General features: G+C 36.1%; 1 protein-coding gene across 2 annotated transcripts; it reads right to left on the bottom strand.

Annotated features, from left to right (window-relative positions):
- Positions 1-26873: 26873 nt before the first annotated feature.
- FLRT2 (fibronectin leucine rich transmembrane protein 2) lies at positions 26874-84562 on the bottom strand. Of its 2 annotated transcripts, none has more exons than XM_042814055.1 (2): positions 84327-84562; positions 26874-30883 (listed from the first exon to the last, which is right to left on the bottom strand). In XM_042814055.1, exon 2 carries the CDS (start codon positions 30452-30454, stop codon positions 28466-28468), a length of 1989 nt encoding a protein of 662 aa, XP_042669989.1. In that variant the 5' UTR covers positions 30455-30883; positions 84327-84562; the 3' UTR covers positions 26874-28465. The 2 variants fall into 2 exon arrangements, with proteins under 2 accessions (XP_042669989.1, XP_042669988.1); XM_042814054.1 differs by lacking the exon at positions 84327-84562 and adding an exon at positions 81430-81544.
- Between the last annotated feature and the right edge of the window lie 59617 nt (positions 84563-144179).

Raw genomic sequence — 144179 nt, 5'->3', positions numbered from 1 at the left:
AGTTTAATGTATTCTATTCTCAGCAGCTCAACTCGTCACAGAGAGTCACACACAGAGAGATTGACCAAGAACCCATGTCCAGGGGCATTTTCTGTTCTGGATACTGATACATTACTTACCTAACAGTCCATGACTATAAGATAGCAATTAGATTTAATATAGTTGAATTTATGAGAGCAAGCAATCCAGTCTGTGCCTGAGCTCCAGTCAGAAACTCAATTTCCTTTTATTCCCTCTTCACTTGCCCAAACGATCAGCTCAGTGGTGCATAACCTTATACACTTTGGAAAAATCCTGTGCTGGGTTGTACAAGGACTCAATATCTTATTCATACTTTTTTTGTGTATCCTGGCAGTTGTTGCAATACTACTGCTAAAGTTGTTTGTTTTTGTTTTTTTTTTTTGTACTGGCTCATGATGTGATTGCTAAAGCTTATTCTTCATCAAAAATGTAATGGATATGAACAGTAATTGCAGAGAGTTAAAAGGGGTTAATTGGCCACACAATTTTCTCTGCAGGTTGTCTGCTTTGCTGTAAAATCCAGTGACACTGTAAAAAAGCATTGTCCCAATGGAAATATGAAACCTCCATAGAATGCAGAAAGCATGCTGACATAATTTTGACAGGAAGAGAACTATGCTAAGCTGCTTCTATTGCTACATAAAATTTTTTTATAGGTATCCACAGAGCACTTAATTCATTTTTTCACTTATTACACTAGTGAAAGACAGGAAGAAAAATGTTTGCTTTTAGAACAGATGACATATTCTATAACTCAGTGAATACAATGCAAAAAGGGATTGGGCGTGGCTGAGTTACTGTAAGAAAAAGGTGAGGAAAGGAAGTGAAATATTTTCTATGAATTTTTATGATTATGTGTGGATTATTTTCTTTATCACATATAATTAATTCAGTTTTCACTTTATTGCTTGTAAGAGATCAGTGATCATTGTCATAAAATCAAAAGGCTCTAAACAAACAACAAAAGTAAATCCATATACAAATTATGTCACCTGGTAGGGATTAATTTACTACCTAATTCTGGCCACCTGTCCTGGCTCTGTCCCACCCCATGTTGCTGTAACATAAAGTCAATTGCTCTTTCCCTCTTAGGGTCTGGCTTGACTTTGGATGTCTTTGTGTTAGCAGTCAGTGAAAGCATGGGTGTGCTATCAGTATGTCCTTAATATATACTAGAATCCCCCTGCAAGCCTGATGAAGAAGGTACAGATAGTATGTGTATTATCTGTACCTAGATTCCAACTAATGTTGATGAGTATTGGGGTGGTCTTGGGTATGTGTATGGACTGGAAGAAGAAATCTCTGAGAGTAGTTTTGAGAGAAAGACTTGGTTCCAGTGAATGGGAAGCTGGATGTGAGCTGGAGATATGTGCTTGCAACCCAGAAAGCTGACAGTATCCTGGGCTGTGTCAACAGAGGATTTACAGCAGGGAGGAGGGGATTGTCCCCTTCTCTTCTGCTCTTGTAAGGCTCTGTCTGGATTACTGTGCCCAGGCCTGGTGCCTGCAGCAAAGGAAGGATTTGGAGCTGTTGGAGTGTTCTAGGAAGACCACACAAGTGGTCAGAGAGGTGGAGTGCCACTCTTAGAAATAAAGGCAGAGAGAGTGGGGCTTGTTAAGTCTGGAGAAGAGAATGCTCTGTGGAGACCTCATTGTGGCTTTACAGTACTTTGAGGGAGCTTATAATCAGGAGGTAGATCAACTTTTTATATGGACTGATAGTGATTGGTTACAGAGGAATGATTTTAAACTAAAAGAGGGTATACTTATGTTGGGTGGAAATCTTTTATTTAGAATGTGGTGAGACACTGGCACAAGCTGTGTAGAGAGGCGGTGAGTGCCCCATCCCTGGAGGTGTTCAAGACCAGGTTGGATGGGGCCATGGGCAGCCTGATGTAGTGGTTGGCAACCTTGCCCATGGCAGGGGGGTTGTAACTAGATGATTTTTAATGTCTTTTCCAACTCGTCATTTTATGATACATGAAGGAAACAGGATTGCACCCTTTACACATGTTAATAAGTCTTGTAATATTGTCTTTGCTAATCAATTCCAAATCAGTGTAACAACCCTCTGCAAACTTGAGAGGGACAAAAAAGAGTATGAGGCATGTCTGAATGCGGCTACTCTTAGTTAAGACCTTTCCACTAAGATATTTTTGTGGTGGAACAGTGAGCAAACTAAGAGAATCTAGGCATCTTCCATACAATGATAAAGAAAAAAATTGCCTCACACAGTTCATTATTGCTCAGGTTTTAAAGATACAGAGAAAGGAAAATTCTTACTGAGATTTGCAGTAAGATGGATCTCCTCAGGCAACTTCAGGGCAAATTTTTTGAATGTTTGTTTGTATGTAACAATGGGAAAATTGTAACAAAATCATTATTCAGTACAACAGTCCTAGTAAAGATGGGCTAGCCATTGAGACATTCAGCCTGGACATCAGGGAAAATTTCTTTACTGTGGGCACAATCGAACACTGGAACAGGACGCCTAAAGAGCTGGTTGATGCCTGTCAGCATTCGAGAAACTTTTGGAAATAGCTTGCTTTAACTTTAGGTAAACCCTGAACTCAGACTGATGAACTAGATGATCTCTGAAGGACCATTCCTACTGAACAGTCTATAATCTACTAATCTGTAATTTGGGAGACTAAGTATTAGAGATTGTTTTTAATTTTGAGATACCAGGTACACATTTAGAGGAAATTTTGAGTTTGAAGTAAGTAGAGGCATGCTGCAACAAATCTCACTCTTTTTGTGGATAGCGCTAAGATAAGTAGCTATTATTTCCTCAATGTCTCTGCTTCATCTGTAGCTCAACATGTATTTTTAAACACTGAATTCCTGCTAGATTTACATAGTCCTTTCTGAGATATATATTAGCAGTGCTGACTTATTTACACAGTTAGGTACGTAGTGAAACTTGTCTTTTGTCCTACCCTGAAGCAGTGAAATATGTGGTGCTTTGCAGGCAGGGTTTTTCTGTAAAGGTCAGCTAAAACTGTAAAAGAAACCTTGGGGATTTTTTTAAAGCTGTACATGGTATTACTTATCAAACTTTCTCTGCTTTTCATGAAAGTCAGAGATTTGGTGAGGTGAATGTTCAGCCACAGCAAAACATACTCTCTTGAGAGGTTGGTTATTCTGTCTCCAGAATGGCATGAGCCAGTAAGTCCTTAATGATATAGGGTGGGGAAAAGACCTATTAGGTTCAAGCACAAGCTTATTGTCAGGTTTTAAAAATTAGGGAGAATCTGACTAAAATTAAAAGTCTTACTATTAGCATAGGAAGAGTGTAAGAGAAAAAAAATGACATTTCATTGAGTTGTTCTGTGTGTAATCTGCAGAATAATTGAGTAACAACAGCAAAAGGTTGCTACCTCCTGCTGCTCTGGGACTTTTGAAAACAGAATGTATCAGGTAGGAATGCATTTGTGCACATCCTTCTGTAATATGGGAATCCTAATAATACTAAGGGAGCATCTCAAAAGTATTTCACGCCTGGACTTTAATGTGAAATTCTTACTTTATATTTGTGCAAATCTTACCTCCAGGCTGCAGTGGAGCTTCAAAGCTCTTCAGAGACCAGGATAACAACTCAATGTGACATTTAAGAAAACTCCATATTACGCTTGCTTATACAGTGAGTGGCAAGACACTAGCCTTTATGCCTTTTGTACGTTCTGAGTCACTTCTGTCTGCCTTTGAAATTGATGTCCATAAAATGAAAGATTAATGAGATCATTGCTAGCCATCTCTCATACAAATAATATTCAGCCTCTTGTATAGATATTTATTATTTCTTAAGTTCTTCATTCCTTCCTCTTTTGTTGTGAAAGAGGATCCGAAGTATAATTTCTATGTTTTGTGTAAGAGGACATTTTGCAGAAGAAAAGGAGAAGGGGAGAAAAGAGCATGAATAGGAGAGAATGAGACAAGGAAGGGAGAGAGTGAGGGGGAAGAAGCAAAGAAGGAAAAAAGGTGATAGAAAAAATGAAAAAAGGAGAGAGAAGGAAGGGAGCATTATCTAACACATTTGACTCTGCAGACCAAGTATGGGAAACTGGAGGGTCCAAAGTACCCTGCAAAACGATCAGCATTGCAAGCTCATTGTTCATGTTAAAGTTGAATCCAGCTGTTTGTTATGGTTATGAAAGAAATTAGAATTCTGAAGCTCATAACTCATCTAGCTCCTTTTTCCTTAATTAACTACTTAACTAAAAAGTACCTGCTAAGATGCCATGTGCAATTATTTTATTACTCAGATTTTCATTTGAAGTTTCTTGACATTATGGTATCCGAAAGACCATTGTTATCATGAGAAAGGAAATTAATCCATATCCCATTTTTCCTTACTGCATAAAACTCTAAATCCTGTGCTTCTTTTCTCTCTCCTCTAGGAATTTCTGTGGTACAAGACAGAGCATGCGTTAAAGCAGAAATATTTTAATGGACCATTGGATTCCTTACCAGAGGTTTCAGTGAGGGAAATATTTTTGCTTTGGTCACTGGTAAGAACAAAATGTACTAAGGGGCACAGATGTTTTTATATCTAAGTTACTATGTGCCTCTACAAAACCCAAGGCGGAGAAGTTTAAACTGGGAAGCCAGAAAGTATCTAGTTTAGAAGATTCAGTATTTAGAGCTTTTTGCTTTGGTTAAAGGATAGCAAAAAGTTCAGTGCCAACTTCAATTCAAATCACAAAAGTGACCCACAATCCCAACAAGCAACTGTTCTATGGTGACTTCCACTTCTATTTTGAGGGAGAGTTCTTTCTTTCTCTTCCTTTGAAAACAGAGTAAATAAAAAAGGGCAGGTAGTAATCAAGGAACAGTTATCTTCATAAAACAGTGATGCCATGTGTCAACACCTGTATGACTGTCATCATTGTTATAATCACACTGAGCCATCTCACCATTAAACTGAATCAAGGAATAGTATATTTAATGTAATAGATATGGGGATAATAGACAAAACTTACCTAGAATATTTAGAGAGGAATAGTAATTAGAAGCATCTTGAATCTACAACAGATTAAGGAAATGTAAGGAAGGAACTGTAGAGGGAAAATAAGTAGCAAATTTGAAAGTTAGGAGACTTTCAATATTAGAATATTAGAGTAGCGGGAAACTAATGATAAAGCTCTGAATGGGTCAGTCTCAACATTAGAGACTCATCATTCTATTTATTCTCAGCTCCTGTTATGAAATCCACTCAAATGGTTCTTGGAAACTGCAATGCTGATTGCTGGTTTGGTTTGGGGAAAATCTTGCTTACTGAGTTCATACTTGGAACATAGGAAAATCATTTCATTAACTAGCATGAAATAATATTTTTTACTAGCATTTGATATTTCTGTGGTCTATGGTCACAATGGAATTTTCTCCTCACAGTGGAATCAGGAACACATGACAAAACCGGAGTTAAGAATTAGGCTCAGGAAGAAAACAAGGTAAATATCCCTGACTGTACCCCTGTACCATAGGAAAGGAGATGACCTGAGGCAACCAAGTAAGATGAGCAGGTGGAAAGGAAAACAAGTTGTAACTAGAGTACAAATGAGTTTGACTTAGTCTCTTTTAAATAGTTTGTGTGACCTCTAGTGGCCTTTGTTTTGTGTCTCTGCATGTTCAATTTGCAGAAATCACCTGGACCTGAGTGATAGGGGGGTGAAGGTTGGCTTTGACTACTCTTCTTCCTTTAAAAAAAGGCTAAAAATATTTTTAATTAAAATAAATATAGTGAATTCCCTTTTTTCTGGGTAACTGATCCCAGAACAGAGTCACAGAATGGTTTATGTTGGAAGGGGCATCAGGAGATGATCTTGTCCAACTTCAGACCACAGTCAGCAAGAGCAGGTTGCACAGGTCTATATGCAAGTAGGTATTGAGTACCTCAGAGAATGCAGAATCCATAGCCTCTCTGGACAATCTGTTCCATTACTGAATCACTGGAAAAATAAGCCTTTTGTTTTGTTAATATCTAAAAGTAATTTCTTGCATTTCAATTTATAATAAGTGTATGAATTCTTGTTCTCCTGCTGAATAAATCAAACAAGACCTAAGGTGAAAGATATTTTAGAATATGAAGGACTAATAAAATACATGATAGAGGCAAATTAAATGATTATAAAACTTACGTATTCCACATATTTTTGTAAGGCGTATTTTCCTCCTTCTTTCTCTTGTTCCAGCAATTTCCATGGCCTCTAAGCCTTCTCACAGTCCTCACTCTGTGTTTGTTTCTTTGGCTATGGATTTGCTTCCTGTTGCTCTCAGGAGATCCCTTTCCTTTGCTTCTGCTGGCTGCTCCCAGGTTGCCCCTTCTCTCAAACTCTGTTGACCCCTCACGCTTTGTGGCATCTCTCCTTGCCATGGGCACTATTACTCTTAGAAAAGTACAATCACCTCACCCTCTCTCCCAAAGGAAAACAGAACTTAGCATCAAGGAAAAGCAGTCTTCTTCCCTGTCATTTATGCATGTTCTTTTAATAGAAATATATATATATTTAAATACATATATATAAAATAATGCAGGAGAAAAACAAATAAACATGATATCTTCCACCAGTACTATATATGCTAATTGTTGGGTATTGTTTCTAAACAATACTGCTAGCTTTCCAGTATGTTGGCAAGCTTAAGAAGGGATTTTTTCCAAGATCTCCAGTAAAAAAAAGGATATCTTATTCCAAATCAGAATGATTTCTTTTGTAGAGTGGTTCATTATGCTGCAAGTAGCAGATGGTAGGACTACTTGCCAAATAAAGTATACATAGCTGATGCAGGAAGGTATATTCTTCATTGCTCTTCGTATAATAATTACACGTTTAATCATTCTATCAGAAAAATATAGATGTTAATAGAATTAGCTTTTTAGCTCTTTTCCTCTTATTATCTTGTCCTGATCTCACAGGTTATTCAGTCAAAGACAATAATAAAGATCATTACATACTATCATATCAATACATTATTATTTTGGAATTTATGTTACATTAAAAGTTTGAGTGATCTGGTTAAAGCAATAGGAAATCTGTAAGAAAAGCATAAAATATTACTATTATTTGTACTTTTTAAGTGCTTCTAACCGAAGTCTGCCCTGCTAACAAAAAAATGAAAGATTTAATTCCCCAATGTGCATCACTGTGTCGCTAATTGTGACTGACTAAATAGCAAATATGAAGGGGAGAGTAGGATCAGACTGAAAAGCTGAAAAGCTTGTATGAATTTAGGCTTGCTTATATGTGTGAGCAGGATAACTTCCTTTACCCAACAAGTTTTTAGCAGTCACATAATACATGAAATGTAAAAACAACATTCATTATTACAATCATTAATATATATTTCAAATCACCAGCTCTTGAGCTGGCCTGAGCATTTTTCAGTCATTAAGGGTGTTAGCTTTGACCCTTTTGGCCTTTGATTAATAATTTTGCAGTGTGATTGAACTCTGATATTCAGATGTTTGAGAAGACATAGCTGATGCTGAGCAGACGGCATACATTGTGTATGGGAAGCTGGTATTGTTAGTTATGTTTGCACTGTGCTGAAATTAAATAGACACAGTATATATATAAAAAAATTCTGATTTTATTTCCTAAAGAAAGAGCTGATTCCTCACTTGTCTGTGAGAAATAAGCTGTCATGCATTTTTAACATACAGTTTTTAATCTCTGCTCAGCAATAAAGACTGTTTATAAATGATATCTCCCATAAGGTAAGCAAAGATAATAGAACTGATTTGCACAAAGCGTATGGACCCTTGGATTCATTTCCTTTTTTTATGTATTTCTTGTGTTTGCCTAAGACTTCTATTTATTGAGAGCTTAATAAAAAAAATTATTCTTAAAGACATCTCTTTAAATTGTGCACTGTCTCAGTTATTAATAGTATGGTGCAGACATCTACTAAACTGTCCCCCAATATAATTTTAACAAAGAAAAAGCTAGCACAGATCTAGCCAATTATTGACTTAATTCTACCTTGTGAAACTTTAGCATCTTCATTTAATAGAAATGTACTATTAAGGAAGATATGCAGTGCAAAAGCAGCTTTTGATATCTCATATAATGGAGGAACATTTTTAATTTATAAGCCTTAAGATTGCATCTTTTTATTATGCCGTTTTTCTTAAGTAGCATTATTGTTGAAGGGAGAATAATAAACCTGAATTATTATAGTACAAAATAAATCTATGAAATATCTTACTAAGTCTAGTCTCTTTGTAACTTCTACAGGAATTGATAACATCCAAACCTGTGATTCCAATATCTTCACAAAGTTGTTTTCAGCCCTGAATAACCTAAAATCTCTATCAGGAAGGAGTCTGACTTCTGAGTTTTTATCTGATATTAAGTGGCACTGTTCTCATTGAGCTCCCAATATTCAGATGAGGCATAAAACTTATGACTGGGATACATACAATTGTTTAAAATGTCATGACGCTTAGGTTTGAAAAATTTTAATGCGAATTTCTCTTGATATTAGATGCGTGTTTAAAATATTGTTAAACTGATTCCATTAGAAGTATAACTTAATGTTATACAATGGGAAAGGAGGAAATCAGAACAATCACTATAATTTCAATTAACTTGAATAGTGTCAACAATCAAAACAGTGATTTGTAAGCACTTGGGAAGAACATGATAGATATTGGCCAACTTTGACCATCAGGCACAAATTTTGACAAGGCAATCTAATTTCTGTCTATGCTGTTGTAACAGTCGATACAGATGGAGAAGCAGTAGAAGTCATAAAATCTGTTTGCTCTGAAGCTTTTATCTCAGATGATATTTTCCTCAGTAAATTAGGGAAATAATGTAGAACAACTACTGTAAGGACAATACAAAAGTGATTCCAGAGTGGCATTATCAATGACTCATATTGTGCAAAGGGGTGTGAAGATGGGAGCTGTCATGAATTTAGTGATGTCTCATATTTATACAAATGGCACACAGACAACTTGAGGATAGTTCAGAAGGTTCTGAACATCTGAGTTCAGAAGCTTTTTACAGTAAAAAGAACTTTTTCAAACTGAATATGAAATTGAAGTTTTAGAATAAACAGGTAAAATGGATGTTAATGAGTAGTCAACCAATACAATATTAAACTGGAAGAACTGCATGGACTCAGAAAAGACATCTATGAAATACAGTAATAAAACTAATCACTTAAATATATGTTATATGTTATATACATATATATGTATATATGTTTAAAAAGCTGCTATTAAGGAGTGAAACAGGACCAACATGTTTGATACTCACACCAGAAGACAACATATACATATAAAAATAAAAACAATAGTGGATATAATTTATGTAGAATGTATAGTTACTGAAAATGGAATTTTGGGTCCCACAGACCAGACTTTCAAACAATACTTGCCACATGAATCAAGTAGATCTGTTGTATGAGCTGAGCAGTAGTAAAAAGTGTAATGCTATAAAAGGAAGATGCTGAACTATAACAGCAGTAAATTCAATATAATTCTGATTTTAGTAGTACTGGTGGTTTCTCAAGAATTTACAGAGCTTTGTTGTGATTTCACATTGAAAAGTGGAGTGCTTCGACAGAGTCATCAGAAAGAAAAATAAAATGAAAAATGTTAGAAGCATAAACTACAAGAAATGATTACAAGATCTAGCCTTGCTTAGTCAAGAAATAAATGACAGAGGTTAGAAAAAGTAATAGTTTTTATAATCTAGAAGTCTCTGCATAGACAAATAATGAATGCTGATTTGTTCTCCACGTTCAGGCTTAGTAGGATAAGGAAGAATGGATTTAAGTTTCAGTAAAGTCATAGACAAGGGGTTGGGAAATTTGAATAAAATATAGATGTGATTTCCTGAGAAGTGGTATTCATCAATAAATATAATTTATTGAACAGACATCTATCTGGAATGTATATGAAGAATGAGAGATAAGGATTAAAGGACTTATAAAATTCTCCCTACACGTATTTTCTATGATTCAGTAATTATGTTTGAAGTTCTGTTTCAGGAATTTTAGTCTAAGCACTAAATCTCAATAGCTGTACAGTAGTTCAGTTTTGACACTAATTATAACATTTCTGACAAAGCATCTTTGTTTGTTTTCTCATTGGAAGACGTTCCTTCAATGCTTGTTAAAATTTGCTACAGTATTCCTCAAAGGTTAGTTTGGGCAACATTCATCCCAACCATTATCATTCCAAAGTGCTGATTAATGTCATGCCTGGTCTCAGTTAAAAGCTGGTAATGAATGGGAGGGTATTTTTTTTTTCTATCTGTAACCTAGAATTAAGTATGCTTTCTAGTTTACTAGCTGATATCAAATGAAAGATTTTGTTTGTCAGTACACTATACATTGGAATGTACACATTTAATCATTACATGAAGAAAAAACACATTACTTGTAAAATAGCTCAAGAGTTTACAGACAATTCAGGAATAGATCAATTTGCATTTCCAAAGAATTAAGTCTATAATTTAATACTAAGCATGTCAAAACAATTTCCTAGATGATTATACATGAACAAACATTTGATAAGAGAACATGCAACAGTTTCTCCTGGAAGCCATGCTATGGCATGTGGAAGCTAAGGAAGAGATACAAGACACCCATCTTAGCATCACAAGGGGCAAGTCATGCCTAACCAACCTATTGGCCTTCTATGGTAGTGTAACTGCGTCAACATCAACAGACAAGGGAAGAGCCACTGATGTCATGTATCTGAATTTCAGTAAGGTCTTTGAGAAGGTCCTCCACAACATCCTTCTCTCAAAATAGGAAAGATATGGATTTGATGGGTGGACTTCTTGATGGACAAAGAACTGGTTATGATACCCATAGTATGTCAATATCAAAGATTGCTCATGAAACTTTTGTTGTGGAGGGAGAATTCTGATCAGGAACTCACCCAATCCAGTAAAATGCAATATATTTTGAGGAAGAATTCCTCAATGTGATCGCTCAAAAATTCTACAGAACTAGAGTTAATAAAAAGTGACAACAGGGAAAAGAAGTATGAAGACAAACAGACAGGGACTTCTAATACTTCTTATTACTTGGCATTCCATGTCTTCCACATACAAACTATGTGAAAACTAAGCAGAAGGGAGATTACAGAGGTACCAAAAGAAGTTGCTAGAAAGAATTTTTCTTTGAGAAGAGCAAAACAGTTAACACAGCTAACAGCTGCAGTAGCATGGGTTAAATTACTGAAGGTGTATTTGTATGCCAGATTTAAAATTCTGTTTATTGAAGTTTAAAAAAATTTAAAGAACAAAATGGCAGAATAATTTCATAAACCGGGGCACTGCTTTCATTTCTCCAATGATCAAATGAAGGAACTTGAAGTTGTTTTCAAAAAACAGATTTTTAATACAGCAAAAAACAAACTCCCAGACTCACTAGTTGTCCTCCATATATCCTTTCTCTTTTATTCTTGAACGTGACTTTTTTTTCAGGACATATCTTTTTAAGCTTGGAGAATTTGTGTTTTTAACTAGTGGAAGAATGCATTCTAGTCACATTTTTATGATGTTACACTGCATCTACATAAAACTATTAGCCATTTTAGGTCATTTGTCAATTTATCTGACAAGAGTTTTTAATAGTTTATTTTCTAAAGCTTTGCTCAATCTCAGCTTCACAGAATCACAGAATTGCAGTGATTGGAAGAGATTTCAAAAGATCATGTTGTCCAGTCCTCCTGCTAAAGCAGCTTCCCTACAATAGATCACACAGGTTAGTGGCCAGGTGGGTCTTGAGTATATCTCCACAGAAAGAGACTCCACAACATCTCTGGGCAACCTGTTCCAGTGCTCTGTCATCCTTACTGTGAAACAGTTCCTTGGGATATTGGTGCAGAACTTCCTATGCTCAAGTTTATGGCTGTTTCCCCTTGTTCTGTCCCCAAAGACTGCTGAAAAGGGGTTGGCGATGTCTCTTTGACTCCCACAATTAAGATAATTATAAACATTAATCAATATGCTTGTACGGAACTTCCTATGTTCATGTTTTAGGCCATTACTCCTTGTCATATTGCTACACACCACTGAGAAAAGCTTGGCCTTGTTCATTTGCCTCTCACATCCCTTTAGATATTTGTAAATATTAATCAGATCCCCCCTCAGTCTCCTTTTTCCCAGGCTGAATAGACCCTTGTTATTCAATCTTCTCTCACACGGGACATGCTCCAGGCCCTTTATCATCTTTGTGGCCCTCCACTGAACTCCTTCTAGGAGATCCCTGACTTTTTGGAACTGGGGAGCCTAGAACTAGACACAGTAGTCTAAATTTTGCCTTTCTGGGGCAAAGTAGAGGGAGAGGATCACCTCCCTCAACCTGCTCTCCATGCTCTTTTTAACACACCCCAGGGTACCTTTGGCCTTCTTGGTTATAAGGGCACGCTGCTGGCTCATGGCCAACCCGTTGTCTACCAGAACACACAGGTCCTTCTCCACAGAGATCTTCTCCAGCAGATGATCCCCTAACCTGTACTGATGCAGTTTTTCCTCGTTTTTCCTCCTCAGGTGCAAGACTCTGCACTTGCTCTAGTTAATTGTCACTGGTTTCCTCTGTGCCTAACTCTTCAGTCTAGGTGTTGTCGAATGGCAGCACAGCCTTCAAGTGTTTCAGCCACTCATCCCAGCTTTACATCATCAGCGAAGTTGCTGAGGATGGACTGCCTTCATTCTGATCATTGATTAAGATGCTGAACAAGACCAGACTCAGAACCAACCCCTGGGGAACCCCATTAGTGTGTAGGAAAGTTTGTTTTTAAAAAGACAAGAAGAAAAAATGTCAATTAATACATTCTAGATTTAAGTAATGGGATCTAAGCTAGACCATTTTAAGAATCCAAGGAAACCTATTTTAGCAATTAAAATATGAAATGTGTCTACACAACAGTTATGTACTAAAACATTCAATTTAAAGATGATACAATTATTTTAATATAAACTGATTCACTGAGTTTTTCACTTAGAGAGCAATATGTCAATACACTCCTTAATTACACAATTATTTTTAATGTTAGTATAGTTGTAATTTCAGAATCTGTACAGAAAAAAAAAAAAAAAAAAAAAAAAAAAAAAAAAAAAAGCAACCAGAATATGTGAATAAGAAATTAGGGAAGTCTTACGAGATGTAATTTCATTAGGGTAGCTAACCATCATACCAAGAAGTGTCTTCTAAAATGGAATTGGCAGGTTATAAAGATTTCTGAGAAACAAATTTTCCCTATCTAATTTAAGACTGCTGAATCACTATAGGCTCACTTACTTACTTTGGCATGGGTTCCCACAGAATATTTTCTTTAAAACTTTATTTAGATGAATTTTAATTGTAGAGCAATAATAGTAGAAAACTAACTGAAAATAAAATTATAAAATCCAAATACATTATCAAAATTTTAATTATGTTTTTAAATATTTTAGATCATTTTATAGGCATGCCTACAGCTTAGATAACACTTGTGATACTTGAATAGATTTTTTTTGTTCATATTCAAAATACAAGTCACTAAAGTAGATTAGAGAGAATGTACAAGGACTCTATTACAAAATCTTTAATATACATGCTATCTGTTTTATTCCATTGGCCAGTAATATGGTATTTTCATTGCTAACAACAAAGCATAGAATGTGTGAGACCTCAGGACTACAGCTTGTCAAGCTTATTTTGTCTGATCTTGCCTTGATCTGCCTGGCATTTTACTTTGACTTCTTTAATTGTAACAATATTTTTCTCTCACGGTTGGGTGACCATGCCTAATCAGACTTAATACTGCTTTTCTTCTTACAATGTAACCATAATTTTACATATGTAATTGCAGTAAGTAGTTATTCTGTATGGAATGAGATATTAGTGATTCTAAATGACGAAGAAATGAAAGGAGAAGATAATACGTTAATTGAAAGGGACATTCTATGATCAAATCTATTTCCCTGACCTCTTTGGGGCTACCCAAAATATCAAAGTGTATTAATGAGAGCATTGTCCAAAAGTCTGTTGAACACTTATAGTCATAAGGCATCAACCACCTCTCTAGGGAGCTTTTTTGCAGTGTTTGACCACCCTCATAGTGCAGAAAATTTTCCTAATGTCCAATCTGACCCTCCCATGGTGCAACATTGGGACATTCCTGCAGGTCTTGACATCATCTCCAGGAGCAGAGCCCAGCACTTCCCTCTGTGCTTCTCTACCTCAGGAAGTTGAAGAAAGCAATGAGGTTGCCTCTCAGCCTTCAGGTCTGTCAGACCAGGAGTACTCAGCCTCTCCTCATAGGACATGCTTTCTATCCCACTTACTGTTCATACATACATGTATGGTGAAATATTACAGAAGAACAGGATGCAGTATAGAGGAATAAAGGGTGAATAAGCAACTGGAACAGGTTGCCTGGAGAGGCAGTGGCATCTCTTTTCTTGAAGATATTCAAAAGCCATCTGGACACAATTCTGGACCATTCTGTGATTTTATGAATCTGTGAAAGGCATACTTGGTAAGAGATGGGTCACAGGTTAGCACTGAAGAGACCATGACTATAAATAATTAATGAATGATCAGTTAAAGAAATGCAAATATGAACAACATTGTTTTCAGAAATATCAAAAGGTACTTGTAAGTAGTAAATTCGGACATAACGTAGACTTACAGAATCATAAAGAAAAAGCATGTTACAAAATATTATTAGTAAGCATACTGAAGTGACACCAGCAGATCCTAATGTGAGGAAGAAAAATATGTAGTGTTAATACCATAGTCCTCTCTGTGAAGGATTTAGGATCCAAGTGATTTGCCATATAATATCACATATAATATACACAAAAGGCTCTTGAAAGGCAATAGAAAGATGTGCCTAACACCAGAAGAATGGATAGTAGCTTAGGAAGTGTCTGCAACAATTCTAGCTCTACTATTATTGAGGGTGTTCTGGTTTGGCTCTGGTTTGGTTGGTTTGGGGTTTTGGGGTTTTATATTTGGAAGGGTGAGATTGTATAATGGTATCCTTTTATTGTTGTTCCTTATTTTCTCTCTCTCTCTCTCTCTCTCTCTCTCTCTCTTTTAATTAACTTGTTACAGTTAGATATTTACTAACTCTTTACTTAGACAGGATTTCAGTTATACTAACAATGATCTCCTGGTTTCACAGGTAATTGTTGCTTCCATTCTGCGCACAATCATTTTAAGCAGAAGTTACAATATTGTAAATATATAATTCCACTGCAGCGTGGAACCTTTACTGAGATCCTATGGAGTACATATATCAGGTTAAAGAAGTCTCTTTGCTAAAATGGTAAACTAGAATCTTATCTCCTAAAATGTCTCTAGATTAATCTCATGGTTTTCAGTACAGATCACACGTATAAGGTGAAATAATGAAAATGCCTAGCTTTTATATAGTGCTTATGTCAAGCAGGTCAGTAAAGAATACATCATTTGCCCCTTATAAGCAAGAATCAACAGGCATGCAGACTTGGAATCATTAGCATTTTGGTGCCAGAATTTCTATTTTCTATGCACTACCTGACACTAAAGGTTAGAACTTTATAGATATTTTGCAGAAGAAACCATAACTGAATTTGATGGCTTTTCACGTAAGTTTTACTAATCTGACAGTGAAGTTATCATATTTTTGGCTATAGATATGCTACTATGCTCAGGATTCAGTCCAGAGCTTGCTGAATTTGTTGAAATCTCTCTCAAGAAGTAAGTAATGTGATCCACAGACCATACCATCCCTTTAAAACTCCCATGCAATCCTCGTCTTTGTTAAAAATAGATACATTCAAGTATTCTTAAAGGATGTGGATTTCCTATTAAAAATTTTAATAGAAATTATTGAATAATATGTAAAGGAAGACTTTGGCATGAAATCTGATTCCTTTACAAATTCTAAAAGCCTTGGCTTTTGTGCTTTATTTATGATCCTAATTTTGTTGTTGCTGTTGCTGGTTTTTCTTAAAGAATGAAATGCATGTATTTCATGAACAGAAACTGAAGAATACAGAGCTAAACTCGTAAACCAGGTTTAAGTTTCATCTATGCTGTTCACATTGCCCAAAGGGCTTGTAAACATATTACAGGTTGCTCAGTAGTGATCCTTATGCTGATACACATGTGTCAAATTGAAGGCTAGAGACACACAAGGCAAGCAGTATGACACTGAGCAGAGGTGTCAGACACTCTTACAGTCCATCATGTTGTTGTAACCCTCCCCTTTCTTGGCACCTGCCTTAGTGCTCCACATTCGCTGTGCACATTGGACTGCCTGCAAACTGCTCTGGGGTCACCATCAGAAGATTGAAATGATCAGACATTTTTCCTCTCCCCTCTTGCACAGCTGCACTGTAAATGGAAAAATATGAGACACACTCCCCATGATCCGCTCCAGCCGGGGCAGTCAAGCAAGAAAAATGAAAGGAAAAAACCTGCAAGCAAATCCAAGAGAGCATTACCAAAAACCTGTCAGGGCTGGGAGCAGCCATTAAACAAAAGGACTGGAATTTATCATGACTAATAGACCATTCTAAAGTGGAATGTTGCTGAAACTCAAGTTTTGAACAATTACTGGAAACACCTTGAGAATAAAGTTGTGATGGTCATAACGTTCATTAGAAAACAAAATATTTTATAGCAAGCAATAAATTTGAACACAAGGATATCCATTTACCCAGGTTTATACTACTCTGTACTCAATAGGGTAATGCTGCTAGTGTCTTACTCATAACTTTTTTATTTTCTGCAGCTATTTCAATCTCAGTCTTCAGTAAAACCCAAATGAGTGTCTGTCACTTTTTACAATCAATGTAGTAGAAGTGCTCATCTGACAGTCCATTTCTCTACAATTTGAAATTAAGATCAGCCTTTGAAACTGAAAAATCGTGTCTCTTGATAAAATTATGTTGAACTACTGGGGCTTGCAGAAATTTTCTTCAAACAATTTATCTTGCATAACAAGGCAGAGAAATATTTGTTTTGATCTTTTTCTTTGTTGTTTTGAAAAATATGCTGACATTGATATTAGCGGGAGGAAAAAAAAAAAAGGAGTAATTCTAATTTAGGAAATACAGGGTTGGAAAACATAAATATCCAATATTTTATCTCCTCAATCTAGACATAAAATAAATCAGTAGTCTATTACTTCATACCTTTAAATAATCAGCTAATGTAATTAAATCCCTTTGGTTGAAAATGTTTCTCAGATACAGATCTTTTGTATATTTACCAAACAGAATCTAAATACCCCAGATTTGTACCAATTTTTTTTGTTTGGATCTATATTTATTCAAAATGCATTTTGTAAAAACACAGTTTGTGTATTCCAAATTCTATTTTCTCTTTTTTTTTTTTTTTTTCCCTCACAAATGTTGCATTAGCTCTGATGCACAGAGTAGACCATTACAGAAAATATAAGAATTAGAAGGAAATTTTTTACTCACATATAATTTCATTTACAGGTAGGAATGAACTGTAGCTGGAAAATAATTAAGTTCTAGGAAGACCAGCATTTTGCATACTTTTCTATTTCTGAATATGAGAAATTTAGAAATACATATGCAATCCTGTGTGTAAAAAAATAAAGTCTCATAATGAAAAAATTTGATATTGCAAAGACACGTGTTTTAAAGTGGAGAGCACCAGATTCACAGCTCTTCATGAAATACCCTTGTTTAGAAGATCAGAGAGAGGTATTGGACTTAGAGAGTTTGCTTTGTAGGCTACCATGTGATTAAATGTACAGTCATTGACTCTGGCCCAGTAGCTCCTGCTCCCAGACATAGAATTGGATGTGTCATAGTTTAATATAATAACTGTCAGGATACCTAATGTGTATAGGAATAACTGAAGCAATTGGAAGCCTTCTGAATTTCATTTCAGCACTCTAGTGCTGAAGGGAAATATCAGGGAACAAAGAAAGAGGTGCAAAGGCTGTACTGGAATGTGATAATCCTTGCATATTTGCTCAAATAGAGAACCTCCCAAATTGTACACTGGAAGAAGATTTCGTAGAATATACTTGCAAGTATCTAAGTCTTCCTGGAATAGTATGCTAGCTGTGTGGTTCATCTCATCAAGATATTTTTTCAACAGAAGGATAATAGGTGACTACAAGAGGTGGGTAATGGGGAACACTGACCATATGTATTGCTAGATCCAAATACATCCCCACAGGCATGAGAACATCCCTTATTTTGGACTTCCCACAATAATTCAGTTTAATAAAAGTTCTACATGATGCAGAAAGTGAAGAATGAGTTGAAAGACAGTTCATGTGAGAAGGAAAAATTGTTAAGATCAGGGAAAAATATGTCACAGAAAAGGAAAATACACAGAAATATTCAACACCAACACTAACAATGTGGAGACATCCGAATCATTCTCTGCTTGTTCATATGTATTTTTAGTTATACACTGTCTTTTCCTACATTCTCCTCTGTCTGCAGTTCAACAGCCACACACTCCTGCTGTAAACTGATTTGTCAGCTGTGCTTTGTGTACTGGAAAGTATATTTCAGCAAGTGCAAAGTATCCCTTCCAGAAGCTGTGTTCATCTTCTTTGTATTATTTAAGTTTTAATGCACATACTACCAAGGCACATAAATTATTGAAAAGGTGTTCTCACCAACACTGACAACACAGTTCTTTAAACAACAACAACAACAAAAAAAAAAACCCAAAAAACCAACAAAAATAAACCAACCCAAACAAACAAACAAAAATAATTCATGATATTCTACATCTTGCTTTCTCTAAGAAGCTTAAGTGAAACAGAATTAATGCACAAATCCAGAACAAAAGATCAGTACAGGGTTTAACATAAACCAATTTGTACTTGTATACAGACATACATAGCATATGCATGTATATGTTTTTATATTTACGTCTGTGTATCTAAATAATACATAAAATAGTGTGCTTGTATGTATGTTTGTGTGCATATTTTAACATATGTGCAAAAATTTTGAGTGTTGCAGTAGTAAGATAAAGGGCAAATCCCAAAATTGCAGTCAATTGAAACACAGCTTTTTTTTTTTTTTTTTTCCTTTTTCTTCTTTTTTAAGTCTTAAATACAAACAGTTTTAAATGTTGTTATCTTGCGAGTCAGCAAGCAGTGATCTATCCTCTAAGCCAATTGTGCCAGAAAAAAAATTGACATGGTATAGTAAAAACGACATTAAGACAAGGGAAGTTGAGGGTTGGTACCTCTGTGTATCTTATAGTCTGAATCCAGAACTTATAGGGAATGATAATTAAAAGACTACAAAAAAAAGTTAAACTCAAACTCTTCCCTGCATTGATAGGCCCACTGTTGCAGGCCTCTGAGAGGATGAAGTGAAGGTACCTTCATGGGGTACTGTACAAAACAAAGATCCTGCATAACGTTGAAGAAGATCTGTAATTTCCTGCATCCTCTCATGAAATATTCCAGCTCCACTCTGCCATCTTCTTGAGTCAGCAAGTAAAAATGACAAGACTCCAGTTACTTCCCTTCTTTTCAGGACACTTCGTTTTCTGAGAGACATCTAAGTGAACCAGCTGACTTAACTCAGAAGCCAATTTGTTGTATCTGATTGAGGAAGAAGAAATATTGGTCCCATTCTCTTTGTGCAGTTACTGGTAATAGTCTGCAATAACCAAAACCCACAAACATAAAATTCCTATAGCCACAAATCCTAGATTACTCAGATTTCAGAGAAAAACTTTCTAGCTGTAACAAAATGCCGAAAAAATAATGAATTTAACCTAAAATTTATAGAAAAACTCCTTGAAATTTTTTCCTTAACTTGATCTTCTTATATTTTAATTCTTCTGCTAGGAAGACGGTTGCTATAATGTTAACAGAAATACATTTTATTTACCCTAATGACTCTATTCCATTTTCCACTTGTTCTTAATTTTGACTTGTACAGAAGAATGCCAAAACCAAAGCAGAAATATATAGAATTATAGTTAACTGTAAATTTGCCATGAAAGCAGGTATCACATAAAGACAGTAGACTATTCCTCAAAATTTTCACAGATGACAAAGTATTTCAGAGCAGTGGGAGCTCTCCAAACAAACATCATAACCAATTAGATCTGAGAAAACCATGAACCTGATATTACTGTCTGTAATCAGGCAAAAAAGAAATGATTGTCTTCAAGATACACAATGAAAATGTAAGTGAAAAGCTGCATAGTCTTATTGTTTGTGAATAACAAATAAAATGCATGCTTAGTAGGGATATTTAATAAGAAACACTTTAATACCTTTAAGATTTTTTTTTTAAGTACTCAATCACATAATATCAGAATTACTGTGATAATTTAGAATATCTCCCCTTTCTCCATGTATTTACCTTTTGAAGTCAAACATGCTTGTCATCAGCTAGGAGTAGTGGCTAGTATTGGTGAGAAATTATTTTTTGAAAAACAATAGAGTTAATATGCTGGGTTTTTTTTTTTTTTTTTCTTTTTTCTTTTTTTTTTCAGTCCTTACCTATAAAGAAACACTAACTCTCTGCTTGAAGAAATTACATTTGCATTAAAATGTACTACGGTATTTGACTTCACACCAACTCTCAAGTTTTCTTAACATGTTTCTTTAATCAGGAAAATTCTTAACATTTGCATTGTAAGTCAGAGAACAATGAATTACACATTGGTTTCTGAACTGTGAATGCACAAACCAGTTTGTGAAGGCATACAAGATTAGCTTTACAAGAGTGTCATCTAAATCATATGACTTTAAGGCCAAGGCAAAGCTTTAAATTCAGGTGAGTGGGTTAGAAATTTGGAAGGCCTTATAACTAGAAATATAAAGCTATTCCAGTTTGTTAGTCATCTTTTCAAATACTACTGAAGTTTTGAGAAAGCATTGTGAATTTCCTGTAAATAGGAATTTTATTGCATCTCTTTTGAATCTGTTCATTTAAGGGGCTATAGGCATTTTTGAGAATTTACTTGTTTTGGAATATTGTATATTTATTAGAAGAGGATCTGATCTGAAAAGTTTGAAAAATTGCAGAGGAAATATAAAATTATGTGAAAGGGCATGTGAGTCTTTCTTCATATCCAAAAAAATGTCAATAAAAAGGATTATTAGTGTTTCCTGTACATCATTACTACTATATATCATTTTCAGAGAAAATAATGTTTTTCCTTTATCAGCAATTTGTTTTAAAGTATAAAAACTAGGTCATTTCATTCTTTAAATATATTCTTTAAATACCTATCACAAAAAAATTTTTTATCTGTGTGATTATCTGCTCAAAATTTATGAGTTAAAATAATTATTTCAGTTGAGGAATTCAACATTTTCATTGTATATTTCTGGCAATTGTGCTTTTCAAGAATAGTGACGTTCATTTTAGGACATGGACTGTTATTCATCACAGAAACATCTTGCTTTTGTGCAGAGAATGTTAAAGCTGTAAAAACACCAGTTCGAGTCAGATTTTCCATGACAATTTATACATCTTCAAGTTATTCCACAATTAGTATAGTGTAATCAGCACGATTTTCATTCTTCTGTCTGCTTTCTACATTTGAATAGACCCAATGCACAGGGTCAAGACTGTTCTTACTCTATACGAGATGCCCCTCAGTGTATCTATAATATAAACTTTAAATGAATAAAACTTTTAATGCAAATTCATGCATGCATTTTTGCAGTTACATATGTTATCGTATGTATGGAGTTCTAAGCAGAAAATATGCATACTTGTATGTAAAAAATCTTCTTGCCATGCTCAGTGACCTTTTTGAGAATTTTAAAAGCTTATATATCTGTGTCTTTGTAATGAACACTGTTGCTCTGTTTTATATTATTATTTTACCTCAGTTTCTGTGAAGTATTTGCATTTCATTTCACCACTACCTGTTCGTAACAAATACCAAGTTTATAAAGCTTAGGCCTACTGTTTTACTTGGTTATTTCTTGGACACCACTCAGTGTAACATTATATAGTGTATCATACTGGATGTTTTTAATAATCTTTCTGATATATGTTTTGTTCCTATAAATATTTGGATTATAATTGAAATCATTGGAGCAGGATTCCACTATAAGTGTTCTAGCTTGTTTTAAGATTGCAAATTTTTTTTAAATTGTCACCACATTTCATTTGAGTCTTCACTGACAGTGGAGTTTCAAGTAGAACAAAAATATTTATTTCATACTTTTATGACTAAACACACCCTTTCCTCATGGCGCCATTCCTTGTCTATATAGAAGTATTCACTTTAAAGTGAAATATTGAATAATATTGAGTGAAAATTATTGAAAAATACTCTTCCTTGTACTTACTTTGAGAGCTTCTTGAGGCTAAATCCTTGGGAAAACCCTTGGAATTAAAGCACAGATAACTGAACTAACAAATAAATAGATATAATTATAGTTCCCTATTAAGAGAAATCAGTAGTGTGGACTACTAAAATATTAACTGATGAGGCAATCAGTGGTCTTTTTTTGCCTTACTTTTCTTTTTTTTTCTTTTTGAAGAAGGGAATATAAAATCATTGCTTTTTTTTTTTCTTTTCTTTCTTTCTTTTCTTTTTTTTTTTTTTTTCACAGAATACCTAAATGGCCACCAGTGCTTATATATTTCTGTTACTTCTATTCTCCACCTTCCCATGGTAAGAAAAGATAACTTAGGTACCAGTCTAGCTCAGAGGAAATACCAAGTTCAGGAAGTGTAGTGAGTGATGGAGGAAGTGGTGTACATGTAGATGTATCGTACAGCATCTATTGGTAGTCTTCCATGTCTTTCCGGGTTAAGACAGAGAATGAGATAATTCACATAAGAATTTTGACATTCGTCAATGTTGCACTCCTAAACTCTAAAGCAAAACAGCTTGTAACATTCAATATTTCAGGTTCTGTCTAAGTCAAAATTTAGTTACTGTATATGTAACTATTCTTTCCCATGTACCTAAAGCATAACTTTATACATGCTGCATATAATGCCAAATATTAGGTAGAAGATATACAACAATTTATTAAGGCTTATGTCTGAAAAATTCTGAAAATTCAAGAAAAATTTTGAAGGGAGAATTGTAAAGAAAATCACATCTCATTTCAAGGAAAGAATAAATAGGCAAAATATAGATTTAAGACTGTCAATGATGAATGTCAAGTGTGTTTACCGAATGACTATGCATATAATGGGTCCCAGCTTCCACATGTAATTATTTGTTGTAGATGTGTATAGTTGCTTAACTGTCCCCATCAATTGGAAATACTGGATTACAATCTGATCTTTACACCAATTTCTTATATGCATATCAAAATGAGGTAACCCTATTACCATTAAATCCGAGAAATGGAAGTAACAAATTATTTTTAACAGACAGAAGATAAAAATATTCATCCTTTAGCATCTGAAAAGCATGGGCATACAATAACACATTTGAAAAAAATGTTCCAGAAATGAAAGAACAGAATTTTTGTTTTTCTATTTCCCCTCTCAGATGCTCACATTCTTAATCAACTTGTTCATATAAATACAGCAGGATTGATGTTATTATTTTTTAAGTAACTTTTTACTGAATATGTCAACAAGATAATATATAGTGTATAGCGAGGTTTTGAAGTTAACAATGCGTGCAACATGGCATATTGCAGAAAACAGATAATGCAGACTTCAAATCATCTAATTTTCTATGTTAAAGACAGAAAATATACCATACACAGAACAGAATCATGTATGCATGTCGCAGTTAAAATCAGTTTTTTGAAAGATCATCTTCAGATATCTGGGACCAAGTGATCATAGGAATTTATTTAGTGGCTTGTTTCTGAGAGGATCAGCAGTCAGTTGTCATTGGGCACAACTCCTACATAATCCCTGTATAATAAAAGCTTGTCAGATCACTTTTGGACTAGTTTTGCAGAAGAAATACTAGCCAGTGTTTTTCTTTAAAAGAGCAAGGCATCCTATGCTTTACTTAAGTTTAATGCCAAATAGTTTGATACTGCCTGTATTATCATTTGAGATAGAGAGTGCCCAGTTCAGTAGACTTCAGGGGAGGGGTAATCATCAGCTTCCTAGGATTATATCTGTGGAAGAGAGCACCAGGCATTATTTAAAGAGGCTTAAAGCCAGTAATGCCTGGGTTTGGCACTCATTTCTTTTTTTTTTCTTTTTTTTTTCTTTTTTTTTTTTTTTTTGTCATTTGTTTTCCCACTGAGTAAAACAATTATTCTCATGCTCTAAAGAAAAAAAATATATATATCTCCATGTTATAATTTATGGTGAAGAAGTACTATAGATGGGGATTAACCACTTCACTGTCAAAATCTGAGGCAATTTTCCTTGCAATATCATCAATAAAGTGCCTTATGTAGACCCTTCTTAAAATATAATATGCATAAAGTTATTTTCCTTGTAAAATTAAAATCAGTACTTTTCTTAGAGGAAGAAATTTCTCTCTTAAAAAGAGAAAATGATTGAGAGAAAAGATATAGTTGAACTACTCTAGTAGAAAATAGCATAAGCTATTTAATTTTTTTTAACATCACATTCATTGTATTTTTTTATTGGCTTACAGAAAAAATTGCTAATATTTGAAGTCAGTACTAAACCAATGTCTAAATATTCTTATGAAGAAATTCAATAATAATTTCCAGGAAAAACTTTTTAACGAAAAGTCCATGCATGCCTCAGATATGCTTTTTGTTTGTTTGTTTTTTATTTTTGGGTTTTTTTTTTTGCTAACAAACTACATGCAAGGGACATTTGTTATAATGATAGAATCTATGAAAACAAGGACCTGTTTGTAAATAAATCTTCAAAAGGAACTGTAGCACTGAACAAAGTTGTGTTGAGATACCAGTTTAACATAATTTCACTTAAACTTTTTTTTATTTCACTCATCAATGTTATCTGTACACTTAGGTCAATTACTAGCAGTTAACAACGGACAATGGGTGAGATGTTGTCTGTAACCATTCAATTGTCCCCACATTCAATGAACACTTACAAATAAGGATAAAGAATTCATCACTTTTCAGTTTCTAATGAGTTGTATGTGTACACATTTGGGATTTCTGCTCTATAGTTCCCTTAACTAGCATCTGTGGTCAGACATTTCTACTAAGTGAAGATGGCCCCACTTTCACAAGCCTAAGGAAAAAGGTTACTCCAAAAGATCATTGTCCACTTTTACCTCTGATTTTTTTTTTTCCCCCAAATCTAATGAAAACTCCTCAATATTCTTATCCAGATGATAGAAAATGAAGAGTGTGTGGCTGACACTTTGAAAAGTCCCCAGCTCTGCTGTAGGCTGAAATACATGAATTGTTCTGCAGCTGGAAAGCAATTACAATAGGAAGAAACACTCTTCAAATTCAATGTATGTCTTATTAGATTATTAAGAGTACAATTGTGAATTTCCTTAAGTAGCTCTCCCATGGCTATCCTTGAATTTTGTTGTAAGTAGCTTTCTGATTTTTTTCTGAAGTGTACTTAATGAAAAGAATCTTTGTCAGTATCCCTTATCATTACATATTTTCTTCTTCAAACAGAAAAGAAGCTTAAACTACACTATCTTTAATATTACTTTGATTTTTTATCTAGGCAAGCCAGTTATACTCTGCACACATATATATACATTTCATCATCTGGGATCAAACCACACATTTTATGAATGTCTTCAATTTCTATCTTATTGGAACAGTGACCACATTTGTTGTCATTTTTTGGGCTTGTTTGCCACATTTTGGGCTTGTGATTTTTCACTTAGAGTAAAGCTGAATTCCCTGAATAAGAAATTTGCTACAAGTAAGGTGCCTAGCTCATCCTAAAACTATGGTATCCTGAGGCCTACAACAGAAGATGTTCAAAAAGGAGGATAAAGATTCCTCTAGCATCAGTCATCCAAGTATGAAAGGCTACCATGTGCATACATTCAAAAGATGCCTTTTGAAATCAAACTTACTGCTTGTTATTTCTGTGAAATCATATGCTACATCCATACCCAGTAGGAATCCCAGTCTACTTAATCTGAAACTCTTACATGTCGATCATGCAATGGAACTGTGCAGAAGCACAACTATTTGCTGCTTGTCGTTTGGGCTTTGGCAGCTAAAACATATTAAACAAACCAAATGTATCAACCTTCTCATCATAATCTTGAGCAAATAGGTCATAGAGAAAAGACTTTGCATAGACATTTCTATCTAGAATTACACCATTTGAAGTCATATGGCAGGCTTTATTCAGCAAAATTTCAGTGACTTTACTATTATAGTAGCCACACAGGTTGCCTAAAATACCTGTTATAGCTGGAGAAAACAGCAAATAAACAGAATATAGAGTGGAATTTCAAACTGCAGTTATAAAAGGTGTGAGGGTGAGGATGCAGTTCCTTATATAATGATTGTACTTTGCCATCGATCATAACTGGATTCATTTTTCACTTTCAGAAAATGAATGTTATCATCCAATTTGAATTTGAGAAAATGCACACTCATAGACTGCTGGGTTTCAAGAACAGATTGACTGAAATGAGCAAAGGAAAGGATTAAAACCCTCTTTCCCAACATAAAAAACCTCATAAAATGAAAAGTCTAAGCACTGCACAGCAAAAGCGCTCCAGCTTTTATTTCTGATTCACTTATTTGTCCCTAGATAGTCACTGCAAAAAAAAATTTCTCTTTCGCTCCCTACTCCATTAAAAATAATAATAATAATAATAATAATTGCTTCTCTTTCTTCTCCTTGTTGAGAATTTTTGCTTGTCCCCAAGCTCAGGAGAAAGTAAGTTACATTTAAAAGAAAAAAAAGGAAAGGGAGAAGGGGGAAGGGAGAAGGGAGAAGGGAGGAGGGAGAAGGGAGAAGGGAGAAGGGAGAAGGGGGAAGGGGGAAGGGGGAAGGGAGAAGGGAGAAGGGAGAAGAGCGAAGGGAAGGGAAGGGAAGGGAAGGGAAGGGAAGGGAAAAATTAAGCTCTACCACTGGGTTGGCAAAAAATCCAGAGTTCTTGGCAGTCATAGAGTCAGTGGAGTCAGTTGGAGCTGTTGAAACATAGTCTACTTTTGAGAGCAGCATCATAATTTTCATACAAGCTTGATGCTTCACCTAATGCATGACTCAGAAGTGATTCCAAGTAAAGAATTTGAGGGAACTAAGGAACAAATTCCAAGCCCTCCTGTTGATTTTCAAATACAGATCATTGTGGAAAATTTTAAAAGGTTAAGATAAAAGAAGGGTAATTTGGAGAAACAGTGTACTTGTGCTCTCAAAATTTTTCAATTAATATCCATCTCCGTTCACCTGAATGGAAAAAAAGCAACCCTGAATTTATTCACGATTTTCCCTGCTGTACATAATTCAGTTCACAATAGGCCCAGAGGTCTTCAGTAATAAATAAATTAAAAAAAAATTAAAAAGATCTTTCACAATTATTTTTCTTTTGTTGATTGTTTTTACCTTTTTCTTACTTCATACTGACTGTAACTCAAACTGCTAAATCACACAGAACCATAAAAGTCAATGGCAACCTTTCCATTGACATTATAATTTTCAGCAATTTCCACTTTTAGACTGTAAATTCTACATGAATACCACAGAGTTGGGAGCGCTTAGAATTTCCCTTGTTCAGGTTTTACCTGAACATGCTGTCAACAAATACTGATCTATTAATGAGAGGTGTAACCTAATGACAACTACCTCTTACATACTGATAACCTTCATCTCCCACTGAGAAGGGTTAAAGAATTTGTGAAGCTTCTTAACCATAACGAAAGGCTGGAACCATTTCTAACATAAAAATGCATGGCATTGGGGGACATTTTCAGAATAGCTTTTGCAAATAGAAATCAAGGCCACTTCAAGTTTGACACTGAGTTCTGTCTACCTTTCCAAGTATGTTGGGAAAACCTAATTAAATAACAAGTAGCCTTTTTGGTAGCAGTCAGAACTCCAGCTTTGAGTTGGAGGTAGGAAGTACATAACTGAGAAAGGGGGACAGAAATATTTTAAATGGTTTGAAACGCAACAGCAACTGCTGGATTTGAGCCAAATGGGTTTTACCCATTTTATCTGAATTGCTTTTGGCTGTTCCTAGTAACCCTGTTTTAATATGCACTTATTTTCCTGTATTACAGGACACCTAGGAACTTACATCCCTCAGAGAGCTTCGACAGCAAAGTGGTTAATGTTTGAAGAATGAATCATTCTTTCCTTTGCCATGACACTGGGTTCTTATTGTACAACCCTGTACAGTACTTAGCAATATTTTTTTAAGATTTAAAAAGCAAAGAGTTACAAAACCATTTGCAATTGACTTGAAATAGAAAAGATAGCACTTTTTAAATCCCATTATATAGTACACCGTATAAATTACAGAGTATTCAAATGCATAAATGCATCTGTTTAACATTTATCAAATGTAATTTTTTCATTGCTGTGAGGGTTACTTTCTCCAGAGTTTTTTCTCTTTATCCTTTACACCCCCATCTCCCCTTACTATCACGTATGACAGTGCTCCAGGTCTGAGACATTGCTATTGCAGTATCGTATGTTATTGGGGATGTGACAGTCTGTGTAGTTAATGCCCCCATTTGGGGTATAAATTGGCTGCAGTCTGAAATCTCCTTTAAGGAGCTGATCATTATTTAAGGACACAATCTGGAAGCTGGTTTCCGTCATTTCCAGGATGGAGTTGTCCTTCTTGGTTCCTGCCTCACAGTAGTCATCTTTCCGACGGCCTCGATTGTATTTCCACTTCTGGGAGGTGTAACGCCCCTTTTTGTGCATGTGCCAGCAAAAAATGCTGAGAAGGACCACGAGCACAAATATCACTGCACCCCCAATTAAACCTGCAAGCAGAAATGGGGAGCCCAGGTTCTGAGAAGTTGTCTGCTCATGGCTGGAGGGAATGTTGCCGCCACTGTTCGAAAAGGAAGCCTTTGTTGTGGCTTCTGAACAGACAGTGTCTTCTCCAGTTCGGTAATTATTATAAGCATCCAGAGGAACCAAGCAAATCCGATAGGTGGATTTGGGCTCCAGATTTACCAAGCTGAAGTGTTGTTTCTCACCACTAACTATTCGTTCCTGAACAATTCCTCCTACCAGACTATGGCCCATTTTAACCCATGTGAGTTTATATGCCATCACAGTAAAAACAGATATCCAGTTAACCTGGATGCAAGTATCATTCACAAAATGGATAGAGAGTTGAATTCGCTCAGATATAGGAGGTGTTACCCTTTCTCTGTCTTCCCTGTCAGGCACAGTGGGGAGTGCGACTATGATAGGAGTCAGAGGACTATACTTAGTACTTGGGGGAGGAACTGATGAGGAGGGAACTAATGTAGTTGGCTTAGCTGTAGCTGGAACTGGGGTGATGACAAGTGACATACCTGGGGTAGTGGTGGGGCATGACAGCATATTCATATTAAGCTCCCTGACTGCCATACCTCGGACCTGCTCTGGTCCCTGACACATAAAACCCCGTACATTGATGGAAGAGGGAATAAACTTGAGCCATTCAGTGACCCACTTAATACTGCAGTCACATAACCAGGGATTATTCCTTACAGTGAGTTGCCTCAAGTTGTGGAGATCATCAAATACACCCTTTACCAACATACGAAGCTGATTGTTGGAAATATCAAGACGTTCCAGTTTGTGAAGGTTTGAGAAGGCTGTAAGTGGTATATGGGTTATCTGGTTGTCTTGCAAGTAGAGCCTTAGCAAATGTGTACCTGGAAGATCAGAAGGAGGATGGGTCAGTGAATTACGCACTATAGAGAATTCCTTGAGCTTGGAGAGGTGGCCAAAGGTGCCTTCAGCTATGCCTTTATTAGTAAGCAGATTGCCATCCAGAATCAGACGTTCCAAACTTGTAAGATTCTGGAAGGCCAAGTCTGAAATGACAGCAATTCGATTTTCATCTACTCGAAGTTCTTGTAAGTCCACTGGAAGGCCTACTGGTACACTGCTTAAGTGATTCTTGGACAAGAACAGAAGCTTGAGGCTGATGGCTTCCCGGAATGCCCCATCCTCAACTCCAACAGTGGAGATGGAGTTGTCATCCAGGTGCAGTTCTTCCAGCTTCAAGAGCTGAGCAAGAGCAGCCCGAGAAATGGTCTGAATGTTGTTTTCCTGCAAGTGGAGAACCTTGACATTTTTGGGCAGGTTCATTGGGAACTCATCCAATTGGTTGCCATAAAGATAGACTGTGTGCACAGACTGGACATTGTGCAATTCTGCAGGAAATCCAGCATTATTTATTTGGTTATTATGGAGGTAGAGGACGGTTACACCCTCTGGTATCCCAAGAGGCACTGAGGTCAAGCTTCGCTCATTACAGTAGACAAAGTTTCGATCGCAGCGGCACACTTTTGGACAGGCCAAAGTTTTGGAGACCTGCATGTAGAGCCCCAGGGAAAAGATAAGCCATGATTTCATGAGAACAGCCCAGTCTGAGGGCCACAATCTAGTCCAGGAACCCATTTCCAATTTAAAGAAATAAAGTATCAAAGTGTTAAAGAGAGCTAATAACAATAATAAAGGACAAGTAGCAAAATCTCAGATCATTAAAACTGGCTTCAGTTTATGTCCAGTGTTCAAGCAGAGGTAAAGTCCTTCAGGCTAAGTATAAAATAATCATTTTACAGTTGGCCCAGCTCCTACTTTTGATAAGAAAGCCACAGTCCTATTAGCCAGGGTTACAAATCTTGTTGCTTTCCTCCATGTGTGCCGAAAGAAACAATAGCTGTGTTCTTGTAGTTGAGCAACCAGTTAATTTAAAGCTACCAAAAGCTGTCTGTACAAGTTGCTTGGAGTGATATTATTTCCTTTCATTGAAGTCTGTTGATGTTATGCTCAGCTTTCTGAAGTCATCAAAGTCCTCATAACAGCTATCAGCTGGATCTGGCCTGCCTGTGAAATAAAAGAAGAAAAAAAATGAATACCATGAAATGTTTCATAGGGAAGATGAAGCACTTTGGAAGACTATTCTAAGGTCGTGCTCTTTATGGCCTTCTGTTAAAAAAAAAAAAAAAAAAAAAAAAGAAAGAAAGAAAGAAAAAGAAAGGCATTAATATTAAACATTAGCTTACTACTACTATTAAATGGTCTTGAAATAGATTTGGTACAAAATCACTGCAATGATTGAAAGACTTTCAGTGATTTCAGTGAAAGAACTATCACTTCTGCTTGCATATTGTATCTCCAGTCTTTGTCATCTCACAGAATTCCAAATGCTAAAACTTAAAGATTTTACTTTTTCTTGTCTTACTCTTTTTTTATTTTACAGAACACCAGTGAGCCCTATTCATTGACACTTGACAGACTAGACTCTAGACCATACTACTTAAACATTCTCTACATTTTTTCATTTCCTATCAGAATCTGGAATGTTCTGCTTCCATTTCCATAATGCCCTTATGTATTTTCTCATACAGCTTTAATGTACGTTACCAGATTATTGCACCTCACTACAGTAAATTAGTTATGTATGAGGGGAGTCTTCTGAAAAATATGGTAATCTACAGGTAGAAGATACTCTGCTGTAATACATATATTTGTTAAAGCTATCATCTTGATATTGTTACCTATGTAAACTGCGCTGTCAACAGACTTCAGAATTAGCACTCCACTAAATGAAACTGGCTCACATCTGCTCAGTTACTGTTTTAGGATATCAGCTCAGAAAACAACAGTTTTCCTAAAGAACACCTTTTTTGAAACCATAAAGGTTAGATACTTCCTTTAATTCTGCTACATAGCAGTTGGTGAATGGCTTAATAAATAATAAAAAAAAAAGTGTTAGTTCTTGTGTAGATGAGTTTATATTTTCAGCTTTTAAGAATAATTTTAACTTAAAGCTTCACAGAATGACTGTTTGTCATTCATATCTCTTACTAAAAATTTCAACACTTTAAAGCATGAAAAGGAAGATACTGCATTTCATGCTATAGTAAAACATTCCTTGTCTTACTATATGTATAAATATATGTAACTATGTATAAAATTATGAAATGTAAGAGATTTATTTTATAACCCAAAATAGAGGATATAAATAAGTATTGTAGATCTCAGTGTCTTTCATTGCAATTACCTGAACAAAATAATTTCCCAGATTTTTTGATCAAACTCAAAGTTCATTCGCTGTGATTTAAGTTGAACAGAAATCATCTTTAAAATTCATTTTTCCTTTATTTAAACAGACTAAGCATCATCCATTTTTTTTCAGTAGTGCCAGAAATGTCATTCAGGAGTACACAAAAGCCTGTGCAGTTTATAACATATCCCAAATACTACATGGGACTGTAAGTGCAAAAAATCTCTTTTGGAGTCAAAATTTTATAGCCATGCAATCTTGCATTGGTAGATTACTGTACTTATTTGGAATGTCATTAGATATCATCCTCATGTCTGGAACAGATGGAGATAAAAACTGAGGCCCTGAAAAGTCCTCTACTTCACCATTATGTATACGTCTAGTAAATGTACCATAATGCAGACCTTTTCTTGAAATGGTAAGATTATCTACACCACTATTCAAAGATTTATCTCTCACAGGCATATTTTGATGAATCACAGAATCACAGAATTGTAGGGGTTGGAAGGGACCTCCAGAGATCATCGAGTCCAACTCCCCTGCAAAAACAGGTTCCCTACTGAAGAGTGTTTTCTTTTTTTTTAGTGAAGAGTATTTTCTCTTCAATCACATAAGAACTTGTGATTCTGTAGCAGGATTGCATCCTAATATGATCCTAGGTGTGACAGTTTATCTGTCTCTAATCTGTCCTGTCTCTAATCTAGCTCTGATCTGTCCTGACATTGTCTTTCCAAAATAAGAATGTGCAGAAGAGCCTCCTCTGAGATGCGTGGGACTGCGCAGAATAATAATGGTTCTCACTCCCTTTCTGTCATCAGAGACAATTTGCACCTTCCACAAAAATCAATACATTATATTTAGTTCTGTTTTGATCACAAATATGATTGTTGAATAAGCTTTTCTGACACTCAGCTATGATAGGAAGCCAAGTTGAGGGCATGCAGCCACAGTCAGCTGCAGCTCCTGATACACTGGGGATCTCCTGAGGTGAGAATATTGTATTAATATGTGCCTATACATTCACCTTACTCTAGGAGTTTGCCTAAAGGGCCTCTCTGCTTGGTAAATGGGGCTTCTAAATAAAAGATTTCAGTAAAAATTTTAGTAAATTGGGTCAAATCATGCAGTGCTTCCCATCATATATTAAAATTATTTTGACTGGATGGTCACTTAACAACAGCAGCACTTTGGAAGGTGACTTGGAATTCCCCTCCTTTTTATGGTTACAGTGATTTTGCTCTCAGAAATCTTTTAAAACTTTTCTGCTTCCCTTACACTACTGTTGCTGGTTGACTACACAACCGGTGTTGGGATTTGGACTAGATGACCTCTAAAGAGTCCCTTCCAACATTATGAATTCTATGATTCTATGATCTGTGTGACAGTCAGCTGAACATGACCAGCAGTGTGTCCAAATTGGCCAAGAAGGCCAATGGCATCCTAACGTGTATCAGAAATAGTGTAGCAAGCAGGACCAGCAGGGCCAGGGAGGTAATCATCCCCCTGTACTCACCAGTACCTCAAGTAGTGTGCTCAGTTTTGGGTTCCTCACCACGAGAAATACGTGGATATTGATGGTAGGTGACTGGATTACATGATCTTAGTGGTCTTTTCAACCCTCAATGATTCTACAATTCTGTGAAAAGGAGTCCTTTTATTAATGCCAGTATCCCAAATTCCAACTAGCATACTGGTAACTACTATGCTGAGACATTGAAACTCACAGTACAGAAAATACGTAGTCACTCAGGCAGCTACTGTTGATTGTGTACGAGCACAAGGACAAATCTATTAAGATATTTATGACTTCAGAGTTGACTGTGGTGTAACAGAGGGAAGCAGTAAGGAAGAAAATACACAAGTGAATGTGTTTAAATAAATTATTTTGGAAAGACTTTCCCTCAGTACTCTTCTATAACTATTTAATAATAATTCATAGTGGTTGTAACAGTTGCAAGAGCAGAATATTTCAGCTGATCTCAAGAATCCAAATGCAAATTGAGTTATGTCCCTGAATTAGAATTTTCCATCCCAAAGATGTAAAAAAAAGATTTGAGCAACATGCTTGATTTGAAAATGAAATTTCTGGAAGGAAAAACATCTTAGGTAAATTCCAGAAGGCTGGAAAAGTTGTCTTTGGGTAATTATCAACACTGAGAGTAGATAAAATAATTGTGCTTTCTCCCCATCTCTGTAATGTTGGCTTCCTGAAGCAAAATCTATATTTTTAGTATTCCTAGAAGATCTTAACTGAGTCTGTCCATAAATGAATAGGTTATTTGCAGAGGCAGAATTAGGGAAGTAGATAAATTAAAGTCACAAACTGTAAATTGTTAGTAGCTTGTTTAGTGTGAAGACAGCAAATTCTAAAAATCAAGGTGGGAAGAGAAGATAAGGGTAAAAGAATATATTGCAGTTAACATTTTATTTTTTTTTAAATCAACAAGCAGTAATAAGACATCTGCTCATCATTATCTTGATTTTTTTTTCCCATTTCTTTATCATGCACACTCAATGTCTATTATTTCCCACTGCATCCTCCTTGGAGCACAAGACACGTCTTCAAAGTTTCTAGGACATTTCCCGTCTTACTGCAACCAGGATATTAAATCCTGTTAGGAATTCAGGAAGGAAGTATAGAAGTTGAGTGAGGCATACTGAAATAGATTAGAGCATACATACTCATTTTAGGTGGCCATGCCTGAAAATTTGGCTTAATGGCTTGAGTACCTGACATCAATGAAAATGTTCCTTTTTACATCTTAGAAGTTTTTGAGGAATGTTTTTATCTCACTGTCTTCTCAAACTAGCTTTATTTTGATTTTCTCTTGGCATAATTAATATCTACCTTTGAGTGTTGGATAAAAATTTCAAATTTGATTTTTTCAAGACTAAAACTGAACTGCTGCTTTCACATACTTTGATTAAAGTTATAAGAAGTCTGAAACATCTGGCTGGAAGTTGTAATGGTGAAGGTTTTTTAAGTCTCCCCTTTACTGCTGAAGAGCATCCAGATGATTTCAAGCTTCTGTCATACTGCTTTGCATAGGCCATGCAATTTAGCTTCCATAAATATTTGTGTTTCAATAATTAAAATATATTACTGAAAATGCTACCAAGTTACAAACTCGTAATATGTAGGAATAAAACCTAACATCTCACTAGCAGGTATTTTAAAGATGTCTTTCCTGTGTTGCTCACCAGCATTACTTCAATGGCTGGGTCTAAAGTGTCCAAAAAATCTTCCAAATGGCCAAAAGGCAACTTTCACCAGTTTTCATGCTGCAGACCTCCAAGCATGCAGTCCCAGATGCAGTAGTCAAACCTCTGTGGCTGCCTCAGAACCTTCTGAGGTTCAGGGAGGAGTAAACAAGTAAACAGGAATCAAGGAGAAAGAATAGCTTGTGGAATACAATCTGCATATATATATAATTACAGTCCTGTGTTACAAGCACAGGAGTCTTGCTGTGTTCCTGAAATGAGGTAGCCTGCATGTCGTACAGAAAGGCTATTAATTTTTTAGAAGGAGTAAAAAAATAACAGTGTTAACTACTCCATCCTTCAAGGAATCCTAAAATAAAAGCAGTTCCTGGGGACCTGGATTTTTTTTTTATAATGTAACCACATAGGATTGTTTTTCCTAGCAGCTTATCCATTTATCTGAACCTGAATGCTATAAACTGAAAGAAAGAAAGAAAGAAAGAAAGAAAGAAAGAAAGAAAAAAAAAAAAAAAAAAAAAAAGCTAAAATTGAAAACTTGAATGTCAAAAATTAACATAAATTAAAAACAAAGCAAAACCAAAACCAGATAGTCTATCCTTTTCACTACTGCCAGACTGTGAATACTATTCAACACAAAACCATTTGGCATATTTTTTTTTTGCTTTTCTACAGATCAATATCAAAATCAAATCATAATTTTACTCTGCTTAATTACCTTACACAGTAAGTGCAAGGCTATTATGTCTGGAATCAAATGACACCCAGAAAACAAATATAATTCCATTTCTCAGGAACCGAGCACTTAAGAAAGATGTTCTGTATTTCTATCACTTGATAACAGAGATAATTGCATAATAATACCTAATAAATCTCTTTTTTTAAATATAAGTAGAGTTCACATCTATATATGAATGAACATTGTACTTTTTTACTGAGCAGGAGCCAGAAGTGCAGTTTTACTGTGTATGATTCTGTATGAGTTACTTGGTTTTGAAAATCCTTAATATCAAACTATAATCTTTGTATCACAAGCACAGAGAAAATGGCATTATTTCTTGAGAAACTAAAGTGCTTTTATGGAAAACCTTTTTGCATGCTTGCTGCTGTGGCTGCTTCATATTTAGAAGTGTGCATAATATGAGAAAAAGAGGTAAGGAGGAAGAAAAAGAGGTGAAGGTCAAGACAAGAAATCCTCCCTGGTGCTCTCTTCTTAAGTGAATATTGATATCAGGATAGTGTCAGTAGCCAGTACTAGAAAGAAAAAAGTGTCTCTGCACACAGTTAAAAACACAATGAAGTCTACATGGACAGATTTTGGCAGAGGAAGTCATTATTACCTTTGCAGTACTGTCATAAGAATGATTCAGCAAATATACTCAATGAGCTCTTCCCTTGTATTCTTCTTTGCCTTGATCAGGGCATTTCTGTTTTTGCCTCCCATTTCGCTCTTACAGCTACTTTCAGAATCTCAGATCAAGCAGCCTTCTGGAGGCAAGTGAAGTGAATTTGGATCTGACTAAGCAGAGACAGAAGAAAGTTTAGAAAGTGGTTCATATTGCAGCAATGGCGGTAAAGACCTTTCTCACTCTCGCTCCTCTAAGTCTCTCTTTCCAGCAATATTTCTGCAAATTATTAAGCAGATGAATTTTCCAGAAGGATGCAGGCTTCAAGAAGTTATTATTTGAAAAGCATGACATTATGAGCAACAAAAGCCTTGCATTTACAAATGTGAGTCAAATAATGATTCTTGTCAATCAGCAGGAATCTGACAGACCCCAATTCCTGTTCTCCAAGAAGAAAAGCTAAGGCAGTAGAATATTCTCTCTTCATTCATTTATTCATTCATTTAAAAATAAATAAATAAATAAATAAACAAATAAACAAATAAGAAACTTTTTTTCCCACTGACTTTGTCCATTCCCACCTCCAAGTAATACAACTTCACTAACAGAAGTCTGACTAGATTATTAGATTGACAGCCTCTCTGCTGCTTGACTGATAATCATTTGATCTCTATAGAACTCTCGGAAAATTATTATTTATGTGTTCTATTAGTGCACATTTTTCCAAGTAAGAATTTTATTTCCTTTATAGTTCAGGCTTGTTCTTTGCCTGAAAGTACTACAGAGTGCAGTTGTTGCACGGAAATGAGGAGGTCAAATTACAGAGCAAGCTACTGGACCACCTGGAGTTGTCACTGTATACCTGGAAGGAAAACTGAAGTAGCTACAAGAACAATAATCCAAAGGTTTCAAGTCAAGGCTGCCCTTCATCCTATCAGACACTTTGCTTTGCCAAATATCTGACTCAATTTAGTGGACTCGTCCATAAGTGGATACTGAAGTGCATAAGTTCAGACATGGAGATTGCTGCCTGCCTAGACTAATGTATTTTTGTTCCTATTTTTAATTCACTAGTTATTTATTTGTGAGAGAAGAACATTATTCACAAAATTTGGTGTTCTGTAACTTCATCAAGACTGTATTGCCTGTGACAATTAATTAAATAACAGCTACTACAGACTCTGAGCCCTGAAACATCTGCATTTCCATTCAGAAAGAAAAAATTCATCTCTGCTCATATGAACAGATGCCCTATAGATCAACACAATCTTTTTCATAGTCAATGAAATCAGAGTATACTACTATATTTGGAAATAATAAAAAAAAAATGATTTCAATTTCAGAAATTAAATGTTATCGAACATCTAATAGCGAATATCAAAGAAAGTACACTTCCTATTGCAAGAGGACACTTTGGTGCTGTCCACTCAAATTTATCTTTCAGTTTGTTGTACCACCTAGTCTAATCTGAATGTCTGTCTGTATGGATTAATCTTACACAGACTTTTGCTATTAAATGTTTCAGCTTCTGGCAGAACCAGAAGGGGAGTTCTGGAAATGGAAAACTGCCTCTTGAGTTCTGAATTCTAATGTAAGAATCATCAAAAACAGCTATTTCAGCCAGTTGTAGCTACCAGAGGAAAAGTTAATGAAGACTCAAATGAAATATCAAAACAAAAATCTTTGCCATCAGAGGCATGTAGGACTTCATCATAAAACATAAGGGAGAAAGAAATGCGCAGAACTCCAGCTTTTTAACTAACATAAGATTTTGAGTTTTTTAGGACATGAAGGTTGCCCAAAAGTCACTGATAACCTAAGCATATGCTTAAGAGGAAATATCTGTGCATTCATTATAAAATAGCTGCTTGTTGAAAATTTAATACCGATGGTAACTATCATGATATTTCAACTCTAGTGGGCAAAGAGGAACATATGATTACCTCCAGGACTCACATTAAACGGAATTTTGCACCTACTAGCAAAGTGCTATTGATGTCTTTATTAACCTTCCCCCAAGGTCTAGTCTAATTTTTCACCAGTCTAATGCTTCTCTGTTCAACACTTGACAAACCTGTTAAAAAGTGAGAACCACTGATTTACTATGATGGAGTATTAATTCCTTAGTCTTCATCTCCAAAGACCTGATCTCATATCTTTGGTGAAATAGTTTTGATGAATCGCATCTAGTACTTCATAAACTCAGTAATGTATTATGTGATGATATAAAGCTGAATTGAGAATGTTGAACATGGCAGATGAAAAGAATCTTACATGAGGAACTATCTGGAACATTTCAACAAAATGCATTTTCATTAAAATATATGATTTCACTGAAACCCAGCATGTTTCATGGAGATTTGTCAGTTTTGATTACATTTTCAATAAGAAATGTGTCTGAGGTCCAGTGCTTTCTGATCACTTGTGACTAGAGTGAGAGAGGGGAAGAAAAAAAATGTGAGAAAGTGTAGAAATTTGACCTTTATACAAAAAGGTAAGCTTTGACAAAAATTCATTTCAAGAAAGCATTCATAAAGTACATTTAAAACCATGAAAGCTGCGGAATTATCTGCCTCTGGACAGCTTTACTTGGCATGGTCAAGGGAAAAGAAAGAAATTGCTTGTTTGCTTTCTTGATCCTTTTCCAGAGGACTTACAGCTTCCTGTGAGAAAAACATTTTTTTAACATATGTTAAAAAAAATAACAACAACAGCAAAACCTCTAATAATAGTAAACTAATTTTAAATAATTCCTCTTTTTGTAACACAAACATTCTGTACTATGTTTAGCATAATGCATTTTGTAGTAAGAAAAAATGAAGGCAACCTGCTGTTTCTTTGCAAGCAAATTGGTCTCTACCTATAAATTATTCTACACTGTGAAGCAAGAAGTTTGCTTTTATCTAAAGATATGTGGTCAGCCTGGCAAAACGTTTTTGGGTAATTTGAAAAAGCTGCTTTTAGTGACCTAAGTTACTAAACATTGCTTCTGTGCAGATAACACCTTGACACATTTTAGATGCCTTGCACAGTGCAACATCAGTGATGAGATTTTGTGTGTTGTTACATTATCTTGTGGGTACTATTCATTTAATCTTAGTGAGAAAGTGAGCATGGGCTGCCATGTCTTATGATCTGCCCCCAGCCCCCTGTGTGCCCTAATATAAATAAAGACGTGTTATATGTACATACTTCCAACAAAATCAGGAGATTTCTCCTTCCCTTTCCCATTGCTTTGCATGCTACTTGCATTCACAATACTAAGTAGTCCATAAGCACTGCTAAGGAGCTATTAAAAATAATAAAGTTGCTTGCATGCTAATTGCCTCTGAATACAGAAGAGAACCTGTCATGTGTACGGTGTAGCCATTTAACCACTGAATGTACCCCTGAACAAAAGACTGTCCCCAGCTGGAGAGCAGATCTTGCTCACAGGACACAGCCCATGTAATACGCAAACAGCAGGTTATTAAACAAAATATTAAACCATTGCCATCAGATAGCTAGTTAATAGGAAAAGGAAAAAAATATTAAAACAATGGATAAAGAATGTACAATTAAGCTTCTGAAATATCTGTTCAGCTAAATAGCTGAAATATTCATCAACTATACAATGTCTTAGCATTGACAGTGCCTGACAAGGGACTGGGGATCTGGGATTGTTGTCTTCTTTCAGCAATCCAATTTTCTGCATGCTACAGTGAAACAAAAACAATATTCTCACTATTCCAAGAATGTCTCTAGAGCACTTCATATAAGAAACACACTGTGATTTTACATATAATCAGAATTAAAAATAAATATTAAAATTCAGCAATACAAATCAGTACAGTTATATCAGTAGCCATTTTCTACCACTATAAAAACAACCAGCATGCAGTGGCATTTTCTTAAAATCCACTGTTTACCTAGGCACTGGTAAAAGTTATGATTTACATTAGAGTACAGAGAGAAAGAAAGACAGAAGCATTAGAACAAAAGAGTTTACCAAGGATTCAGTCCACTTAAAAATTATCTTTTTCTTTTTCTTTTTTTCTTTTTTTTGTCATTTAGTTTTTTTCTTTCTTTCATCCAGATTTCTGTTAACTCTTTATGATGCTCCCTGTTTTCAGTGAGAGGGCCCTATTTTCCATTTCAATATTGATGGCCAAGCATATATTCTAAGAAGGTAAACATATGAGGCATAGAAGGACAAAGAAAATATAATAGGTGATTGAATAAAATAATTCAGTGCATTGAGGCTGTTAATACAAATCTTGATTCTAACAGAGAGCAAATATTTTTTTGCACTTTTTTCTGGTTTGGTTCTCCTTTGGTGAAAGCATATAACACTACATTTCTGAAGCAGTCATTAAGTTTTCCCATTTAACACGAAAGTTGGTTGAGAAAGAGAGGCTGAAATGAACTGTACAGAATCAAACACAGGGCAACTTGAGTTTTATGTAAAAATATAAATAAGTGCAAGCTCAAAACAGTAAATAGACATTTCTCACCCAATGATTCCAAGTCCTTGAATTAAAACCAGGAGATCATGAGAGGTCTTAAGGGATAACAAAATATCAAAATAAAGTTAATGTCAGGCAGCAAGAGCATTGCTCCTGCAGGACAAAGAACAGATTACATATTTAAAAACTGGTTGCAGCAGTTTACATCATCCAAGGAAATATTAACTGCCCTTAATTTCTCACAGCAGTTCAGTTCCTTTGGAAGAAAAGGCAGAAATGATGTTTACATCTGCAGATGTGAATAAAGTCATTTCTCAATCCATCTCCTGCTATACTCCTTGAAGGAGCAGAGATGCATAAAGACAAAGCAGAGCTGTGTAGACATCTTATTTCCAGAAGCTGGAAATGTGCTCTTCCAGCCAGTTATTTTCTGCCTCACTATGATGACTGCAGAACAAAATACTCCGTGTGAATATTTTTACATGCTATACATCATCACAAGTCCTTTAACCATGCAGAGAGGAAACAGGATAAAGACATCTACCAGTAAGCAACTAATTTTCTCCAGAATGTACTGAATAATCAGAAAGATCTGCCATTTGTATGTGTTTATGAAGAAGCAGCTCATCATAAAATAAACCCTGCTATGCTGTGCTAATTTTTCTGTCATTTTATTTTCTTAATAGATGCTCTAAGAACTTTTTATACATGTTTTTTTGATGTTTTTAAACATGAAAAGTTCTCCTGGTCTTATGTTACTTAGGAAGTTCAAAGACTTCATGTTGAAGGAATCCTGAGAGTTAGAAGAAAGCACTGAAAGCCATTCAGCTTTGTTTTTTCACTTCTCCCCTTTGCCTCTCAGGTCTGTATGTAGTTGGATCAGTGAGATAAAAATTTTCAACAGGCCTTAAAAGTGACACCTACCAGCAGAAGAGCAGATAGAAGAGTCCTCTCCCACTTAATGCTCCTTAGTGGGTGATCTTTAGCTTTGTGCAGCCAACAAAGAGACTTGTGCACTACTTAAACTCTCTTAATAGCTTTTAAGTGGGTCCAAAGAGGTACAGAGGCCTGCAGCTGGCCTTCAGCCCAAAAGCAAATTCCATATGACATATGCCAAAGCACTTCAGGCAAACAGTCTTCTTATCAGTGTCTCCTTGTGCTACTACTGTTCAACATAGTCATTATTGCAAGGTATCACAGAAATATTATTATCAGTATTTTATGCTTACACAAAACTAGACATCTCAAATGAGTCCAGGAAGGGACTCAAGGAAAAGCCAGAAGGACAAAGTGGGGAGAAAAAAAAAAAAAAAGGAGAGATAGACTTTTAAGGTATTCCATATGCTGCAAAATATGCCTGTTCAAAAATGCAATTATTGTTGTCTTCTGTCTGCAGAGCACTCTATCTATTCAGGTCACTGCATGAATCAAATAAGAAGACGCTCTTATGTTTGCTATAGATTTCTAGGTACTTTCAATGGACCTCATATGAAGATATGCTGAGAGATTTGGGAGTTTGCTGATTTTTTTTCTTCGACAAAATTGAGATTGGAAAACTGACATAGGAATCTCCTCATACATGGGAAATTTAGGACCCTTACCTATTTCTACACAAAAATTTTACATACTGAAGGCATAATTTTGCCAATTTTGCCTTGTTTTGATAATGAGGAATACATTTATTGAAGCCCACTGATGAAAGGTATAAAACCAGCAAAAGTTCTAAATCCAGTACCTGGTATTTTCAGCACTTTTACTTCTGACATTCTGTTATGACATTCTATTGACCTCTACACAAACCTTTTGCATAAAGAGCTATAAAACAAGGGAAGTGAAAAGCAAATCAGCTGTGATGGCCAAGGAATAATTGTACTGCTCAGACACATAACAGCAGACATCAGGCTCTCATTTCTTTTCATATTGTGTATATACTTGCAGAAGGATAACTATGAAGCAGATGATGAATCGAAACAAAATAAAACAAAATAAACATAATAAACATAATAAGCATAATAATAATAATAACAATCATATAAATTAGGGTCTTACAAGCAGTCTGGAATAAGGATTCAGAGAACTGGAATGGCCACAGATATTGCTTTGATTACCCAAATCTCTCTATTCCACCTCTACCTTTGGGCTACTTCATCTGTGTGTTGTTATGCAGGAGGTGCAGCCTAGCTATTGTGCACACACACACACCCTACTTCAGATTAGATTTGATTGAAATTTATCAGGCACCTCACTCCAGACTTACCTAGACCTCTCTGACACATTATAGTAAATAGCTATCTTTAATTCAAATAGTGGTTTAAAAATAATGAAACACAAAAACATGAAAGTTACAACTATTCCAGTGGATAACAGACTTGCTGATTCTTAGGAGTCAGCCCAGAGCAGTGAAGTTTGTTTACTGTATAAAATTATTTTAGAAATCCTTTCCCTGCTAGCTCAATCAAAATGAACTGCATTTCCTAATACCATATATCCTGAGAGATAGCGCCACTATCCAAAGAGAGGCTTAAACTAACCCACCCTGGCAGCAATTATCTTCAAGGCTTTTGAGCCTCTTGGGAGATACTGCCCTTCTCTGTTCCAGTGAAGCAGAAAACCATCTTGTATCCAAAAGGAAAAAAAAGTGTTTCCATGTTCACTGCAAATATTTTAAGTATTACTCTTCTTCCCTCCAAAAAGAATGTATTTTACTCAAATCTTCTGTGTAAAGCTTATAAAAAAGGGAAAGACTTGCCAAAGCAATGGTGTTCATTATTTTTACTAATCACCAAATAACTTTGAAGCACAGATAAGGACTGACTAATCATTCAGTGTTTAAATACATTTATTGTGGCTATTCTCGTCACTTTCCAAATTCAATTCCCACAGACTGCTGAGCTGCGCTGTGATGAAATTTTAAGATGACTTGCATAGGCACCTTTTGCAAATTAGCTGTAAATTCATTGGTACCAGTCTTAAGCTGAGAAGCATCTAACTCACACTGCCCAACAGCAAGCAATGAATTAGGAAAATTCCTGTATGAAAACAATATTTTCAATGCCAAGAGTCACAGATAGCCATTTAAAATGGAGAAACCAAAGTACTTCCTTACACAACACATGGCAAACTTAAATTAGGCCTGTCATAACAGACCTATGCGGCAGGTTGAAATATGAATTCATTAATTTCATGGACATCATGTTTTTAACCAGGTTCTCTTAAAGAGAAGGGTGAGAATGTATTTTCTAACATGCTGAGCTCTGTATGGCAAAAACCAGCTCCAACAATTTCTTGTCAATTCTAGAGACAAAGTACTGAGTTGGCTAGACCACTAGTTTGTCTCAGTTATGAATTTCTTGTTACAGTTAGGAATTCCTTGTTTTAGTGAGTCACATTTTATAGTCCGAACTGGAAGGTGAGAGGAAAGGTACAAGGAAAATGATGTTCTTTACCACCTTTGTGGTAAAGAAGTAGGATCTAATGCATCCTCATAAAGTTTGAGGATAACACCAAGCTGATAAGTACAGCTGATACCATAGAAAGAAGAGATGCCATCCAGAGTGACCTGGACATGCTCAGAAAGTAGGCACATGAGAACTTACCAAGGTTCAACAAGGCCAAGTATAAGGTGCTTCATTTGGTTTGGGGCAATCCCAGATATGTGCATAGACAGGAGAAGAACTCATTGAGAAAAGCCTTGCAGAGAAAGATTTGTGGTTACTGGTGGATAAAAAGATAGGCATGAGTCAGCAGAATGCACTTGTAGCCCAGAAAGCCATCTGTATCCTGGGTTGCATCAGGAGGGGATGGCCAGTAGGGAGAGGCAGAGGACTATCACCCTGTTCTCACGAGGCCCAGTCTGGAGTAATGCATTTAGATTGGGAATCCCCAGAACAAGAAATACGCAAAGCTGTTGGAGCATGTCCAGAGAAGGGTCACAAAGATGATCAGAGAGCTAGAGTGCCTCTCCTCTGAAGACAAGCTGATACAGCTGAGTTTGTTTAGATTGGAGAAGAGAAGGCTCCAGGAAAACCTCACTGAGGCTTGCCAGTACTTGAAAGGAGCTTACAGTCAGGAGGGAGACCAACTTTTAATATGGACAGATAGTGATAACACATGGAAAAATGGCTTTAAAATAAAGGAGAGGAGATTTAAATTAGATGTTAGGAAGAAATTCTTTACTCAGAAGGTAGTGAGGCACAGGCTGCCCAGACAAGTGGTGAATGCTCCATCCCTGGAGGTGTTCAAGGTCAGCCTAGATGGGACTCTGGGCAGCCCGATCTAGTGCCTGATTTAGTGGCTGGCACATCTGCATACAGCAGGGGGTTGGAACTAGCTGATCTTTAAGTCATCTTCCAAGACAAGACATTCTATGATTCTTTCATATCATTTGATGAAATGTAACATACATAGATCTGCCCACTTACACTTGCAGAGTATTCAAATCAGAAATGAAATAGTAGTAATATTTTGTAATTTATTTGTTATAAGTCATCAGTGCAGATCAGATTCTGCATTTTGAACTTCTGGATAGCTGCTACTAAGCACAAGTAAAATATTAAGTCAAAACTTACTAAACAATGTCATTTATTAGCATTTGTTGTTTACTCCTAAGCATTCCAAATGCAACAAAAATAAAATGAAGAGTTCAGTTTCTTTTCTGCTTCTGAAGCTATGAGTTTTTAAAGTGAGGACAAGAATGAAATGGTAAAATACTGATGCATAAATATGCTGTCAATGTTACAATAAGTTCTAGTTCCCTAAATAGCAATGTCCTGCTTTAGCTTTAGAGGACTGGGAAATTTGTACAGTGAAGTACTGACCATAGAGGGAACTGAAACATATAATCATGTTTTTGGATTCTTCTCTTTGAACCTTTTCTTTAGAGAATAATCCAAGCCACAATGTCTGTATATAGAATTGCACTGCCTTGAAGACCAGAATGGTTTGAATACAGAGTTTCAACCTGAACACATTTGTAATTTTTATTTCTCTAGGCTTTACAGAAACATCATCTTAAAAGAAGAAATCCTTCCATTTGTATCTTTGAATGACATAGGTGGGATCTTTCTTCTCCATTTCCTTCCCAAACTTTGGTGAAAAAGGTCATTGGACCAGCTGCTATAAAAAGTCTATATAAAAAGTCTATATAAAATCTGTGAACTTGATAAGTTGTATCTCTTTTTTTTTTTTTGACTGCTGGGAAGTCAGAGGCTTTTGTAAGAAAGGCTTGCTCACTAGCTCACTTCACCTCTTTTGAGATACAGTATCTTAAAAGAGCTTCATCTTTCACTAGCCTATGGAATCCATAATTTTAGTGGTGTTTCATTATGAAGAAAGTTTAGCAAAACGGTTAGCTCTTTCTGAATTTAATACTTCTACAACAACAATAAACAAAACAATGCCAAAACAGAACAAATACAGTGATTTAAGGAAACAAAAGCAGAGGAAATTCACACCTTTTCTTCTGATTCTTCCAATTTCACTCCCAGTGAAATCACTAGGAAGAATCACTGCTAGTGATTCTGTAGCACTCTCCCTCTTTTTCTTTTTCTTTCCCTTTTTCTTTCTGGTGGATGAGCCTTTCACTGATCTCTGCCATTTTTAGCCTAATAATAACAATCACTATTTTTGAAGTCTATTCTTTATAGACACTATCTTTTTTTTCTGTTTGAATACACTGCACTAAATAAAATAAATTCTTGATTGTCTCTTGCCAGCTATGGTACTGGCACTCAGTAAATGCTTGCCAATGCCAAACAAGCTAATTTTCTCCTTCCTTTGAAAAATGCAGTTACAAATTTGTAATCACAAGTGAGAATTTCCTTTTTCTGTTGTATTTGCAGTCTCCCTCATGGAGTCAGCTCAACTTTTGCTTCAGCTGCTGCAGGACACAGTGATCGTAATCTTACCGAGGTAACACGTCCATGAAGGTTCTATTGCTAAAGGATAATTGCATCCCATAAGCTGGTAGGCACAGTCATACTTGTCATTTTATACACCATTATTCACCTTCTGGTTGCTCTTTCTATTCCAGACTTAATCAGTAGTGTCCAGCCATCAGTCCTTAAAATAGGTGATCAGTGCAATAGAAAATGAAGTAGTAACTTAGAGCTATTCCTTAGAAAAAGTAGTCTGAAATGGTGTAAATAGGAAGCAATTTTGCGTAAGCCAGTCATACTTCTGCCTGATACCAACACTGAAGCCCTGATTGATCACTGAGCCAGGAGTAACAGAGTAGATCTCTACAAGGTGCGCTTAGAAAGATAAGTGTTAAATATTGATAGAAAAATAATAAAAAAAAAAACCTATGCTCTTCAGGATTTCTTTAGATACTATTTTTTCCGTAACAAGCTCTTTCAGTGACAATCACCTCAATGGCATAAGTAGATGAAGACAGCACTGAAAGTACATCCTGCTAATGTACAGCAATGAAAGTACATCCTGCTAATGTACAGCAAGTAGTATACTACCACACATTTAGAGAAGCTCTAAATGTGTTATTTAATTGATGAACTTTCTTTTTTTTTTTTTTTTTTTTTTTCTGAGAAATACCGTGGTACCTGGATGAACAGCTTTTAGCGTTTACACTTGTAAGCACTATTCACTTCCCTGTAATCACAAAGTCTTGAATCTTAAGGAGGGAAAACTCAAGTTCTTCTGAACCCACAAGATTCCAATAGATGTCCCCATAAAAGAAACATTAAGTAAGCTTAGATTCAAAATAAAATCAGGGCTGGAAAATTTGCAACTTGTAACCTATGATCAGTCACATAACTAGCGAATGTGTTTCTTAAACTCAATGTGAGTTATTCAAGCATTACTTTATTCAAGCAAATAGGACTGATTAATCCAATTATCCAACATGGCTTCCACTTGATTTAAGATAACTCCATCTTTCCTAAGCACAACAGAATGTAAAAGGAAGCTAAGCACCTAAGAAACAACATTTTTCATCAGACTGTGTGGATAGCTGTCCCAGATATAGAATCATAGAATCATAGAATCGCAAGGTTGGAAATGACCTGCAAGATCATCTAGTCCAACCACCCTCCCATTCCCAGTACCACAAGCTTCTAAACCATATCTCTTAGCTCCTCATCCAGGCGCCTCTTAAACACTGCCAGGGACGGCGACTCCACCACCTCCCTGGGCAGCCATTCCAGTGCCTGACCACCCTCTGAGAGAAAAAGTTTCTCCTAATGTTCAACCTAAACCTCCTCTGGTACTACTTCTGGCCATTTCCTCAAGTCCTATTTGCCTGGGAGAAGAGGCCAGACCCTTTTTCATCATAACCTCCCTTCAGGAAGTTGTAAAGTGCAACGAGGTCTCCCCTGAGCCTCCTAGGTGTCCCCCTGAGCCTCCTATCTCACTGTATCTCACTATAAAGGAGATAAAAACAAACATGGCAAAGCGTCTTGTGTGGCTTCTGTTCAATTAGGAAAGCACTGGCTTTATGGCAGTACCACAAGATTTATTGAGCCATTGTCTGGATAGAAAGAACAACAATTTTACTTTTAATTCTCTGATACTTAAAAACAACAACCACAACAACAACAACAGCAATAGCAACAAAAAAACCTTGTCCACTTTTGGATTTGTCCAAATAGGGAATCAAATGGTGAGACCTCATGAACTTTGTGAAGGTATTTCTCAATAATATAAGATACAGTAAACTATAGTCACCTCGGTTCTCAGTTGCAAATGTAAAGGGTTGAAACTAGAGAGCTCTGCTCTGGAGCTACAGTCCTGACCACGTTGCTGCCCAGATGTTTATCAGCAGTCAATGGGCTAATTCTCTCATTTGTTTGTGTGGATGGGAACATAGAATTGGGACTGACCTACTTAGCAGCTGTGTTACTAAGAGGTAGAATCATAGAATCACCAAGGTTGGAGAAGACATCCAAGATCATGTAGTCCAACTGTAGCCAGGAGCTGATGTATGGTTTGTTCTTCCTCATGTGAATTTTTGCATGGTCCTTTTCCTTTTCTCCTGTGAATTAAGACTTTGGGCTTTAGCTGCTTTTAGTTCCAGGGATAGCCAAATAATCCTGTAAGAAATCTCAGCATGATAAGCATTATTGAACTCCATCTGGAATTCAAAAAATGTTTTCTTCAGTTCAGGTTGAGAATCAGGGCTGCATATCTTGGGTACTGATGGCAGAATACAGGAACTACCAAAAACCTTTAGCTTCTTTGAAGAAAAGTGTTCTGGCAGTGACAATATCAAAAGCTGACAGACTTTTCCAAGAAATTCAGGATAAAACACAGATTATGTGACATAAGGCTGAAGGCTTTGGGATCTTACACAAGTGTGTACACTAGCTGTACTGGAAGCTTCCTTTAGGATGTTTTCCCAAACCCTTAGAGAAGTCAAGAATGAAGACAATTCGAAGTATATCTTAAACCTTGCTTGGCCACTTGGATTGATGTTTTGACTTTTAAAAAGGCAGTGCTAGATCTTCCTTGGAGTTGAATTAAGTCACTGAAGGGTTGAAAAGAGAGACAGAAACACCAGTAAAATTAAAAGTTACAAGTTCCCGTCCCCTCATCTGCATTTAATCAATGAAACCACATGTTCTTTCCGCTTGGATATCCAGCTTTGAAGACAGCCCTTAACAGCCTCAGGTTTAAACTGTTGCAGCTTTGTTATTCTGGTTTGTTATTTTCCTTTCAGTCTTTACTACCAACCTCAGACAGTCATTCAGTGCAAGTACAGGGAAGAAGACTGTTGTCACAGCAGGAAATTTAATTTAATGAAAGCACTTGCAGAAATTATTTTTTTACTGAAAATATGTAAACTGACAGTCTGAATTACAAGGAAACAAGTACATAGCTTCCCCTGATGCTGCACTTAAGGTAGTTTGGAAACTATGGTGTGGTTTGACAGAATAGTGCAAACATGCTGCTTGAAGCCACAGCAACTATTCAAATCCATCTTTGTTTTAAGGATCAACTATTAAACTAATCATGCTGGTTCTACCTTGTTCCCTCTGACAGCGGTTTACAAAAGCCCTTTCAAATGCTGAAAAGTTGCAAGACTGCCTTTTCTGAATTGCAGAATGAATTTGTCTTGGTGGTATTTCAATGTCACAGTGAAGCCAAAGCTAGAAAGAGCAGTTCCATGTGCTCTGTCAGCTATGCTCAGCAGAAAGTGAATATAAACCTGGAATACGGAGACCTGGAATATGAAATAAAGTATCTAGATTTCATGGCATACAGGTTTTAATGTTGCTGAAAATGAGAAATGTGAAGAAACTCATGGCAGTTGTTTTACTTCACCAAGCAAAAGCAAAAAAACATACCTTGTGTTGCTAATGCCAGGCTATTTAATGGAAGAAGATTACCCCAGTCTCTTGATATAACCGTATCATGTGGACAGATTTGCGCAAGAGATACAACCTTTCTGTCTTTCATCAGTTCTTGAAATTCCATGGCCATAACATTGAATGAACCATGCTAATCCTCAATTTGAGACCCAAAAAATTTACAATAGTCTAATGAAAAGTATCACCCTGTACTCTGTTTCTGGATTGTTTTTGATTAAAATATCGTGATTTTCTAAAAAATAAAAACTATTTGGAATTGCACAATGAAATGTTCTCTGAATTGCAGAAATTACTGAAAATGTCCTTAATGGACATTTGCACCTGGTCACATTAATTATATGAAGACTTTATGTTTTACTGCTCAAGGCTCACAATTCCTAAGATCAATTTTCTATAAAGATTCACAGAAAAATACGTAGATAGATTCAACAAAAATTACAATTCACTTTACAAAGCCTTCTAAGGCCTCATGCATGGAAATGCTTCAAAACACAAGGAAAAAAAGAATGCAAATCCATCTCTCCAGTTTTCAGGAATTTCTGCTTCCAAGGCCAAATTCTCTGTTGTTGAAAACAAGCGATTTTATTGTGCTTGTCCAGCATAGAACACTGTGTACAATGTTTTGACATTTCAAACCAAAGGCTGACTAAGGGCTTAGATGGACATTTTAAGAGAAAGGAAAAATGAACTACTTAATTTTTAGCACCCTACAAAGGTTTTTTTCATGCTGAGTTTGAAAGTAATCCAAGATTTGTGAAGAAATATTTATTTCTTGAAAACGATGCCACAATCCTATGATGAAATTGAAGAGCATGAGCATTCTTCCACAGTAAACAGACAAACCAACAAAATCCAAACCCAACTCTTTGGCCTTCATTCTAATATTGTATGCTAATATGTTAGAACCACATCTAGTCCTTTCTCAAAAAAAAAAACAAAACACCTGGTATTTGTGTTTTTAGTATAACAGTATAAAACAGACTTTACTCTATTACTTTGGTATTTTGATGGTATTTTAATTTTAATAATCATGATACATAATAATTTACTTTTTACTTTATAGTCAGGGGGGAGTTGAATTTATTTGTGCTAGGATGCAAGACAATGCACTTTACTTCAAGAGAAGACAAATGATTAAAGCTGTTAACAGAAGGTGCTTTATAATAAAAGTAGAGCTTTGAGAAACTAGTAGAAAATCATAGTCACGGATTCCTTTCCCGTGTATGGAACTCCATGACCATGGTTCTGCTCTAACGCCTTTGAAGTTAATGGAAAATTTCCCATTAGTTTCAGTTGGCTCTTTGTTTTATTTTCAGAAGTATTTTTTAAAGTTTCCCATTTCTAAATTCCCGTGATTTAACCTCGGGTGTGATCTTGAAAGAATTTTTATGCACATGAGTAGGCAGAAATACTGAAGTCAGTGAGCCTGGAGGTCCGGACCCAACATCACCACTTACAGAGCCATATTCTGCTAACTGCACAGACTGCCAATCACAACACTTGATTTCTTCATTCCACTTTACAATTCAGGATACACATCTCTGCAGCTTATGCAACAGTTATATTGCTAACAATAGCAGTTCAATAAAAATAATTAATACTTTATGAAATGACAGAGATAAAATTGCAACAGAATACTTTCAATATATAGAGAAAAAAAAGACTAACTTCACCTACTTTCTTCGGACTCTTTTGAATGACTTCAAATGTAATAAGTTTCATCTGTGGGGAAAAAAGCCTTCAGAAACTTTTATTTCCATGAAGGCAGTTGATTCTGACATGTAATTACTGCTGCATCAAGGGATTTTTTAAAATCTCTGAATAATAAACAAATATTCAAGTGTCTAATTCAGTTTTCAAAGTCTCATCCGACGATGGAGTGTACCATCATGCACTGTGCAAAATCTAACAGCTACAGTTTGATTTAATTTCAAGCAAAAATAAAAACATGGCTGTGTGTTACAGCAGCTCTGCTAATGTTCCTAGGCCAGCATTTTAACTCATTCCAGCGGCTGTTCTTTCTCGCTTTTATCCCCACATCTTTCCATAAGATCAGTATCATTTCATTTGTCATCAGCCAAATTTTCTAAAGTGTTTTTTCTCCTTCTTAAGCCATAGATCATTGCTAACAGTGAAGTGCTGAGGAAGAACCCAAATGGAACAGTGGACTGAATATTTTTTGTTCTGCAAAAAGCACCCCTCTTCCTTCAATCTCTATTTTATTCTTTTTCCCTTTTCTCTGAATTTATACTACGTTCTTTCTCTCCTGTCTTCCCAGTTCCTCAGGTAGAGCACAGTCCTGTGCAGGATATTTCTTTGGATTACAGTGATAGTGAACTGGTTTCTGACTGCTGCCCTCTTCCTTCTGTGACTCTTATTATACAAATGGTACCTGGATTTTTGAAAGGACTGTATTTGGCTAGAAACTGAATACTTCTTTGATTCTTAATAGTTCAAAACAGAATTTCTAAGGGTTTTTATTCTTAAATAATTGATGTAACTGCATGTAATTGAATGAAAAAAATAATTCAAGTAATTGTAATTAAGTAATTGAATGTTCAGCAGATAAAAGTTCCCCTTAGATTTTTTAACTGAACTTTTTTTCTTCCTTTAGTGCGCTGACATTTTTCTAAAATGGTATCAGTGAAAAGAGCACAGAAATGAAATACATTCTTGTTACAGGTTGTATGGGAACTATTGAATCGTGGCCTGAACCTGTTTGATTACCTAAAGCAAGCAATGAGTCAGCTGTGGAAGCACAGATAAAGGCAATTCACCTGTGTGACCAGAAGGGGAGGAGCCTGGCTCCACCTCTCCTAGACCCCTTTTAAGGGCTGACTGCCACTGAGGAAGCATCTTTCTCTAGAGGTTGCTTCTTGGAGAGGATTTTTTGTGAACCCAGGATACGGGTAAGCTTTTCCATTCATTTCTGACTATTCCTTTCCACTGTGATAATTTTTCCAGCCATATGCTCTCTAAAGACCAGCCTAACCTTTCTGTTTACTTGTCAGTTATACACCGATCTTGGTCTTCTGTAATAAATAAATGAATTTAATATTGTCTAGGCTCTGCTCATAGGAGATAATAAGAACATTTAGCGCTTACAGCAAACATACAGAGATTTTCATCTCCTAAGTACAGTAGAAACATTAAGTAATAAACCTCCTCTCTAATAGAAGAACACAAAATGATTAATTAAGAAAATAATAAACATTAAAAAAAAAAAAGCAAAAATCTAGCCAGGCCAGTTCATTAAGCTCAGTTGTACTTGATTTCTATTGTAACTATAATATCCAGCGGATACCCCTCTACTGAGAGCCACATGTGCCAAGAATCTCTTGACCTACTGATTCTGAGTACTTGTTTAAAATGCATCTTTTAAATTAAATGTTTAGGTTGGGAATGCTAGACAAACTGAAGAAAGAGTACTGGATACCTAGCAAATAGTCAATATATAACATACTTTGTGTATAGTAAGTGAACAAACACAATATGAGTGGAAATTAAACATAATTTAAGTGTTAATATTTATCACAAAAGGTTGCAGAAGTGAAGTTCAGGATTCAGGAATGAAATAGTCATCAAGGACTCAAAAAGACATATCCTGTGGTTAAAAGTAAAATGCCTGCAAGCAGAATTCTTCACACAACTATGATTGGGACCAATGTTGTAATTTGTAAAACTTAAAAATGGGATGTACATAAATAAGACCTCTAACCAGTACAGAAGAATTCTAGATATAAGCAACGTATGAATTTGTGATAAGGGTACTGCATTACATGGTATATTATTACCTCCAGAGGTTCAAAGACATGAAATAAATTGTTTGATTGTCATGTATTCAGTTTCAGGATTTTAATGTGAGAGACAAATAGATATTTATCCCTTTCTCTTGACAAATAATTTAGGGGTAGGGACTTTTTTTTGCTCCAGTTGAATGCTAGCAAGCAATTACAAAGAAGAGAGGAAGTGAAAGAATCTTATTCTTTTCTCCCTGGCAACATTCTCCTGTTCCTTGCAGCAGAATAATCTCTCACGAATGTACTCGGTGTGGATAAAAAACATGCTTTGAGTTATACTCATTGTCAGCTTAAGGTTCAAAACTAAATGTTTTCCTACTCCCAGCAGTTTTTGGAGATAAATATTTGCATTATTTGTCATCCTACATGGTGTCAACAGTGCTTCACTTCTAGGCTACCATGGGAGTTCCTGTAACAAATCCACCACTTTTACTATTCTATGTTACTCCTGCTGCCCAAATTGTTCTGACTGTTTGTCTTCAACTGTATTTTCTTCCCTGAAGCATGTGATAGTAGGCAGAAAAAATATGAACTAATTATTGAATGATTGCAAAGCTCCGTCCAATTTTTTTCTACCAATACTAAAGATACTGATGCAGAATCAGTATTTTCCTCACTCATTTGCCTAACGAAACAGGCATATAGTGCTGCCACAAAGGACTTGCAAATCCCAGGTTCTCAGATGATCTCTGTGATAATGCCTTCTCTGTTGCTCTAAGGTAGCTCTGGTACTTGCAAAATTTAGAGGCACTTCAGATTGCTCTAAGCTCTTCTGGCTAGTAGCAGCCTCCACACAGTTATGTGCCATCTGAGAACAATTGTAAGCAGATGCCAAGCAGCTGCCTCTAGTAAATAGTTGGCTCTGGCCCATCTGACCCCCAGGAAATCTAATTTTTTGTGGCCAGGCTAGTGACAGAATTATCAACTAGGAACAAGCATTATTACTTATACTACTTTTTCTACTACTTTGTTCTACAAGAGCAAAGTTAGATTGTGAGACAAATTCTGAATATTTATCTGAAGGGTAAATAATGCATACATTAAAAATTATTGAAGTACTTAGTATTTTCCATACAAAGAAGCATTCGATGTCTTCTACATTGTCATCTAAAATTTAATCTTGATGACAATGCAAACTTTCCCCACATTAACAATGGACAAGTAACTTTCTTCTTCCCCATGTGTTTTTCCATTAGAAAATGTGATGAAGCTGGTGTTGAAGGTGGGTGCTTAGGCTCTGATTCTCATGAGCTCTCTGGAGAGAGGACAAATCCCTATCGAACTGTTTCTTTCAAATCAGTGAAGCTTGCAGAGGGAGGCTTACTCTAGCCTCTTGGTTATACAGGAACTCCTATCTCACTTGCTTTATTGACAGTAACAGCAGAATAAAGGCAAGACCATGTAGAAGAAGTGGGGTTTTATGGAAAAAGCTCAAGTGTGTCCTCAGTTTCTTTTATGGGCTACAAAGCACACCTAACTCCTCTTGGACGAGAAGGGTAGAGAGGCTGTACACATATCTTTGAAGACTCTGGCCTCTAACTGTTGTGGCTACTCTGAAAAGGGCTCACTTCTGACTAACATCAGACACCTGCTGTACATAGCAGAGATGAAAGTTTCTGAAAGAAGAGCTAACAATAATCCTTCATAAAGGAATTGCCAGCATACATTTAGAATTTGAGAGTAGTTCCCATTGTAAGAATGAGTCAAAAACCAGATTAGAATAATCGGTGTGGAAAATAAAATTTTATAATTTTATTAAAGAAAACATTAGTGGTAACTAATAGTATGACTATATTCCAAAAACAACTGTTTATATATCTTAATGAAATCCTTTGATTTTTAGTTATATATTCCCAGCAACATTAACTTTTGTATGTTTTCTAAATGCCAAATCATTACTCCAATCAGTTAGATATTGCAATTATATAAAGAAACAAGATTTTTAGAGTAAAAGAATGTAAAAAATAATGAAACATCAGTATGGCAGTCAAGCCCTGAGTGCTATCAGAAAGTTTGTCAGATCAAAAGCTGTTAACATGGCATGCAACATTTGATTTATATGTCTTTCTACATTTAAAAGCATATTATAAGCATTAATAAGTCACCAAAAAGTCTGTAATATTACAGACAATTGAAGTGAAAAATGAAGAAATGTATTTTGAAGATTCTGAACAGCCACAGGTGGCTTGATTTCTGGTAGGATTTTTTTATAATATTTACTACACTAGTATTTATTTTCCAGCAGTGCATGTTTTTGGGTGAGTAAACCTAAATCAAAAACATTGAATAGGTTTGTACTGCTCTGTTATCATTAGAAATAAAATTTAAAAATTGTTCAGACATGGCTGATATTCTCATTGTTTATATAAACCACAAACTTCTTTTTCCTGATGTGGGATAGGCCTGAGGGTTGATCCTGTCTCACACTTTCCTCATAGAGTGCAGATAATCAGCTACTGTACTTCCTCTTAGCCATGTTTCCACAGCCCACCTCTAGGACCAGGCAGAAAGAAAAGGTGGATCTGGAAGCATTCAGGTTTGGATTTGGTCTTCTTACTGGGTATGATTTTTGGCAACAAGGTGCTGTAGCGATGTCCACATGGTCAGGTCCAAGTGTCATGGCTGGCACTGACAGATAAAGTAATTTTAACCAAATAATAAATGTGAAAACAATATTTATTTTATTACAGCTGAAATTAGATGTCTTGAAAAATATCACAAATTCTATTTGTAATGACCATTAAAGAAGACAAAATATATTTAAATGAAAATCTTTAATGTCACAGATTATTTGGAGAGCCAATAGAAAATAATCAGGAGTTTGTACTAGGACAGTGTAAATTTGCCTGAAAGCAGTAGGGGTCAAATGCAATTAGCCCTAGCCTCTACATTAAAGTCAGACAGATCAATATTAGTTTCTGCATGATCTACTTCTAGATTCAGCCTGGAAATACTGGCCAGAAAAAAACAGTCTGTAGATGTGGTATTAATGTCATTATAAGGAATTGTTTCATTGAACATCTTGTAATAGGTTACAATAACCCTCAAACTTTGGCATATTACTTCAAATCCATCTCAGCTGTATCCAAACATTATTGCCAGCTGATGGCAGATTAGTATAAAATAAGTAAGCATATTCCAGCACAGTTAGTTATGTCTGGGCAGGTGTGACAGTAAAAATCACAGTTCTCATTTGCAGGAACTAGACCCTCACAAGGCCAAAAAAAAAAAAAAAAAAAAAAAAAAAAAAAAAAAGCCAGTAAGCAAGGAGATAAAATTAACCACTTATTCACAGAAAGCTCTCTCTGGGCTACACTGAGGGATAGATATACATAATACGTATGTGTGAAAGGAGGATAGAAGTATTCATTGCTCGTACTTCTATATTTCCTCTACAACTTCCACTGTTCAAGGTTTTCAGTCTGGTAAATGAGCAATTCATTAATTTATTACTGAAAAAAGGGTAAAACCAAGCATATATCACCCTCTAAAATGACAAGATAGGTAAATTTAAAGCAATGTATAAGTATTTTAGTATGGTTTCTATTATTTTCTATTGTTTTCTATTAAAAAAGAAAGCCATTTAAACGTATTCATTCTTATCCTTCTTAATACAGTATCAAACAAAAATTAGTCACATTCCTTCCCCTTCAAAAAACAAACAAACAAAAAAGAACCCTAATGGAAAAACTACAGTGTGCTGCACACAGATTTACCTGTGATCTCCCTTAACTTTAACAGGAACCCTCAGTCTAAATCCCCAAATCCTGTAGCAAACATATATTCTTTCTAATTTAGGAAAGAACTGAAGAAATGAGGGAATGAGATCTAACAAACATGAAAAAAATCAGTAGAAATCAAATAACAACTGCTGTTGCAGTAAGAGAGCACTGCAGAAATGTTCAGCTTTCAAAATAATGGGGTTCTTGGGTTCGAGCAGAGTTCTCAAAAGTTAAAAGAGCTAGTGTGAAAAAGAGTGACAGAAGTCTGAGTAGCTTAGGAAATCAAGTAGCCTATCATCACCTCCATGAATAGTAGCATAACAAGATGGTACAGGATAGCAAACTTCTATTAATATAAATTTAAAAAAAACAAAATTAAAATATTCTTTAAAATATTACTTTGTGGTGATGAATCAAGTGATACTTTCTGTTTGTATCCCGTATTTTGTTATTGGATAGTTGGCCTAGAATGAAACTTTTCTGGGTTTTTTTTTTTTTTTTCAGAAAAGGGAACATGGTAGAAGATACGTATGAACAACTTCTGATTTTACACGCAAATGTCAAAATAATATTGCAAACAAGATGAAATCCAGTTGTATCTTACTTTACATTTAATATAATTTTGCTGCCTATCTAGTGGGTGGCAGCCCTGTGTACAACACTGTGGTTTTATCTGTTACCCTGAGCCACTGTCTTTGTTATTTTTATAGCCAGTTGAGTCTACTGATTCTTGATTCATGAAGAAATACACCTAACTATACATATGACTGAATGTAAAGAAGACAGCTAGAATAGATACAGAGTAAGTCAAGGCTTCTTGTATTGTAAAAGAACCAAATCGTTTGGAGTATCAATTCAAAAGTTAAACTTCTGAACACTACAAACTGAAGCAGGAGCAAAAAGCAAGGTGCAGTTAGCAACCAGAATGTTAACTATATCTGAGTTTCCTAGTGTAGAATCACAACTCTTATCACAATTCAGAGAACACTCTTTTAAGTTAAATGAATGCTTACTTTTAATTCTTCCTGTTCAACTCCTTCAACTCTCCTTCTCTAGAGAAGATGGTAAATTAAAACTTTTGTTCATTTTATTTTTTCCCTGCTTATTTACCCTGCTCTCCATCCCAGCTTTGCCTCGAGTACAAAACAGTTTTTCATACCATATTCTGGAGATGTCCAGCCACACTGAGTTTGATTAAACTTATTTTCTTGTCTTTCAAATGGTTATTGCATTTAATAACCGTATTTAATTTGCATTTAATTTCTGCAGTACCCTATAGCATCAAAATAACATGTGTCTGAAATGTAATAGAGCTCCAACCATGATGTGTGCAAAAAGCACAGTATATGAATGCATGTACATGGATGCATACATATGTGTGTATTTTCCTGAGAAGATTTTTTTTCCTTTCTCTTAAATCTGTTCCAAACTTACCCAGAGGAATGTTACTGAAGGGGTTAAAGACATAATATTAATGCTATACCACACTGATGTCAGCAATTTATAACGGGATGGTGGGTTCTACTGCCAGAAGCTATAGCACAGGAAAGAGTGTTATTATAACAGCATGATTCTCTACGAAAGCCTGTCATCTTCTGTTTTTGAACCTTTGCTAATGTACTACGGTGATGTGCCCAGACAGAAAATGAATGTTTTTCAGCAGTAATGTGGTGGCTATTAATACAGTTACTACTATACAATAAATGGCTGCTACTGCTTGCCATCTTTTTAAATGCACAGACATTGGAATCACTTGAGACACCATTGTTTCTAAAGGGCCACATACTTTATTCCTTACTCAGATGAAGCTCTTAATAACTTAGCTCAGTAGGAACTTTCCTTTTAAGAATTTTAAGCTCTTGAGACCAACTGGGTACAAATACCACACTGTGTCAGACCACGTTCAGTGTGATTGACATGGCATAATGCAACACATGAGTTCGAATTTTTATGCATTGCTGTTCTCATACTTGCATAGTCTTCTAACAGTCAGGATAATACCAGCATCCAGCGCATGCTCAGCAGCATAAAAGTAGAAAATGTGAATATTATCACTGGCCTACCATTACATCTGACTGACTACTTTGACAACTCACAGTATATAAACAAAAGTTTTAACACTTGTTTAACTATTCCCAGAAATTTCTTTATTCAGCTACCACTTTCATAAATCAATTATCAGTGTATTCATGATTTCTTTACTTCTCTTTCAGACCTAAAGGGAAACTTTCAGTCTTGTAAAAAAAAATTCTGTGCAAAGCATTTGATAGTCACAGATACTTTTGATTAGAATAATGAATTCTTGAAACATTGCCAAGGACTATGCAGCTAATTCTCCAAGGACAGTTTTACCAGGTTGTTTGCAGCTCATATACTAAGCAAATCATCAACAGTGTTTATTCTTGGAAAGATAATTTCACCAATGCTGTTAATCAAGACAGAAATCTGAGTCACAAAGATTAGCAGATGTGCCTTGATCATGCCAGTCACCAGAGGCAGCTAGGTTACCAAAACATGGCAGTCTGAGGCATCAGGTCAATCAGAGCATCACCTCAGCAAGCAGGGAGAGCAAGAAAATTTTGTAGAATCAGTAGAATTTATACAGAAAATACATACAGATAAATATTTGCATCTCTGCATTTGAATTTCCTATATGTAAAAGTTGAATACTTCTTTAAAGTTAAAAAAAAAAAAAAAAGAAAAAAAAAAAAAGTAGCTGTTAATGTCTTTTAGACCAAAACTAAAACCTGTGGTGCATATACATTACTGTTCACAATTGAAGTAATGCTACAGTAGCTATAAAACTGGTTACTGTTAACTTACTCAAGTATAATTTGCTCTCAGAAAGTTTACCACCTACTTTTCATGCAATTTGTTGCCTTCATTCACCCTGAACTATTTACCTGTCAAAAACACATTAAGCAAAACTTGAAAATTCACTGGAAAATGCATAACTGAAGTCTTATTTTCCTTATAAAGGGGGGTGGGAGGGTGTAAACAACCAAAGACAAACATCCTAGAAACTGTCTCACTGTTGGAAACTGTAGGAAATAAAAATTGAAGAGACTTTAGATGATGTTGAACAAAACCTCAGTAGAGGAAACAACTAATAACAGAAACAGGTAGTCTACTCATCCAAGCACAAAACTGCAATTTGTATGAGCACTTGCTGTAGAACTAGAGGAGACATCCTGGGTCAGTGAATCCAATTCCCTGCTATCGTAAGTAATCATGTCATATAATCCCATTCATTTCATTTGAGCTCCATCTTAAAACCCTTTTTATGAATTTGCAGAATAAATGCATTCATAGCTAGTTTATATTCATTTGTTCTTGTGTAACCTTGTCCTTTAGCAAAAATAGCTCATCCTCCTCCCTCCCCCTCATTTATTTATAGAAAGCAATCACACATATTCTCAGCTATTATTTTGCTTGTCTAAGTCCAGCTCTTTCAGTACCCTCATGTATAATATGTTCTTCATTCCCCTAATTACCAATCAAGTCCGTTTTTGTACCTGCTCCAGTTCAAACAGCTTTATTTTCTTAATACTTTCTACACTGTTCCTTCTATTAGCCAGCAAGGTTTCATTAATACTAAAAAAACTTCATACGTTCTAAGATGTTTTGTTTCACTCATTCTCTCTCTTCCTCTCCTTTCCTTTCCCTCTCTTTTTCTACTTGCCATGGCCAGCTCAAACAAGTTTTCTGCCACTGACTCATGAAAATTCTAGTAAGAAAAGTATGTAGCATGCGTAATGTTTATGTGCAAGTGCACATATGTATGTATGTGTGTGCATATACTGCAAGATTCTGACTAAAAAATTGTTTCATATTGACAACAGATGTCATAGACAAAGGGAGGGAGAAAGAGAGCAAGCCAGACCAGTCAAAAGCAATTCACTTCAGAATATCATAGGGACTGAAACACTAGAGAGATCCCAAACTCTAATTGTTCATATATTTATACAGAAGTTTATTAGTTTCTATGCAGCTCCTGAGTAATTAACAGTCATTCACTCACTCACAGGGCCACATATCCTCATATCCATAAAATATTTTATGTCTTATAACTAGGAATGTCTCATTACCCATACAAATATCTAATTATTAGCCCTGATTATAAATATTTGTCTTTCTGGATGTAGCACTGAGTTTAGTAGGATACCACTTAGCTGTAGAGAATGTAATCACTTTATTTAATATTTGTCTATTTTTATGGTATTCTCTGTGTAAGCTTTTATTGTGATATAATGAAAAGAGAATTTCAAATACTAATTTCGTTTTCTCTAACTTTGTATTTTCATATTATGTTTTGAAGAAACCTTCTGGGATTGGTCAGTACTCTTAAACAAAGAGGATCTAAAGTCAAATGACTTGAACAAGCAGGCTTAATGAGTCATTGGCAGAGCCAGATGGATTAAGACATAGGAGTGGATGGAATTATTTGAAGTCAGTACAAAGTTGTTCCCACTGCTTTCTGCACAGACAGAATTCCATTGCAGTTTCTATAATACACTTCTTCCTTCTCTAATCACTAAAAAACAGTTTTGCTAAATGGCTCTTCAGTTATTAACATTTTAAAGGCTGCTTTGTTAGTGATGCTAGTAATAGTTTTAGCCCACAAACGTACTTGATTTCCCATGATTTCACAGCTGTGATCATCATTCAGTATTTCAGTAATATAAGTTTAGGTAAGTAGCATGATTTAAAGTTCAGTGACACTACAATTCCCTTCAAAATACTCCAGCATAGTATTAAAGATACAGGGAATGAAAATAAGACTGTAATATCAAAACTGAATCAAGTAAACTCTAAATAAAATATGTATAAAAATTTAGATCTAATTTTAGGCTATTTTCAGCAACGAGCATGATGTAATATATGCTACTTACATACCCAATCTAGAAATGCTTTAACAAAATTTGCTTATTTGTAAGTGGCTTATACTAATAAGCAAGGATAACATTCATTGTCCCAAATTCTTGTATATTGGGAAACAAAGTCAGTGAAAAAGTTACTGCATAGTTACTCGGTCTAGAGAAAATCAAATTATCTGGCAGATTTAAGTCTTCTTTCTCAAACCAATTAAGCCATTTGGACATTTGTTTAAAATAACTTCCTACTCTTGTTTGTTCTTACTTTACTAAAAAACAAAACAAAACAACAACAAAACACAAAACTTGCCATAAACTCACAAGCACCAAATCTCTTTTAATGTTTTTGCAACAACACCTAAAAATCAGTGGAAGCCTTTCTGGGACACCTTCAATATTTTCTTGATAAACAGTAATTTTCTGATGACAGCAAGTCTCCAGAATCTTGCTCAAAATGCTTGGGAACTATTTGAAATAGACGCTTTGATTTAATACTTATACTTTAGACCAAAGCAGATAGGCATATTTTCTAGTGCTGTTTCATCAGTGACATGAAATCTGGATAGATGCAATTACTGCGATAATGTTATTGGCTATTAATAATCTCAAAGAATCTCAGTTTGAAGGCACTGCGTAGATGTAGATGGCTTCATAAAGGTCATTACTTTTATAGATATAAAATTAAAAAGAACGGAAACTCCATACTAAGAGTTTGTACTGCTGTGTGTTTACCTTTAAAAAGCCAGAAAGGAATTTGACAGACGGAGTACCTGGAGGAAACATAACGCTACATAAATAACACTCTAGTGCAAGCTAAGCTTATGGCAATATAAATATTGATGTTATTAATGTTACCTAAACCAAGCAAGTATAAAATGTACTTCCCTATCTTGTATGCAACATGGACTACAGCAGTAAGCTTTATTTTAAAATGATTTATTGCATTTAAGTCTTTGAGGCAGGAAGAGGAACTTGAGGAGGTGCACAGTGGGAACAAGAGGAACAAAGAAAGGAAGGAGAGATGGATGCGCTCAGCATTCAGTAACATCATCTCCCAAAGACTTCTACAGTACCTGATTTAAACCGTTGGCCACAATCTATGCATTTCTTTTGTATGAATGTAGTTTCCTGAAGCAAATGAAAATTTGGATATTTGTAAGAGTTTAGATAATTGGGCCTATGGATCAAGAATATACACTTAAGAGATTTTATGAACAGATGCCAGGCCAAAAACTCTACTGGTGGTCAATAGACTCCTGCTACAATTTCAGTGTCATGTGTTCCCACTGTCTTCCTAATTACTCACTCACAGCTCCAATTGAAGACAATGATATTGCAATCTCCACATTTTTTGCTAACGTGGAGATATGAATCCTACAGTAAGAATCCTGATTGTTCCTTTTGTTATGCTAAGTGATCAAATCCAGTTAATTAACTTATTTTAAGTAACAGGAAACTTTCCTTATGTCATCAGTACCAGCCCCAAGACTGTAGGCATATTTTCAACAATAATGCATCAGCACTTTGTCAAAGTTAATTTTATTTGTGCCTAGAAATGAGGCTTCCATAATTTTGTAGAGACCACATAATATATTTTGCTCTTAGAAACCTTGTCCTGATATTTTGCTTATTTGAAACAATAGCCAAAAGAATAAACATGACTTTCCAGCTAGTGAGGCATATATTTTAAAGAATATTTAGCGTGTCTAACAGACTTTCACATGATAGTCTGAGCTGAATGACTTAAGAAATTCATTAGCCTGTGAAGAGTTCAGGACTGATACACACAAAATATGAGATGGGGTACATGGTTTTGCAAATTTTCTTTAAATTAAACTTCAAGGTGTTTTTTATGTTTGGGTTTTACTTGTTTTGTTTTTCTTTGTTTTTCACCTGACACAAACTAACATGCAGCACTTAGTCTAAACTACACATAGAAATGGTAGATGTTAGTTTATTCCAGGTACCTGAATAGAGCTTTTTGTTTGGCTTTACACCTCTCAGTGCACATCTTCCACCAGTGTAGTGAGCAGAAAAAAAGAGCAGGTGTCTTGTAGGTCTTCATAGTTAAAACTAGCTCTCATGTTGCAAGTTAAGTATTCATATGTGGTCTTTGGACGGATGCTTGTTTGCACGAGAGAGGAAACAGAGCTCATAATTATATTAAAAGTTAGTATGAATGAAGACCAAATTATACATAAGGAATATTGAAAGGATACTCAGAAAAAGTAATTCTGCTCCTTAGATGTTGATGGAAATAACTTTTATTGATTTTGCTGAAGGCAGAGACATCACCCAGGTCTTTGTCTTCAGCAACTTTAGTCAGATATATTCAATAGAGACTCACACATATCTCTTTTTGTGGGCTAATATATATATATATTATTTATATATAAATACATTTATATATATACATATATATATATTTTTAATATTATCACCCATGCTTTCTGCTGCATGTAATAATGGCTGGTAGTAAATTTTTGGCTTTGACTCCAATCAAAAATGCTACTTAGGGAAGCAAGCAATTCTGCATCACTTTTGATATGCTGTTTCACCAAATCAAAATATTTTTGTATTTTTTTCCCAAAATTTTCAACCTAACCTGGAAAAAATGCTAAAGATAAAATTCATGACTGTTAAATCCAAGTAGAATGCCTGCATCAGTAATATCTGACATTCTCTTTAAAGTTTACTACTCTGGAGAGCTAATATGGAAATCAGATAAACTAGTTAACTATTAATTCTTTTATTCAAATCCCAAACTAACCTTACATCTAGACAATTAAATTCAAGAAAATTGTGTCACTACAGTACAGATCAATTGAGGAGTAGACCTGCGCGTTCGGATTACAAAGCATATATTCTAGCATTGACAGACACACTAAATATCTAATTGGTAAGTGAACATCACACTTTCAGCCCACTAGAATCACGCTTGCTATTACATCACAGCAGTTTCTCTCCAGGAACAAATTTGGAAATTAAAATATAGAAGGAAAACTGCTTAAGTGAGGTTGTGAAACTACAACAATTAGCATTATTTACTTGCAAAATGAATTAGGGAATTTTTAGTACAGGGATTATGTTGTGTAGTTCAAGCAAAGAAAGACACACCAAAAGCAATCCTTTGGAAAACAAAACAAAACAACAATTCTTCCCATGTCTTTAGAAGGAAACTGTTTTTGAATGACTCTATTTTGCCACTATTTCATTTAATAATTCATATCAACATTTACCAAGAGAGATTCTTACTGAATACCAGGGAAGCTGCTTCTCATTCTTTTGACTTCTATGACTTGTTGCTGCTGTTTTTCCAGATCATACAGGTAATACTGCTACAATTAAACAAAAATTTTGATTTTTAGAAAGGTTTTTTATTTCAAATTGTCTCAGATTTATATTTTAAATCATATTAAATTTGAAATTATTTTGTGAAATCTCACAAAAAACACTGCCAATGTAGTGGCTGATACTTCTTGTTTCCTAAAATTAAAATAGCTGCAAACTATCTCAGTTTTAATACATGTGGAGACCCTGAAAATCACTTATTATGTTCAAAACCTACTGACTGGAATTTAAAGCATTCAAAATTTCATAGAATTTGGTCTCAGCTGTGGAAATGGTCTTTTCTTTTTTTTTTTTTTTTTCTTTTTTCAAGCTGTAAATGGAAGGAGACAGTGTAATACACAGCATAAAATGGCGGCTTGCATTTCATAGGAGTAACACTCCAGTCACAACTGGAATCAGAGGGACAGGTAGAAGAAAATTGCTTTTGCATGGAATGAGTACGTTACATGAGTATAGTTGTAAAATTCTTAAGCTTTGGGGAAAAAAAGTCTCACATATTGCTAAACAAAAGCTATGTGAATTAAATTCTGCTTAGGAAAAATAGTTCATATGCATACATATGCATACAATAGTTCAAAAGCAATACAGACTATTATATTACTTACAGCATACTAGACTAGTACTTAGGAGAAAACAGTCCTGATTTACAGGTAAAATGGAGAGCAAAAAACCATTTCGCATTAACCTGCCTATAACTCTCTGTAACAAGCAATAGATGTAAATAAATGTAAAAAGTAACACGTAATACTGACAGTAACAGTAACTTCATTACAGTATTCTTCAGAGTTGTGCTGTACTTTAAACAGACTCAAACATCCTAGCACTACATACTTTAAATTTGGGTTGTATTTGGAAAAATCGAATATTGGAAGCTGCAGCTTAATTAAGGATTACCTTATAACAGTTTTAATTCTTGCACTTGGACTGGAAGTAGGTATTTTATTATTCTCTTGGGCTCCCTCACTCAGACATATGAAGCGTAAGTTTTTCTACAGAATGACATGTTACCACCAAAATAAATAAATAAATCAAAACAGCATGATAATTCTTGCTTACTAGTTAATTTTCACAATTTATATTAAAAAGTGGAACATTCTTTTTCATTTCCCCATTAATTATCATTATTTATGAAAATCTAACAGACCATTTGTTTTGGACTAAATGTTTTCATTTTGATTCTGCTGTCAAAAATGTGGATCTTCTTGCATTTGCTTTCTGAACTCGACCATGAGTGTGGAGCAGTATGCGAACAGCCTCATTGTAGTAATCCATTTGATTTAGCAATTCACTGATATTTATACATTGTTTCATAGGCCATCAGCAGCCCCTAATTCACTTCAAACTTTTCTGCATGTAGTTCTGTAAATGCACTGCCATTTCTGATTACTTACAATCTTAAATATGTTTTACTGTGAGACAGTCAATTGGTCTTCTGCAAGGACACTCATATTTTCTTATCCCATGTATGAAGATTTGGAACAACAAATACGTCTCTTCATTTCAGGTCATGTAAAAAAAAAAAAATACAGACTTCATATGAATAAATCCTGATTTATACTGAAAGTGGAAGTGTGACCATTCATGCACTTCTTTTTGATTTTTCAAGTCTTACAATTCCATTTCCCTTTTTGGACATACTGCTTCATGAGAAGACTCAAATAATGCAAAAATGTCAGATGGATCCTCCTTCATTTCAGTTCAGCAATATAAATGAGATATGAAGATATTCAGGTTGTTTAATTTTATTTCCAGCTTTGCATAAGGGGAAGAAATAAGAATCTTCATGTGATTTTTAGCAACTATACAACATGCATATATACAAAAGAGTGTCATTCTACTGAAAATTGCCTGAAAACTGAGCAACATATTGCACTGATAAATTCAACTTGTATAATTACCTGGGAGCACGTTGCTCTCTCAGATAAGAGATATTAAAATATGTAAAACTGAAGGTCCATGAAAGTACAGCCCTTTAATCTTGGTGGGAGGACTTAGTCTTCAATTTATGTAGGCTTTTAAGTGTTGGATGTTAAGATCATAGAAAAGAGAGAAAGGTGAGACAGACTATATACTACATATTTGCAAGATCCATTGGGAGTCGCTTTTGCAGCACTGCTATTTGCATGTGGAATATGCAGCATAATTAATGTCATTTTACTGATCACTTATCTAGATTTTTCATGTGTACAAAGTCAGTGGAATTATAAATACAATCTGCATACTCATAAATAAGTGTGGGTACAAACTATTGTCCTAAATTTTATGCTCAGAAGGGAATTACAAAGCTTCTTGATTCTGACTGACCAGGTCTCATGTTGCAAATATTAATAACTCTTTACATGAAATAGAGTAATTTGATACTATCAAACACTGCAGAATTGTTTTGTAAGGGTATCTTTCAATAAAACCTTGTAGGTTGGTATTAGGCTACTATACTGATAAACAGAATGTAAGATTAAACAGAACTGAGCATAACGTAGCCCACTGTCACTTAGATTGCTTTATACGTAGATGCAAAACATCATACTAGTTTCTACGAAGAAAATATGACTAACAGAATGGATACACTTACTCTTACACACTAACTGCCTCAGAGGTACCACTAAAATTTGTACTGGGAAAAGCCCAGTAAATCATGTACTATAACACATCACTAGTTACCAGCTAGAGCAGGTTTATACACTTGGCTTCCCATTTCTGTTTGGAGACAGAAGCATAAAATCTCACTATACATTCTAAATGTTAACCTGCAAAGCAGCAGACCTCAATTATGTCCAGCAATATTAAAGCAATTTCCTTACACAATTCTTATCTTCCTTAGACAATACCATCATCAAAATATGCACAACTGTAAGCTGAATAGAACTGAAAAAGTGGCAAATTGATAAATGACACTTGTCATTTTTTCTCCCCATTCCTGCAGTATAGAGTTCCTGTAGCAAGAGAAATTATTAAATTCACAAAAACTGAATAGTTAAAATTTAATGCAAGTGCCAGAAGTCTAGAGCTGCGTTGATAAAAGCCACTATGCTTTCAGTTCTTTGGCACAAATGAGAAGAAGGTTAGTCTGGTAAATTTTTTAGAGTTATATTCCATGCCCGTACTGGTCACACACATACGAAAATCAAGTCTCATTAGATAAAGTAATGGTGGCAAGCCTGAAAACTATCACGGAAAATATTTCAGTCGCAAAGGGTGTAGCAATTGCTATAAGACATATATAAGAAACATGAAGTGAAGTACAAATAGATGCCTCAGTAAATTATATAACCACATCCACATATGAATTAGAAACTTCAAACTATGCAGTAAATAACTTCAGCAGTGCTGTAAACGTGACCATAGACCATCCTGAGCGCAAACATCTCATCAGTCACCTGTTAAATCAATGAACAAAAAAAAATGTATATTTACTTCATGTGAGAAATCTGATGAGCAGGGTTCTATATTGATTCAGAGGCAACTGGGGCCCAAAAGTGCAGTACTAGATACCAAACCACAATCTTTCCCCTCCCTGCTAAGGAAAGAAGTTTGTTCCACAGTTCTGGCTCTAGCAAGTATCTTAATAGAGAAGTTTTCATGTTGTGGATATTCAGCTACTGTGGACCATTCCAGATCTAATTTACACAAGTACTATATATCTAATATCAAGCAGCTTTCTCAGTCTGCCTGTGCAACAGAATCCATTGATTCAATCCTGCTATTTACTCTTCCTTCTGTCTTTCATTTAAGATATCACTTTTTACACCAAGAAAAATAGTACAGTTAATTTCTGTCTATGTGCTTCTTAATGCACAATGTGACTTATGCTCAGCTTTGCTTTGTAAGAACAGAGGAAGAAGAGGACATGGAAGTGAAAGAATAGCTCATCCCCCTTACATAATAAATCTTTTCACTACTGACAGGGAATGGAAAAATGAGTCTCAGTTAATAGTGGTGCGTTACCCAAGTCCACAACCTTTCATTTCACACAGATCACTGTAAGCTGTGTCTAGATTTCAAACAGAAACAGAAAGGTTTTGTATTCAGTAGGAGAAACCCTGTGTCATATTGTCTCCTCTTAAACTCTAAAAGAATTGCATTTTTTTGTTATTTGTCCTGGTCTGTTAGGAAAGATACATCAATAGCCATAATATTGTTCTTGAGAACAAGAGAGAAATAATGACAAGTAAGAAATAATTCAGTGTTTCAATTTTCACTTGTACTTCATTTCCTTGAAACGTCTAATAAGAGACTTGAAAATCTAACAAAAAAAAAAAAAAAAAGTTTTATCCAACTTCTTAAAACCAATTAATTTAAAAAGCTTGAGTGAGTTTTAGTGCTTGTGAAAATGGAATAGTGACCTGGAATAGTGACCTGTTTCACTCACTGGTGAAGGATCACACACACCAGTCCTTCGAGCAGTTCTGTCAATGCAGTTCAGTCCCACACCTGTCCTGGTTTATTCACACAGTTTATTATTCCCATGTGGGCAGCTATCCACAAGAAACTTGACTGAGACCATCGAACTTGCATTTTATCACTCACAGGAAGCTTCATTTGAGTGAATAGCCAACATTAACCCACATAGTGCTGTCTCTCCACTGAGGTTTTTCTTTTCTTTTACAGTTGCTGTAACTGCATTCTAATCAGGTTCTTTGCAAAACTTTCTGTAAAATTTCAAGGATGCAAGTTATTAGAGTTACATATTGACCCAAATATTCCTACCTGAACACTTGTGAAGAACGCTGAAAATGTTAAAAGACTGTACACGTCTAACAAACAAGGACACATATTAACACCCTCCCCCACAAAGGACCCATCTATTTCAACCTTAAATGCCTGGATTTAGTACTGCTGATGACTGTGGGCATTTGAAGTGCCTGAAGGAAGAGAAATGCTAGCCTTTCCATATGTACACATGCAGATAGTTTCTGTCCTTTCAGTCCCCAGCATGCACCACTCTTTATCCCCTCACTGTTTTTAAAATTCATTGTTGAATTCTGCCTCACATTCAGCTGCAAAGGTATGCTAGAAGCTCAGACCACAATACGGAGTTTGATCAATGCCTGACCTACCCAGTGATTTAATCAACAGGACAGCATGAATGCACTAATTATGCAAGAGCAACATCACAACTCTGTGTGTTGCAGTGCATGATGATCATTTCCTTCAGCATGTTTCTTTTAAACAAGAATAATGAAGACTCACTTCAATGTCATTTGTCCCCAGTTTTACTCAAATTAAGTCTTTTATTACATAATGGAACTCGAGGCTCTTTCAGATGAAAGGTCTAAAGGCAAAAGAAATCTAAAGAACATGAAAGCTTACAGGGCCTATGTTACATATTTAAAAAAAATAATAATCATTCCACTTCTATTCCACAAATTTATCTCTGTAAAACGGACTTTCTGTCTCCATTCCTAAGAGGAAAATTTGAGATTAGTTACTCACTAGTTACTTTTTCCATCCTGTCTTTATTCCATATCCCATATTTTTCCTTAAAGTTAATGTGCAGAGTACCTGAGGTCACAAAAAATGAGGACATGGAACAATATTAAGAGGGAATACAAGCTCACCTGGTCTGATTCACCAAAGCAGCCAGGATTTTATTGTAGAGCTAAAACACAACGAGATAGCACTAATTCTCCCTGATAATTCACATGTGCTTCTTCCACAACAGAAATAACTGAGAGAACATCACAGATCTTTCTTTTCTAGCTCCTCCTCGATTGTATGTTGTCCTACTTCTCCTCTCCAATAAATAAGATATCAGGTGATTAAAACTGTGATCACCGAGAAATTCCAACTTCCTGTTGCACTGAAAATTGAATTTTTATATCTGTGCCTCATACAGCCTGGACAATTTTTATTATTCACTGTCATCCTGTTTTTCACCTTTATTTTGTAGTCACTTTCCCTTTCCTGCTTTTATCCCACATCTGCAGAATACTTACACTTAAATACATCTATTTAAATAAAAATAAAATCTCCCATCTGAATAATTGTTTATTTTAGTTTTCATAACATTTTTAGGATACTTTGTGACTTCAATATACCTGATGTAGCAGACACAATAGAATGAGCTCTAGCTTTAAATAAGTTCTTCTCAGCTGAATAACAAATTCAAAATTCTGACTCAGCCTATGCTGCCACATGTATTTAAAAAACAAAGACAGACAAAGACAGGAGAGAAATGTGCTGCTACCAGAATATAAATATATGACAATGGCAGTACCCCAGAGGGTAAGAGGGAGTGTAAATGTCATAGCAAGGCTACTGATTTTTATATTGTTGTCTGTCTTTCTTCTAGTACGCAAGAGATAGTCTTTTAGCATAACACTGAAGGAGGTAAATGAAATCCTTTTCACCAAACATGGTTATCATTCAGCACAAGACAATACACAGGGCTCTAAAAAATCTCTTCCCAAGTTCCCCAAACATATTCAGAAGAACTAGTTAGTTTGTGAACAAATACTCATGCTATTTGAAATCTAAAGGAGTTTATTCTCCCTGTGCTTAAAAATCATCTTTCCACAGCCAGATGACTAGACTGTAGGATGTCTCTTCTCAATCTGCACATGTATAACCAGACAACCATTCAGTAGCTTGTAAAATATGATTGCATATGAGATATTGATGGCCTAAGGGAAGTTCTGAATATCAGAGGTTCATAATTAAAATACCTATGCATTTGATCCAAGAGAGTTTTCATCAGTGTCACAAAGATGAGTGGTTATGAATTTCAGACTCATCTCTGCCCATACTGACTGATTTATGCACTTTTGAATTTGGACAAATGAAGGGCAAGGAATTAAAGCCAAACCCTTCCACCTAGACAGCTCCTTATCCTTGGGGGGGGGAGGTCTGAAATTTATGATATCCCCTCCCAGTGTTCAAGATCAAGCCCTTGAGCTGGTAACTCATAACCTATTTATGCTTATGCCATCCATCCGCTTTCAGTCATTTTTGTCCTCTTATCTGTAAATCCACAGTTGCAACGTAGGATGTGTGGATCTGCTGATAAGAAATTTTTGCAGGAAAGGGAATCTGGGCAGAAAAACAGTTCTGTTGCCAGAGCTCCTGGCAGCAACTCTAACATCTCATTAATTCCAGATTTATAAAGATCCACTGTGCTGATCTGAGGGTAGAGCTGAATGTTTGAATTCTGTGATAATAGACTAACTAGTTGAAACCTGTATTTAGTACTAAATATTAAGTTAAATAGATACTGATGAGATTACACAGTGTATGACAGAACATTGTTAACATTGTTAACATCTTGATAACAATGAGAATTCCATAGCTCCTGAACTGGGAGTTTTTATTTTTAACATTTTTATTTAATATTAAATCACTGAATTTTAATGGAATTATACATAACTAAAAACTAAAGCACTGGAATGGAGACAGAATCACAACTATGTGAAAATTCAATTGCATCATTCTTTTAAAAACTATATCAAACAGAGTACCAGTTGTGGAAACAGTACTCTATTAATTATGAAAGAGAAGAGCAAAGGGACAAAGACAAACAAACTGGGAAAGATCATACAGTTTCCATATCAATATTCTACAGTATCACTAACTGTACTGCCATCTACTTAAATAATAATAAAAACAAAGATGCTAACTAAGCATTAGAAGGAAATTATTTTGCTAAATGATCCTTCACTATTCAAATGCTTTTAGAAAGCTTTTTTTATTATTTTATATATATATATATATATTTTTTTATATACCTTGTGTGAATGCCTGTACATGCAAATTTATCACAATACCACTTGCATAAAAAAGGAGATTTTGATAGGGTACTAGGTAGATAGACCAAATAAAATAACCCTTCTGCCAGATGCTCTAACACAGAGGCTCAGGTGTCTCAGAACAGTGATAAGCAACTTGGCTCTGTCAATGGCATCCAAAACATACACAAAAAAAAAGAGAGATTGAACCCACTGTGCTTCTTTCTTTCCTGAGTATTTTCAAAACTGCAATGGAGGTGCTGCTGGGTAAAAACTGTTGCGCTGCAAAAGAATAAGGTTCTGAAACTAATTTTGTCAAAGAGTGAAAGTAATTTCTCAAATAAAAAAAAAAAAGACACTGGCAAGATGTGTTTTACAATTTACTGCAGAAATGCTGCAAGAAGAATCTCTTCACTGAGCAGCGTGGCATAAAGCCAAAATGAGCTGTTTCAAAAATCACTGTTGGGCATATACCAATTTGATACACAGGATTTAGCAATACAGTTGGGAATGACTCTGTGTGGATGTGTTCATGTTCTGTTAAATTTTAACAGTCTCTAACTGTATACTCATCTTCAGCATGAAGAAATTTGTTTGTAGACTGCTAAATTTCCTTTATATACAGGGAATTATATCAGTATGAATAGTAATGATTTTAATTTTTTCTTTTCCATATTTTCAGTTAGAAATTAATTTTCTATGGGCAGTTCAAAGGATAAAAAGTCTCAGATGAAATCTTTGAAAACATTTAAAGCAAGGATGTAAATTTTATGAGTGTGAGTTATTGGCTAGCCTTTTCCACCGCCAGATCTTCTGGTTCCATGAATAATGTGAGGACTTATAGTTGTGGATCAGTACAATAGGACACAATATACATCTAGAGATTTAGAATATGAAAATAGATTCCTTCTGTCCCTTTTGCCACCCAATCCACATTCAATCCACATATCAATTCAAGTGTTTAGAGGATAAAGCTTCAAAAAATTTTTTTAGGTACGTTCAGGTATCTAAACTGTCACAAAATAAACAGTAAATTTTCAAGTAATACAGCTTAAGAGAGAATGTTTAGCCTAGGAGTGCTTACAACTAACACCAAAGCTAAGTTGTTAACAATTGGAATAAGGTAAACCTAGATCAGTCAGTAAGGTAACCTGTGAAACAAGACAAACAAGACGGCTAAATGGAGTACATTTAGCTTGATGCAAATCTTTCAGTGACACAAGAAGCATCACCTAGGAAAAACTTCCTAGATCACAAGTGAAATTATAAGGTAACACAAACATCTAGATTTCATTTAGAGACACCTCACTTGGTTTCAACTAGCATTTTACACATGCAATAGACTTGCTACCTCACTAGAATAATCATTCATTAAATGACATGCACACCCAACGTCTTGACTATGGATAGATTTTGCAGCAGCGCTACTATGCAGGTTATGTCCATGACGAACATGCATATTGCTAGAGTCCTAATATGGATGTAATCCTAGTCATTTAAATCACTGCTATCTACATAGTTTGTTTCCACAAACAAATGTGAGGACTCTACTAATGAAAGCATACAACCAGACAATCACTGATGGGGTAGTATCATCTTCAATTACAGCTAAATGACACCACATTGGGGGTATTCAAATTATTACTCATGAGTAAACCCTAATCATAAGAAGAGTGTCTATGACATTAACTTGCTAGTGAAGAGAAGGATTGAGTCTGGAATAAAATATATTAATTTAAAAATTAGTCTGTAGACTGTGAAGTTCAGTCTAAGCACAGATAGGTTTGCTACAGACTCTTCCCATTCACCTTGGAATTAATATTGAGCAATATCTCAGTATTGTAACCAATTTAGAAAATTCCAACACATGGGAAAATACATACATTCTTTTTCTCTTGTTTAATTTTATTTGCAATTCACCAACAAAATTATTTTAAATGAAAACTGAAAGTTTTTAAGGATCTGAGGGTGATCTCCATGACTATAGACATAGTTATCTATATGTAATACATACATTAATCATAAGTTGTGTTTCTTCTTTAAAACTACTAACATCTCTTGTTTTTTTGAAAAATGTGTTTTTGGTCCAAAATAATATTTATTTTCTCTTGTAGTCATTTAAAATGACAATGTGAATGTCAGACACATTTTAAAACAGGTCAAATACCGCAGTTCTCTTTCTCTGTAGGAAGAGCATGCAGGATATCTCTAGAGAAAGAAATAGTTGCAACTCTGAACTTAGAAGCCTAAGGCTGATGACCCTAAGACTGCAGTGTGACCAAGGTTTGGTCCTCTGTTGTGCACCACCAAAGACTCCCAGTACTGCATCTTTTCTCTCCCTGAGCTGCCCTCTCCCATATTATATCTCTGGGTTTAACTCCTACAGACCAGCTCTGCAAGGTAAGAGTTAATCATGCAACTATATGGCGCTGGACCAGAACTACAGTCGAAAAAAGCTTTTCTCTTCAGCTTAATTTTCCCTGTTGGTTTTGATGAGAGGATAACAAAGACTGCCAGCAGGAATTGGGAGTGACACTGCTGCACACTGATTTCAGTTCTGAGAAGGTGCTGATGAGGCTTTGCATTCAAAGCTCTGACTTTTTCTGCTCTTAATGGGTCACGAAGTATTTCCGAACAGTTTACAGTACTTACTACAAGAAGAGCCTAGCATCTTGTCTGCCCAGACTGAGCTGGAGTCACTATGCATGACAGTAAATGGCTAACAAATCAAGGAGATTAATCTAAATCTTTTGCTGTAATCTTTTAATTCTTCATCAAGATCCCTGACATTAACATAATTTTGTCAGAATAGAGATTGTAGAATAGTTTCAGATTAATTCAATCATAGCTAGCATGTCTTAATGAAAGAACTAATTTGATGTCTATGCGATTTTTTTTTTAATTGCATTTTTGAGGTAACTGGACTTCACATGACAGCATGGCTATAATAAAGAAGTTTCACCAAAGAGAATTTTTCCCCCTCTATTCAAATGGTTTAGCTGTCATATGGTCACAAATGATGATAAAAGGAACTAAAAGCCCTCTTCTGCAACCCATGGCTCAAGACATTTCCTCATCTGGGCCAGGATTTACAAAACTAGACTGCACACTGTTACAGTAATATATAGATTATTCTCCAAACTCCCTTTTAAAATTATTTTACCTTTTCATATTATTTTGACTGAAGTCTTTAACCCATAACTGTCACAGAAAATTACGGTGTTAATTTATCTTATGAATATGTGGTAGTGATTAATAGTTATGGAAATGGCCTTTTGATTTAAAAGCCAAGTGAGAATGTTAACCATGACCTTTAATACTCTGCTTCAAAAGGAGCAGGTCCTACCAAATACTGACCACTCCATGTTGGAAGCAAGTTCCCTCTCACTTGAGGCCAAAGTAAATTTTCCTTTCAAGTCTAGCAATGTGCTTATCCTGCATATCCAAAACCTACCAATTTTTGTCTGCAAGGACTGAAGGATCTGTTTCAATGACAGTATGCCTTTGAATGACTAACAATTCTACAGGTTACATGTTTTTCTATGTTATGCTAGAATAGAAATGTGTTTTTTTTTTTTTAAAAAAAAAAAAACTACAACAAAAAATGTACAAATTAATAAATAAAACAGCTATAGCTTGAAATAGAATGTACAGAAGATTGCTTCCAGGTAGAACACAACAGCACAATATTTCTTTTTAGAAGAGATGTTTCATGCCCTGTATGTATCGTTTTCAGGAATGTTGAATGATGGACTTGTTTTGAAAACGTTGCTAGTATTTAGTTTTGGTTCAGTTCAAAGGGCTACACCAGAAGAAGGAATCGAAGAGGGAAAATCAGTATGAAAACAACAACAAAAAACAGTTTAGCTGCCTAAATCACCAATTTAAAAGGAATATATAAAAAGTTCCCAATAGTTTTCACCAGTGGCTGAAAATGTTAGATTAAATTTTACTATTACTGAGAGATATATTTTGACGTTTCTAGAGTACAATTTGTTAAGCAGATAATAGTTTTTGTTTAAAATGATTCCTTTCTGGGTATTACGTATGGATTAAAGATTGGGCCTACATGAATAAAACATCCCTGTCGAGAAAAATATTTTAATGATGACTTTTTTGTGGTTGTTTTTTTCTTTAAAAGAAGTCAGTTACTTGAAAGGAATAGGTTATGTATAGCTTTAGGGGGACTAAAGCTTGTATCTTTAGTGTATGTTAAATTAGCCTACTTCACAATAATAGTTATATATCATGTTTTTCTTTTTTTTTTTTTTAATAAATACTTGTTTCACCAAAAGAAAATAAAACATAATTTTTATACCTTTAGGGTAAGTTCCAGTTCTTTTGGTTTCTTGAAGAAATAAATAAAAAGCATTGACAGAGAAACTTCTGAAATGAAAGCCCAAGGGGGAGGGAAGGAAGCACCTAAAACCATCATATTACCAAGTGCTGAGGCAATCAACCACAGTCTGGGAAATGTCAAACAATGGTATTCACCTACCCAAAGATATTGCTGGTCAAGTCCTCAACTGCCATTTATAATCACTAACTAAAACATGGAATATAGATGTGGATATAAACAAGAGACAAATTAGTATTGGGAAGCTGGATTTAATAATCCACTAAAAGAGACCATCTGTTTATAAAGACCCCCTTTTCCTTGATCTCTGACATGTATTCCTAATATAGACACAGCTGGATATTTTATTTTTTCATTTTTTAAACACTCTGCTACTATAAAGTCTACTTATAATATATCTGGTCGGAGTGTTTGTCTCAAGTTTCAGATATTATGTAAGCACTCAAGGGCAATAAAATTTCACATACAGTCAGCCAGCTTTAAAGTAAGTATTAAACCATAAGACCAACATAAATGCACTTTCTTTATTACTGATTTTTAATACCCTTTTTATTTTTCAGATTTTTTGCAAATGTTCATTATCACTGAAATAGCTTTCCGAAATTCGGTTGGTTTTGGTTTTTTTTTGTTTTTTTTTTTTTTTTCAAGTTCTTGAAACACATTTGGAACTACAGTTTAGTTTTCTTATTTTCCTGTTTAAATTACTAGCAAAACTCAGTCAGTGACAAATATAGTACTGACAACCTGACAAGCTAGATACAGGAATAAAAGACCAAAGTGATAGAAAACCTGTGTTTCCAAGCCACAACAGAGGAAAAAAAAGGAAGAAAACACCTCTGACTACACACTTCTCACAGATAGAGGTCACTAATGGACTGGATTTGAATCAGTCTGGTAACAGCCTGAAAGTAATCTTGTGAAAAATGAATTCATTTTGAGATTAAAGGGGTAGTAAAAATTTTTAAGAAATAAGGTTCTCACCTTCCTGGAAACAATATTATCCTAAGTGTGCTTTCTTTGTAGTTCTTTAAATAGAAAGTACAGTACAGGAAAAGCCTGATAGTGATGTTTGTTTGAAATTCTTTTTGTTTTCTTGGTTTGGTAAAACTGTCTCTCCATCCTTTCTGCAAGAAGGGTAGGGAAGTCAACACTAATGACATGCCATGTTTTGGGTACTGCTATTTTAAGCATTTAAAGGTAAGCACATTATTTATTCTTAGAAAAAAAAAAAAAAAAAAAAACATAGCCTATGTAATGCAGATTCCAACTGGGAGGGTGTAGGGTTCCAGAAAGGAGATATGTCTACATCCTAAATCAAACTACCCAGCAGGCCAGGATATAAATGTGACTTGTAGCAGTGGCTTAAATTAGATCCAGACTCTCAAAGCCAAATACAGATAACATCACCTTATACAAAGTATAGGGTGCACATGTGTGTAAGGAGTGAATCTTTCAAGAATGTTGGATGCATTCCAGCATGACTTCTTACTACAGACTGGAACTTTGGAAAAAAACCACTGCCGACTGTTAGCTGCAGGTAGTTGTATAGACACTGTATTCGCACAGTGCTCTGACTTTTTACCTACACTATTCCAGTTCTTCACTATCACTTTTAACTGCTTTAACTACCTTATCAGGATAGAGAACAGCAGTTTAAATAGAAAATCTTCTATCAATGATAATGATGTTTGAAATCTCTCCCACATTTTCAGAAACAAGATCAACACTAACATCTCTTGTATCATTTTGATTAAATCTCATTGATAGCATTGTGTATCTTAAAGAGTTAAAGAAGGAAAGAATGGTGGGTAGGATTAAAGATATGATACCTTTTAAAAGTTTTGAAAAAAATGCCAGGACAGACATTTTCCCCCTCCCAAAAACATACATTTCTAAAACCAACCCACAAGTTGTCTCTGAAAATGCAGTTGCATAAAGGTGCGATGTCAGACAAAGAAAAAAATGAATGCCCCACAGAAGTTGGCATTTGTTGTAACCGAAGTAGTGATCAATCTCAAACTTTAAAATGGTTTAATCTCCCTACAAGCACTGCACTAAGTAAACATATTTTTAACATACACCCTCTTTCTGTGTGCCTGTGTGTGTGGTTGAAAGAGGTTTGCCTTGCTTTAGTATCTTCTCATGCAAGGAACCTCTCCCTTTCTCTTTAGCTGAGCTCTGCATTGGGAAAAAAAAAAAAAAAAAAAAAAAAAAGCATCTGAAGAAATCTAATCAGTATTTTCCACACAACGTACAGGAATTTACACGGATTTGTGCCTTGGTTTTATTAGCTTACTGTAAGCCTTAAAACAGATTTCCTCCATTAAAATTAATTAAAAGCTCCTGCTGACTGATTCCCACTACAAAAGAAGGTGGACAGTCTTACTTTCCTGCTTTGCTACTGATTTCTTTATCTTTCACGGGATTATATCTCTTGCTCTAGAGAGATCTTTCCAGCTGTTTGATTTCTTTTCGCGATCTGTTTCTCTGCTCATTATTCCCCTCCCCCTGCCCACTCCCTTTCCAATATTTGTAATTATTTTGCCAGAGATCACCTCTAACTTAAGAGCTCTATGAGGAGCTCCCTCGTACTCAGAAACCTTGATCCCATTCACTTCACTTCGCCCTACTCACTCACTAACCAGAGCCCGCTCCGGGGGCTGCTGATGGGAACGTGACGAAACCTCCCGGAGGCCGCAGCTCCTTGCTCTTCCCGTCCTTTACACCTCGGAACACTGGCCAGCGTGGAGTTCAGACGACTGCCTCCACCGATCGAGCCTCATCTTTTTAAGTTCCCGTTTCTCCAAACCACTTCCCTGAACGCGGCTATGGTCGCGCTCGTCCGCGCGCTCGGTGGCTTCCTGTAGCAGGAGAGCTGCTCTGCGCGGCGCCTGGCGGGGGCTGGGGGTTGCGGGCTGCTTTCGACACCGAAACAAGCCCAAGGACCTGGTTACTCGGGGCGGCTGAGAGCTCCCGACCCGAGCGTTGCCGTTCAACCGCCCGCCGACCCTCCTCACACTTGCCGCCGGCCATTCATAAAATGTGCGTGTGCCTGCTGCTGCACACTTGCAGGCACGGGGCTCTAATGAGGCGCACGCGATCCTGGCCCCTCAACTTTGCCTTCTCAAAGGGCACCAGGATTTTAAATCGCCTGGGCTAGAATTAGCAGGAAAGAAAAGAGAGAGAAATGAAATCCCAACTGTACCTGACAGCGTCTGGGAATCGCTCGCCGGCACCGATCATAATCCCCCTCTGCGCCTCTGGCCCCCTACACCAAAACTTTTCCGCTGCCGCCGCCGCTCCTCGCTTCTGGCCGCCGCCTGCCGCTCCTGGCCAGCCCCTGGGGCCCGCTGCCCGCCGCCGCTCCTCTCCGGAGCGGCCCCCGCGCCTCCCTCCTCCCTTAGGAGGCAGCGGCATCGTCCTCCCCCCTTCTCCGCCACCTCCTCCTACGGCGCGCAGCCCACGGCTCTGGCATCCCCAACGCACTTTCTCTCCTCGATTTGCTCCTCTCCCTCGCTGCTCCTCCTTCTCCGGTAAAAAGAAATGAGAAGGGGCCGCAAGGACGTTTCTTTCTTTCTTTTCTTTTCCCCCCCCCCCCTCTCTGTCCTCTAGAAATGATGAGAGGATCACATGAGGAGCTGGCACGGAGACCCAGGACCCTTGGTCGTCGTCGGAGGCATCGAACAAATAGATGTGAGTGTATGTATGAATGCGTGCGGCTAGCTCCTTCCGAGTGCCGCGCCTGCCTTCAGCCGGCGTTACAGGCTGATCTTAGCAGTAATGATGCCTCAGATCTGACTATTCCCTGCTAATATGAGTCGTGCCTTTTTTTCCTCCCTGCCTGACACCCCAGGGAGATGTTTACAGTAATGAATTCAGTTGATAGCCATCTCTCTCTCCTCTCTCTCCCCTGGAGTCCCTCCCACATTTCTAGTTTAAAGAATGCTTGGAAGGCAGGCTGCAACCTAAAGCTTTCCAAGAGGCAAAGTCAGGCTACGTTTTCTCTTTTCCTTTTTTTTTTTTTTTTTTTTTTTGGCTCCCGCTCTTAACCCATTGCTTGCTGATGGCAGCTCAGCAGCAACCTCCCTCCCATCTCACTCCTCCCCGCCCCCGGCTCGCAGCGAGGGGCAGCAGCGGGCGGGCGGTACTCCAAGAGTGCGCGGCCCCCACCGCGCGCCCCGCCTCGCCGGGAGCCGAGGCGGAGCGGAAGGAGGGTGTAGGGATCGCCGCGCTCCGTGGCTGGCGGCCTCAGCAGCGCTGCTCGGGGGTCCTTGAGGGGGTATTGGAAGGGAAGGCGGGGAGCAAGCTGGTCCGCGAGCTGCAGACCTAGCTGGGTGATGCCCTCGATAGCTATAATCAGAGCCGAGCTCTCCGCCAACATGGCGATATTTCGTGTTTTGCCGGCTCTGAGTCCGCCTCTCGCCCCTTCCCTTTCTATTCATCTCCCTCCCCCTTGCGAACTTTTAGGTGGGCAACAGCAGCACGGGATAAATATAGCACAGAATGAAAGAAAGTCTAGCCCTCAGGGAAGAGACAGAGCTCCTTCAGTACTCCGTCTGGTTTTTATGCTCAGCCAGGAAAGCTTTAAAACCGCTGGGGAAACCACCTTTTGCCGAAAGCGCTACCAACGCCCCCGTACTAATCCCTTCTGCAGCACTTCGTGTGTGTATATCAAGTTATCTGGGCTTGTTTCGGGGTAACCCAGTTCCCTAGTAGGTTCTTACCTTGTCCTGACAAGCCTAGGTAGGAGAGCGTTTAACACTGAGAAGCACCCGGGCAATGGGATGCAGCCGACAAGGTAGGACGTGGGGTGTGAAGTGAGGATTTGTCTCAAATTCCTCCATTAGCAAAGAAAATGCATAGTATGGCTTTGGCTGCGAGTTACTTAAAGAGAGAGAGGCTGGGAAGGTATGGAGGAGAGCTGATCAATGCCATGTGTCCAGGAAACAGAAAAGGCGAATGAAATGCCTTGGGGTGTGCTTCCCCCTCACCCCCAGCTGCGCGCTGCCTCGCGATTTCAGCTCAGCCGTACTTTCAGGAGCTGATTCACTCGCCATTGTCTCCGCACCTCCCTCGCCCTTCTCTAGGGGGGGGCTGACTCACTCCCAGCTTAAGAGGCGTTCCGAGCAGGCGGGTCGCAGGTCAGCCTGACCCGGTGAGCAGCGCGCGGCTTCGCCCCCGGGTCCTGCAGTGGGGGAGCCTCGAGTATTACAGCCCCCAAGCAGAGCCTTGCTGCCTGCTCGGAGAGGGACTCGTACCCTCACCTACGCGGACGCGGGAAGGAAGTGTGAAAGGGGGAGCGTAGGTAGCCTGACATTCCATATGGGGCTAGGCGAGGGGAAAAAAAAAAGCTGAGGGGGGGACATCTCCTCTTCGCCTAGCTTCGCAGAGAGAAATTGCTGTCTCGGGGTTCCACGCCCCCGTAATGGAACCCCCACGCTCCGAGCCCCTCCGCTGGGCTCGGCCACCCGCACAGGGCTGGGCCGGCGCGGCTCAGAGCCGCGGGACCAGCCGCCGTCCCCGGCAAAGAGACGGAGCAGCTCTGAAGTCGAATCTCTGCCTGCAGCTTCCAGCTGGTCCCGACAGATGAAAGGAGCAGAAGCCCCGCAGGGTCCAAAGGCGAACGAACAGCCTTTTTTAAAAAAGGTTGTCCTGTGTTCTCTTTGACTTTTCAAGACCTGTCTTCTTTTGTTGGATTTTTTTAAAAGCTCTGCATACTTTTATAGTACTTATATGCGCATGATTTATGGCTCTTTCCTGAAGCTGATGGAAAACCGGTGCATTTTCTCCTGAACGTTTCCTCATCCTCTCTTCACCCATCCCCAGTATTACCTACCTGTCGCTACCTCAGGCAGAGATCTGGCAGAGAGCGCCTCTGTCGATCAGGGCCATTTCTGCCCCGTGATACCCTCCCGCCCCACCACGGAGCAAAGTGGAAGCACGAAAACTCCAGCAAGGCTGCGGGCTGCTGTCCTGCCCCGGGGTTCACAGGGTTGGGTGGGGTTCCACCTCCAGCCCACGCTTCTCATCAAAGAAAGATATTCAGGACACACTTTGGTCATATCAAGATCATGTCAATCCAGAAGAGACTTTAGCCATTACCTGCTCATGCGGATGTCTCCGGTAATCACCCAAAGCCCACCGGGTCCGGCCGGTTGCAAGGGGGGAAAGTGGCAGAACAGCTGGTGTCCGGCATCGTACTGTTTTAAGGATCACCACCAAGGTCTCTGCTTTCCATAGCTGCCGATGAACACCATCGCCCAAGGTTTCTTTCAAGGAAAGGAGGAAGGAAATATACTTCCCAAGCCTCTGTCCAGCCGGTCTTATGGCTCTGAAACCACCGACGACCGAGGAAACCCCTCCGCAACGTTAAACGCCCGTAATTTCCCTCTGCTTCTTCCCCGGCGGCTCCGGCGCACCGCCACCGCGCGATCTTATCGCCGCGTGATCATTATTCACCGGTGACAAGCGGAGATGCGGAGCTCCTAAGTGAGGGTGACAGATTTCAAACGCGGTGCTGCGGCGTGCTCAGCCTCAAGACATATTCTTCCTCAAACTTCGCCTAGCAAGCAAGTCAGCGTCTTAACCCTTTGCATCCCTGCTTGTCGCACGGGCACTGCTTACTTGCTGGGGGACTCTTCATTACATGTCCTTTTCTGTTCTTGAATTGAAACAAATCAGAACAGCCAACTCTGGGGAACAGTTGGAAAGCTGAATACTTCTGTGGTTAGGGACTGGAAAAATCCTCCCGGCAAAGCAGTCCCCGGGGACTCACCTGGAGTCCTTTTGTCGCCAGGTTTGGTATGCAAAGCATCACATGCATTGTATGGAATTCACACAGAATGCGTTTTCCTCAACTTGATGTGGCTAAAAGTAAATATCTGAAAGTACTATTTCACTCAGACCTTCAGCTCTGTCTCCTTTACGGGTTATCAATAACAGCAGAGCAAGTGAGAAAGGAGCTTATTTTCATAGGGGATAAAACAAAAAACAAACAAACAAACAAAAAGCCTTTTTTACACATGCACTTCATAGCCAAAGGAAATATTTACCACTAGCAAAATTTAGCATACCAGAACATGTTTCCTCCGAAGCACAGGAGAGCCTTAAAATGGGGGGAAAACAGCAATAAGAGCTGTAATAAAGTGTGTGAAAACTCTCCAAAGTCAGTGCTATCAGCTCAGCAAAGCCTGGTGTCAAGACAACGTTGGCTATAGCACTGTAACACGGAGACATAGGGAGAGTACAAGAAAATCTGTGAAGTCCTTTAAGTTTCTGATATTCATTTATACATGCTTTCTCCAAGTTGTGATGTTTGGAACCCTTCTTTGCTTCCCTCTACACCCTCCCTTCAAAACAAAACAAAACAAAACAAAACATCATTTACACATCATATTTGTAGTAAGACATGAGGACTGACCCCGTTCAGACCCTAGCGAGGTTCCCAGGCCGGTGGGCGATGCCGCCCAGGTGCACAGCGAGCTCTGCGGGCTGCACGTCCCGCGGCGCGGCCCAGGTGGCAGCAGAGCACAACGCTCGGCGTGGAGCCGCAGCTGGGGAAACTTCCCCCATTTTCTGCCTTCGGCACGCTCTGTTTAAACTGCTCCCCCCACCTCCTTCCCTCAATTATTAATCCTAGTTATAGTCTGGTTGTTTGGGCTTCATTTTCTTTTTTTTCTTCCCTGTTGTAGCATTTATGTATTTATTACCAAACTGCTTTGCAGGGTTGAAAGGCTGTAAACGGAAAAGAAAATGTAGCATTTTCTTTAAATTTTCTTTGATTGTACAAGATGGCTAGCCTGGAATGATGGCCTATTGACCCATAATGCAACCTCACTTGTTTTAAAGTGGATGTGAAATAGGGTAACATTTAAAAAGATTATGAAAAATTGTCTTCTTTATAAATGTCCTTTTTTTTTTTTTTTTTTCGTTCTCAGATATAATGCTAGAATGAATGTTGCTGCTTGCAAGACAAAAAGTAGAAGTAGCTGGAAACAATTCTGCTTTCTGTTTTTATCAGTAACGGTGTATTTTGTATCAGGCTTTAAATTTGTGCTGCTGACAGAAGGAAAAAAAAAATGCAATGTGAATTCTTCATCAATTTTTTGCAAAATCAATTATTTTAAAGAATGTTTAAGGAAGTGGAGAGCAGAAGAAACAGAAGTTGGGGTGGGGGCAAGGAGAAGAGGAGTTGCCTTTAGAATGGCAGAGCAATGAGTTATTTAGATATTGTATTCTGTCTTGAATTCTAAACAAGTTGAAGGGTTGAATATGTTCTTTTCAGCCTTAAGAAACAAATCAAGAACTTTGACTAGACATACAGTGAACTGAAGAACCCCTCTCCTCCAACAGGTTTTTTCTGAGCTCCCACATCTGTGGTGAGATTAAGATGAAAATATCAGATGGGTTCTGAAGCAGACTTGGGAATATTTTGTGATACAACTCAAATGGTAGATTTCTACTGTTTTGAAATATAGGGATTAGAGCCTGATTCAAAATAAAATTAATAATGAAACAAAAATATACCATTAGACTATTTCCCATCTCATCTCTTGTTTCCCACCTCCTTTCTCTTTAGCCCACTGTTACCTTCTGTTTTTTTCCATATTGTTAGGTATAACCTTGTAATACTGTCTGTAATGCCTTGGGATGTCACACTTCATAGATTTAACCTACTGGAGGCATACCCTTCTTGTCTCCAAGGGATTTCTGCATTTAGCTTTTGACGGGTATAATGACAAACTATTTCTAACGGCTGCCTTCGGCCACTCTTCTTTCCCTTGTTTCAGGACACAGGGATCTGAACGTTTAGTAGGTTCTTAACATTTCTGGTCTTAAATACTTAACCTTTAATACTGAGCAAGAAGATTCAAAGCATTCTGTTTGCAATTTCTTTGTCAAGTTGATTGGCGTAAGGACATAAGCTGGTCAAAATCTGATGAAAATAATTCTTTTTTCTTTGGTGGTTGCTGTAGTGATTTTTTTAATTATTATTGGTGATTTTTGTTGTTGTTTTTTCTGTTCTCTGCTAAACACTTTAGAGAGTCAAATCAAGTTTTGTTCAAAATTGTTCCACCCAGATGCCATCTGATGACAGCCATATTGGAAGATAATAGATGAGTAGGCAGGACTGAAATACAAAATTATTATATTTAATTATATTTGAAGAAATGAAAAAAAAAAAATTGTTGCAGTTTTGTAACCAAAGAAAACCATGACAAATCACATTGCATATTGTACCACATTGCATATTGTATCATTTTAAGTAAAAATTCTGCAGGAAAGAAAAAATTCTACTAATAAATCACTGATAGAACATCTTAATTTTCATGCTGTAAACAATTGCACAAATATGGATTAATCCAGACAACCATTAATTGTGTCTGATGAAACAGAAGTAATTTGAATGGCTAAATCACAATGGACATAAGAAGCACATTCTTATGCATTATTTCTTTTTTTTCCTACCGATTTGTTTGTTTTTATTGTATGCAACATATGAAGGATAAATAGAAAGACAAGAAAAGGAACTGGCTGAAATCGACACACAGTCAAAAAATTTATTTATAGTAGGCCTAGCTACTTATTAGGCTGATAAGAGTAAAAAGCATAAGTAAAATCTTGTGAATAGCACTGAATTGGTTAAGGTATGCTATTCCTTTATCAAATTCTCAGCAAAATCACGAAGGCCCTTTTCATTATCATCACTAGCTTTTAAAATAATTAATTTTTTTCTCTGGTTCTGGCACTTAGCATTTACTTTTTAGGAAAAAATAGCGGAAGCTTTTGTCGGCAGTACTCTAGTTGCACGACATAGAACTAAAAATCCACCTCGGTGGCACTGCGTTCATTAAATTTGTTGTTATGCATTCATCCATCTTCTTTCATTTTAAGCAAAAAAAGCTAGAAGGCAGACTATCAGTCTGCTCTAGAAAAAGCATCACTTTCTGATTGCAAGGCCATCTGCCCTGTCTCCCAAAGTACATCAAGATCTCACACTTTCTAAAATTTTAGTGAATAAAGAAACAGATTCATTTGCATTTTTTTATCCACAGGTCCAGCAAGCAAAAAACATTCTTTCACTCAATCTGTGTTAAGTCTACTTCTGTAAGTTTTTGTATTTTCAAGGGGATTGTTGCAGTTATTGCGGAGTCTCTCTGAATGATCCGAGAGTTTTCTTTCAGCTCAATAAACATGATAGAACAGTTAATAAAATTATGAGTATTTCTAGAAGTTGGGAGGAAGAAAATAATTTTAAAGCAGTTTTATGTAAAAAATTTATAATATAGACCCCCAAGCCTCGTACCACAGCTTTTATAGCTGTTTTTATTGATTACCATGAAGCATTTCACAAAAGACTAGCAAACCATTTCTACAACATTTAAAAAATCTTGTAGCTCTACCTGCTAAACCTTGTTAACCATCTTTCAATTCCAGTACAAGTTAATTACATGCAATAGGATACAAAGAAGAATGTAGATTTTCTATTGCAATTTATTGACTTTTACTTTTTCTGGACTAATCCCTTGATTACTATAAGGGGGTAATGCCACTTTGTGAAGCTGTTTCTAATCCTTTCTGTTTATTTTAGAACATCCACTGAAAAAGCAATAGGTGAAAAAGAAAATTGTTTTCACTTGAGTAAAGAAGAAGGTATAAAGACACTACCCTGATGATTAAGCTTGACACAAATGAACAACGTGCATTTTTGGCTTGGAAGACCAACAGTATCCTGGGCAGCATTAACAGAGGGGTGACAACAGGGAGAGAGAAGGGACTGTCCCCTGCTGCTCTGCCCTTGTATGGTCCCATCTAGAATTATCTGTCAAGGCCTGGGGCACAAGAAGGCTGTGGAGCTGTTGGAGTGGGTTCAGAGAAGGGCTTTGAAGATTCTCAGAGGACCGGAGTGCCTCGCCTGGGAAGACAGGCTGAGGGAGTTGTGATTGTTCAGCTTGGGGAAGAACGAGTTCTCATTGCAGCCTACAATACTTAAAGGAAGCTAATAATCAGGAAGGAGACAGAATTTTATATGATCTGATTGTGATAGGAAGAGGAATGGTTTTAAACTAAAAGATATGAGATTTAGATTAGATGTTAGGAGGAAATTTTTTACTTATAGGGTGATGAGGCATTAGAACAGATTACTCAGAGAAACTATGGAATGTCCCATCCCTGGAGGTGTTCAAGGATGCTTGGGGCCCCAGGCACTCTAATCTAGTGGATGGCAACCCTGCCAATGGCAGACAGGTTGGAACTAGATAATCTTTACAATCCTTTCCAGCCCAAGCCATTCCACAACCTTACGGTTCTATGAGTCTACGATTCTATGATCAAGGGTCAATAATAAGAGGTTATATAATTACACCTTCAAACTCAGAAATGAATGAACAAGAGTCTTTACATGCAGTTCTACCAGAAGATCCCCTTGAGAGCAGAAAAACATTTCACCATGGTGAAATGAACATTTCACCAGAATGATCACCTGAAAGAAAAGAGGAACCAAAAAACAGCCAAACACAAGTATAGGCAGAATGATCAAACAGATCGTGTCTGTTTTGAATCCTGACAAATTAGCAGTAAGCTTTCAGGTTTTTGAGGGGATTTCGAGGCAGTGAAAATATCTTATGAAACCATTTGTTTTTCTCTTCAGCAGTGCAAAGCACCCACATCACAGGTTTGTGGACTGAGGGGGATAGAAAGGTTGTCACAGCAGTCAACAACTCTTCATCAGTTTTGAAGCACAGGGAACCAGCTTCAATTTTTTTCTTTTGTTCTGAACTTATTCTTAACATTAATGAAAGGGATATTATGCTACTTAAATGCTCTTTATAAATAGAAGGGCATTGCCTTTTAGACTTAGGGGAAGACTTGGTAGCTGCAAAAGGATCAGTGATAAGATCTGCTGAACTGGTGGAATGGTTGATTAACCATTGCCTGCTGGCAGAAAAATAGGTGTGTTTTAGTGAGGGCTGCATGCTCTGTGAAATACAACAGAGATACACTGCTGACAAGTAGAAAGCTACTTATTAAATTGATGCTGTGAAGAATATTTAGTCACTGATACCAAATGATTTTTTCCTAATTATATTCCCATATTGCAGCAACACTGAGTAAGGCTCTAGATTAATTTCACTAACAGGATTCTTAAGGAAACTGTCTTTCACCTGGTGTAAAAAAAAAAAAAAAAAAAATGGTATCAAGATTGAAAATTTAGGGTGAGTTTAATTTAGGAAAGAGTAGCTGTGAGGAAATACTACTTCTCTTGTTTTGTTTGGTTGTTTTCATTTTATTTTATTTTATTTTGCAGTCTTTGCATTTCTCAAGACCTTGAATATTCTCTGGAGAACAAGCTATATCAGCTTCACATATACTATTCAGCCTGTGAGACAGGGTTGATCATTTGTAAAGATAAAACAGCTTTATGCAAAGGTAGCACATGGGAAGGCTTTTGTGGATCATATAATTTTTTTTTTCTATCTTGCTGAATTTATAATTGAGTTGTTTCAGTCTGCATCTTTATCACCTTTGACTCAATTGGAACCTTCCCCAAATCACAATGACTTTTTTCCTCTATTAATATTTCTTGCCTGTTGGTGACAAATTTCACTTCAAATAAGCTATAAGCTTATTTAGTTAAACACTACACATACACAATGTGCTTGGTAGAGTAGTTATTAAGGAGAGTCAGGAATATACCCCAAGGATAAATGGAACTTTTTACTTGTGTCATAAAATGATCTTCCTTTCTGTGCCTCAGGCAAAAATAATGCTAAAAAGTTGAACTATTCTTCTGATAGGGTTAAAGAAGGCAATGAAATCCTCCCTGAAGAAAATCACGCAATCTGAGTGTATAATAGTTTATTGGTGACTTATAGTAGGCCCCAAAAAAATGAGTTTGGAAAAGTTTTCAGGAATTGACTCCTCCATTTAATTTCTTAAGCATATGCATGGCTGTCAGTATTCACTCAGCAGAGGGAAAGATTTCTACAAGCTTAGAGCCAAGCTGGATTTTCACTATAGGAACATCTTTGGAGCTTTCTTCATGCATTCATTTGACATAACCAGACTCAATCATTTTTTAAAAAGTAGGCTTATTCCATTGTCATCATTCTTGATATCTGACTTGCTGGCTATCAGATATTGTTATTGTCTGTCTTAATATCCCTGTGATTACTGTTTTATTACTAGATTTATTGTCAGGTAGCCACTAAAGCAGGATGGCTCCACTAGAAGGATAAACTGGAAGGTCAGGGTGACTCCAGACAAAGGCAGTTCCCTCACCCAGGCCCACAGTGGGATGTAGAGTGGGCAGAGCGGAGTGCTTGAGAGAGACAAGACTGGAGACAAATCTGGAGATAGGCCTGTGTCCAGGATCTATTCAGAAGACAGGACTAGAGACCTGCATACCTGTAGCAGTGCTCAGGACTGGGAATCAGCCTTGAGATAACATATAGCCTCTCCTCTGGAGCCAAGGGTGGGTGGAAACTCACTTTTCTCAGTCTTCCTCATTACAGTACATGAAATTGAATAGTCTTACAGAGGTAATGCAGCATTATCATTTTGAATGACTGCATTATGACTTTTCTTATAATTGATGATGATTTGACAAAGCTGATTTCTAGAGTAAGGAGATTACTTGAGACATTCAGTCTTTTGTAGTCACCTAAACTGATGTGGTTTAAGCAACCATTTCTCAAAGCTCTTTACCATGTTCCTGCAGGTACTTTTAGCCCAGCAGGTATTAGTGAGACATATTCTTGAACATCTGCAATTGACATCAGAAGTCATACTGACCAGAGCTGATTTCCAGCTTGCTTTTTTATGCTAAGCTATCAGGAGTTGCTGCCAGTCTGAGAGTTCTTCCTGTTGAGGGAAAATGAGAAAAGAAAGATAAAGGCATTTAGCTTGGGGAGGTAGATATTTTAACCACCTCTGCTTGATCAGCAACTTCAAATAATCAAAAGTTTCAAAAATACAAATCCTCAAACTAAAAAAAAAGTTCACCACCAAGCAAACATGCTCACAGATGGCATAAGAAAATACTGAACTGCGTTTGCATCACATGATGTCAGAGCTAAGGAGTGCATTGTAGTGTATGAGCACTATTCAAGATTAACAGGTGATATTATTAATCCATTTGACAGCTTCTATGACATCTGTTCTTGGAGACATGGGAGCATATAGTTTGGGAATAGCTCCTCCTTTGTAGTTGTTCTGAGAGTTGTTCTGTGGGCATGAAATTGCTTCCTATGGATTAGATTAATATTATGAATTTGGTTACTTATGTAAATCTATACTTCTGAGAGAAAAGTGGCCAAAACATGGCTCCTGTTTTTGACTATCAATTTTCCTCAATCAGATTACCTTCACTGCATAACTTTCTGTGCAATGAATCAAAGAATTTCAACAGGTATGCCAGCACTCTACTACTTGGTCATAGTGTTGCTTGACATGTCAGAGAAATGTGAAAAACCAGCTGGCCAGCCATTCAAGTTACATATCTTGATTAAAAAGTTATGGATTAAGAATAGTAAGTCAGGAAAACTGATGATTTTTTTCCAATTGAGTGCTCCGCAAGTCACCTTGTATTCAATAGTACATTAAAGAAATTCTCTTTTGTTTATCACTGTTTTTCTAAATGATATTTTATGAAGCATGCATATACTAATCCACAGATATACACCCTTAGGTGATTAAGACTCATTAAATGCACTGATTTGTCTTTCTTCTTTTTTTTTTTTTCTTATCAGTCATTAGTGAGGCACAGTGACTTGCCTCCCAATTTTTTTCATCTGTTTTCATCTATATTCCTCATATTTTATCATGAACAAAGAGTAGTCCTATGTCATGGAGGCTCAAAGTCATTATTATATTTCACTCATCTGCACTGAACTGTCTATCATCTGTTGGCATTTTGAACGCTTGCATATCTTTCTGCACTTGTATTCATTCTTCCTCATTATTTATTCTTCTTCAACTACATATTACTGGTTACTGCTTTCCAATTTCTGCTTTCTTTTTTTTTTTTTTTTTAAATTATCATCTGTGTTTGCAAACTAGCAGTTCCAAATCAGATGTGTTAGCATTGCTTTCTTCCCCATTTAGTAAGCATATTAATACTCAGTGTTTATATTTTAAACAGTCATGTTTATCTGAGTCCAGTGTGCTAAAATAAAGAAGGATAAATCTCAAGATCAGGCAGCTGTCATATCTCACATCTGTCTACACAGCTTTTTAGTTTATCTTTTATGTTCTGGACACTGTCCTGAACATAAAACTCAAAAAGGTAAAAATTTACTATTTTTAAGCAATTTCTTTTCTAAAATCATCAGCAGAAAATGAGTAGATTGCTGGTCAGAAGTAAGTAAGGACTGTTACTGTTGGTTTTCATACTTTCTTGTTTTTATTATGTATATTTTATTTATTTATTTTAAACTATTTCCTTGTTTTCTCCTCCTCATCTGTCATTTTATGCTTTTCTTTGAGATTCTTGTACTTCCATAAGACTGTTTCATGATCTATCACATCTTATTTTTAAATAAAATCCGATGGCAAATCTGTCTTTTCTTATATATGCTATACTTGACAAAATTAAATCCCAAAAGCTGATTTGCAGCTTAGGCAAAGAATTTGAATTTTAAAGACCTTCTTAGAAATAAATAAATAGATGTCAAAATCATTAATTATGCACTATACCAATGCTGTACTCTTTATCTGTAAAATGAGACATATAAGCATACAGCACTGTATTTGTTATCTGTAAAATGGGACAAATAAGCATAATTTCCTTCACAAGGAAATCATTCTTATGAGTAAGTGAAAGTTATCAAACAGAAGGTTTCTGTAGGATGATAACATATTATACACTTTATTTTTAAAATGGTTTATAGAAAAGTAAATGTGCATGGGTTTGTTTGCTTTTGCTTTTTACAAAGATTAGTACAGATTTAAAGGTGATGTGGTTACATCATGCTAGCTGATTTCAGAGACCTAGGAACTTTATTTACTAAAGTTGAGGTTAACAAAGCACTATTTAGTATTTAGTAATTCTTTAAACTAAATAGTTTAGAATCATAGAATCATAGAATCACCAAAAGTGATTTAAAGACTATTTAAAGTCTTTATTGTCACTAGTAGGTGACAAGAAATATTCGGAGGCTCAGTTTGCTTTCATATCTACCTGCAGTTCATTAAAACAGAAACTTCTGGAGAAACACCAAGAAACAACTTGATGATGCATGCAAACTGTTAAATAGCATAAGAGCAGATTCCACCACACCACAAATGTGGAAATAAAATAACTGCCTATTTTCAACAATAAAAATGACGTTACTCTGATTGCCTTCTTGTTTTCCTCATTTCTTGTTTAAGATCAGTAGTTATTATTACCTCAATTAATGATATCCTATATTAAAACATGCAAGGCTTTATAAAAGATAAAAAAGAAAACATTTTCTGAGAAGGCTAAAGCTGTGCTCCCTCCCATTCTGCATTTCTATGAAGCAGACAAAAATTGTCCTCATTGATTTCATTCTCAGTTTCAGATATGTCTGTTACCTGTTGATGTTCTTTAGCTTTCAGATCTCAGAAAAAGTTATATGCTGAAAGCAACTTCATAAAAACGTGCAGATGAATGCAACACACAATATTTTTGGCATTGATAAGAAGAAATTGCTGCTGTGATCTTAGACGATCCAGTGACAGTCTGATTTCTCGTGTATTTACTGGAAGTTTATGTACACTTCCGAAAGTTTGTAATATCAGTGAGGTTCAGCATAATTTTTCAAAACAGTTTTTGACTTTCAGCTGAAGACTAAATAGAATTTTAAAAATGTGAATGTGTGAAATGTGTTAAACACAAATAGAGAAATATAGTGATGTGACTCCAATATGTATTTACACAATATAGAATAATGGCTTAAGAGTACATTTTTTGGCCTATTGAGTGTATAAAATGCTTTTCTTAAAGCATCCCAATAGCACTTTCACGGTATTAAGGGAAATGAGCTATTTACTACTAAGTCTGTTGAAATGAATTTCCTGTGTATATATATCTGTGAGACTCATGCTGTTTGAGAGGAATTTTCAGCAATTATTGTTTAACTTCCTAAATAATGTCCTTTTAAATTCTGATGGAGAAAAAAATATATATAAAAAAAAAAAGGCTGGAAAGACATCAGCGAGGCTTTAATTTAATTTCGTTACTTAATTAAAGATAAACAGAATTTTAAGACCATTCACACTCAAAAACCAAAATGCAGCAAAGCCAAGAGAAAGAAGTATATTAAAAGGAAATTCAGTAAGTCAGAGATCTAAAGATAAAGTGAAATATAGCTCTAGATGGGCAGAGGTATTAAGAAGTGTGTGATCAGTATGTTTGGCTTGGCTGAGATAAATGTCTTTGACATAGTTATTCCAAAATGTGCTGTGACTGAAATAATTTGTTTTCCTTGATGGGAAGTTAACATGAATCAGAAGTGGGAAAGTACAGTATATTCAGGATATCGTGCAATAACTCTACTAAAACTTTGTACCTGGGCATTCAGGACAAAATCCTTAATGAGACAACTTGACACCTAGGACAATTCTTCTCTCCCAGAGATTTCTTCCCTACCGTGCTGCTTTATTTTAGTCCAACACATTTCTGGAAGGAGGGTCTGCTTGTCATCAGAAGAGGTTACTCAGGGCTTTATCCTCCGAGGGCTTGAAAATATCCAAGGGGCAACCTGTATCAGCCTGACTGTTCTCACAGTTTTTCTTTATGTCTTTTAAATTCCTCTTCACTTTATGACTGTTGTCTCTCATCCTCTCACTACACACCACTGTGAAGAGATTAGCTCTATCTTCTCAGCATCTTCCCTGAAAGTGTCTGATCCTCCCAAAGCCCTATTCTTTTCCAGGATGAAGAAGCCCTGTTTCTCTCATCCTTTCCTCACAGGGTGAATGTTCCACCCCCTCTGTCCGGATGGCCTCTGCTGAACTTGCTTCTATTTATCAGTGTCTTTATTACCATACAAAGTGGGCCCAAACTGGACAGAGTAGCATAACAAGTTCCATATAAAGGAGGATAAACACTTTCTTTAATCCCCTCTATATTTTTGTGCCTACTTATTGCATGATGCTATTGGTTCTTGCACACTGAAAACTTGTATTGAGCTTGCTGCCCACCAACACTCCCAGAGCATTTTCCATGGAATTGCCTGCAAACAATCGATTCCCAGAATGTAATACTGCAAGAGGCTCTGCTTCCCATGGATGGAACTTTGCATTTAACTTTGCAGAACTTTAACATTTACCTTTGCTTATTTTGACAAATTCCTTGTTGGCCCCCTTCCTCCAGCGGCACTGTGTGCCTGTGGATGACAACTTTGCCATAAACTATGTCATCTGGTTACATCCCTTCCTTGATATCATCTGCAAACTTGAAGAAAAGGTACTTCATTACCTTATTTGGGTTATTGGTAATGATGTTAAACTAGATAGTTACATTGGTGTTTCAAAATTTAAATAACTGATTGAGTCTTCCTTCCTGTCCCTGAAACCCACAGTCTCTAACCTAAATGTTCTTAATTCTTACCAGTTAATTAGATTTGGACCAAGAGCAAATCAATGGGCTGTATTGTAACACCAGAAAATATCTTTATTTCACTGAATATGTTGCATGAATGAAGAGTGAAAAATTTTGTCCAATATGTAGTTCATAATATTTGGCAGGGATTCAAGAGAAGGATTTCAAGAAAAGCTCTTGTTCAGCAAATACCCAAAAGGGAGTCTTTTGATTTTCGTAGCTGTAGAGTATAGTACTGGCAGGGTGAGTTGGTATATAATTATTTTTAAGAATGAATTCTATTAAAGTCAAATAAAAGATCTGTGAGAAAATATGAATTCTAAACTGTAAGTGCTATATTTTAAGGATTGTCATTATTTTGAAGCCTTAAAATAAATAAATGTTTCCAGAAACGAACACAGGCTATTCAGTTGCCAAACTCTTTTTGTCTTCTTAAGTGTCCCTTCAAATGCACTGAATTCAGCATTTACCACTTGGCATCTAATTAATTTGTTCTCATGGAGAAAGTCACAAAGAAATGCAATTCCTCATTCCCACAAATATCAGAATTTGTTTGTAAAACTGTAAAGGCAGAGCAATAATAATAACAGGTTTCTCAGCTTAAGATACTATTTCCCTTCTAGCTTCACATCATAGTTTAAGAAAGCCTTCCCCCAAGCTTACGAAAAAGTAAAAGTTAAAACTTCTAAGCAAAATATAACCCGGATGACTTTTTTTTCCCTGTTATTATATTAAGTCATATTGTTCTTTTATGCTGCTTTGAAAAATCTTTATATCTTTTTTATCTCTAGTAAGATAATTATGGTAATATTCTGAAGATAATGAATCAAAGAGTTCACCTGTTTTCTCCACTCGACTTCCAAGTGTCCAATTATTTTAACTGGAATGATGGAGAGATAGTTCTATAATTCACCTTTTCAAAGTGCAGTCAAATCCTCAAATTACAGAAGTGGTATTGCATATTTAGGTTTTAGAATATGAGGTTCATATGTTGATGTAATCTTAATTATTATTTGTATTTTTTTGTTTTGAAGAGCAGATTGAGTTCATAGGATGTATATTCTGATTTGATATAACAAAGTCACACTAAAGTCAAGGATCCATATTCTCTCATGACTGGATGACTGTATCCTCACTGAAGTAGAAGAGTGACTCCAGATTTTCAAAAGTGTGAAATGAGAACAGGATCTTTCTTTAACATGCATTATTGTGAATCTTCACACTGTAGAAATGCCTAAAATCTGAAGTGATTCATATCTATATTTGGCTTTGGAAGCATATGACATTTTTCTCAACCACAAAAAATTAAAAATAGTTAATAAAGATATGTTCATGTAGAGAAAAATCAGATACAAATGGCCTATGAATGAATTAATGAACAGCTGATTGATTCATGAATAGTTTATGTCTTGATCTTTATAGAAAGAACAACTATTCTGGATTTTACTATGTCAGCTGCATTGAAAATAGCATATTCCCTGATCACTGTCAGGTCTCTATTGGGTCAAGTTTTTATTGTTATGCTCTTCAAAGAAATTCACTTTTAATATTACAGAATAAGATAAATGAATCCTCATCAATAGTGCCAATGTTACACCTCACCAACTGTATTTCTGCTTCAGCTGAAGGTAACTGTTGGTATAAGAGATGTACACTGAATTAATGATGTCCAGAAAGACTAGATCACAGTTACAGCAAGCCAGGAAGAGAAGTCTTTTATGTTCTGATCTAACCTGTTGGGAGTGATCAGCTCTCTAATGGAATGCTTGTAGGGTAGAAATCCTGACTGAAATCTTTAATAGAAGGCAGAAAGGCTCTGTGTTTCAATGCAGGTAAAATGATTAATGTATCTGTCACATCCTCAGATTCCTCCTCCCCACATTCCATTTTCTGTATATTTTGGGCTTGAACCCCACCACTCATGTGCTTGCTCAAACTTCTGTTTTTTAACCTCTGAAATATCAAGCAACAAAGGAAGGCCAGGTACTCTTAAGAAAATATAGCTTGCAGACACATTCCCGAAGTGCTTTCCAGTTTGTTTTCTCTTTCACCTGTAATACCTACTTGAAAGATACAACATGGTGCTTAGGAAATAAACATATTCTATGCACATGAACATAATCCAATTGTATCTCCACGTACTGTGTTTGTTTTTTTTTTCACTTGGACATGCACAGTGTCCATGAACATTTTTCATTTTTTAGGTCACTCCACTTGCATTGCTTTATTGAGGAGAATGAGAAGAAACAGTCAAATTTCATCAAAGTACTTCTGACAAAAGATCCAGACATAAATTGTGTCACAGATAAATCTTTTGACTCCCTGCCAGGACATTAGTTTCACAACAAGCAGAGAATACTGGTGTTTAGTTCTCTCCACAGCAAGGATCTTGTGCTCTTTTACTGAATAAAAATGGGTAGGATTCAGTCTAAATTCAAATCTGAATCTAACTTAGATGTAGAGTAGCAGTTGGACTAATGGCCTCTGGATTATCTTTCTATCCTAAATTACTGAATGAATCAAAAATTATAAATTTTTAAATTTTTCTTTAGGTCCAGGTTGCTGGGCTTAAGACTGAAATTGAAACTTGTTTCTACAGGAAAAGAAAAAATTGAACAACTGTAATAAGGAATAATAACTTCTTTAAACTAAGTAAATAACTGAATGAATCAGTAGATGACAACAATCTGCAAAACACAAATAAACTGTTTCATATTATAACTTTAAATCTCATCCTTAGGATTCCTTCTAAAGACAATCGATGAGCTAGCTGAGTAAAGCAGATCCAAAGCCACAGTTCAGACCTTAGGAATCACAGACCACAGCCTGCCTGCTGATATGCCTCAAAAGGCAACTTCTGTCTAACAGCATTGCATGAAAACACTGCTAACCATTTGCTCACTGCTTTCACTTTTTGTAGAGTGCATCCTGGACAGTGGCATCTCTCTTCCCCATTTTGACTGTTTAGGTAGAATTAAAAGGGCTAAAGCAAATGACAGTAGTTATTTTTTATTATTATTTTTTTTAATATTGAATATCCATTAGTTTACATTTTGATTTGATTTGGATTCGCAGTCTGACTATTGCTTCTTGGTACTTTATGAGCTGTCTCAAAAAGATGAAAGGATAAGTGTGAAATTTGTACCAAGGACAGAAGGAGAAAACAGTGAGCACAAGGCATGTGGCATGGCAGGAACAGCTGCATAAAAAGTATTTTTTTGAGGGATTGAGTAGATGGGAAATAATTCATAGAGGGATAGTGAAAGTCTGAAGAGGTACCACACTGTTACAGCGATGGCTTTTCTGGTCGCTTTTTAAATGCTGGCCTGCACTAGACTTTTCAACTGTGTTTGCATCTCTGAAAACTGAAAAAAAAAGGTGTAAATTCCAGGAATAAGTTAGAAATACACTTATACATTTCTTCTTTAAAACTGTTCTAGAATGAATCTGTAAGTGATTTCTGAAGACTCCACACATTCATAAAACACCTGTGAAGAGGTCCAGTGTATTATTTATGTTAGTTTTTCTGCCTTCTGAGTACATTACATTTATAATCTCTTATAGTGTGGATAAGAATCTTAATTTGTCTTTTGACAGTTTTTCTTTGAACATCACTAAATGTGGTAATTATGATAGAGAAATATCAGTTCCTGGGTTTAGAGTCAATTACAAAGGGGATCAGCTATAAGATACACAAGTTATAAGTGAATGGAAATAGTGATTCTGGTCACCATTCCCTTCACAACTTGTGACTTTGCTCTCATATTAAGTTCTCATAAAGAAAGAATGAATTCAGCACAGAATTTCACTGAAGCAAAAGCTGTATCTTGAACTTTACTCTGAACTTTTGATCCCACAGAGATAATGCTCTTTTTGCTGCTGCTGAGCTCCTAAGCTACATGCAAAATCTAGAGATTTATCTCTGGAGTGTCTTCTTAAGAGAAAACTTTCTATTGTGTGTCCATTAGGAAAAAGATAGGATCGGAAAAAAATATTTCAAACAGAGCTTAGAAATTGGTCATTCTGCTTATCTACATATCCCTGGTTATAGCCTGACTGGTGGAAGAGAAGAAAATTTCTTATGTACCTTTGAGGATATTGCTGTAAGACAATGTTGCTTCTTTTAGCATAATGACATAGATAAAAAGAGATAGACAACAAATATATCAGAGACCTCAGGAAAGATAGATGCTTTCATTCAACATGTTTGTATAAATAATTTCAAGTGCTTTTTTCAGCTCCCTGTCTCTTTTATAACTCTAGCTACTTTTACCTGTCAGAAAGGTCTTCTATGGATCACCCTCATGAACTGTGCTTGCATGCTTTCAAAGTTGTCAGATATTTTAGTAACTAATAACATTGTAATTTCATGTGGTTGCAAAAATGTAGTGAATTGTGGCTCACAAAAATGCAGTAAGAATAGATTTTACAGTTATTTAAAAGGATGAATTCAGAAAGTTTTCTGCTGCTTCTCTGCTTTTCTGTTCCTACAGTGACACGGATTTCCTAAGAAAAGCTCATGCTGCATATCTCATCTTCTCTATAAACCAAGAAATTCTGATCCACTTGCTGTTGATGTCAGTTTATACCCAGAAGAGTTGCTTCACTGCATTGTTGTTTCAGATGAGTTCTCACTTTACTTTTCCTTTAAGGTTCTTTGGGATAACTATATTATGAACTAGTGAACAAAAACTACTAGGCTTTGTCACTAATTGACAAATTCTTATATAAATATATTCGGAAATAATGATTAATTTGCCTAAAATAAATTGTAGTACAAAAATGATGGGACAACAGAGTAAGGTTCCAGACATTTTATAGCATAATTCTATTTCAGTAGGTTATTGATTATGATGAAAGCAAAGGAAGATGAAGTCTTTCATATCTCTTGAAAAGAAATTGTCTTAAAACATATAATTCTAATATAACTTTGAGGAAATACATATTCACTCATCTGATTCAATTTTGTTCCTTTTCCCCTTAGTTTTCTCGTAAGGTTCTAAAAACAAAACAGAGGAAATATACATCAGGACCTTTTAAATGTTAGAGGAACAGAATTTCTACAGTGTTAAATTGCTTTGTTACTAATAGAGGAATTCTAACTCTTTTGTGCACTGGGCCTGTGAAATGGAAACGAAGTTCCTTTGGTCATCAATGATATCTCATGAGTGATTTGTAGCCTCAATATCAAGGCTGTAAGTACAGACTTAGGACATTAGTGATTCAATAAATTAAGGCATATCAGCTCAATTTATAGCTTTTTTCATAGTTTTTCTAACGATTTGCAGCCATGTAATCTTCTGAGTGCTGCATATCATTGTGCAAGCAATGTAAAATATGTCCACTTAAACAGAAAGCATGAAGCATTGTACCAGGGTGTTTCAGTCATGCTTACTTCCTGTTTCCAAGATCCAGGTTTAAAGCTTTCCTTGACAGAGTTATCAATTTTCTTTTCTCTTAAGGAAATGAAATTATGCTTATCAGATTTCCTTCTGGGGTGAGGTTTTGAAATACCATCTCCTTCCTTTTTACATAATTAGAACGCTGGGAGTGGCTTTTTTTCTGTGTTCTTTTATACTGTTGTACTGACTTCACTAGGTTACCTTCTAATTTGTAGTGATTTCAACAAGAAGAGATTCAGGTCTGTCTTGCTGGTGATTTACATGAACAACTCCTTCTATATGCAACACTTGTATAACTTTTGATGGGAAAGAATTCATAGTACCTGACCTATTTATCTTTTTTTTGTTCCATTTCTTGAGATAAAAGTGTTGTATAGATGAATCACAGACAGCAGAGTATGCATGTTTGGTTACTGCGTCACTTTCAGTTAATCATGAAGCAAAATCTTTTCTAATCATCTAGCCTTTAACTTAATAACACTTTTGATAAATTGCTGTATACAGTAGGTTATCAAACCCTAACATTAAAGACTTCAGTTTGACACTGCCGGAATGAATCATACCAAAAAAAAAGCCAAATTTACAATTCTTTATCTGAAATAAATATATATATATATATATTATGTCAGTCTAAAGACCTGCACTAATGACGCAAAAAAAGATTTTAGATTGGTCCTAAGGAATTTAAAGATATACTTGAAGCAGAACTGTTCACTTCAACAACATTTCAGATCTATTTACTACTGAATTTTAGTGCTCTCTATAGATCACTGTTCTGTAACTAATTGCATGATACCATTATGAAAGTCATCCTTATATTCTTTTTTTTTATTATTCTTTTTTTTTTTTTTAATTAATCTATTCCCATTTTTTTATACCTTTTAGACTTTTCCTCCTGCTGCAGCTGTTGCACTTAAAAATATATGAGTGACAACAGGTTTGACAGCATCTGGGGCAGTGAGGCATTGAGCAGGAGAAAGCCTTCTCAGCACATTCATAGAGTAGGGATAGTGGCATGGATAGAGGTGATATATATTCCTGTCAGGTAAGAATGTCTCAGTATAAAGTGAGTGCAGCCATACTTTTCCTCACAACAAAGGAAGGAAGGAAGGATGAAGAAACATTCTCTAGATAGCTAGTTGAAAGATTACAATGATTTCCAATTTATAAAATAAGACTCCATTCAGAGTACTTTGCAGATGGACCTGCTCCTCACTTCTGTTACTTTTACACTGTAAAGATGTCTTACCATGCCTGTAAACATAATTTATTTGAACTTTATAGTCTTTTATGCTGCTAGAACATTGTGCTGAGGCTTCAGTATAAATAAAAACAAAGTGCCAGCATGTGTTATTAAAGCTTTCATTGGGCTAAATTAGAAATCCTCCTCTCAAGAAAGGAGATGACGGAAACAGAACCACTTAACAGGGTAACCCTGACAGCACAAGGGAGATACTTTGTTCAATTTCTCTATGGCTCAAACATGTCCTAGTTTTAGGTGTGTGTGCACATGCATGTACAAGCCTACCTGCTTCTTGTACATTTAAGCATAACTAAACAAATTCTGAGTCCCAGATACAAAAAAACCAAGGAAATGGCATTAATGCAATTGTATCTGGCCCATTTGTTAGAGAAAATTAGGGGAGATGTAGGCTATAATTTGGTGGCAAGCACAGGAGAGTAGCTATCTGTTTGGAGGTCAGCACCTGTGGAGCAAGAATCTACCAGTTGTTTCAGTCTCTTGTAATTAAAAAAAAAAGAAAAAGAAAAAAAGAAAAAAAAAGAAAGCAGTTCTCATTTCAATTTGCAATTCAGTGTGCTTCATTTTCCCTGCTAGTTAATAATCCTTGGTAGCTGAATGAAGCAGAGAACTTACCATGTTTATTGTCCCTGTTAAACCACACCACTAAATGTGACCAAACATACTGAGCTTGTGAGAAAAAGTACATTTCCATTCTGATCGAACATCATAACAGCCTGGTAAAAAATTATTTTCACAAGTTTGTTTTGTTAAAGGTAGCCTATTTAAATCTGGTGGGTGAAAGTCTCAAAGATATGCGTCTGAAAAAGAATCAGTATCTGTGTTTGCAAAACAGTGCAGGAGCCCATGCTCCTGGCTTGTGCTCCCACAGTCAAGTCCTATCTCACAGAGCTAAACTGGTGATGAATGCACTATGGAATTTGCTTTGCAAAACAAATATTTGACTTCCTACAGAACATTGAAGACTTGATAAAACTCAGAAGTGTCACCTAACAAATTTCTCTTTTTTAATCAAAGAGGGTTTTTTTATTCCTTTCATCTAACTATAAAAGTGTGAATGCTATTTATCTTCAAAAATCCTTCAAAAAACATACCTTCACAAAATCGTGGTGCTCAGAAGAAGACTTCGTAAGAGAAATTTCTATAAAAGTTATGTTATTTCAAATACAGAAATTACATAACCTATTAGTCAAGAAGGCCAATGTTTCTTTTTTGCTTTCACATGTGGAGTGATGAGCAAACGCTGAAGGCAAAAGGCCAGGAAGGGTGAATGATGTAGACAGCTTGGCAGCCCTAGTACTGCTTACTGGCATGCATGCCTGTGGAACAGATTCCACAGAGGGGAAGGGCAGATTTGAAGCAGAGTGAGTTCTTAAGAGAGCAAGATAGATAGTTCCCTCCCACCAAAAGCATGGAAATGCCTATATGAGCTAATAATTTACCTAGCTCCAATCTCAAAAACAGGAGTTTGAGGAGCACAGGAATCATTCAGAACATGATGAGAGTGGGATTTTTGTTGTTATTGACATTTACAATTATTTTGAGAGCTGAAATCTTTCCTATGTTTGGGTAGAAAAGCAAAGGCAGCATAGAAGCTGAAAAACATATCCAATTATGAAGATGGTAGAAAAAAAATGTCTGAAAACGTCAGTTTGAAGGAGGTGGATTTTACCTGGTAGTTTTCAGCAATAAAAAAACATCATTTTTTATTCTTCCTCATTTAAATAACCTAGTTTATAGGAAGTTTTCAGTATGACAGATTTTGATTTGTTTTGTTTTGTTTTAATTAAAATTTTATAGGTTCAAATTTGAAATATCTTGTGTCAAACTCCCTGCTTCACTCCTCCCTAGAAAGTAAAGAAAGGTACTTGAAAGTATTAAAACATTTCACTCTAACAATTTCTATTATTGAAAAACATGCTAAAAACAAAGAAACAAACCCACAAAGAAACAAACAAAAATACCCAATCCAGTATTTGAAAAGGGACTGAATATGAAATGGAAACCATCATTTTGTTACCAAATATGTTGGTGGAATGCATCAATGTTGCATTTCTGATCTTTTATCTCAGAACAGGATACAGTGAAGCAAGACAAGGTCCAACAAAAGGAGAGAAGGCTGCTTAAACACCCAAGTGACTTCACTGTTAGGAACATACACACAGATTAAGAAGATACAAGACAGAAAAGACAAAAATGTAGGGTAATTAGACAGGTCTAAATAAGCATTATTTGCCTGGAGACAGCATAATTGTCTGCAATGACTATTCATTGTTTCTCTGAACACGAGGCAATGGAAATCAAATTAAATTTTGATACAGTAAATTCAAACTAAATAAAATGACTTTTTTTTCTGCATAAGACAATATAAATCTTCACAACTTGTTGCTACAGTATGTTGACGATGCAAAAAAATTTACATGAATTGCAAAATTCATTAAGCAGACTCAGAAAAGAGTAAGCCATCAAAGGCTAGTAAATATGAAATAAAACCTGCTACTGAAGAAAACCATGAACTTTTGCTCAGAGGAAGTTAATAGAGAATACTAGGAAAGCAACTCTCTAATAAGATTTGCTACATTTATATACTTTGCTGTAGTCGACTTCACTCTTCTGACATCTTTTTAAATCAGAACATCAGAACATAAGTTTTTTGTTATACCGAGATAAGTTGTTCTCTTTTTCTGGAAATAATAAAATCTGAAAAACAAAACAAAACAAAACAAAACAAAAAAAACAAAAAACAAAAAACAAAAAACAAAAAAAACCAAACCTAAACCAAAACAAAACAAAACAAAAAACCAAAAAACCAAACACTGAAAGTGTAGCAAAACTAAATATTTTGATAGCCAAAGAAATGTTTGTCAGATTATTGTGACTTTAAGTAGAAGAAAGAAATAATGATATAAAAAGGTGAATTGTCTATTTATATGACAGAAAAGCTTATCTTCCTCCCACACTTATTCATATATACTTGCAGTTGTATAGAACAGTATGTAAGAATACGCTGTTGGGAAGAATACTTAAACATATAATTATATTAAATATATAGCTAGTAAAGTAGTAAAACAGCTTATTTTATTGGACTATGTTTAAAATGAAATTTTATTATTATTTTTGGATCAGCTCCACTGAAAAGATTAAAGAGTTTCTTGCTGTTTCTGTAATCTTTTATCTTGGGATTCTTTCATTGTCTTGCCTGCCTCAATCAGTTTGCCTAACTTTTACTACCTAGTTCTCTAAAAGAGCAACTTGTAAGAACTATTTTTAACAGCAACAAAAAAATCTGGTCTTTTATTATGATCTGCTCTGCAATTAAGCAACTTCTTCTCTTTTCATCTATTCTATCTCCTTCAAATTCTTTGTAAGCATAAATCTGGCTTTTCTTGTATATGATTTACACAAATGGGGGACATCTGAGTGTCACCAAATGTACAAAAATATAGCAAGAAAACAAATTTAAAAGAACAAATCTTCCAAGTGTGAGTAACAAAACTCAGTTTGTTACTCCTAAATACAATGTACTAATTGTGCATTTGCTTTCACATTATTGAATCTTGAAAGTCTTAGCACCAATTTTAGTACAATTACTATTTTTAATTCAGGGAATTCTGATGTTACATGGGGAAATTTTTTGGTTAAACCAACTGAATCTAAGTAACGTTTAGCTGTGAAAAAAAGACAAACTTTTATACACAGGCCTTTTTGACGTGGAAAAATAATTTTATTTTTTTTTTTCTAGAAAACCAGGCTATGTCTTTTTTTTCCATGGTTTTCATTCCTTTCAATGACAAATATTTCCTCTTCTTACAAAAATTTTACAAAAACTTTCTACTCTCCTAGCCTTTAACAACAATATCTAAGAAGTCAATATGAAAATAAAGAGCTCCTGAAGGACCAAGAGGCTAGAACCATCATTATTTATTTGGGAATAGATATTCATCTGTAACTGATATGTAGAAGTGATGATCTAGCAAGGTCAGAACTGGATCTACTTGCTCTAAACAGCTGGAAGAACACAGATGAAGCATGTATGATTTAGTGTTATTCTCTGTGTTAGAAAAATCCAGCACATCATGGAAGTGATGAATAGCCATGATTAGTCAGACTGCTCCTTCTGCAGTACAGAGTTTGACTATTTGAGTTTACTCATTGTTTGAGATAAGGAAAGATTTGACTCTTTCAAAAATTCCTTAAGAAACCAGACTCCTGAACTACAAACAGATGACATAAACAGTAATGGTCAATAATTCAGAAGTTTATCTCTTATGTACAATTCAGTGGGTGTTTAATCATTGATTTTATTAAAATGAGAATCAAGCTCCCGGGTTTAAAATTAATTTTTAACAAATGTACAAAAATAAATGCTTCATTAAGTTGCTGCTACTGTGTTTTATGTTGCAACTCCAACACCATGTTTTGCTGTTGCATAGAACTCAGTTCAGCAACCCTTCATCCTTTAAGCTGCTTGAAGTCAACAGCACCCATAAAACAGCAAAAATACTGATAGCTTAAATCCTATTTTGGGCATAGAGATATGAGTTCTCATGTGCTCATTATTGGCCCACTTTACATTTAAGAACAAAGCAGGGGTTGAGTACTACCCTTTCAAAGCATAATCTGCTTGTTTACCTAGGACTTTGTGTAAGAAAGCCACATTGCTTCATGGGCTCCCTGTGGACTTACAAATGACTTACAACCAGGGTCAGATTCTGAACATTCTCTTCCTGATGTTGTCAACTTCTCAGAGTCAAAAGTCATGCACCGTTGGACTACAGCCTAGTAATGTGACATTCAGCTTGCATCCAGTTTCCTTCCATTAAGGAAAACATCTCTGTTTGGTAAATATGCCAATCTGCCATCTGCTTGAAAGTACTGGACTAAATCATACGAACTGAACTTTTGTGAAATATCCTGCAGAAGCACTTATTGTCTGGCAGTCTTTTATTTATCCTAGTCACCCACAAGCTCATTTTAAGTATAATACTACAGCAATAAATGCAGTGGGTTAATTTTTATTACAATGAGCTCATTCAGCATTGCTATGTCAAGTTAAGGTATATTTTAACAGTAAAATACCAAATTACCAAATTAAATTATGTCTTTGCTAAGATAAAAACTTTAAAAAATTATACAGGCCATTATATTTTTTTTTCTTTTAATTTTAGAATGTTCCTGCTATATATGAATGGGTAGAAAAACAATAGCCAATGTATGTCCGTATCATATAGATGAGTCTGAACACATATGCTACACTTCTAATTTAAAAATAAAGCCACTTGCATACATCCTGTCGTATATTATTTTAGCTGATAACATACAGACTTTGCTTTGCATGAAAAAGCAAATACAGCTGCACATCAACTCATAAGTCTATACTTGGAGGTGAATAAAAATATTTTAGTGATTTCAGTAGGCTTTCAGTTAGATCCGGGGTATATCTCTGGAGATAAATACTTCAACTACAATAGTCGATAAAAATTTTTACTGCAAAATGTATCATTTTTAAGATTGACCATTTCGTTTTCATTTAGTAACCTAAACTGGACTGGTTTTCTTCAGGAAGCTTTTACAGCTTCACTCTCATTGCAGTAAAAGAAGTATAAAATATTTTAAACAGTTTCTTTTTTCCCTCCTTGCATAATTTTACCAAAGAGTTCGATCTTTCATAGATGGTTTCAATTAAGTTGAAGTACTACATTCAATTTAGATAAAACATTAATTTGGAACAATCATGTTTATAAGTTCAAATGAACATAATGAACAGAAGAAATACTTCTTTGCATCTTGATATTATTTTAAGTTGAGCAAATTTCACTGTTGACATTTGATTTTATTACAGGTTGAAGTTCAAATTACAGACGTGAAGGAATATTTGTTTCCAGTTTAAACTTTTTTTGTCTTAGTATAACTTTCAAGTCATGAGAAAAATGTGAGATCACACAAATGACAGTTCTAAATAGAAAAAATATTTTATAAAACAGTTAAATTTCATTTGTCATAACTTCAAAGAAGAATGGGTTATTTCAAATTTGCAAAGTCACTAGTAATCTATTTTGTATCTGATTTGTAAAGGCAAGCTGAAGCAAGTAATTTCCTGCTCTTGTTCACTGTAAACTTATCCCCACGTTTCACAAATCACCAGAGATATTAGGTTCTAATTTGAAATGCTTGATGAAGAAAGAACGTTTTTTCCTGTTTGTCTCTTTTGTCTTACAACTTTGTACTGAACAAAGAAATATCAAGGAAACAATATTCTGTTGAAATGTATGATTCTGTCTAAACCAGGTTTCTTATAATAGGAATAATTTGGAAAGTCTCATTTTGAGAAAAATAATTACAACAGTGTTAAAATATCTCATTTTACTATTTTCAAAACAATTAATTTATTCTTTTGAAGTTAATATATTGTTTAACTTTTTCTTTTTTCACTTTCTATTTCTATATTTTATCACACTTCATAAATTTACAATGCTTTGAAAATTTGATCAGCTCATGCATTTATTTTTTTTGCCCCCACTAAAATCTTTCTTCCAGCATGGTTTGGAATTTGAGTTGTTGCAAGTTGGAAATTTTTCAGAAAACAGAACTTCTAGCTCCTATACAGCTCTAAGAGCTTTCTATGCAGATTATGTACAAAAGAATGATAATTCAGCAAGAACCCGCTTGCAATGTATCTGTTGCTTTGTGTACCTAAAGCAGAGATAAGCAGACTGGAGGAGGTCATAGAAATACATGTCAGCCAACTGAAAACAGTCCTGACCTGACTGTCTAAAATGAAAGGGGTACACCTCCACAGCCATGATCTTGGCCTGTGAATTACTTTTAAAGGAAAACACAAAGTCAGTCCATGTCAATGAGAGGAATGGAATAGAGGTTCTCTGTCCAGGAGGGTACTCAGGGATCAGGAAGGGATAAAGTGCTGCTGGACTCGCACCTGTAGTGACATTTCTGATATTCTTCTGACCACAGAGTGTCCCTGTTTGCTAATTCTCAGCTTGTTATTGCTGAGCTGGGGGACATGGAGTAGCTCCAGCTCCCTCATCTACCTTTTGCCTGGCTACCCTAAGGAATCTGACTATTTTAATGTACTCTGAGGGGAACTTGCCTTCTTAGTGCAGAAGTTTCTATGCTTACATTTTTTAGTCACTTAAGTCCTTTGTAAGCTCTGGTCTTCAATTAAAATAAAAGCAACAACTGAATCTGAGAATATTTGTGATGTTATCTACAATGAAGTTTTTTAACAAAGATCACTTCTTTTTCCTATATTAGTGCTGCCGTTTTACAATGAAACTACTTGCTGAATTTTAATGACTTGGAAAAAAGAAAATTTTACTGACTTGATTTTCAAAGTTGTGTACATTTTCTTTTAGAATCAGTGCTTATGTACCACTGCTTTTGCTAAGTGTTCTTCATAGATTTTACAATTATTTTGTTCACATAATCACTCTCTGTTTTTTGTTTTTGTTTCATTTTCATAGAGATATATTCTTTCATCTTTTAAGGAAAGAATATTTCATGGATTTACATAGATTACTGTTTTGATGATTGCCATGTATTTGTGACAACTTATTCGGGTGGTTTTTTTCATGTTACTGGCTTCCAGCACCAGAAAGAACATTTCAGGAATAGCACTTGATATATATTTACTTTTTCTAGGCTAGTTGAATAATTAAATCATGTTTAATTATTTCCAGCCTCTCAGTGTACAGTGTAATTATCTATGATGTGTGTTTCCCAACTAATTAGAGAAAATTGTAGCATCAAGTTAACCAGACAAAATAGTACCTCTGAAGAACTATGAAATAAGTTTATTTCTTCCTGTGATAGGTATAAGAGTAGTATCAACACAGCAGGCAAAACAAAATTTTGAACACTATAATGATATTCTCCATAACAAGATTCATTCCTTACTAAGAGGTCATCTCAGAATCAAGTGTGTGTGTCTTTACCTTATTTCATTCAGATCTCCTTACTTTCAAGTGTTTTTATCCACCTGCTGGTACTTCCCACACCTTTCTGCACTAACAGAAGACCAATTTTCTTCTACAGCTATTGAGTTTCTCATAAGTCCATTGTTGCAAACCTCCAAGATTCTAGAACACAGCTCACTTCAAGCCATTGCCTTCAGAGTCATACTAATTTTTATGAATTTAAGATTTCTTGGAGGGAAATGCATCTATAAAAGCCTGAGAATATCTTCTGTGATATGCTAAAATGTAAAAAATAAACTAAGCAAACTATATATGTATACACATGTCTATATAATGCAACAGTGATATCATAATGATCATCTAAAGTATTTAAAGTTTGTTTCATCATATTGTTGAAGTCAGCCTCCAGCTCCTGATTTTTGACTTTCTGAGATTAGGAATACTACATATTATCTTCAATCTCATGGCATCAATGTTTGAGAAAGTCTGGCTAGACTTCCCCAGATTTTATCATTTTAATTTTTCCATTCCTTTGTAATGTTAACTGGGAAAGAAAAAAAAAAAAAAAAAAAAAAGGAAAAAGAAAACTACCTCCACTAAACATAAGTTTTTCTTATGTTTTATCTTTTTAGTTTTTCCGTATTGCTTTTATCCCATTTTTGTTCTTTCAAGCTTCAAACAATCGCGCTTTTCATTTTGAACAGAAAGGAAATTTTTCCTGCATGCACCTAATTAAGAGTTATATTTTTTTCGAAGCACAGCCTAAATCTTTCTGTCTTGTTCTGTGAAGCATTTCAGGAGTTGATTTCTATGAGTATGCACAGAATCTGGAAAAACTCAGACGGTTTTAATGCCAGTGCAAAGTTGCAGGACAAGGGGAAATGGTTTTAAGTTGAAGAAGAATCATAGAATCATAGAATCACAAAGTTGGTAAATGACCTGTAAGATCATCTAGTCCAACTGTCTTCTCATTACCATTGCTATCACAAACTAAACCATATCTCATAGCTCCTCAGCCAGGTGCCACTTGAACAGGGACGGTGACTCCACCACCTCCCTGGGCAGGCTATTTCAATGCTTGACCACTCTGTGAGAAAATTTTTTTCCTCATGTCCAACATAAACCTCCTCTGGTACAACTTGTGGCCATTTCCCCGGGTCCTGTTTGTTGCCTGGGAGAAGAGGCCATACCGCTCTTCACCACAACCTTCCTTCAGGAAGTTGTAGAGGAGGAAAGATTTAGGTTGGTTGTCAGGGGAAGTTCTTTACTATGAGAGGTGCTGGAACAGGCCGACCAGAGAGGTTGTGAATGCCACATCCTTGCAGGTGTTCAAGACCAGGTTGGATGGGTAGCCTGGTCTAGTATTAAATGTGGAGGTTGGTGGCCTGCCTGTGGTGGAGGGGCTGGAGTTTCATGATCCTTGAGATCCCTTCCAAACCAGGCCATTCTGTGATTCTGTAATTAATTATGGAAGTGAGAATGTGGTGGTGTCAGACACAGAACATCTTCAAGACAGGCAAATCAATTCCTTCTTTGTCAAAATCCTCAAAGTAGCCAAACATGGTTAAAGTAATTTTACATTTATCTAATTCATTTCCAGCAGAGAGGTGAGTTGTAACACCTCACACAAATAACCAGGAGTCTCTGCCATTACTCTTCTTTCTGGACCAGGAGACTCAGACCAGAATCATCTCTTAAAAGCTCCACACCCAGAGGTGTGGCATCACACAGCTGCCCTGTGTGAAGAGGGGAATATGACACTATGTTAAGATTCCTCATTCCTGTATCAGAATTGATCATTGTATTTGTTTCTTTCATTGAGAACATAGCCAGTGCTTTCTCATCTGATCTGTGATATAAAAAGGACATTGGGAGTGGTGAGCTGGTCTAAATCAAAACACGGATGGCAAGACCTTTCAGATCTTAGCACCTACGACAGTATTAGTGACCTCTACAGTATAACCATGGGGAGCTATCTCTGTGCTCGATGCTTTACTTCTTTTAGAAGATGGACAGCACAAAAATGTAAGAGGAAACAAATGGATTTTTGCATTTTTTCTGCTTTTTTCTTTTTTTCCCCTAGAAACATTCCTTGCTCAATTCCTTTCTCATAGTAAGAGAGAAACAACAATATTTGACTGTTGTTGGGCCCTCAGAGCACTAATAAATGTCAGTGACCATGACCAGTCTCATCTGGAAGATCTAAGCCTGCAAAAGGTCCAAGAGTTCCATTTAAGCTCAGGTTTTGAAACTTAGCTCTTCCTTGAGCTGAGTTATTTTTTTTTATGTCAATCTTGTATCCTAAATGGAAAATATTGCATAGATGTGTGGTCTTGTTTATTCCTACAAGTTCAAAGACTGGTTCAAGCCTTAGAAATTTTGATAAATGTACTATTTTTAATTTCTCTTTTTCTGTCCTGCAGAGAGTTTTATATCTCCTGGAGGTAACTGCAGAACAGTCTAATCAAAATGCTCTTAACTTTTACCTGTAATAGGGGCCAATAAACAGATGATGAAGAAGTGGCCATATGCCATATGCTATGCAAAGAGTGAAGGTTTTTGCTGGAGGTGCAGGATGGACTGCCTTCAATCTGATTTATGCATTTATAGTCTGAAAATGATTATGTACTCTTAGAGCTGGTTGGCCGTTCCTGTGTAAGTTATGCTGTGTCTGAACTTCCAATAATAATGAAACTGAATTTCGAATAGCCATTGGTATTTCGCATCCTAATGTATGTAGAGTTGGTGAATGGATTTAAGCACTTCCCAATTCTTCCGTGGTATCAGAAAAGGAGATTAACTTATCCATTTGACTTGTGCCTGTGTTATCTTTGTCTAACATAGATGTGTCCAACACTTGATGATAATATATTAGGCCCAGATTAAGACAACAATGGAAAAAAGAATAAAAGAATGCTTGGATTTGAAGGGACTTTAAAGATCACCCAGTTCCAACCCACTGTTATGGGCTGGTTGCCACTCACCACACCAGACTTCACAGGGCTCCGTCCAACCTGACTCTGAATGCCTTAGGGATGGAACACCTACAGTTTCTTTTGTCGGTTTGTGCCAGTGATTCACCACTGTCTGAATAAGAAATTTCCATCTCATACCTTCTTTAAATTTTCCCTCTTCTAGCATTTTTGGCCATTCCCCTTGTCCTATCATTATCAGACCATGTGAAAAGCTGTCTCTCTCATTTTTATAAGCTCTCTTTAAATTCTGAAAAGCTGTAACGAAGTATCTCAAAAGTCTTGAGGCTGAACAAGCCTGTCTTAGCAGGAGAGGTGTACTCTGAGAATCTTCATGGCTCTCCTCTGGACCCACTCCAACAACTCCACCTCTTTTGTGAGCTGGGGTTCCCATGTCTAGATGCAGCATTCCAGATAATGCCTCACAAACGCATAGCAGATGAGAGCAGACCCCTCCCTCTCCCTGCCACCATTCTTCTTTCGATGCAGCCCAGAATACCATTGGCCTTCTGGGCTGCAAGCACACACTACTGGCTCACTTCCAGATTTACATCCACCGGGACTGCCAAGTCCTTCTCCACAGGGCTGCCCTCAGTGAGTTTTTCTCCCAGTCAGAACACATTTGATAATACCCTGACCCAAAGGCTGCACCTTGCACTTGGCCTTGTTTAGTTCCTCATTTAGTTTAGAACCTCATTTAGTTCCCCCGGGACCACTTTTCAAGCCCGTAAAGGTCCTTTGGGATGACACTTCTTTCTTCTGTTGAGTCAACTGCTCAGCATAATATCATCAGCAAATTGCAGAGGGTGCACTTAATTTCATGTTCTAACTTATTGATCCAGGTGGGTAGAAATGTGGACTTGGAAACATTTATGTGAAGATTTAAAAGCACTAACATGCTTTTGTTCGTTTGCTTGTTTGCTATTATTCTGCACAATAAAATTCTGCACACCTATTGTACATGTATAAGGTATAATGGCTTTGCTTCACGGTGAAATATTTGTTCAGACAAAAACAGGAGCTGAGGAAATTGTCTTTTCATCTGTCTTGCCAGCTGTTGCTCAGTCCCTTCTAGCAGTGCTTAAGACACCAGTTTCCTGTTTTTATCCTCATCCTCAGTCCTGATTTTGTCTGAGACTGAAAAATAGGTAGGATTGAAATGTGGAAAATGACTCAAACAGAATTTCTATCTGTACTAATTTGCAATTTCATTTCCCTTGCTAAATACTGTGAATCAACAATGAAAGAGTCTCCATGAAAATGTAGTTGTGGTGTATATAGAGACTTTTTCACTGAAGCATAAGCAAATGCCAAATACACTTATTTGTAGGGAGGAGAGGTCTTTCAGCTACCACGTTGACAATCTCTTTTATATCTCCATGAGGTTTTATGATTACACAAAATAAATACTGGCAGATCACTGCTCCTTGATTTTTTAGCAAGTTGCAGCTGGCACACATAGCTGCAGACTAGACAAATGTGAACTATAATTGCTTTTCACCCTTCACCTCCTCATTTATGCTGCACATCACTCTTTTCCTTAATAAGCTGTGTATCATTCTGTCCCACGTTTTGCTCTTGCACATCTAAGCTCCTTGGGCAGTTTGTAGGGGAGGTAGGCACCAGGACTGAGCTTCACAACAGCCAAGACTCCTTAATTAGGGAGGGAGCATGGGAGAAATTAGATTAGACACCCATGGTAGTCATCAAGAAAAACAGAAAGAAGCTTCTGTTTGATTCTTCTCCCTTACACTTCTATTGTTTCAGTCTTTTACATGTTTATTCAATCCTTCTTTATTCTGAGCTAATATGGCTGAAACCTTGAAATGGTAGAATCAAATTCCAAGTTTTTGACAGTCTGTGAACATTCATTTTCTGATCTCCTAAGAGAATAAAGTGTCTAGGAAAATAGTAGAATTTCTATCTTTCTGCTTTCAGATCAAGTGGATGTATTTCTGAAATCATACTTTAGGTGATATAAAGTATTTGGCTCTCTGTCAATGGGAACTGACTAAAATTTTTTTTTGGTATACAATCTAGTGCTCAGTTCTAGCCTAAAACTGTTACCAAGTGCCTGTGGCCTACTGGTAATCTTCACTGCTGTGATCATTAGACTACAAATTCACCTTCGTTGTTTTTTCCCTCTTACTGTATACATTGTGTTGCTACATGCCTTGAATTATTTTCTTATTCATGGAATTTATCATTTCATGGAACGGATAAAACTGTTTTTGAAATTTGCTTCTGGGCTTGAAGTTGTTTTCACGTACTGATAACTTGTCTGGCATAATTGTGACAGAAGACTGTTTTTTCAACCTTTTCTTTTTTTGCTTTTATTGACTACTGTATTTATGTTACAATAGTATCTACAAACAAGCAAATAATGAGCATAGTTTCTTGAGCTTGCTGACTGCTAACTCTCAACCTATGACGCTACTTAATGTTTTTTTGTATTTGTGTACAATTAGCATGCTTCTTCTGTCACATGCCATTGTAAAACAAACTTGTAACAGTGCTGGCTTCTTGCTTAGTTTTATTGTTCTGGTAGGACTTTACAGCCTGCATTGGTCTGAACGTGTGAAATCAGCCTCAAAAATTTTGCTGTGATGTTTTTTTACAATGATCGTCTTAGTATGCTGAGTAGAAGTGAGCTCCAGCTACATTGGTAGTGAAAGGCATTTGATCACTGTTGAGAAGGGCCACAAGAACTGTAAAGACATCTATGTTTGTAAACATCAGCAAACCGTCAGAATATTAGGTAAAGACTTGAAGTTTGATTAGAGGGGAAAAGGGCTGAAGTGTGAAGATTCTGGGAATGATACATAGAATCATACAACCGTAGAATTGCTCAGGTTGGAAAAGAACTTAAAGATCAAGTCCAACCATAACGAAATCACACTACTCTAACTTTCACAACCCACTGCTAAATCATGTTCCTGAGCACCACGTCTAGAAAGATTTTAAACACTGTTGTGATCAATGGTTCTATGTCAGGGTGGAGGCAGATCACAAGTGGTGTCCTCCAAGGCTTGGTTTTGGGAGTGGTGCTCTTCAACTTCGTTATCAATGGCATAGACAGTGGAATTGAATGCATCCTCAGCAAGTTTGCATATGACACTGAGCTGAGCATTGCAGTCAATACACTGGAGAGAAAGGAAGCCATCCAGAGGAACCTGAAGAGGCTGGAGAAGTGGGCCCATATGAACCTAATGAAGTTCAATAAGGCCAAGTGCAAGGTGCTGCACTTGGTCTAGGGCAATCCCAGGTACAGACTGGGTGAAGAAACCCTTGAGAACAGCCATGTGGAAAATGACTTGGGTGTCCTGGTAGAAAAGAAGCTGGACATGAGCCAGCAGTATGCGTTTGCAGCTCAGAAGACCAACTATATCCTGGGCTGCATTAGAAAAGGGGTGACCAGAAGGGAGAGAGAGGTAATTATCCCTCTCTACTCAGCTCTTGTGAGGCCCCATCTGGAGTACTGTGTCCAGGCCTGGGCCCCCAGTGCAAGAAAGATGTGGAACTCTTGGAGCTAGTCAGAGAAGGGCCACTAAGATGATCAGAGGGCTGGAGCACCTCTGCTATGAAGAAAGGTTGAGGGAACTGGGCTTGTTTAGCTTGGAGAAGAGGGGACTCCAGGGAGACCTCACTGTGGCCTTCCAATACTGGCAGGGAGCATATAAACAGGAGGATGGAATGGATGTTTATGAGTGTGGATAGTAATAAGACAAGGGGGGATGGTTTTAAACTGAGACTGGGGAGATTTAGGGTGGATATTAGGAGGAAGTTTTTCACTCAGAGGGTGGTGACACACTGGAACAGGTTGCCCAAGGGGGTTGTGGATGCTCCATCCCTGGAGACATTCAAGGCCAGGCTGGATGTGGCTCTGGGCAGCCTGGTCTATTGTTTGGTGACACTGCACATAGCAGGGGGTTGAAACCAGATGATCTTTGAGATCCTTCACAGCTCAGGTCATTCAGTGGTTCTATGATTCTATGGCGACTCAACTACCTCCCTGGGGAGCCTTTTTCTATGCAGGACAACCCTTTCTGTAAAGATTTTCCTGATAGCCAACCTAAACCTCCCTTGGCATAACTTGAGGCCATTTCCCCTCATCCTGTCACCTGTCACCAGTGAGAAGAGACCAACTCTGCTCTCATTGCAGTCACCTTTCAGATATTTCAAGAGATCAATAAGGTCTTCCCTCAACCTCCTTTTCCCCAGACTAAAGAGCCCCAGTTCCTTAGTTGCACCTCATAGGGCATATTCTCCAAGCCCTTCACAAGCCTTGTTGCACTTCTTTGGACCTGCTCCAGCACCTCAATGTCCTTTCTGCATTGAGGGGCTGAAAACTGAACACAGTACTCGAGGTGAGGCACCAGCAGTGCTGAGTACAGGGACAGGATTACCTCCCTGGTCCTGCTCACCACACCATTCCTGATACAAGCCAGGATGCCATTGGCCTTCTTGGCCACTTGGGCACACTGCTGGCTGACTGTCCATCAGTACACCAAGATCCCTTTCCATCAGGCAGCTTTCCAGCCACTCCTCCCCAAGCCTATAGGGTTGCCTGGGGTTGTGACCAAAATGCAGGACCTGGTACTTGGCCCTATTGAAACTCATACAGTTTAGCTTGGCCCACTGAAACTCATACAATTTACCTTGGCCCATTGATCCAACCTATCCAGGTCCCTCTGTAGTGCCTTTCCGTCCTGCAGCAGATGAACACCCCCTCGCATCTTGGTGTAGTCTGCAAATTTACAGAGGGTATACATAGCATAGCACATCTCACATACTGTTTGTTCAGATACCCATTTTTCTATTATGGGCAATTATGAGCAGTCCAGATGAAAGGAAAAAAACAAAACAAAACAAAACAAAAAACCTGGACTAAAATCAAGTTCATGCTTAAAGCCTCTTTGTTTTCTTTCTTTTTTTCCTACCCAATATGATCTACAGCTATAATGTAACATATCATTTCTCTAACAGCAACTGATGTCTTTAAAAACAACTATAACAAAATAACACAACAAAACCCATAGAATTTGCGTAATTTTCTCTGTGTATTTATATCTCAAAGATTTCACTTTCATATAAAATCTCAAGCTAGCTGTCCTCCCACTCTGCTGGGAGTGATGTGTGTCGTTTGAAGCACCTTGGCCCAAGCCCCAGAATTAAAAACAATCTTTGTAAGCTTCTTTGCATGTCATCCTCTTGGTAAGACAGTCCCCTTTCACTTCCTCACTTAACCTGTACCACTTTTCCCACCACGTATTCTCCTTTTCATGTGTTATTTTCTCAAGATTTTCCCATTTGCTATCCTTAACCTATGCACTCTCTTTCCAGATGTCTAGCAAAGACTGCCTTTCAGAACACAGTTCCAAAAACAAAAACATTCCAGGGGATAATTTATCTCAGAACACTGAAGTCTTTGTGTGAGCTGATAGCAGATGAGTTCAGAAGCCTGGGGATGCCTATGCTTCTAAGCTTCCTGATAATATGAGTCAATATTCTGTGTACACAGGATGAATAGGAAACATGCTTCCTCTGGCACTGGATGGGACAAAAAAATACCTATAGCTGAGCTGATATTAGTCATTATAATCTCAAAGAGTGTTATTAATCTGCTCAAAGAGTGTAGATTTAGGTAAGATATATGGAAAAAATATTTTATAGTGAGGACAGTGAGGCACTGGAAGGCACAGGTTGTCCAGTGATGTGGTCGATGTCTCCTCCTGGGACACTTTCAAGGCAAAGCTGGATAAGGCCCTGGGCAACCTGATCTAGCTGTGGATGTCCTTTTTATCTGCAGACGAGTTGGATTAGATGGCGTTCAGAAGTCCCTTCCAAATCTAAGGATTCTTCAATTTTATGATTCTATGATTCTACAATTATGATGTTATAGTTGTTGATTTGGTAGAGCTCTCTCATATTACTTACAGGTTTTGCAGAACTTTAAATCCCTCTTTGCATCCCAAGTAGGAGCATAATTCAAAATAAAATGTATGGGATATATTCTTTCCTTTTAAGCAGGCTATTTCTGAGTGTAGATAAAAAGCCTCTGTAAAAAATATTTTCATAACAGGAGAAACATTTTAGGTAGCACAAGTATCTACACTATCAACAAGATTTTGATGATAAATTTTATTAAAAAAAGGATAAAAATGGAATTGGCTTTCTCTTACTTGTCCATTCATTTCTTGATCACATTTCTGAGACAAACAATGGACCTTGTGTAGACAAATAGGGTAAAAGCCAGGCAAAATTCAGAATTCTCCCATTGAGAGTTTTCTGTCAAATAGCCAATTACACAGAAGATTATTATTATCTACTGTCAGTTTGAGCCTGGATCAGAAAGAGAATTAACTGTATTCATCATGTATTTCTGTTACACATTAACTATTGTTACTTATTCATTTTAAACTATTTTTACCTGAAAATATTTTAATTTAGTTTCATCCTATTTCATATGAACGATTCTTTGATTACACAGTTGCATTTACTTCACTGCATCTCCTTTTTATCTCCACATTCTGAACCTTTGGACCTATCTTCAGAGTTTTCTGGTAGAAAACTGATTGTGCAGGTGAAGCTTCAACAGTTTGACAGAAAATGTGATTAGGTAGATTGAGTAAAATTACATTTGTCTTGTTACTTGTAACCATTGCTTCTCTTTATATACTGTATGCCAACAGATTAATATGCATTAAAGACAGAAAGTCAAAGAAAAATAAATGATTTAATTTTTTTCACTAAGGACTAAAAATGAAATTATGGCACCTTGTGATTTCAGTAGTGTAAATTATCCACTGTGTTACTGATTAATAAATAAAAATGAAAGGGTAGTCATGTTAACCCTTAAGAAAAGGTAGTTAAGCACTGGAATAGGCTCCCCAGGAAGGTGGCTGAGTCACCATACCTGAATGTATTTAAAAATTGTTTGGATGTGGTGCTCAGGGACATGATTTAGCTGTGGATCATTAAAGTTAGGGTAGTATGTCTAGGTTACCATTGGATTTGATGATCTTTAAGGGCTTTTCCAACCTGAGCAACTCTATGATTCTATGATTTTATGAATATGTGAACATTTGCAGGGTTTACATTTTCTTTTCCACAAGACTGATTTTTCTGACTTCTACTTTCTTGAGAAATTTTCACTAGTTCTTTTTCTTGTTTACAAAATAACAAACAAAAACAAACAAACAAACAAACAAAATAGAGTTTCTTCAGAAGTCCTTGTCATTTGCCGTGACCTATCTTCAGAATTCAAGGTATTATTACTTTGCTTTCAATTGGTTTCCTCACTACTCTTCACTGAACTGATTTTTAATTCTTGGTTTAATATTCTCAACTGCATTTCTTGGATGAGAACTGTGTTTTTCATAATAGTTTCCAAAGCTTCCAAGATATTAATTCTGGATTCCTATCATCCCTTAAGATCAACATGAAATCAAATATTCACTCTTATTTCAGCTCTTTTCAGAGACCTGTAGTTAATCAGGGATAAGAAGGATCAATTTCTGAGGGAAAGTGCTAAAATGTCGCGTCAGATTAATCTGATGGGTGACAAAATCTTAGTTACTAGTCATCCTCCATGATTTCTTTTCAGATGGATTTATATATGAGAACTGGATGGGAAGCTGATTCACCAAAGCTCCTTGTCAGAGAGCTTTATCAACCTGTAGTAGCTTCTATCATGAAAATTCCTCATCTTGTTGCTTGGAGGAAGAAACATGGGCATGATTCAGAATAAGCAAGCAGAATAAAATCATTGTTTCTAATTGATTTTGCTAAAACAGTTACTTTCCTTACACTACACTATTACTATTACTATTGCTACAATTTGGCATTGGTGCTTTCTGTATCTCTTCTTGAGATTATTAATTCATTTTTAAGCAAGGCTGAACTTGTTTAGTAATAGAACAGGGTATCTCCCCAGCTATCAGCGGCTGTAGAAATTCTTCTGGGAAAAAAGCAAACAGAATTACATTCATATTGCTATTCAACCTGCCTGGCAGTTCATTGTTTCACAGAACATCCTTAGCTTTAGACACATGAGGTCATGCGTTCTCAACCAGCTTGGTATATGGATGCTTGGAAGCTGGTGTCACCAGCTGATTCAGCCAACTGGAGAGGGAGTGGCTGTAGTTGTACAAAGCTGGAATCCAACTCCCACAGCTGTTGAGATTGGATCAGCCTGAAGGACAGGATTAGGAAAGTGGAGGCTGTGAATGTGCAACAAGCACCCTGTGAAAATTGACTGGATTATTTTTACTTTTCTGATGCTGCAAACCTAAAAGTGCTCTGGAATGTTATACTGCTATAAAAACATATTCTTTCTACTACGTGTACTATTAAGCACAGTATCCTCTAAGTCTCACAATATTTTATCTAGCTAATATGACACCGAACTTTAATTTTAAGTTGACTGCTTGGATTAAAAATATAAAGATGTGTTTTCTTACTTTAGCTGTTGTAATGAATATATTTTCACACTAAGTATGATTCATTTTAAGCCTTGTCTGCTCTGTTAACCTGTGAGAACGCGTAGCATTAATCCCAAACCTACAGAATCAATCTTTGGTACTTGATTTTACAATGGGAAAATAAAAATCTTTGTCTTAGAAGAGATTATTGATGAGTTCACAGATATTTCATATCCTGAGCCAAAATTATATCTGGAAGCATCAGAGAAATAATGTCTGTGAATTTAAAAGATTTTGTGGCATTTTTTTGGCAAGAACAGAGGTGATAATAGAAGTGAGAGAGCCATAGCCAGATTGCTCCTGAGAGAGGGGAGGAATGGTTTGGTTTCTATTTTGTTTCTGCTTTTGTAAATCTGCTGACATCCCTGAAATATCATGGGTTTGTTTTGATTGTGAGGGCTACAATTAAGATTAAAATCTTTTTCATTATCACAGCACAGTCATAGAGGCATTTCCTGGGACAGAACACATGCATGGAATGTTTCATTCAAATTGAACTTCTGTGTCATGGGAGGTAGATAACAACTGTCTGGACAGAAAACATTTGCACAATAACTAATACTATTTCTTACTCCTGAAAGTGACTTGATACAAAGATAGGCAGATGTAGCTGTCACTGTTGTTCTTCCACTGACCAAAGAAAAAGAGATACTTTGAGTGTCTAATGGGACCCAAATTAGCACTGTTTTTGATCAGTTCTGGTGGACTATCATTACCTTGCCCTTCTTTTTCCTTAATCATAGAATCATAGAATGGTTTGGGTTGGAAGGGACCTCTAAGTTCCAACCCCTCTTCTATAGGCAGGGATACCTCCCTCTAGATCAGGTTGCTCAAAGCCCTGTAATTCTTATTCATTCCTCAGCAAGTCAAGTAATTCTCACTTGTCAGTCTCATAATTTATTAGCTTTAGAACTCATCAGAAAAAAAGCGATTTTTTTTTTTTTCAAAAAGAAAATAAGAATTTTCACTGAAAGTAGCTATTTCTCTGAGAATGTCTGCATTATTATTATTTTTTAAAATGTTTTACAGGAAAGAATCTAGGTGGAAACAATATAGAATCTGAAAACTTGTGCAGGCTTGTGCAGGATGAGCAGGAAAAGATGTAGGTAATATAGATCACAAACTGATTCAACATGTTTCCTGTTGCTAAAAGCAACTGGAGCATATGAGAAAAGTTACAATTTGGAAAGCACAAGGGTAAAGTGTAAAGACTAGGATTTCAGATATGGGTAATTTTGCTTGAGTGATTGCTAGTGGCTAATTAGAAGAGATCTAATAAAACGATTTATGAGATGATCAATAAAACCTGAATGAAACAGCTTGATGAATGAAGACTTTTAAGTTAAATTCCAGCTTGAACATATTTGGAGCTGTGTTAAAGCTAGTTTTTCAGATACGATCCCTTAATTAATTAATTAATTAATTATACATACATACATACATACATACATACATACATACATATGTTACACCAGGTAACTTCCAAGTTCCAAAGAAACATTCATATATGTGCTATAAATACGGGCCATGAAATTTCATGCTTCAGGTCATTGCTTGATCACAATAAAGCCGTTTTGCCATATTTCCTGAAATGCACTGCACAACTATGATTTTGAAGTTAGTCTTTCCACAATAAATGCCTCATTCAGTGAAATAATGCATTAGAAATTGTTTGTCAACACATAACCTTTATTTAATATAAATGAAGTAGAAAAACTTATTTGCAGAGAACTTACATCAGACTGACCCTCAGGAAATAAATGTTTGGTTGATGTCAGTCTTAGACAGGAATAGATGAGACTATTGAAGATCTGGCATATTCTCAGAAATTATAGAATCTATGAAACTAAAGTTAGGGAGAGGTTTGATAGTGTTATTCCAAGTTGAAGTTAGTGTTGGTACTTAGTTCTTTTCACAGGACACATAAGAACACTTGCAAAAAGTAGAGCATTTCCAACCCCGAAGTCAACAAAGAAATTACTAGGAACAAAAATAACTCCAATAGCAAAATGTTTATTCATTGGAATTTCTAATTCAGATTGGAGTGATGGCCTGCAGGATATAGACTGAGGAACCATGTGTGAGAAAATCACAAATGGCTGAATTACTACTTTGCAGAATACCGAATTTGTCAGTAGAAGAGTATCATCTATGTTTAGAATTATAGCATCTCTTTTACAGTGATGATAAAGTGATTTTGGTTATGAGATGAGGCCAACTTAATATTTCATTTCATATTAATTCCTTTTTGTATAAAATTAGCACTATACTAGCAGGTCTGCAAAAGATCCTATAATACTGAATTATCAAGACTTTATAACCATTTGATTCATATTAGCATATATTAGGAATGACCATGACCTATCTCTTTACCAGAGTTGTCAGAATGAGTTCAATAAATTTTTTTAAAGGTATATGAGAATTGCCTTAGAGGAGCTATCAATCCTGTCTCTCTTCTGCTATGGATAATGGTGGAAGTTGGAAACTTAATTTCCTCCCTCCCACTGAACCTAGCTCCAATATTTCATAGTGGTCAAATATTTCTTCTGACTCTTTTCCATGCTCTGGAGCAGAGTTATTGACAAGCATTGTTTTGTATCTGTAGAAGTTGATTTTGTCAGTAAATGCATAATCGTTTTCATGAATGCTTTGAAAATACACTTCACTAATTTTCTATGACAGCAAGTTCCACAGATTAATCATATATTATACACATCAATATGCCTGTTGAGGCTTTTTTCATCTTACTAATTTAAATTTGTTCAAAATATCTTTGTGAAGCAAATATATTTTGTGCAATAGCACCAATTAAGGAAAAAATGAAGTAGAAGAGATAATAAGAAAATATAAACAAACGTAGCATCAACCTCAACTCCTTGTCTAGTTCTTTAGTATATTCTGCTTCTTGAAGATACCAAGACTGGGTAGAATTTTCCCATAAGGCTTTACAAAGATGGCTGAAAGATCCCATTATAAAACAGAGTACTCAAGAAAGGTTTTAAGACATGAAGAGAGATAGCTCTGGCATAAAAAATATTGGATTCAGAAAGAGATATTTCAGTCGTATGGAAAATCTTGTAATTCAGATGACTTTGTTCAGTTACTGTTAGTTGTATCTCATTTTAAAATTCTTGTCCAGAACAACTCTTCTGGCCTTGTGGCAATCTGGAACTGCAGCTAAGTTAGTTTGGAAAGTGAATACTTGTTAATTGTGACAAGGTTAATTTTCATCTTTTTGTAGGACTTAACCATCAGATACTCCTTTCATTTGTTCATTGACAAATTTTCAAATTTTACTCTAGACCAAGACCATTCTTTGCTGATGACCTAGTAAGCTGAAACTTCTTCCTCAAAGATGTGGCTATAGTTAATTGTAATTGTATAAGCTTAGACTCTACATAATATTGCATTCTGATGGAATAGCTTGACTGGACTCCTATTTCAATGCTCATGAAATTCTTCTTCTGTCTTTGAACTTGAAAAATGAGCCACTCTCATCTGATGCATATAAATGAGGCTAATCTCTCTGCTGCCTCAGTAAATATCATGCTGTGCCCCAGCAGATGCAGGTGAGTAAGAGTCGTTTGCCACTACTGATGTTAAAAGGGTACAAATCAGAAAAGCAAGATATGTTTTATTGAGTATGCTTGTGTGAATAGGAGGATTTGGGAGCATCTTACTATTTTCCAGGTTGCTAGCAAAGCTCTCTTCCCTTATTCAAAATAGGGTAATTACAGAGCCCTGTGTTCTGATGTTTTCCTCTCATTGAAAAACTAGATTTTTCTATTTCTGGCCTTCTTATACAGTTTCAAATCAAGCCCAACAGAGGAATATGCTATTCTCCATTGACTGTGTAAAAATCAGATGATTCGGACCCTAAATTTAGTTGTGTTTTATCTTGATAACTGTTCATTGGAAGCTCCATTCATTATTTTACATTATCATAATATTTTCGAGGTTTTTCTTCCCTCAAATCTAAACAATAAAAATTCTTTTCTTTCAGTTTATTTTAGAGTTTAAAAGACTGATTTACCTTCTGCTTCTGCTGAACTTTTCACTCCAGATGCTGCAGGAAATTCACTCCTATGGCTAATATTTTACTAAGTACTAAAAGAGGTACATAGACTTTTTTTAAGCTAACAGCTACTTGCAAGTCATGAAAATATGATAAACGATGATCCAAGAAACTTACACATAACCAGAAATTATTTTTTCAAAATAGCTACTTACTAAAAAGTAAATTATCTTATTTCTTTATTTTCAATGTATATCTTCAACTTTCAACCAGTAGCCTTTTTGATTTTCTCTGATAAGTTACTTTTATCTTTTCTTTTCCTCGTATATTTTCTCAAGTTTATGAAAATATTATTAAATAATATTTCCTAATATCTTTTTTTAAAGTTCCTTATATGCAGGTGATACAGTTCTTTTGAAAGACAAAACAGATGGAACTCTCTACTCTTATTCTTACTAGAGGTATTACTTGAATCATTTTTTACTCTGTTTTCCTCAAACTCTGTAGATACAGTTTTTTTTTTTGTTTGTTTTTTATAACTTGTTATGAATCTTGCCAATTCCTTAATGGCTTGGATATGCAGGAATAACTTTTAGTCTTCCTTGCCTGTGCTTACATTTTCCTGTACTTACTTTTTTTTTTTTTTTACTGATCATGCTGATTTAAGAATCTTGGCCACATCTTACTTGTCTAGATAGATGGGTGGTAGCAGAATAATTATATTATAAGGAATTCTGTCACGTACAGTTCTTGATCAAGTTGGGATGCAGAATCTAAAAGTGCTTATTAGGAATACTGCCATAATACAAATAATAGTACTCAGTAAGTCCTGCCTGGCTCCCAGATCTGCATTCTTGGAGAAAGGAAGAAAAATCATAACAAGTTTGCCTGTTAACTTTATATTTGATGAGATATTTTTAAAACAGGTGATAAATCATAATTTCTCAGGATTTCCTCTAAGCAACCATTTTACCTTTGTCTCCAGTCTTATCTAGTATTCAGTATCACAGTTACAGTTATGACATAGTTCATGTCTTTTATTTTATTTTTATTTTTTAGTACAATGGAAAAGAATTGGGCTTTGCAGTTCTGCTCATTGCTATTAAACAATTGATAAGCACAAACTATTTTACAGAAATTTTCCTGGAGCTAAAAGTATTTCAGGAGGAATGTAAAAGTGTTTAAGATTCAGCTGCCTGTCTGTGTCCTTCAAAGACATTAGAGGAAACAGACTGACTAACTAGTAGGTATATCTTAGTCATAAAATCCTACACTGTAGTAATCATAACTCTAGACTATTATTCCACTCTCTATTTTCATTACTTCTATCAACTAGTAGAAATACATTGTACGTATAGCTGTATTTCACTTCTCAGATTCCCAGCTATCAGCTCCCTCTATCATTTCATGGATTAAGTTTATATCTTGGGAACAATTTACATCCAGTAGTGCCTTTTACTCTACAGTAAATTTCTTTAGAGTTGTGTTCTATATTTACGTGATTGATTTCTCACAGTACATTCAGAAGAACAAAGACAGCCATGGTACAAATTGTTAATTGATTTTAGTTGTAGATATGAATAGGAATAATAATGCTATGTTGATTGTTTTTATATTGTGGATATAATTGAGAGGTTGTTAGTACTAAGTTATTTAATGTTTTTCTCACTGAATTAGGAAACAAAGTTTAATCCTGGCTAGTGTGGGGAACACCAAAACATCTGAAGTAATAAATAATATAGTGATTATAATAAAAGAAATAGGTCAGTGTTACAAAGTTGGTAGTTATAATATAAGAAAATGTAACAAATTTGCCAGATGTAGACTCCTTCTTACAGTTCTTCTTATAGGAACAAAATAAATCATATTTTTAAAATAGAGGGAACTTCTATAGGAAATAATGTTTCAAGTCTGCATAGAATGCACAATACATTTTCTAATAACATTGCAGAATAAGTGTGATATCATGCCTGAATGCCTAGAAATTGGTCAAAATAAGTTATTAGAAAAACATGACGAGTCATAAAGCAGGGTTATTTGAGTCTTCATCATAAAGATGGTCTGGATTATAAACACGAGAGGCTGTTTCTTACTCTCCACCTTTCTGCTGGAAAGTTTTTTGCCAAAGCTGATGAGATGCATCAAAACCAAGTAGCCTGTTAAGATCAGATTGATGGCTTGGGGGTGTAAGTAGCAGACCCCTGCAGGCTGGCAAGGATTAAGACAGTCTCTATGACAGTGAGCTTGCTGTTACTTTTTTGTTAGAAAGCAGTAACTACCAAGGCTAATAAGGAAAGAAAAAAAGCCTACAGATTGTTAATCATTGTGGTAATTGGGGAGTAGAGGCTCAGTTTTTCTTTTTTTAGATCTGTATGGCTAATCTTTCCAAAATAAAATCTTCAGTTTAGATTTCATAAATTATCTCTCACTGACTAATGAAGCACTTTATATTTCTGAAAGTAATTCATTTATCTGAAATTTAACATGAGCTTTGATCTTGAATCTCATTGCTTTTTATAAAAAAAAATGTACTATGTACTGACTGAACTTGTTTCAGCACTCACACTACATAGTTATTTACTTTTGTGAAAGGTAGCACATCAGACTGACATCAGTTTCTGTCACATCTATGTCATAGTCATCATTTATATGGCTTTGTACTTAGGATTCAAGGCAAATAAGAACTGGGACAAGTATGAGCTTCGTTTTGCTCATCTGAATAAGTTTATTCCTTCAAAAAGCTACAGAAACATTCAAGAAGTTGAGTGTTCATGCAGAACAGAAGTTCTGTAGGCTGTATGGGGGCAGAAACTACCAAGGAATGTTTCATATCAAATTTACACTCAACAGAGTGGAGATGACTAATTGTTAGGTGAGAAGTTGCTGTAAATTCATGTTAGCAGTTCTGAGTTCAGCTACAAGATATTATCTAAGACTCAATGGAGAGCTGACTAGGTGACTCAGAGAATTAGTAATGGCTTATACAATCATTTCTAAATTGAGTTTGTATATACTGAACTATATTGTTGCTAGTCGTTGCTAGCAAATGACTCTTCTGTGGTCTCTGAGTTAATTGTTAATCTATATTTGTTTTAGTGGACAGATCAGTTAGAAGAACAGTCATAGCTGACCTTATTAAACATAGCTGGTTATAACAGTGGAAACTAAAACCTGAACAGTCATGGCTACTCTGTCAGCCATAGAAGTAGGTTTCAAAGAAGAAATGAGAGGCATAGAGTACAGAGAAGGTAAAATGGGTGAGATCACTGAAACATCTCTATTATGATATTCTCTATTTAAAAAAAAAAAAAAAAAAAAAAAAAAAAAAAAGAAACATAAGTCCACCAAGTTTTCCTGTCTACCTTGAACTGAGCAATCAAGGAAGAATGCACTGTGCTGGAATTAGATTTAACCAATGAAAATGACTTATGTGTGAATGTTCTTTTAATGTCTTGAAATTACCTAGTATCTGTAAAAGAATATTAATTTTCTAGACCTTATCATAGTAAGTGTCTTATAATATTAATATAAGACTAGAGTCTCATACATATGCTTAAAGCTATGATATTTTTTTCAGAATCCTTTATCCTTACAGTCTACAGATATATGGAAGTTGTGGAGAATGTCTTGCATCGGTTTTCTAATAGCATCTCCTAAGCAACCTGTATGTGAATGTTCATTGTAAAAGGTTATTTTTGGTATATTTAATAGATCACGTTTTAAGAGGGTGTTTTATTACTACTGTAGCTGCATTTTTAAAATAACAGAGACTCCATTCCTTGCAATTCTACCTTATCTTTAACATCTTTTGTTAGATCAGTTACTACATTTGAAGTACGTATAAGCTGTTGGATGTTGTATAAGGCCATGGGCAACTTGATCAAGTCATCAAGTGCGTCAAAATTGATCAAGTGGGTGACAAAATTGTCCATGAAAGAGAGTTTGGAAGTCAATGATCTTGTGCCGTTATGAAAAGGAAGTAATCAATCTGAATAGACAAAAACTTATGATAAGAATTTACAGAAGAAACGTGGGAAGAATAATTCAAATCTTTTCAAAAGAAAAAGGGCAAGAAGGTGGACAGAAAGTAGAAATATTCCATCTGAAGTGGTGAGTTTCTTTTTGTGTTTAACTATGTTGATTTCCTGCCTTGGTCCTACTGTGCCAAAAAAAACTATGATGACTCATACACAGAGTTTTTTTGTGCTATTTTTTTTTTCAATGTAATTTGAGTTCAAAAAAAGGTGTTTTATTTTTAGGTGGTACCTCTATAAAAGAACATAATTTGTTACACAAAAAGATGGTGGCCCCAGTTTCTCCCAGAGAACAGGAAGTGTATCCTTCATAACATCGAATTATTATTTAAATAAGGAAAGAAAAATAGGCAGTAAAAATCTTTGAAGAGCTGCCCAGGAATGTAGAGAAAGAACGTGAAAGGATTTACTTTCTAGCCAGCAAGAAGTATCGAAGACGGGATTTTATATATATTGGTATTTCGAACTGCAGTGTCTCCAACTTGTATTTCCTTAATAAAACAATGTATGTATCTGAATACTTTAGTAGATAGTAAAATTTAAACAACTTTGTTTAGCTTCTATGAGCAGTGCTGAATTCTTCATTGAGAGGGCAATCCTCAAGCTTACTGTGCTTCTGAAGTGGTACACCTAGTGCAATAAGTAACTGACAAGGGTAATATATATGCTGCTAAAATATAAGGATGGGGTGCAATGTTAAATTTTCCTTTGCATTTTTATGATGGCAGCAAAATAATTTCAACTTGTAAAAACCTATATCTGATCTTTAAAGTTAAATTGGACTTGCCATTTTGAATTTCTTAGGAATCGGGGTTTTTTTTTTTTTTTTTTTTGAGACTCAGCCTATTTCAGTCAGTTAGCCCTGGCACACGTACTGTGAAACAGCCCATTTTGCATTAGCAATGCTGGTATGACTTCTTCATGCTCCAGAAGAAAAAATAACTTTTTTCTATTTCTTAGTTCTTTCAGATTCCAAACTCTCATGGTCCTATAATGAAATAAATAAAAAAACAAAACAAAACAAAACAAAACAAAACTTGGTGTTTTACAGTTTTTAAATTATTTTTCTTTGAAAACTTCATAAAAGTGCATTTTCAGTTAGGGAAAGGGGAGGAAGAGCCTGTCATGTGGGAATGGATGTAGGCTCATCAGATCAGATGCAGCCCTTACCAAGGGCATGTTCCATTTGGCTGATTTCCTAGAGATGAGATGAAACAAGCCATGTTCTTTGAAGCAGTTGAAAGCTAGGAAGGATATGAAGGTTGTTTTTGACCCCAGTTGCTGCTTGTCAAAAATGTGTGATTTGCTCTCTGTTTAAATACAAACCATAAAGAGCAGAGGGGGGTGGGTGAAAAATGGAGGAAGTAAGCCAAAAAAAATCAAATATTTTCTGGCAGGTTATGCCCATCAGGTCTCATCATGGTAATGATTATGGTATAATACCAACTTTGCAATGCAGAATACAAATATGCCTTTTGCTGAGAGTGCACGATTTGTTTTAAAGGGCTCAAAGAAACTCCCTGTGAGATAATTTGGTACTGCAATCTTAAGGAAATAAAGGTTATTTTAGCAAGAACTTCGCTTTTCTGCACCAACAAGTCTCTAAAAATACTTTAAAGATCAGATTATTAAAAGGTTGACTGTAAACTGTTTACTTCATTTGAGTTTCCTTTCTAATTTAGTAAATAATAATAATAATAAGAGAAAATGCAGTGTGCAGCTGTACCTCAGGATAGATAGCACTTTTTTGAGAGTTTTCTGAAAGATTACAAACAGGGTCAGACTTTGTGTGCATCTGATTGATGCATGCTATTTAAATGTGACTACTGAATTCAGAGGGCAGTAGCAATCCTAGGTTGCTGCTGGTACAGTACTACATCTCGTATATGAAGTAACTAAGTTAACTTGTTCTGAGTGTGCTGGGAGTTTCCAGATTAGTTTTAATTATCATTCAGTATTTGAGGTTCAGGTTTGCATTCTTTGCCGGAACAAAATTTCTGCGGAAGTCACTAGCATTAATTTTATAATTTAAATTGTTGTTAAGTTTCTTAACGTTCATTTCTTAACATTTATCTTGAGAACCTGTCAAATCATCAAGCAACAGGATGAACATAAGAGTCTCACAGGTAGAATTAATCTTACCAAGACTTAATAATTTGGAGTTTTCAGATCAATACATGACAGTTTATTTTTCTCAGTTTTAATTCTGTGTATTTTATATAGACAGTATAAACTGTTTAGTAACATGTTGCTGTCTCTGCCACCTGTCTAGGGGACATGAGACGTTACAGTTTGTATACTATACAGCCATAAGGAGACATTTGATCTGATGGGAAGAGTTGTGTGATAAAAGCACAACAGGCAGTCAGAAATCCTGCTACCTGCTTTCTAATTATGGTTCCTCCACCTACCAGCAGCATATCCACAGAACAACTTATTTAACTCCAGAATTAAAACACGCTCACAGAGATTTAAGCTGATACATAGGGCTGTGTGAATATATATAAGTACTAGAAGCTGTTCTTCCACTTATGTAATTGTTTTTTGTTAGAATGCCAATGGGCAATAATGGTGGTTCTCAAGGTCCAGAACAAGTTCAGCTGGAGCAGCTGCATCTCCCAGGTAGCAGAGAGGAGAAAATAGGAGTAGGGGCATGAGAAATGAGATGACAGTGTTGACATCTGAGGAGGAGGTGAGGGGAAGAAACTAGACACACTAGTTTTCATCTTTTTTTCCAATAAAATTTTCCAAAATTACTGTGCTATTACTGAAATGTATATGGGTATTTATACTTCCAAGAAATATAGGAAAGAGGATCAATTGTTTCACATAGAATGGAGGTTGTCTGCCATGTTACTTGCATTCATTGTGTGTGCATCTACAGTGTGCTGTGCGTTTCTATACATGATATGCTTAGAGGAATGTGCAACTAGGCTTGTGTGGCAGTCTGCACTTATGCAGAATATCAGCATACTAAAATTCTGAAGTAGCTCAATAAAACTCTGTTTAACATCTCTAAAATGAGATGTTCCTCATCTCAACATAATCTTCCTTATGCTAAGAATGTATATTTTGAATTAATTATAAATCTCCTTTTCTTACATTTGCCACCATGTTTATGCAGGATTAAGTCAATATATTTTAGCATTTTCTAAATATACTTTGGCATTTTTAAAATGTGAACACAATTGTTCTATTTTCATGTAATGAAATACGAAGAGGTAAATGTTCAACTGTGATATACAACAAACTAAGCCTTAATAAGCCAGGATTTTATAACTAATTTAGGTAGTAAAGAAACATCTGAGGGTCAAGAGCTCTTATTGCATGCTTCAGATGAAAGCCCAGAATATCTTCTCTATCAGTCTGACACATAGCCCTTGTAGATACTTGATATTTTGCCCACAGGGGTAATATCTAAACTAGTTACATACTACATGATTAAATTTTTTGCTGATAACAGAATAACAAAAGAATAAAGAAATCTAGATGTGAAGGGAGAATAGGAAATCAGCTGCAAATGATTACAATGCAAAGAGAAAACTTGGCTATAGAAATTTATCAAAAGAACAAAGAAGGCCGAGCATCTTCACCTCCACATCACCATCTCTGTTTTAGCAGAACCTTCTTCCAGAAATCCTTACGAAACACTGTGCCCACTGAAAGGGTGTGTTGGGGAGGTAAGTGAGGGAAGGAAAAGGATTTTACGGCTCCATGTATAGTCACCACCACTAAATCTCAATCACACTTTGATAGAGAAAGGAGAAAATTGATCTTAAATTCTAGAGATGTCTTCTGGCAACAAAACATTTTTCAGAGAGACTTTCCAAAAGTTGTGACTCTTGTATTTTCGACTGCATGTTTTTACTTTTTTTAATTTTCTTCTGATCTGGGTGATAACTGAAAGTGATACAGAAGAAAACTGAACTGAAATCTTATGGGATCAGGCAGGACACAGTTGAGATTGGGAGGACTCAGTCTATCTAGCACCTCCAGACAAAAGTTTCTGAACATAACAACCAACTACATTGTTGAGAAGAGAGAGAAACTAACACATTATTTGTATGCTATGTATTTTTAGGCAGAACAGTATGTTATGAGAGAGTTGGAAACACTAAACCTTTTTTATTTTTTTACTTTTTTTATTTTTTTTGTAGCAGGTATCTTCTTGTTACTTTGCTTGCATTGCATTTCCTTGGGTCTTTCTCTTCTTGGATCCAAACTAGGCTAGACCCTGAACATTTTTCAAAGAGATTATGTGAGCTCCATATCATTGTTCCTCAGTGTTCAGTCACACTTCCAGATGCAGCTGAACAACATGTTAACCAACTCTGAGTGGTACATAGGCTTCTGTGACACAAGAAAAGTTGTGTCACTGCTGCATAGCCAGGCACTATTTAAAATATGCTTAAGGCTGCTTTCCCAGCTCTATGTGCTCTATGCGACAGCACTGGGTCAGATTGTCAGTTTTTCAGGCAAAAGTTTTTGTATTTCATCTGCTCCTTAAATCTCAATTACAGGCATCTAGACCAACATTACTAAACAAAAATAACTATTGGATGTGAAATTCTTAAAACACAAGAGAAAAGAAGAACTGAGTAATATGAAGAGCATATACAAATAAAAAAGTTGGCTGATTATGACTAAAACCATGGCATAACTGTTCACAACCAAAATCAGGATCTGGATTTTTTTTGTTTTCAATTGATTGGAAATCAAATTACTTAAAACATCCTGTGTACATCCTGAGAATCGGGCTTCTGCTGAATGTGGTAGTCCATTGCAACCTTATGAGATACTGTGATGAAGACATTATCTTATAGAACCCTTAACTGTATATAAGAAATGACATGATTGTAGGACAATATTGGATGTTGGGGGATGATATCATGAAATGTTATGCACATTTAAAAACTAAATTAAAATTTCTTGGAGGTAAACAAACACAATAACTTAATACCTGCAGAGCTGTAATGGCTTGCTAATGCTACAGTTCTGAAATTAATTTCATGGCTGAAAGCAGACAGTACTCCAAATTTTGAAAGTAATGTCAACTGAAGCAAAGAACTGGAGTGCAATTTATTGTTGTACAGAAAGCACTAAAAGGCAGAACCAAGAAAAACAAACAAAAAAAACAGTAGTCTCCTTTCTTTCACTTATTATCAGTTAATTTAATTACTAAATGCTTTTTAATTTGGTTAAATTTTGAAATATTGTTTTAATTGGAATCATTACTGTATTACAGGAAGAGTAACCCTGCCTCACAAGATAATTATCAACTTGTCTATATGAAGATATTTAGGAAGATTTTACAGTGCAAGGTTATTCTATGTAATTACCTTACGCTTGCATTCAGTAATCAAAAGATCTTTGTAGGAGTAAGTAACTCTTTGATCCTAAATGAGAACAAATGTGAAGACTGTTAACACGTTTTAACTTACGAAAATTGTGTTAAGTTTTGGTGGATTGACCTTAATTTTTCTGACTGGTCTAGTGTTAATAGTCAATAAACTATTAAACTGCTAAAGAGCTTGCTTTCCAGGTGTTAGATAAAAGCCTAAACAAATTGCTTCTTCTGCAGAATTTGCAAATGACCCAGTGTGTTATCACAGAAATTGCAAACTTCTGCACTAAGCCTCAAGATCAGCTTATGATGTCAGTTTTTCTTACCAGGTCTAATTCTTCTTGTATTCCCATAGTCCCATACAAGGAAAACTCATTTTCATACCATATTATCCTTTAGTTAGTGTTAGGGCTGAGGCCTACAGGATGAAGGGAAAAAGTAATTAATTTGCTTTTCTATCATAGATTTTTACACACTTTTTTCCTAGTTCTTTTGGATAGTCTAGCAAACACAAGAGATCACTTTGTTTTTATGAGAACGTGTGTTGAGAACATCTAAGACATACATATTTGGAGAACTAATTCTCCTCAGCAGTTCGAATTGTTTGTTCACTCTCCAGAGGATCACTTATTTCTTCTTCATGAAGTGCTTTGTTATTTGTTGCTTAAACTAATATTCCTATTAAGGAAAGTTATACAAAAATATAAAACCCCAAACCAAAACCAAAAATCAAAAAACAAGCTTCTTAGTATCACTGCTTCCTGACTTCCAAATTCTACTTTAGGAAAATGCCTAAAAGAAAGCAGACAACAAAAGTACATGCAAGATATTTCCAAATCACAGCAATAGAAAGGATTACATGCTTTGAGAACAATCATGTACTAATCCTAATTTTAATCCTCTATTTCTTCTACACAGTGAAACAGCTAACATACTTCAGACACAGTTAACCATGTAATATCTTCTCTCTTCAGGGAAAGGCTTATAGAGTAATGTAAATAAAAACTACATAAAGTTAAATTGTTAAATCATAGAATCAGAATTGTTCAGGTTGGAAAATGCATTAAAGATCATTGTGTACAACCACAACCTAACCATACTATCTTAACAAATAACCCTCCGTGAAATCTGCAAAAATTACTTTCCATCTATTCTTGTCTGTTGTTCATATAGTTTCTTTCCTGTTTTCCAGTATTTTGGAAGGATCACTGAAATAGTTTACTAAAGAGACAGGCAAAAATTAATCATAGTCATGTTTTAGGATTCAAGAATATTACCTATAAAGATAAGGAATTATACATAGTTTTCATTTCTGTAAAACAGATTTGGATTTCTCTCCTCCTCAAACATCTAATACACTTGGCCATTTCTCTAGTCAGTTAAATTACTTTGTATCTTAGGGTATAAACATTAAAAACCATTTCCCAGGGGTCGGTTCTGGGGCCTGTCCTCTTCAGTATCTTTATTGATGACCTGGATGAGGGCATTGAGTGCACCTTCATTAAGTTTGCGGATGACACCAAGTTGACTGGAATTGTCAATCTGCCTGGGAGTAGCGAGGCCCTACAGAGGAATCTGGACAAGCTGGATAGCTGAGCTCAAGCCAATGGAATGAGGTTCAACAAGGCCAGATGCCAGGTCCTTCATTTTGGCTGCACCAAACCTAGGCTATGCTACAAGCTGGGGGCGGGTTGGCTGGAAGACTGCATAGAGCAAATGGATCTGGGTATATTGAATGATGCTCGGCTGAACATGAGCCAGCAGTGTGCCCAGGTGGCCAAGAAGGTCAATGACATCTCGGCTTGCATCAGGAATGGTGTTGCCAGCAGGAACAGGGAAGTGATTGTCCCCCTGTATTCAGCTCTGGTGAGGCTGCTCCTCAAGTACTGTGCCCAGTTTTGGGCCCCTTGCTGCAAGAAAGACATTGAGGCCCTGGAGTGGGTTCAAAGAAGGGCGACAAAGCTGGTGAGAGGTCTGAAGCACAGGCCTTATGGGGAGTGGCTGAAGAAGCTGTGATTGTTCAGTCTGGAGAAGAGGAGGCTCAGAGGAGATGTTATTGTTCTCTATAACCATCTGAAGGGAGGTTGTAGTGAGCTGGGGTTTGGCCTCTTCTCATGTGTAACTAGTGATAGAACTAGAGGGAATGGCTTCAAACTGTGCCAGGGGAGGTTTAGGCTGGACCTTAGGAAATACTACTTCTCTGAAAGAGTGGTCAGGCACTGGAATGGGCTGCCCAGGGAGGTGGTGCAGTCACCGACCCTGGAGGTGTTCAAGGAACATTTGGATTTTGTTTTCAGGGACATGGTTTAGTGAGTACTATTGGTGATAGGTGGATGGTTGGACTGGGTGATCTTGTAGGTCTTTACCCATCTTGGTGATTCTGTGATTCTCTGATTCTGTGAAAAGTAGATTGCTTTCTATTATTTAAATGACAATAATTCTGCTAGTGAATAATGTGATTTGGTATACTTATTTCTGGAAATAATTGCAATAAATATAATTGTTCAACAGTTTTTTTTTTTTTCTTTTTTCTTTTTCTTTTTTTTTTTTTTTATTCTTATAATAAGAAGCATCCTTACTATGTATGAGTCACAAATTTACTAGTAGAATAAGAATGCGTCACAGCAAAACTTACTGTTATGCTAGAAACAAGCCAAGTATAACTATGATTGTTACATTTTTTTAAAGTCTTCTAAAGTATCTGCCTTTCAATCCAAGGAAAAGGAAGGAATTGCTAGGATGAATTATAGCTGGAATACCCTGTACATCTGCAAATACTCTGAACAACTGATCCACTGATTCAGGCAGAAGGTCACAGAAGCTTTACAAACATCTGAGTCGCAGAAGAAGTTTTTGAACCTGTTTACATAATGGAAAAGATGTTTTGCACACATACCTCTGATAAATGAACTTATTGGAGTTCAGGAAAATAAAATTTGTAAATTGATTGAAGTGAAACACTTTTGCAAAATAACTCATTTATTTTGGAGACAGCAAATGCAGTCAGTGATCTATGAAATATTTTTTGGATTTGTCAATTTTATCATACTATGGATTCAGAAGAATCTGAGAAATTAAAAAAATTAATTTCAACACTTTTTAATGAAATAATTTTAGACTTAAAAATAAATCAGAAGTGTCACTACTTTTATCCCTTTTACCAGTTATAAACGGCAAACAGTCCAAGATGAAATGTTTCATTTTACAACTGAAAACATATATATTTTATATTTTTATTTATTATACATCTGTCTCCAAATGAAATACAGTTAATGAAACTATTCCAACCGTTACCTGTAACAGCTGAAAATAGTTCTCTGAATGCTGCTATCGATTAAAGCATGTCCAGTAGAGTTACTGGTGTTGGAGCTGGAATCCATGTTATGTACCATATTGGTTAGTATTTCAGCTTTACATATGATAGCAGGCCTTTATTATCCAGTGTTTTACACTCCTAAAGATAAAGCCAGGGCATGAGCAATTTTCAGGTCTCAGAACTATAGAGGCTGAAAGACTCAGATAAGCTGAGGTCTTTGCTAACAGAAAAGTATCAGCACAGGTTTACTAATTCTTCCATGCCTTATATGGAAAAGATAATGTTCTCTGAAGTTAGAGCCTTGTAAGATATGATGAATTAATATTTTCATGCTTATACTTGTATAACTTTTGATATGTACTACAAAATACTCTTTGAACAGAAGCTAAAGACCAATCACCCATGAACCTGCTGGCACTAGCATAAGCTCTAGATTGTTTGCTGACAAGATTCTACTGTGTTTGGGGAAATAAGTGAGACTACCTTTCTTTCCTATTTCTTATGAGCTGCAGTGGCACAGCTACACATATTACATGTACATTGCTCCAAAAGTAATGCCTCCTATTTATTTCCAAGTAAACTGCAACAGATACAAAGAACACAGGAGCGAGCATCATTTCATTAAAAAAAAAAAAAATCTCATCTACAAAATAATATATTTCAAAATAGGCATCACCATGAGCAGTGCATTTTTGCCAGCAATGAACAAGAGCCTGCATGCTGCACCTATAAATATCTGCATGGCGGTTTGGAAGGTGGCTAGTCTTTGATATCACTGTCACCACTACTGAAACGCACCACCTGTCTCCTCAGTGTTCTCGCATACACTGTTTGGTCTCCATAAGTGTTTAGTAAGCACTGAGGAACTTCAATAGATGCAATTTTTTCAGCATGGAGGAGTTCAATTACACACCTTTGTTTCATATACATTTCCATGCCAGGTACCATTTTATCAGACTACGCCTCTGCTACCATCTGGCACATGGCAACAAAATGCAACAGAATATTGTTAGGAAGGTTCAACCTCTGCTGCCATGCAACCAATATCTGTTTGTGATGTCGTGGGCCAACATAAAAAAATGGGAGGCATTGCTTCTGGAGCAGCTGTCATACTGTAAAAGCTGAAACATATCCATAATACAGACTTTAGCAAATATATTTTGCTAGAGGTTATGAACAAATGTAATCAGTAATTATCTTAGCTGTGCAGATTAAAAGCTGTTTTGTCAACATAGGTAGTTTCACTGAAGAGTGGGGAAAACTTAGGGTGGATCATAACATGCAGTTCCCAAAAAGGTTTTTGCTGGCATGTGATAATGTTCTACTTGTCTATACTGGCAAAGTGCTCATAGTGCTGACACAGTCTGATAAATCATCCTTGAAAGAAAATTACGAGAGGATTTGTGTGCACACAGAAGTGTAGAACTGTAAATGATTTACTAAAACTTTAATATTTTCTGTAAAAGTAACAAAATGAAAAGTTTATGGGAGAAAACAGTTGAATTGGCTTCTCTTTTAATTAGAGGTAACTAATCATGTTAAAACAATAATTTATTTCATTATAATATTTACCATATTTTTCATGGATGATTAAATGCTTTCTTAACACTGAACTGACTCTGTACTCCCTCTTTAGTAACTGTTCGGAAACAATGAAAATTATATAAGCTTTGAAGTTATTAGCACAAGTTTTGTACTCTATAATGATTCTAAAGAAAGAAAAGAAACTGAATTTTAAAATAAAGGATAGGATTAGAATAGGATTACATGTAAGTTTGCTTCGATGTCATTTTATCTCACTGCATTTGCAGTGTTTTAAAATGAATGTGATAGGCAAGGAATCAAAACGGGAAGATGTAGATAACATTTCTGTACCAGTTGTTAAGTTCTAAAGGGGATAAGCTGGCATTATTTAAGAATTGAGAGAGTGAGAGATGATGTAATTCACATTACTTTATTCTTTCAATTTATTTACACATCAAATCCGAACTTGGAACAAAGTCTAATTTGTCAGGCAAAATCTGTTTCGAAGCCTGCTACACTAATACTATCACTTATCATTTTGTATTTTTTCCTTTTCTTTTGAGCCTTTGTAGAGTGTTATACTATATACTCAATAGGTTATTGTAGAAGATCATATATATATCATATCATAGAAGACGTATGCAAAAAATGGGAGAACATTGTTACTTACTGGAAGGAGAGATTATGGTCTTGTTTATATGCTCTATTCTTACCTGGGGAGAACAAATTCAGGTAAATATGAGGTAAAAGTAATAACTCAGTATGATATCTCAGTAATCCCAAATCATATACACCTAGGATTGTGTGTAAATCTATAATAGTATGGTAAAAGGGAAACAGCTAGTTGTCACTTTAATAGCAACTGTCTTATATTACAATATATTGAAGTAGATAAATTACCCTCTCAACTTTTTGAATATTTCACTCCCTGTAAGTACTATAATTATATTTACATAGTAACACCTTCTATGTTTGTATGTCTTAAAATACATCAGTGATAAATGATCTGTTTGAAAAAAATGAAATGTTTTTCTCAAGGCTTTATCTCAGATAGTGGACCACAAGTGCTTTGGACTGAGTTTTGGTTTCATCTGAGATGTGTTTATCCCATTCGCTTATGGAAAATATTCATTATAGGAACCAGCTTCCTTCCCATGGTGTGCATTTTAACTTTTATGAATATATAATCAGTGATAGGTAAATTATCCGGGGAAAGTGGAAGAAGCAATTGTTGGACTGATACACTGTAGAGTTTACACTTTTCCCATTCCATTTTTAGATACTGCCTTCCATACATAGATGAATAATTTTAATTTTTTATCTGTCTTTTAGCTTCTTCTAAGACATTAACATGATAACAAGGACCCTCCAAGGCGGGGCTATCCCAGTTGTCCTCATAATAATTTGGGATACTAAGAACTGAAATTAGAAAATGATATGGGCTGTATAAAACTGCTAAGGAACCACAGAGATAACTTCATCTATAAGTTTACTTAAAGAAATGATAAACACATTGAGATTAATCCATTGTAAAGTCAAACATGCTAACCCAACAGTCTTAAAATCAAGTTATAAATTGTTATACATTGAAGTCCAAACCTTTAATCAGCCTCAGTTTTTTGACGTATGTATTCAAATCTATATCTCTTTTATATCAACCATATACATTTGAAATAACGTGGTTTTTTTGTTTTTTTTTTTTCTCTTCATGGTAATTTCCAAAAACTGGAGTTGTATCCATTGCTTCCACAGAGTCCACATAAAAATATGTTGGGGGAAAAAAAAGAGAACAAGAAAGCATGCATATCCTTTCAAAATATTCAAGATGATTGCTACTGGCCAGTTCATTCTCTTATTGCTGTGCTCTTCAGCAGGGTGTAAGAAAATAGTCTGTCAGAAACTCCAGCATTCAGATGTGTGTAGTCCTCATCCCAGATGTAGGGTTCATGTGACCCATGGTCCACTTACTCCTCTCCCACCTTGCAGTTGTTTGCACTTGTTTTGAGGTGGGAAGCTGCTGGCATCCTGTCACCAGCTCAGCTCCTGCAGGCTCTTGACAAGTCCCTGTAATGAATTGATAGTCTTTTGGTAGTACATCTCTGCTACTCCTCTGTGATAGGTTTACTAGAAGTGAAGCAAAATGGAAAGATACATGAGATTTCTGAGGAAAACAGTGATACTTATTTTATCTGAGGATTATAAATATTTGTATTAGATCTGGGTTCTCTATTATGTTGTGAATCCTGAGGAAGAAGTTTTTACAGGAGTTTATTAGGAATGAGAGCTATCCTTCTGTAAATTGAATATGTAGCATTTATATATATATATATATATTAATATATATATATACATATAATAGTAGATAAATCAAAATGAAAGAAAAACATATATATACATATACGTGAGTGCTTTTATGATTCCCAGTAATCAGTAATCTGCTTACTAGAAAATAAAAAGTTCAAGGGGCACACACAGCCTAGGACACAGCTGAAGAGCTCTTGTGTACCTAAATCAGAGGAAATCATTCGTGAGATATGCACCAAAATAGGTGTCAGCAGCAGAAGTGACATCCATGCATAGCAGTCCGAAACATACCTTGTCTTTAACTTTGATGTCTCCTCTGAAGAAATGCAGTGCTCACATACCCTCTTTGGTCTCCATAAACAATCCAGCAAGCATCAGTGAATGCCAATAAGTGCAATTTTTTTCCACATGAAGAAATTCAATGACACACCTTTGCTTCACCGCATTTCCATGTCAGATACCATTTTGTCAGACTGGCCTTCTGCTGCCATCTATCATGCAGGGACAAAATGTAATGAAATACTGGTGGAAAGATTCAACCTCTACTGCCATGCAATCAGCATCCCCCTCTAATATCATAGTCCAATGTAATCGAATAGGAGACATTACTTTTGGAGCAGCCCTCATACATTAGATAACATTTCCTCTCCTCTTCTAGAGTAGATTTTTATTAAAGGACGAGTGCCTCAGGAATATATACACAGCATTTTGTTTTGTTTCGTTTAGACAACGGAAATGAGGAAAATCATAGAAAATATTTCCAAAGTTTATTTCTGAAGACCCCTTGAAGAACAGTTT

Source organism: Centrocercus urophasianus, unplaced genomic scaffold, assembly GCF_019232065.1.
Source record: "Centrocercus urophasianus isolate 14NV4802_14NV808 unplaced genomic scaffold, USGS_Curo_1.0 seq_14, whole genome shotgun sequence".
Lineage (NCBI taxonomy): Eukaryota > Metazoa > Chordata > Aves > Galliformes > Phasianidae > Centrocercus > Centrocercus urophasianus.
The sequence above is the reverse complement of the archived record's forward strand: the minus strand, read 5'-3'. Positions and strand labels throughout refer to the sequence as shown.

Bases quoted from the DNA above. Each gene is read 5' to 3' on its own strand.
- FLRT2 (XM_042814055.1), bottom strand. From the start codon at position 30,454: ATGGGTTCCTGGACTAGATTGTGGCCCTCAGACTGGGCTGTTCTCATG.